General features: G+C 42.7%; 2 protein-coding genes and 1 long non-coding RNA gene across 7 annotated transcripts; all 3 read right to left on the reverse strand.

Moving 5' to 3' along the window:
* Positions 1-2693: 2693 nt before the first annotated feature.
* CACNG8 (calcium voltage-gated channel auxiliary subunit gamma 8) lies at positions 2694-28725 on the reverse strand. Of its 5 annotated transcripts, none has more exons than XM_039335109.1 (5): positions 28536-28725; positions 16910-17466; positions 12676-12759; positions 6825-6965; positions 2694-3580 (listed from the first exon to the last, which is right to left on the reverse strand). In XM_039335109.1, exons 2-5 carry the CDS (start codon positions 17130-17132, stop codon positions 2937-2939), a joined length of 1092 nt encoding a protein of 363 aa, XP_039191043.1. In that variant the 5' UTR covers positions 17133-17466; positions 28536-28725; the 3' UTR covers positions 2694-2936. The 5 variants fall into 5 exon arrangements, with proteins under 5 accessions (XP_039191043.1, XP_039191044.1, XP_039191042.1 ...); XM_039335110.1 differs by having other exon boundaries at positions 16910-17545; XM_039335108.1 differs by having other exon boundaries at positions 16910-17724.
* A 17318-nt stretch (positions 28726-46043) lies between these two features.
* Positions 46044-95208, reverse strand: CACNG7 (calcium voltage-gated channel auxiliary subunit gamma 7). The gene is made up of 6 exons (XM_039335111.1): positions 94924-95208; positions 81933-82174; positions 77529-77633; positions 64271-64411; positions 61049-61194; positions 46044-54953 (listed from the first exon to the last, which is right to left on the reverse strand). The coding sequence occupies exons 2-6, from the start codon at positions 82126-82128 to the stop codon at positions 54696-54698; spliced, it is 846 nt and encodes a 281-aa protein (XP_039191045.1). The 5' UTR covers positions 82129-82174; positions 94924-95208; the 3' UTR covers positions 46044-54695.
* A 4860-nt stretch (positions 95209-100068) lies between these two features.
* LOC120304396 lies at positions 100069-118239 on the reverse strand. The gene is made up of 3 exons (XR_005555714.1): positions 118169-118239; positions 104281-104406; positions 100069-100106 (listed from the first exon to the last, which is right to left on the reverse strand). It is a non-coding gene; the product is annotated as an uncharacterized LOC120304396 (long non-coding RNA).
* Between the last annotated feature and the right edge of the window lie 5168 nt (positions 118240-123407).

The following is a 123407-nucleotide window of genomic DNA, read 5'->3' on the forward strand; positions in this document are numbered from 1 at the left end:
TGCTTAGTCACAATTCTACTGCTTCTAATTATACTTACTAACTAAGCAAGATTGCAACAGCCTCCATGGGGCTGCCTATGTAGTTTCAGCTGATTTGAATATTTGTTTAATACATTGCAGAATGTGGATCATTTGGTCTATAGTACTTCTCATTCATGGAAGGAGAAGTAAGATTCTGGTGATCCATCTTTTAATTTACATTTAATTTTGGAATGTTACCAGCTACTCTTCCATCCCACTTCCATATATATTAGATTACAGTTCTCCATTTTACTAATATCTATTTACTGAAAACTTCCCTGAGTCTGTGTTTCAGGGTCACTGTAAAAAAATAAAATAAAAATAAAACAGTATCTATCTGGCACCTGACTGCCAGTCAACCCACGTAGGCTTTAATAATCTTGGTAAACCAGCAACTTTCAGCTTTTGATTTGTAGTCAGGATGTAGCCAAAATAAACTTTGGGTAAGAATGTCACTAAGTGGGAGATGGGGTAGTAGTATATAAATTATGCACTAGAGCAGTGTTTTTCAATCTGGGAAACTTTAAGATGCATGGACTTCAACTTCCATAATTCTCCAACCAATGGGTCTGGCTGGGGAAGTCTGGGAGTTGAAGTCTATACATCTTAAATTGCCAAGGTTGAAAAACACTGTCCCGGCCCTTAAGGGATCCCTGGGTGCTGCAATGGTATAACAAGGAGATGCGAGGCTGGCAGTGAGGATTTGCAGATTCAGGGAAAGCATCCACCAGTGAAGGAAATATGAGTGTAAAGAAGATCCTGTGTTTCACTACTGACCAAAAGTTTCATTAACCAAGTCCTATGAAACATTTCAATAATTTCAATAGTCTCTTCATAAATATCTCTATGCATATATTTGTTTCTGTGCACTTATAAATTTATCATATATGTAAAAAGTCTTCCTAGGAAGCTGATTCTGGGGTAGGTAGGACTAAGCAGAGATATAAACCATCTCTTTTTTTTTGTTTTAAAGTTCTTCCAGATGTAGAAAAGAAGATAATAACATTGGGAAAAATCTGTCAGTTGTTCTACTGCAGCAGCCTTCTCCAACCAGTTCTCTTCTAGATGTGGTGGATCAGATCTCCCATTATGTTGTCTGACAACTAGGGAACTATGGTTGAACGTATCTGGGAAGTCTGCTCTGTGGGGTGGACAAGACAAACCACAGGACTAATTGGCAGAATGTCATTCAATACGGACAATGGACAATTTTATAATACAGCAAGGATTCCCTCTTCTCCAGAGACAGCTTCATCTCAGGAAAAGCTATGGCTCGATCTTAAGAGTTGGGCCAAAGTCAAGGATAAAAAGGAAGGAAATATGGCAAAGCTAGTGGATTCGAAATACTTCTGACAACCACTAGGGGGCAGTAGGTCCATTTCGATTTTCAAACCCCCCCCCCCTTTTTTTTTTTTTTTTTTTGTACTTTTCCCCAGCACTGTTTTGGCACAAACTTTTGTCAGCCCTTAATTAAGCTGCAGTGGAAGAGAGGGTTTCCTTTCACCCCTGGAGGAAACAAATAATCTCTTGATGTTCACTGCAGCCCCAAATTTGGCACAGTATGCTGTGGAAGCTTAGGAATGGGGGCTGGGCCTTCATCCACACTTGTCCCTTGGCAGGCTGTAGGAGAGGTCTTCACTTAGTGTATAAGAAGAATTACCTTTCTTCCCCACGACTACAGAGTAAATAATCACAGCATTGCTTTTGAGTAGTCCACCATCAATTTTGGTCCTCCTCAAGGTGCCTGCTTGAAAGGACTGATGTTTGAGTAATTTCTTTTGATCTGGGGAATAAGAACGGGCGATCCCTGCACCCCTTTTTCAAAGCCTCTTGCTGAGCCTAGCCTGACTCCTCCATCTCTGTTCCACTAAAATTGTGGCCTTGGATCCTGTGGTTGGGTGAATCAGGGGAAGCAAATTCCTGGTTAGGTGGCTGGGTGAATGGATTGAGAAACGAAGGAGAGGGAGAAGAGGGTGAAGGAGAGGAAGGAAAGAGAGAGGAGAGGAAGGAGGGGAGGGGAGAGAAAAGAGAAGATGAAAGAGGGGAGGGGAGGGAGGAATGGAAAGGAGAGGAAAGGGGAGGGGAGAAGGAAAGGAGCAAAGAATGGAGGGAAGAGGGAAAGGAGTGGAAAGGAAAGGGGAAGGGAGAAATAGGAGAGGGGAGAAGCGAAGAGGAGAGGGGAGAGTGGAGGGAAGATGGAGAGGAGTGGAAAGGAGAGAAAGGGAAAGGGCAAGAGAGGAGAGGAGAGGGAAGATGGAGAGGAGTGGAAAGGAGAGAAAGCGGAAGGGAGAAAGAGGAGAGAAGAGGAGAGGGAAGACGAGGGAAGATAGAGAAGAGTGGAAAGGAGAGAAAGGGGAAGGGAGAAAGGAGAGGAGAGGGAAGAGTGGGGGGAAGATGGAGAGGAATGGAAAGGAGAGAAAGGGAAAGGGCAAGAGAGGAGAGGGGAGGAGAGGAGAGGGAAGAGTGGAGAGAAGATGGAGAAGAGTGGAAAGGAGAGAAAGGGGAAGGGAGAAAGAGGAGAGGAGAGAAGAGGAGAGGGAAGAGTGGAGGGAAGATGGAGCCAAGTGAAAAGGAGAGAAGGAGGAAGGGCAAAAGAGAGGAGAGGAGTGAAGAGAGGGAAGAGTGGAGGGGAGAGGAGTGGGAAGGAGAGAAAGAGGGGAAGCGCGAGAGAGGAATGGAAAGGAGAAGGAGAGGAGCAGAGCAGAGAGGAAAGAGGGGAAGGAAGAGGGAGAGGAGTGGAAAGAAGAGGAAGGAGGGGAGAAGATGAAGAAGCAAAGCAAAGCAAGCAAGAAAAATGCTCACTGGATGGATTGATTTCTCACTTCTCAACATTCTGACTTGCCTGATGTCCTCTGAACAGTATTTTTTCTTCCCCTTTTTTCCTTCCCATGCCCTTTCCTCTCTTAAGTCCATCCCTACACTGGCGTGGTCTTCCTGTTGAGTGTGTTGGTGTTGGAGGAGGCATCTTTACCCAGGGTACCAGTGGCTCCTGCTACCCCAGGCCCAGTCACTGTGACTGTCACTCCGGGATCTTTGGGGAAGGTGTTGTGCAACTGTAAGAATCCACCACCAGTCCCAGTTGCCCCAGAGGTTGTTGCTCCTGTGGAGGCGGTCTCACTGGCACCGCCATAGAGGGAACTGACGTTGGCCTTGGACGGGTCTCTTGACAGTGTGTACATAGAGATGTCGGTGGAAGGAAAACCCTTCAGGCCAACAGGAGAGGTTTCTCGAGACTGGGACGGCTCGGTGGAGCGGGAGCTGGAACGTGACCGGCGGCGGTATCGGAAACGGTAACTAGGCAGGCGCAAGATAGCTGAGGAGGAGGAAGAAGGGTTCTTCAAGAGTTCTGTGCGGCTTTTGCAATGGGCCTCACGATTCTTCTCGATGTATATGTTGACTGCCAGCACGCCAATCATCTCAGCCAGGATGAAGGAAAGGCCACCAAAATAAAAGGACCAGCCGTAAGAATAGTGGCTCTTCTTTTCATCATCACGTTTTGTGCCAGGATCACCAGTATTGGCCGAGATGTAGACAATGACGCCAATGATGTTACTGAGGCCTGTGGCACAGAGAGGGTGACAATGGACTGATTAGAAAAGGAAGAAGGAAAACCCCTAAACTTGCAACCATTTGTTTAGCAACCATCTGAGGTTACAACGGAACTAAAAAAAAATATGACTTGGAACCAATCTTTGCATTTACAACTGCAGGTGGTCCTTGACTCACAACAGTTCATTTAGTGACTATTCGAACTTACAACGGCACTGAAAAAAGTGACTTATGACCATTTTTCACAATTACTAGTATTGCAGCATCCACATGGTCACGTGATCAAAATTGAGCCTCTTGGCAAGTGGCATGTATTTATGACGGCTGCAGTGTCCTGGGGTCATGTGATCATCTTTTACGACCTTCTGACAAGCAAAGTCAATGGGGAAGCTGGGCTCACTTAACAACTGTATTACTTGCAATAGTGGCAAATATCTGTAGCTCGGGTGGAAGATAAGGGTGAAGATTCATTCTCCGAGCTTGTGGGTTGGTGTCCGAACATTTTGTTACCAGGCCAGGTAACCACTTCAGCAGAGTTTAGGGGATGTCAGGATCAGTGTTTTGTTTGTAACAGCTTCAGGTGTGGGTGTGTCGAGTGAGGGTCTGTGGTGGGTCTTGTGATGGGCCAGACCCTCAGTTTTGCAAGCAAATACCCCACCCCATCCCACACAAAAGAAACTGTGTCCAGACTGTCTTCAGAAAGGCCAGGCACACTGCAGTAGCACAACATTAAGAAAAGCAGAAGAAAAATGGCTGCTTGATGTCTTTCTCTGTAACGGCTATCCCAAAAATTTCTCATTCCGACATAGAGCACCCAAACATACACACACACACACACACACACACACACACACACACACACACAGTGGCCTCTAATCCCCCTATTCAGAAAGAAATGCCTATAACAGAATATTTGTAGCTCAAGGTTGGACTATGGGGTCCTTGATGCTCTCTGAGCTTTGTGGTTTTCTTGCAGATGTTTCATTAGCCAACTAGGTAACATCATCAGTGCTAGAAGGGGGTGGGGTTTGAATCATTGATGATGTTACCTAATTGGGTAATGAAAGGTCTGCAAAAAAGCTCCGCCAAGCTCATAGTGCACCAAGGACTCCATAGAAAGAATTGCAAACACTTTTCTGATTCTGAAGCATCAGACTTGGTACTTGGTAGTCCTTGACTTTCCTTCCTGGCTTCTCTTGGATCCTGCTGATAAGTGCCAAGATGCAGATGTTGATTATATAGCTGGTTGAATGGAAAGATAGAGGATTCATTCCGTTTGGATGTATACAATGAGAGAGTAGAAAAATGAGAGGGCTTGGAGGTCAATTAAAGCCCTTTCCTTATTTACAGGACTGGAAAAGGAAGAGATAGATAAATAGATGGGTATAAGAAGGATGAACGATGAATAAATAAAGAGCAGGAAAATGGAGAAAGCATGGCATGTCTATGAATATGAAATAATGCGACATATGGGCTTAGCCCCTTCAAATGGTAAAGCCATTGGGCTGTATAGCGCACTTATGTTGCAACACTTAACTTGTACCTCTGGCTAAAGTTAGGCCTGCTAATAAGATAACCTGGAGATGTTGTAAACCAGGACATACAATTCTAAACCATTCCATATGGAATAGGCAAGGAATCTATGTCAAATAGGAATGACCCTGTGGGAAGGATCTAGAGAAAGATTTTTTTTTTTGCGGAATATTAAAAAGGCAGAATATATTTCTCCAAAGGAATAATAGAGAAGATCTTTTAAAAGGCAGAAACTTCTCCCTCCCCCCAGCTAGAAAACTCAGCAGAAAGTAGTTTTTAGAAATGCAGATGTAATAATCCATTCAGGAAGGTTGGAGCCAGGAAGCTAGAAGCTATGAGATAAGAGAAAGACCTCTAAAATCTACATACCCCACTCAAACTCTAAAAGACATGACCTTTGAGGACATAATAGGATTAACCCACCTATACCAAAAGAGCACACTCAGACACAGGTCAAAGTACATGACACAGGAAATACAAAGCCTCAAACAGGAACAGGAAACAACCTCAAGAGCCCCAGAAGGTATAAAAATCCACCACTTCCAGCTACATGTGGTCAGCTTTCCCAGAGCCACGCTTCTGTCTGGCTCTGTTCTTCAATAAACCACAACCTTCTTTCTAAAGCAGTCTTCATTTTGTTTATTCCCAGCTTGGACTGGACCCTGATGAAGAGTTTTCTTTCAGCAACCCAAAGGTGCTTTTTCAAAAGACAACTGGACTTTGTTTTTCCTTGAAGATGTTTTGCTTCTCATCCAAGAAGCTTCTTCAGTTCTTCAAGGAAAAACAAAGTCCAGCTGCCTTTTGACAAAGCACTTTTGGGACAACCATGACAACTAAGAATGCATGTGAAATCAGAATGGCTTTCCCCCACTCTAGATCCATTCAGATAAACCAAGCCTGCAATTCCTAGAATTGCCAATTAAATTTCTGATTGCTATGGACATAATCGGAAGGGAAAAGTGGCAATTGTCGTGAAGCTGAAGAAGGATGCATAAAATGGTACAAAGTGAGTAATGGATCAGGAGAGATGGATTACAGCAGCGCCCCCCCCCCAACGTTTTGGGCACCACAGATCGGTTCTGTGGAGAGAGGTTTTTCCACACACCGGAGGGTGTGTGGTTTTGTGTGCTACCTGCATCCCATGGATGGGGCTTCGCTTGTTTGCATGGCCTGGTTTCTGGCATGCTGCGGCCTGGTATCGGTCAACAGATTGGAGGTTGGAGACCCCTAGATTACAGGATGAAGCATTTGGCTGAGAGAGAGTTCTGATGAACAAACTATCTATGGCACTAATCTCTCTACAGATCCAGAGAGGGACAGTTTGCATCTACTTACTGCACAAGCAGTCCTTGACTTATGACCATTCATTTAGCAACCCTTCAAAGTTATGATGGTGTTGAAAAAAATGACTTGGAACCGGTCCTTACACTTAAGGACTGTTGCAGTGTTCCCATGGTGACATGATCACTATTAGGTTGCTTGGCAACTAACAAGTATTTATGATGGTTGCAGTATCCCATTTGATCGCCATTTGCAACCTTCCCAGCAGGCTTCCAACAAGCACAGACAACGGGGGAAGCTGGATTCTCTCAACAATCCCAGCGAAAAAAGTGGTAAAATTGGACATCCTCACATGAGGACTCACTTAGTGACAAGTATTGCGGTTCCAATTGTGGTCGCAAGTCAAGGACTACCTGTACGATCCTCACTATACCACTTACCTGCAGCAACAAACAGGATGCCAGCACCTAGAATAATGTTGCGCTTCGACTTGTAGACACGGCTGGCAGCTACGCAGAAACCCCCCAGCAACAGCAAAAGAGCACTTAGGATAGGAAAGATGCTTGAGGCTCGTACCACTCCTGTGGGAGGAGGGAGGGAGGGAGGGAGGGAGGGAGGGAGGGAGGGAGGAAGGAAGGAAGGAAGGAAGGAAGGAAGGAAGGAAGGAAGGAAGGAAGGAAGGAAGGAAAAGAAGAATATAAAACAGGGCATGAAACATGTCTCAGAGTAAACTTCTTACACATGGAAAATTGGCAAACTGGAGCCTTATGATATGTATATTTTCTTTAAGTTTTAGTTTTGTCAGGCACTCAATATCTACAAATGCTTCAACTCCACTTTCTGCATTTTAGAACTAACTGGACAACCCATGACTGATGGAGTTATCCTTTCAGAGATCTTTCCTTACCTAAACCAAGAAACAAAATGAGCATGGGTGGGCAAAAAAATGGGAGCGGGAGTGATTTCTGACTTCCTGCTGGCTTCCCCATTGATTTCCTTGTGGGAATCTGGCAAGGAATATTTGGAAATGAGGATCACACAACTGTGGCTGACTATGGCCACAATGTAGCAATGAGTGTGAAGATCCTTGAAATTTCAATCACATAGATAGTGAGTTCCAGATTTTGTATGCGTTCTTTCAATGTGGACTTGCGGTTCTTTAATTCAAATACTTTTGCACTATGATGCACCATTTGAGCTAATTGAAGGTTACAAACTGACAGGAGAGTTTTAGTGGAATATAGGTAACACCAATCTGTTTTACAGGATTTTTCAAAGGATCCTAGGATTATAATAATGACACACGTAGTAGATATTAAACATTTTAGAATGACAGGGAAAAAGCACACATAGTATTAAGTATTAAGCTAGTCAATTAAATCAACAGATTTTACTGCAGGGAGTCAAATTGGTTTGGAAATTAAGGTGGATGAAGACCAGCCAATGTGGTAAATGGGGGAGGTTATTCTTTAAAGCTGTATAAGGGTATGGAGAGGGCCTTGAATAACAGTAGGTAGCAAGTATTAGGAAAATACAGATAGTCCTTGGCTTACAATGATTCATGTTGTGACTGTTCAAAGTTACAATGGTACTGAAAATACGACTTATCTTTTTTCACACTTATGATCATTGCAACATCCCCATGTAATCAAAATTGAGATGCCTGGCAACTGACTCATATTTATGACAGTTGCAGTGTCCCAGGGTTATGTGGTCACCCTTTGCCATGTTCTGACAAGCAAAGTCAACAGGGAAGCCAGATTCACTTAACGACTGTGTTACTAACTTAACAACCACAATGATTCACTTAACAACTATGGCAAGATAGACAGTAAAATGGGGCAAAAGTCACCTAACAAAGGTCTTACTTAGTAACAGAAATTTTGGGCTCAATTGTGGTTGTAAATTGAGGACTATCTGTATGAACTTTGCTAGAAAAACAGGAAGGCGTGAAGAAGAAACTCAGGATTCTCCCATCTCGATTCTCTTTAGTATAGAAAGCAAAAATGCACATTGGATCTCTTGTGGTATCATTACTTTAGGGGTGATGGGCTAGTGATGGCCTTGTTTCCCTTCTCCTTCCTTGCCACCACTAGGATAAACTGACCAGGGATGTGATGCTGGTGTCCAGGAGCAGCATATGACCTATCCCAGTGGTGGTGAACCTATGGCATGGGTGCCAGAGGCAGCACTCAGAGCCCTCTCTGTGGGCATGCACGCCGTCGCCCCAGTCCTAGGCCTTCAGCTGGGTTTTAGAAAACCTTTTGGCTTTAGGCCTCCACTGCCGTGTACAAAAAAAAAAAAGGTTCAATCAATCAGTCAATTTCAACTTCTTGCGGGAAAAAAAATCTTGCAAAATTGGGATTGATTGAACTTTTTAGTCCCACCCAGTCTGCTGTTAACACCACAGCCATGCCCACCCAATGGGCCACACCCATCTGGCACCCGATGATGCATAAGTGGGTTTTGGGTTGCAGTTTGGGCACTCGGTCTCTAAAAGGTTTGCCATCACTGACCTATCCTTTACTTCCTGATGCTCTAAACTCACAGGCGTTTGGCTTGCCCTGTGACTTCTTCATAGTCTAAGATGGATTTCTTTTTTGGAGGAGGTGCTTTTGAATTGGTGCTGATTCTGGCAACTGCTTGAACTAGTTCATGGCAAGGTTTTGGAAATGATTTGCCACTGCCTCTTTTCTAAGTTTAAGAGGAAATGGTTGGCCCCAAATCAGCCAGATAGCTTTGTTCCTGCAGAACTAGAACTTCTAGTCCCCTGGTTTCTAGCAGGGGCCTTAACCACTATATCAACTGGCTCTTCCATTAGATAAATTTACTTCTACTTGAGTTGCTATCTGGCAGAGGATAGAGATCACTTGCTTGACCAAGGAGCAAATCAAAATTTGGTTTCAGAACTGTTGCATGAAATCAAAGAAGTGACATAAAGAAGGCAATGTTGGAGGTGCCACCTCAGCCAACGAAAGGACACCCACTACTTTTATTTCAGTTGTATGTCAGTTTTATGCATTCATTCCTAAGTCTAGAGAATCTTGTTTCCTGATGAATCTTAAAAAAAAAAGAGGAGAGCAACATTCACATCAATTTTATGTGCATGTTTGTACTGCAAAAGCTGAAAAATGGCTGTGCTTTGATTTGTCTATTAATGACTGGGAAACAGGAATTATGTTGGTTTTCATGAACATGGGCTAAATATTTTCAGGGTACATGCAAGAGTTTTGTAGATAACACATTCTCTGGGTAATTGTGTTAAAACATAAGGATTAACAACAATTGATAATTATCCCCTATTTTGAGTTCGGGTCCTGTCTCCCACAGTGAGCAAAGAACTGCCTCGGGAAAGCAATATGTGGGTGGATATATTCAGTTATATTGCATCCATTGATCCATCCATCGATCCATCCATCCAAGCAATTTAGAGCAATGTTTCTTAACCTTGAGAACTTTAAGATGTGTGAACTTCAACTCCCAGAATTCCCCAGCTAGCATTCTCATGCTGGTTGGAGAATTTTGGGAGTTGAGGTCCATACCATCCATGGATGGATGGGTGGATGGGTGGGTGGGCGGGCGGGCGGGTGGATGGATGGATGGATGGATGAGATTATATAGGCTGATTTAGAAACTAGACTTCTGATCTCTGGCTATCTTACAATGATAAAGCAGGAGGACAACAAGAGCAAAGAACATGGACATCCCAAAGACAAAAACTGGATAATAATCCATAGAGGCTGAGTGCCTACCTTATAGGTCCTGGGGAAACAGCCAGGTTTTCAACATTTTGAGCATCTTCAGGTTGGACCTATGTGGATCTCTTGGGGAATATTATTAGAGCACCACAACAAGAAGGCACCTAATTGGATGGGATTGTATTTTTTACTGTCTGAAGCAGATTTCTCAATTGTGCCCTTATTAAGACAAAAATGGTCTTCCATCCATTACAGGTAATGCTCGACTTATAACCATTCATCTAACAGCCATTTGAAGTTACAACAACACTGAAGTGACTTAACACTTCATTCTCAAACCTACAACTGTCACAGCATCCCCATGGTCACGTAATCAAAATTTGGGTGATTGACAACCAGCATGGAGCTTTCCAGGTCCCGTGATCACCATTTGTGGTCTTCCCAGTTGGCTTCCGACAAAGTCAATAAGCCACTTAATGACTGTGTGAGTCACTTAATAACTGAAGTGATTCACTTAACAACCATGGCAGACAAGGTCGTAAAATTAGGCATGACTCACTTAACAACTGCCTTGCTTAGCAATGGAAATTCTGGTCCCAATTGTGGTCGTAAAGGATTACCTGTAATTACATGAAGATCTGGCTAATGTCGTGCTTTTTAAACTGTAAACTGCATTTTAAATGCAGCTTCATGACAGTGACGTGTATAAACAGGGTTCACCAACAAGTAGGAGAGTATTGATTCTATTACATGAATAATGTATTTCTGACCCTGCATAAACAGTGAATAAAAATGAGGTCTCTTCTAAGAGAACTCAACTTTTGGTGATTTGTTTAATATAGGAACACAGTTTTCTTGGCAGCTTTTCAGAAAAGATGTGATGCAGACACTTTTGGGAAAGATTCTCAACTTCCTTGTCTAGCCGATAGCTCTACAATTCCCCAGTGATCACACACTGAAGAATTAACTAGGTTTGATCTTGCTTAGCTTCTGAGCCAAAATAAAGTCAGTGGTATAAGAATTACTGATTTGTAAAGTGAAAATTTATTTACCCCATTTATTTAACCAAATTTGCCTAGACATTAAAATTAGAATCAGAAATCAGACCCGAAGATCCCTCATTAGTAAAGTTCTGATGAGCAAGTTTATTTTTCCAAAAAAAGATATCACTTTTTTTTTTCTACTCAATCTGTGATTCGACAATCACAGATGTTGAATTCTCTCCCAAGGAGGACTAACGAGCTCTTTTCCTCACTTTGGAGGGGAAAAAAAACAACCCTAAAACAAAAAATGAGTTTTAAAGAAAACTTCCCAGCTGTGATATTACTAAACCTAAACAGTCCTCTGATATACCCAACCAGATCTTTCTTATAAGTGATGCTTGTTTTGACTGTGCTCTGCAGAGGTATGCTGCGGTTTTGGACACTGTGGTGTATTTTGAGCGTTTGTAAAAATTGCCTTTTATTGTTATAGGCTTCTTTACAGATTATGATGGAAAAGGATAATGTTTGTCCTGCATCTGGCAATGAACCAGACCTTTTGCTTTTTTTTTTTTTTTTTTGCATCTGGAATTTAACTCTTAGGTCAGTAGCCTCAATAATGATTATTTTGCAGTTGACTATATAAGCATATTATTTCTGATTGAGCCTGCTGTAGGTTAACTTCCTCTGCAAATATTGGTGTCCCTTGCTTTTTGACCAGGAGGTAAAACTTTAATTTTATAAGACTGCAGGAAAGGGAGAGAAACCAAGAAGGGAGCAATAGGGATCTTCCCCTTTTCCTTTGGCATACAGAAAGCAATTAAACGGCCATTGTCATAATTTGGCTGGAGCCTTACTCTGAAGCAGAATCCACATAATGAAGACGCCAGCCCTACTTTCAGTATTTGTGTGTGTGTGTGTGTGTCCGTCTGTGCTGGTGGAGCGTGGGAGATGGCAGAAGGAGGCACATGAGAAGCTGTACTAGAGTACTCAGTAATTTGAAAAAGCTGCATCTACGTCGCTGTGGCTTCTTTCTCCTTTGCCAGGCATCTCCCCTCCATCACCACTAAAACCAAAATCACATCTCTTTTATAGGAAAGTAAACCAATACATCTGTAACTACTGCATGTGTCTCATCCTGTGGAAAACCTGAGTGCTCTGTAGCCCTATGGTGGTAAAAGTAAGGAGTCCCTGAGGATTTTACTCCGCTGGTTGCTGCCAACTATAGGAGATGGTGCTCATCTCTGTTTCAAGACCATTGACTTTCCAAAGACATTTCCGCAGTCATGTGGCCAGCATGACATCACGAAGCTCTGTTGCCTTCCCACAGAACTATTATCTATTTATCTACTCAAATTTACATGCTTTCGAACTGCTAGGTCAGCAGGAACTGGAGCAAGGACGGGAGCTCACCCCATTGTGTGGTGCTCGGGTCTTGAATCTGGGCTGTGGCTTTCCAGCTGAGAAGTCCAGCATCTTAACTGCTGAGTCACTGCACCACCCTGTCCCTATGGTGGGATTTCATTGAATTCCATACATTCCGAAGAACAACAGTGACAGGACATTGCTGAGGCCAAGATACAAGAATGAATAAGCCACCTATTTATACATACGTAGGAGGTATTCCGCGCTGTCGTGATCATAGTCTGTGTCCTCTGGAAAATGGTTGATTTTCACACACACCCCTCGCTTCAACCCTGCAAATAGGAAGAGACAAATTACCAGCTGTTTGGGGATTAGACCAGTGTTAGTTGGCATCATGCTGGAATTAACCCCATGCTGGATTATCAATGATGCTATTTTCCTTCTCATTCCCAGTCTTACAACAGCATTTTCCAGCATAATGGGAACAACATGTCCCTATTTGAAGGCCATTGAGTTACAGAACATCATTTGACACCATCATAGGCCAATTTACCAAGCTGATATTGGATCTATATCTCATGCCAGGCCTTCATTATTAAATGCTAACCTACCCAATTCTCTCTTGCAATGTCTAACTGTGACACTGGGAACAATTGTTCAGCACAACCCTTTTTGATAAGCTTTTCAGTCAGCTATATCAGTGTTTCTCAACCTCAGTGATTTTAAGATGCATGGACTTCCACTCCCAGAATCCCTCAGCCAACTGGCTAGGGAATTCTGAGACTTAAAGTCCATGCGTGTTAAAATTGCTGAGGTTGAGAAACACATGCTATATCATCCGTGGATGCTAGAATAAGATTTATAAAGTGAGTTACACACAGGGTACCAATTTTGCATCCATAACCTTTAAGTGTTGCTGAGCCCACTTACAAAGAAGACTTAAGGGTTTGGGATGATTAACTTTAGTGGCTTTAAGATGGGGTTAGGAAAATGCCTGGAGGATTGGAACTGGGTAACAGATACTTAGCTGAATCTCGGAGAGGCAATGGGGTAGAATTTCTCTAGGTTGTCACTGAACAAAATTTCTATGCCCCAAATGCCTTCCTGCTGTTTTCACAAGAAAGGATGGAGCTGCAGTTCCATTTAGTGTTTTGAGAAAAAAAGGAAGAAATTGCTTGAGTGTTTTATCTAATCAATCCCCGAAACTGTATCAATCACTCTCTGTCTAGTGTATCCTTCTTCAGCTGAAACCCAACCAGCAGGTTAAATTCAAAGCTGCAACTAGCATCCATATGGTGCTTTATCTAATTTGCTTCTTTTAAAAGCCTTGCTTGTTAGTGGCTTATGTACCTTTTTTTTTAGCCAAAAGCCAATAAGATTTCTTCTACAACAAATGTAAAACCAAAGTTGTAAAACCCTAATTAAAGCCTGTATTAGTAAAGGAACTATAGAATGCTGAAGATAATTTAATAAGCCAAATTAAATAAGTGCTTCTTAATGTAATTGGAAAAATGTGGAAATGCCCTTTTTGCTGATCACATCATCTGTAGGAGAAGGGAAAACAATGGGAGAACCTATCTTACGCCTGTCAGATGTTCAGAAGGTCAATATCCATTAGTCCACCTAGAGTGACTAGGGGCAAAGGATTATGGACGTGGAAGTCCAAAACATCTGGATTACATCCCTTTGTGATCTGTATAACTTTCCTCCTACTTGAGAGCATCCAAATGTCCTTCGGGTGGCCTTCGATTCCTATTGTTCTGTTGTCATAAGCCAGGTTAACTAAAGATTATAGGAGCGAAAAATCAACACTTGACTTATGACAGGTTGCTTAATGACCATTCAAAGTTATGATAGACATCCCCAGAGCTACTTATGCCCTGTTTTCAAAGTTAGACAGCTGCACCCATGCACACACACCACAGACCATGGTCATGTGATTGTATTTTGGGCACTTGGCAACAGGTTCCCCTTTACTGCTCTTTGGGGTTCCCAGGGTCCCGTGATCATGATATGTAATGTTGTTTGCCAGTTTAAGCATTTACTTCCAGTTTCTGGCCAAAAAAAAAAAAAAAAAAAAGCCCATTGGAGGAAATGGTTTCACTGAAGGACTGTGTCATTTAACAACCGCTGCAAAAAAATGTAAAAAAAAAAAAAATCAGGTCTGGTCACTTGATGTCTCAACTTATAACCACAATATCTTAATGATATAATATCAGGCTACATTATGATTGTAAGTTGAGGACTATCTGTTACCAGATAAGGATGTGTTGGTTTAACACCTTAATCAGAGAATTACATCCATTCTGGAAAAAATCGATTTGCCCCACAGCAAACGGGGATGGCTAAAAGGAAGATAGCAAAACTGGTGACTCTATCCTTATGAAGGCTCACAACATTTAAAGGCAAAGTCAGGGTGAAAACGCAGGTTCTCTCTAACTAAATGTGTGTGGGCAATGTGGCAGCCTGTTTACTGTTATGTAGGTGAGGTGAGGAATTCAAGAGCAAGACAGTGCTTTATATGAATAACATATACATATTCATACTTAGTATAATGCTTGTCATAACAGCCAAAATGTGTTGGCTTGTAGATACAAAGTTATCTACAAGAATTCCCTGTCAGATCACTTTTATAATATTATCTCAGCAATACGTCTATGGAGATTCTCAGTCATCCAGGTCATAATTATCTAAAGGTGCTTTTTCATGAGTCAGAATTGAACAGCCCTCTCTCAACAGTGAGGGAAGAATATGACACCATCTATCTCCAGTCTACAACACAGTCCTTTCAGCAGTTCTAAGAAGACTCCACACCTGTTGGAGTCACTCAGGTGATCTTGAGGACCTCCAAGTGGCTTCAACGACTATGTAAAAGAATGCAAATGACCAGCTGCCTGCAAGGAGTATAAATCCTTCCATTCCCCACCATCCAGTCAGAGCTGAAGAAGCTTCTTGGATGAGAAGTGAAACGTCTTAAAAACAACAACAACAAGAAAGTCCAGTTGCCTCGTGAAAAAGCACCTTTGAGATATCTCAGCAATATGCATTTTCCCCTAGGAATAAATGCCTGCATATACAGTAGGCATGGGGAACTAACCTTCTCGACGATCTCAGTAATCTAGTTGAATCTCACATCTCATCTTGGCTTTCTGGAGAGGTGGGGCTGCTTATGTTAAATGCCGGCAGCTTGGAGCAGAACGATGGTAACTGGCTTTCCAATGTAAGAGACCGATATTTGAACTGTCATCCTATTAAGCCTGCCTCACCAAAAGCTTCTCTCCATCAGTTGTAATAAGGCCATGTTCTATGCGAGAATCTGGAATTTCTTCAGTTACATTTTACCGACCATCCAGATGGTGGTAATTGGGCAACCTGTTCTTATCAGATGTTTTCTGTTAATCTATCCATCTTTATTCAGAGCTTCCATCTTTTCCCAGGAATAAAATACAATTTGGGGCAGTTTCCCAAATGTAGATTAGAAGAGCATTATTGAGGCTTTTCAAAAGTATTGTGCCTTTAATTGCAAACTTCCTCTTTGTGGCTTCTGCCTGATTGCTTCCTGTTCCAAATGGAACTGCAATTTAGATGTCTATTAATCAGCCTCTCTTTCCCTTGAACTCTAAGAGTTTTGATTACTGATTTCCTCTTTTTCTTTATGTTCTTATAATTAAAAAAAGTATTACAGTAGAAAAGAAAAAAAAGTAATTATTTAAATTCTTTTATCCCATGAGGAACAAGACCCAGTTTATTTATGAGGATTCATCAATTATACTGATGTTGTACAGTACAGAATGCAATTAAAAGCAGGAGCTGTGAGGTGGGAACTTCTAATTAAAGGTATGCTGGAAACCTTTGCTGACTCAAACTTACTTAATATTATAGAAACTCGTGAACACAACCTCGGCTGGATAATATGGCACCAGGGTAAATGTAAAGTAGAACTACTGTTTTAATTCTGCATTCAGTTAATTTAGGGGAAAACAATGCCTCCCAGTGTGGAAGCAATATTGGTTTTTACACAAGCTAATCAGTGCATAATTGCAGTATTTAAAGCTTTTGTAGTTTCTTGTCTTCTGCCTCTAGTCCTTCTTTGTTATTGGATAAATTCTCTAGTAAAGAAATCATCTCCTTAAAGAACTTGGTCATTAATTGCTCCAAGTTTGATCTACTGTAATATGAGGGGTCCTTGGTGCTCTCTGAGCTTGATTGTTTTCTTGCAGATGTTTCATTACCTATATCAGGTAACATCATCAGTGCTGGTGGTCATAGTAATGATGATGGTTTGGGTAATGAAACATCTGCAAGAAAACAACCAAGCTCAGAGAGCACCAAGGACCCTTCATTTCAATCCTGAGCTACAAATATTTTTCTTTATTAGTACTGTAATATCTTGTGGTACATCGGTGGTCTACCTAAGCTTGCTTTCCCACAATTCTAGAATGTTTTATCTCTTAAACTTGCTTCAATGAGTGGGTGACTTACCTTCTAAACAGCATATTCTCCAGAGACCTGAATGGGTGAGTCCTCCTGGATCTTTCTTGTCTTTCTGGGGTGTTTCCTCAGTAGAGATATTAGTGGTATTGCAAATGAAGGCACGAGCATACAGCCAGTAATCTGTGCCAATGGCGATGATCATGAGACCAAAGGCAGCAAAGGCCCCCACAGTTGTGAGTAGGATCTGGACACCTTTCTCACACCAGACCATCCTCTCTTCATTCCAGCGCTTAAGTGACTCCAGTTTGGCGGTAAGAAACGACGCCAGTTGTTATAAATGCAATCAGTAGAGGCAGTGGTGATTATGGAGGCCTTGCCTACTGTATTTAGATCCAGTAGGCAGGATCTGGAACACAAGTTCTTTTGAGAAATGAGAGAGAATTTTCTTTTGCCCGGATGAATGTGATGAAGGAACCTGGATACAGAGTAGGCTAGGAAGATTGTCTTAGCAACGTCTGCAAAGAAGCTCTTGACACTCCGGTGAATCAAGCTGGTAGAGGTTCCTTTGGATTTCTTCTGAAATGTTGTATCTTGGATGTCCCACTCTTTGGGAAAGGAGAACAGATGGACTTCAAGAGAGGTTTCAAGGAAGATACAGGAACATCTGAGGCAATTTCTGAACAACTTCCAAGAATTTTAAGAAAGCATATGGATAATATATGAGTGTTTCAAAAAATTATGCCGATGAGATTTGTGGAGGACACAATTGGAAGATGAAGATCGGATATTCAGCAGACTATGGTATGTTGGGAAATTTTGGAGAGATGGAGCTTCTAGAATACAGCTGTCAAAATCCTGAAGAACTAGTGGAAAAACAGCTGGGAAGTAACCACAGGATATCTACTGTTGGAACACCAGATAGTTATCAGTAAATATCTAGATATTAACTACAGGTTTTTTGAAGCCTATTTTCTTGGAAAGTTAATGAATCCTCTAGTCCAGTGTTTCTCAACTTTGGCAAATTGAAGATGGGTGGACTTTAACTCCCAGAATTCTGGGAGTTGAAGTCCACACAAAGTCGAGAAACAAAAAAGTCTGCCACTAAGATTTGGTAGGAGGAAGAAGAGGGAATCGATAACTTTTAGATTTCTTTTTATGTCTACTGAAATTTTTTTACAAGCCCCAAGGAAAAAATAAATATTCAAAAATATTTCATGGTGTCTCCTAGAATTTTTCATTCACTCTTAATCTACAGCTTCAGGAAGTTTTCAGAAATGACTGAGAATACACCGAGTATCCTTATGTCAAATCTTATTTGGTTTATTTCCTTTCTTTTGGCTGTCAGCTTTCTGCTTCCATTCTTGGATTTCTGAAACACCTTAAATTCCAGATTCTGCTTTTCAACTTGAAGCTCACCTTTATTTAAGGGGTTGATTGATTTATTGCTTGCCACTCGATAAGGAGTCAGCCAATATTATTTTTGAAGAAATGAGACAAAATGAAGAAAAATAAAGAGTTGAGTATATATAAAAAAGAAGTTCATGCAGAAAGAGTTCTTACCTCATTCATTGCTGTGGTGTTAACTACAGGCATCCCAATCTTTTGGAACATTTTATTATTTATTTTTATATAAATAAGATTATGATCTAAATTCACCACGAGTACATGTAGCCTTGACCTGCAGCCACAACTGATCAAATTTAGATCCCATGAGCATAAGGATGTTGCGATGGTGGTTAAGTGTGAAAACTGGTCATAAGTCACTTTTTTTCAGTGCCATTGTAAATGGTCACTAAATGGTTATAAATCGAGGACTGCCTGTAGTTTCAAGTTTGATTTGTATAAAAACATCAGAACGAAAAGTCATAAAAATTAGAGAGGTAGACAGTACAAGCAGGAAGCAAAGATAAATGCAACACAAAAGCTAATTAAACACATCTCAAATATTATTAAGAAGCGTGAAAATAATAGAATGTTGGTGGTGGATTTTTTATGGCATGTAAAAGGATAATACAAATATGCCATGTACATGTGTTGGGAAGGAACTGAATGGTTTGGGTGCCACTGCAGGAAAGTCCCTACATATACACAAAGATGGATGCTCTCAAATCAACATTTCTAAATCACATCTCATTGGTAGGGATTTTGGTCTGGCTGGGTCCCTATTGACTTTTCTGACCAACAGTTGTAACCAATTTTGGAGTAATAATGGAGAGGAAGTTGTGATATCTAACTTATATTTGTTGAGGTGAATTTGATTTCATATTTTCCTATTTGGAATTTTTTCCAACATTCTCCATTATATTTATGTGGCTGTAGAAAGGAAACTACAATGTGGTGTATTTTCCTGTCTACAGAGCTGGGATAGCGCAGTGGATAGAATGCAGTATTGCAGAGCAACTCTGCCCACAGTCAGGGGTTTGATTCTGACTGGCTCAAGGTCGATTCAGCCTTCCATTCTTCTGAGGTCAGTGAAATAAGGACCCAGATTGTTGGGGGCAATAGGCTGACTCTGTGAACTGCTTAGAGAGGGCTGTAAAGCAGTATATAAGTCTATTGCTATTACTATGTGAAAATAAGCAGAGAAGCTGAGGCTTAAAATGAATCAGCAGACGTATCTATCCTGTGTTTTCCTTTTCAAATTGCCAATACCCTGCAATTGGTCAGCACTGATGGACCGGTGACTTTGCATCAGGTTTATCTTCCTTTCACATATGTCCTGAAATAAGGCTCAGGATTAAATCAGCCTTGCAATTTTCCTACCTTTTGTTTAATATCCCCCACTGAAGGAAAACCTCCCACAGTTCATATCATTCAGTCCGGTTTGGCTTAGAGAGGGAAATTAACTATAGACTGGATTATTTCAGCTCTGACTGGGAAGACATCACTATATCCAAAAATAAAATAAAATTTATTTAAAATAAAACTCCTGTGCATCAAAAACCAAATGGTAAAAAAAGGGCTCTATAGTAATCAGTTTAATGATATTTATTTTTATGAATAGGAAAAGATTTGTTTATTAACATTTTCCCTTTGCAGTTTCAAGTGATTCAGTCCAGAAATGGCTTTATCTGTCTATCTGTCTGTCCGTCATCTATCATCTATCTATCATCATCTATCTATCTATCTGTCTGTCTGTCGGTCATCTCTATCCATTTATCCATCTTGTGTATATAGTCACCTAAATCAGAATTAAATAAGAACAGAATTAAAATAAGAATAATAACAAGCACTATAAAAATTAAGACACAAGCATCCAAGAAACAACAGTTGAAATCATAAACGCAATCAAGAAGCAGGTCCCTGCACAAAATTATCTTCTGATTTTCTTGGTGTGGGAATAAAACCTCAGCCATACTAACATTAACTGAGTTTATGAGGGTAGGTTTGAACAATTGTGAGCTATCACTGCCAAGACTTAGGGCTTTTCCTGCTGGTTGGCTGAAAGTTTTCTATCTGTTTATAAAATAAAATGTATCTCAAAACTATATTACTTTGAAGGTTGCTGTCCACATGGACAATTGCTAGCCTGCCTCTGCACTTTTAACTGTCTTTCCCACCAGTCATCTGCCTTCTCTCCAAGGTAAAGGGTGACAAAACCTACCAGATTTTACACATCTTGATGTTCCTTTGGGCCATGTTAGAATTAGGGTGAAATACTATTTAACCCTGGAACAGCCAAGGATGACTTAAATTTCCGATGTCAATAGGCAAGAGTTGAGAGACAAAGGTTACCTTACTAGCAACATATAACATCTTCTGCACTATATAATCATCCAACCATCACTAGCAACTAACATCAGTTAGGATATAATTTATATCATTTTAGAATGGCTAGTTGATATGATGAAGATACTACAGGGCAATGGGCCCCAACCTTTTGGATACCAGGAACCAGTTCCCCGGAAAGAGGTTTTTCCGCAGACTGGAGGGGATGTGGTTTTGTGTGCTGCCTGCATCCCACAAATGGGCTTTGCTTGTTTGTGCAGCTGGTGCATGCCACAGACTGGTGCTGGTCCACAGACAGGGGGTTGGAGACCCCTGCTATAGGGCACTAGGGGGGAAGGGCACCTTGCACTTAGCAGGAAACACCTTGCACTTAGCAGGAAAAAATATTGCCAATCCAGTAACTTACAGTGTTTTCATAGTATCACCAGCTAATATCATTTAGGCTTAAGGAAAAAATGGCCCTTAGTTAAGAAACCTAAAATAACATGGAAAGGCTATGTCTCTGACTGACATGCACATAATATTTTTCTTCATCACAGATTATGCAGAATTACTACATAGATGTCTACTTATCTAAAGAAGATTAGCCTAATGTTAGGGAGCATAATAATATTTTCCAATTATATTTACAAGAGTTGAAATTTCCAGTTACAATTCTATAATACAGCATTGTAACTGTTAATTGCTATAATGATGTACAGCAAGTATCTTGGTTAAGAACACCCTGGTTTAAAGACCAGCCCTGATTAAGAATGGAGCCTATTGTAGCAACATTCAAGTTAAATGCACAATGATTCAAGTTAAATACACGATGGTTCAAGTTCATTACACAGTACTACTTATATGGTACTATACAATAATATTGTTCTGGCTTACATACAAATTAGACAGTCCTTGGGACTGGAACCTATTCTTAAACTGGGGACTACCTGTATTATATAATTCTACTTTGTTTTTTATCTTTTTCCTGGTTTTTTTTAACGTTATAGTTTTTCTATGTATTTGCATTATGATTATTTTTGCATTTCGTTGCTTTCTTCTGTTTTGCTATTTTCTTACAAGCGATAACGAAATACATTGGAAAAAGTGGAAAGTTTCACATCAATCCATTTTTGCAGTTATGGTAAACTGAGATTATTCACATAAAGACTTTTACTTTTTTCAAGTAGGATGAGAGGACCTAAGACTGCAATCTTTGCGTCTAATCATTTTGTTTTTACATCAAGCTCTTATGGACCTGGAGCTATGATAATTACATTTCTAGGTGGAAAATATGTCATTTCTGCAGAAATTTAGGTTTTAATTACCTTGCTTGTTCTTGTAGTATGTTAGATTAGGTTATAACAGTGTTATGACAAGCTCCGGAACTAAGTAAAGAACAGCTATGATGAGAAATGTATCAATTTGCTTATATACTTCATGGTAAAAATAAAGTCTCAATACTATTAAATTACATATTTTGCACCAGAGCTGCTAAGAAGATCAGATCTAAGGCATAGCAAACACACTATATAAGGGATACCTTACGATTACAAGGAAGAACTTGAATGTAAAAGAGCCCAGGGTGAAGATACAGCCTATGAGACAACTTAAATGCTAATGTTTTAGCATAAACCTATCACTTAAGCTTGCAGCCTAAAAGGAAAAAAAATCCCAGCTATGTAAAGTTTTGGCTCTGAATTCTACCTCAGCAGAACCCCAAATGGTGAGACATGAATCTGCAAAATATTTAGAAATCCTAAAAAACTGGGATCCTTTCCTCTGACTCTAGCGTAGTTTCTGATCAGTTGATTCCTCTCTCTGATATGGCCCAGATACTAGAACACATTGCAAACCTGCTAGGTTGTAAATGTATGCAAACATTAAAATCCTTACGGTATTTTCTAGCTCTCCCTCCCAGCCTTGGAATTAGAAATAGAGAGAGAGATGCTTCACTTGGCATTTTGGGGGCTATCTGGGGGCTATCAGGTGTGTTGGAACCCCTGTAGAGAACTTCCATTATCTCTCGTCATATCATGCTCCAGGATCAGGTTTAAGTCCACCATCCAAGCAGAAGCCCACAAGGAGGAGATATATTGCAAACAGGGGGAAGACATGCTCTCTAGGGAAAGGTCAGATAAGAGAGGGCATAGCCAATAGTTCCAAAATGGGCAGAGAAAAGGGTTTACATGTCACCCTCCCCTAGCCTCCTTTGTGCAAAGGAGATGATGGGAGAGTTGTACATGCAAGATGCTGTTAATGTAGTCTTATTGTAAAGTAGAATTAGCTCATCTGATGATGTTTCCTGTCTGATCTACTCAGGGAGGCTGACAATAATCTTGCAAGCCTGAAAGTACAAGTCTTTTGCAGTCTCCTTTCCAGCTTGAGAAATTAGGGAGGTTCCTACTGAGCTCTTTCTCCACCCCTTATGCAGCTGTGGGCTAAGTCCTCTCTTATTTGACCTTTTCTTAGGTAGCATTCTTTGCCCTCTTTCCCAATGTCTTTCTCGCATACCATTACATCAGTACAATCTTATCCTCCTGCTCATGTCCCCCAAAAGCTTAGTTCAAGCTGTGATGCTTTGATCCCAAAGTTAATATTAAGCCATCATGACCATTAGCCATTGTTGTCACTTTATGTCAAGCTTCTAGAACAGACATGTCAAACACAAGGCCCGGGGGCCGGATGCGGTCCACGAAGTGGTTTCATGTGGCCCGTGAAGCCATCCTGGAAACAGTGAGGGAACGGCCCCCACTGCCTTGGCCCTGGCCCAGGCCGGCCGGGAGCCAATGTACAATTTTGTGGTGGCCATCTATGCTGAAACACATTAAGTCTTAGCTCCACAAGGCCGTCTAGAAACAGCAAGGAACTAGACCCTGCAGTGTTGCCCCTGCCCCCTGGGTGCATGCTGGGGAGGTGTCACCCTTTGTGAGGAATAAAGAAATGGACCATGCCTTGGCGCTTGTCCCAGTCCCACCCCCTTCTGCCAGAGACCCTCAGATCTGTCCCACTCCTGCCCAGGCCCCCACAGGCAGCTTTGACACAAATGATGTAGAGCTGGCCATGCCCCCCCAGTAGGCCACACCCACTCCATCCATGCCCCCAGTAGGCCACGCCCCCCAGCCACACCCACCTACCCCCCTGAGGGCAACCGCAATGCTGATGCAGCCTTCAGTGAAATTGAGTTTGACACCCCTGTTCTAGAACCAAGGAGAAATTTCCTGACAGAGAAATTAATCAGTGAAACGGCTTGCCTCCAGAAGTGATGGGTCCTCCAACACTGGAAGTTTTTAAGAAGAGTTTGTGTAACCATTTGCTATAGGGTTACCTGCTTGAGTAGGGGATTGGATTAGAAGGCCTCCAAGGTCCCTTCCAACTCTGTAATTCTCTAACTGTCCCTCTCTATGTTTCCATCCATCCTTGTTGTCCTTCAGGTATACCCAGAGTCTTGGCTACTCCTTTTCTCTGAAACTAAAAACAGCAGCAAGAAGATTGTTAAACTTTAGATGCGTACATCACTTCTGAATATTGGTAGCGGTTAAACAAGAAAGGAGACGTTTTTGAACTGAATGTATACTTTAGCCTCTGCCATTTTTCTTTCTTATTAGGATATGCAAGATGCAACCTAGATTACTATGTAAATAAAGCTTGGCTGGTTTTGCTATCTATATATTAACCCAGTTAGTCTTGTCTAACTGGGAAAAATGAATTTAAATCTTGGGGATTTACAAATGCTTTTGAAACCTTGACTTTTTCGGAACACTCCCTCGCCAGACTTCCCAAACTGAACTCTGTGCTTATATATAAAACTGGATCATGTAAAACTCTAGCAGATGCATTCTCAAACGTGCTATGTTTGATTTGTATTAACCCTGATTAGGATTTATGTGGCCAAGTGCTCTACAGAACCCAAACTGGTTAGATTATATTTCAAAGTGTTATATGAACACAGTGATTAACTGAGTAATTGTGTGAAGCATGGTTGTTAAATGTAACCTGTGTCATTCTTTTCCCTTAAATATCTACTCCACATGGCATCTGTTTCTACCTCTTCAAATGCTATTTTGGAGGGCATTCAGAAGACCGTAAGCTCTAAATCCATGTAAAGGAGAGTGCCAATGATTGTGCCAAGCAATAAAGCATTTTGTTAGGGGTCTTTATGGGAAAATTACTACGGTACTGAGGAAACAAAGATGGAAGAAACAGTAAACTTGACTGCATTATCCTAAATATGTCTTCTTGGAAATAATTCCGCCATATTGATTTCTGATATGCGTTGCCCCTCTTTATTCTACCTGTTCCCTTCTGATATTCCAGTGGGACACACATCCGCAAGACACTAGGTTGGGAAAGACCAAAGCGCTATTTGTGATTCCATCACTTTTGCTTCATGGGGCTCCCTCATTCTAAAGCTGGCCAAGCTTAACCTTCACTCCAGCAGCCGTACATCTGCCTCGACCAAATCCAGGATCCAGAGAAATCCTCTTTTATTCCACAGTTCTTGCTTCTACATTGTAATGAAGTGGTAGCTCAGAGCCCCCAACCTACGGTCTCTGTTCTTTTGCTTGAGTGCCCTGGGTGGGTGGGAAGCAATCTATCCTAACAGTATCCATGGATACCATTTATAAAATGTTGGTTACTGCTTCTAATTTTTCCACCTCACAAGGAGCTATGAGGCCTAAGGAATAACCAAGGATGATTAGGAAAAGGACAGAGGTACAGGGAGACCCTCATTCTATAAAATCTCTGGTGACCTTGGTGCCGGAACAGTAAAAACAGGAATCCCCTTTTCTACGGTAGGCAGCTGAAATGGATAGATTTCCTCAAATGGTCTAGTTATACGTTCTGTAATTAGGAGCGATGGATTGATAAACAGATTATTTCCAGTTTTTCTCTAATATTCAGTACGGTATCTCAAATTACTCTGCTTTTCAGACATGGAACCAAATTTAAAGGACTTCAATGCATCACTGGGGCAATATTTTCTTTTCTGTCATCTTTTGATTCACTTCTGGGGAGCTCCTGTTGCCATAAGTATATCCTGACCAACGAAGTCAAGGCTAATGGGAATGTCTACATTGGTTGCCTTTATTCACTTCCTCCAGGTATTCCGTGCAACTAACTGAGTCACTTTCTTTGCTTAATTAGAACTTTGCTTGTGAAAAACTAAACAAAATAAAGAACATTTGGTTCCATGTCCTGAAAAGCAGGGTAATTTGAAGGACAAATGGAATATTTGAGGGTAGATGAATGAGAGAATCTTGGCTTGTAGAGAGGTCATTGGGTGATGAAGTAGAAAAAGGAAGGAAGGAAGGAAGGAAGGAAGGAAGGAAGGAAGGAAGGAAGGAAGGCTAAGTAGGGAAGGATTATGAATCAATGGGGTGTAGGTTTTGAAATGGTTGAATACCAGATGAAAGGGGAGTATCAGGAAGGAAATACCGTGGATGCTAAAATGGAGCAGAGAATTTTAATCAATAGAAAATTGTGTGTGAAAATAATATGATCACTTAAATAGACAGTCTGACAGACTTGGGTGAGACATGTTTGACCTTATAATCCTTCTTTAAGAGGCACTCAGAAAATCTGGTTGAGTTTTCTATATTCTTTTTACTGATGTTTTTTTTTTCTAGCATCAGTCCAATAACCATCATTATCACAATTATTATGGTTCTCATATTGAATTCATGTTCTGGTTTCTCATAATTTATAATGGAGCATTGCAAGCAACTTGTGACTATTTCCATGTATCTTCAGATATCCCAATCATAACATAACAATCTTAGAATAAAAATACTACTGGTGTCACAGCAGAAATCAAGACATTGAACCAGGATTTAAAGAAATATGCTTCCTAAACACCAGTCTTGGGAATTTCTGAGATGCAGTTCTCCATTCCAAACAGAACTCTCCACCTTCCTCTACTGAAACATTTTTTCCCCAGTTTCCATATACTTTCCTTTCTTTCTCTTATACACACACATTGTCTGGCATCAGTTATTATCTGCAACTTCATAATCAATTGCTAGCATTAGAATACAGAAGCTCTGAACACCGCCTGGGAATTCAAGGCCCTCAAAACTGGACAAACAGAATCCAGCAGCTGATCAATTACTTCTTATTTGCTAGTTCCAACAGAAGAGAATATTTGTAGCTCAGGATTAAACTGTGAAATCCTTGATGCTCTCTGAGCTTGGGTTTTTGCCTGCAGATACTTCATTACCCAACTAGGTAACATTATCAGCGCTAGTGAGTGTGAGGTTTGCCCCCTGTTTATGCAGTATGGGTTTTGACTGCTGTGGAGGATGTGTTCTGGCCTTTTTGTTTCCTTCTTAGCTTTTTTATTATCTCTCAGCATGGATTAATACCAGGCAAACAATCAAGCAGGTTAAAGATGGCCCAAGCAAGGCACTTTCAAGGGGAAAAAAAATGACTTATCTGTATGTGTCTACCAAGATGAAAACTGCACCCCCACCAAGACTGGCAGAGCAAAGTACTGTATATAAACAGGGAGCAAACCCCACATTCCCTCACACTGATGATGTTGCCTAGTCAGATAATGAAATGTCTGCAAGCAAGAAATCAAGCACAGGGAGCACGGAGGACTCCAAATATTTGCTAGTTGCAATTCCCGTTTCCATCAGCTTGGAAATTTGGTCCTCACCTTTAATTGACACAAATCCACAGAGAGCTTTCTGTCTTTAGAATCCAGAAATCCTCCCAGATATCATTTCCTGTTGTAGGTCACCAGACTTTGATTTCCTTTCTACAGAATTGTGGAGTCCTGATCTGCAGTTGGTTCTCCCCAGATAAAGGAAATCTAGGAACAGCTTCTCCTCTCCCTCTGTAATTTGGCTCTGTGTATTTGAGGATTTTTTTTTTCCTGTTATCCAATCCGCTATTCCTATAAAAATCTCTGGGATCATTAAAAAAAAAAAAACCCATCAGATGCCAGAATCTTAGAAATCAAGACCACTATTGGCAACCCTTTCCAAAACACAGTCTTAACTCTGCCTGAAAATATTTTGGGAATGGAGGCCTGTGATTCCCCACCTTACGAAAGCATGGCTCTTCTAGCTTCAATGCAAAATGCTAGAAAGAATGGGCAACCAACTAGCAACATCACAAACATGGTTTAGTCTAATCCTAGGGTATTTCCTCCTTCACGTTTCCAGCTGAATTCCCCATTCATTCAACAGCTGCTCCCAACCAGCAGCTGTTCTTGGTAAGGCCAAAACCCCCACAGCATTGTTTAAATTTCCATCTATCTCTTGAAACCATGCTGCTGTGCATAGGAGACATTTTTCTTGCTTCTTAAAGGGACCTGAGGGAGGGAGGGAGGGAGGGAAAGAAGGAAGGAAAGAAAGAAAGAAAGAAAGAAAGAAAGAAAGAAAGAAAGAAAGAAAGAAAGAAAGAAAGAAAGAAAGAAAGAAAGAAAAAAGAAAACGAGAGGGTGCAACAACCAATAAAAAAGCAATGCAGAAATCTGGCTATCTTCCTTGGCTGCCTTCTTTTACCCTGTTTACATTCAAATATCTGGACAAACTCAATCCATTCGAAAGAAATTCAGAAAGACACAGAAATGTAACTAAAACCAACCAGAAGGAACAGCAAAAAAATGCCCATCAGTAGAAACTGATTCCAGCGGAGCTGTTGCATCTATGTTTTAGCAAAAGCAGGCTGGAGGTGATCGTCACCTGAAGCGGGGGGGGGGGGGCTGAAAGCAGTACTTGCAACTAGAAATTCATTCTAGAAATTGGATAGTTTTGGATCCGTCCCTTGGTGCAGGAGGGGGAAAAATCCTGATACAGTTATAAAATTATTTCCTATAAATCAGAGCAGATCCATTCCCCCCCCCCTCCTGATCTCCCCAAGTGCCTTCCCTCTACCTCTTTTGCAGCACAGAATGAAGAATATTGAGACAGGGAGAGAGAGGGAGAGACAGAAAGACAGAGTCATAGCAGCTTACCTTACAAGCACACCACCGAAAGAGTCTGTTTTCCAAAGGTGTCACCCACTGGGGGAGGTGAGAGACAGTTTCTCCTTTTGTCCCCCCACCCAATAGTGGGTTGGTGGTGGCACCAGCCAGAGAAGATCCTGCGAAATGGCGTTTTATATCGAGGGGTATTTTGCTGTATAGAAGAGAGTTGCTAGCATGCTGTTATTATGTCATAGGGAGAAACCATCAGAGGGAAAGCAGGAAAAAAAAAGCAGCAAAGGAAAGAGGCTGGTGAAAGCAACGGAGAGGCACATCGGGCTGAGACGGAGCTACGTAGAGAAGGGGACGGTTTGGGTGATGCTGGCACATTGTGAGGCATTGTGTGTATTCTGCACTAGGTCACCACCCTCAACTGAGGTGATGTATGTAGTTGGATGTATCTCTCCAGTGTAGTCTGAGCTGTGGGAATAAGTATCTGGGTGCATTAGATGAGCAACTACGAGTTTGGGGAATTCAAGTGTACTTCTGAGCACAAGCAGAGTGCATGTTGGATGCTTTTGATTTTTTCCTTCATTTCCTCCTGCTTCTCCTTCCCATACAAACACTATAAACCCGCAATGACAAAACTAAGCAGATAAGACAGGTTTACATATTGCTGCTTCTATGCTCCTATGAGTTCAGATAGTCTTTGATTCACCATAATTTTAATTGCTAAGCAAAGCAGTTGTTAAGTGAAGCACCCAAATTTATAAGGTTTTTTTTGGTCACAGTTGTGAAGCAAATCATTGCAGTTAAGTGAATCATGCAATCATTAAGTGAATCCAGTTTCTCTCATTGACTTTGCTTGTTGGAAGAGGCGAGGAAAGTCACAAATGGTGATCACCGTCGTAAATACAGGCCAGTTCTCAAATTTTGATTGCATGACCGTGGGGATGATGCAATGGTCATAAATGCAAGGACCAAACTTATTTTTTTCAATATCGTTGTAACTGTGAATGGTTGCTAAACAAATGGCTGTAAACCAAGGACAACCTGAATATGGCATTTATAACATTGGCTTCTATGTCAAGCATTATTCTCAGTGACTTAACTTTGTGACTTTTACACAGCTCTGTTGCCTAACATTGTGCCTTCTTGCCAAATGTTGGGTTGGGGGAAACAGACTCATATATATGCTTTGTATGTCATTTTGAACATATGAATGCATGCTAAGTTAATGGGTCTACAATGGCAGAAGGGGACAACTTTCTACAGCCAATTTGTTGTGGCCAATTCACCATGGCCAATTTGCCATGGCCAACTCAGTGCAGCCAACTCACCACAATCAACTCGCCACTGGACAACTCACTGCAGGACAATTTAACAATTCTATTTAATTCCAGTGTTCCAATATCTGAGGGGCTGCCACAAGGCAGAAAGGGTCATGTTATTCACCAAAGCACCAGAGGGCAGGACAAGAAACAACGATTGGAAACTGATCAAAGAGGAAGCAACCTGGAATTAAGGAGAAACTTCCTGATAGTGAGGACAATCAACCAGTGGAACAGCTTACCCCCAGAAATCGTGGGCGCTCCATCACTGGAGATTTTTAAGAAGAGACTAGACAATCACCTGTCTGAGATGGTATAGGTTCTCCTGCTTGAGCAGAGGGCTAGACTAGAAGACCTCCAAGGTCCCTTCTGGCTCTCCTCTCCTCTCCTCTCCTCTCCTCTCCTCTCCTCTCCTCTCCTCTCCTCTATTCTACTCTACTCTACTCTACTCTACTCTACTCTACTCTACTCTGTTCTGTTCTGTTCAAATCAATAAAAATATTTTAATTTTTGCCATTCACATTTCATTCTGTCCCTCCTTTTTCATCCTTTGTTTAATGATTCTATTCCACCACTTAACTCTTGTCCCGCAGTGACTTGTCTTGTGGCAAGATGGCCGTGGTGAATTGGCCATGGCGAGCTGACCTGAAGAAATTGTAACAGACCCTATGATAGGTTGCTTACTTACAGATAAGATTGCTGTGAACACATCACTTTCTTTCTAACATTTATATGGATGTTTGTGAGGGACTTTACTAAACCACAGCCCTCTTGGCCTTAAGATGGGATGATTCTGCCTGGATTGCTTTTGCACATGGTCTAATGATCACTACTGTATCCCAGCTGTGTCCTGCATTACACTTTTTTGTAACTTTTGTAACATCACGAATGTCTTTATGAATTGCTTCACATGAGCCCAGTGAGTGATTTTGACTAAGACGGGACCCCTTGACCAAACCTTCCCATATTTACATCTTGTTGAGTAAGTGATTGAGTAACAACACAGGGATACTGTATACCCTGGCATCATTAGGCAACGACCAATAGAAGAGAATATTTGTAGTTCAGGGTTGAACTGTGCGATTCTAGATGCTCTCTGAGTTTGGTTGTTTTCTTGCAGACATTTCATTACCCAAACTAGGTAACTTCATCAAGGTTAGACAGTGGTTCTAGCACTGATGATGTTAGCCAGCTGGATAATGAAACATCTGCAAGAAAACAACTAAGCTCTGAGCACCAAGGACCCCACAGTTAGGAATCTATGCCCCCCCTCATTTAAATATACCAATTTAACCTTCTCCCTCTCTAGTACAGGTAGTTCTCAACTTATGACCACAATTACACCTAAAGTTTATGTTGTTAAGTGAGTTTTACCTCATTTTATGACATTTCTAGCCACAGATGTTCAGTGAATCACTACAGTTGTTAAGTTAGTAATACAGTTGTTAAGTGAATCTGGCTTCCCCAGATTGACTTTGCTTGTCAGATTGCAAAAGAGGATCAGACGACCCCTGGACACTGCAACTGTCATGAATATGAACCAACTGGCAAGCGTCTGAATTTTGATCACATGATCATGGGAATGCTGGAAAGGTCATAACTGTGAAAAATGGTCATAAGCCACTTTTTTCAGTGCTGCTGTAATTTGAACGGTCACTACAAGAACTGCTATAAATTGAGGACTGCCTGTATTCCCTTTCTCGTGGCACGACTGACCATTAGGCTCTTTAAATAGCAGAACTGCCTGGGAAATATGTGTCTGGATTTTTCCTACTGCAAAACGTGCCCCTCTTTTTTTTAGCAATCCCAAATCTCTGCTCCATGCCCAAAATGTTCCAAGGGGCTTCATAACCTATGTAAGCCAAACCGTGTTATTTAAATTTTATGGAAATAATATCCCATACTGTCCCAAAGGTGCTTTTTCAAAAGGCAACTGGACTTTATTGGGTTTTTTTTTTTGAAGACATTTTGCTTCTCATCCAAGAAGCTTCTTCAGCTCTTGACTGGATGGTGGGGAATGGAAGGATGTATACTCCTTGCAGACAGCTGGTAATTTGCATTATTTTAGAGAGTCGTTGAGGCCACCTAGAGGCTTATCTGTGTCATCGGGGTCACCTGAGTGGTGCCAACGGATGTGGAGCCTTCTTGGAACTGCTGAAAGGATTGTCTTGCAGACTGAAGATAGATGATGTCCTATCCCTCCCCCTCTGTTAAGAGAGGGCTATTCAGTTGTGACATAGATGACCTATTGGACCCGTCTTTCAAACCAGCGGTCCTCTCTGTCCAAAATGTGGACTTTGCTGTCTTCAAAAGAGTGTCTTTTAAATGCATATGGACTGCTGAATCTTTTCCTGATAGGTTTGTTCTCCTAAAAGAATGCAAATGACCAGCTGTCTGCAAGGAATATAAATCCATCCAGTCAGAGCTGAAGAAGCTTCTTGGATGAGAAGGGAAACGTCTTCAAAGAAAAACAAGATAGACCAGTGGCCTCTTGAAAAAGCACCTTTGGGACAATCATGACCTGGATGACTGAGAATCTCCATAGACAATATTCCATACTGTGTTGTTCTTCCTTTATTTCATCAAGTCGAGTAGGTCCGCCTCATTTCAAAAAGCGTTGCATAATCAGGGGAGACTGTGATCAAGGCCCCATAGTTTCTTGCAGGGTCTCCTTTAAAGGCGTGGGTGGCTAGATAGACAGATGGGGAAATGAAGGACTTTGAATTCAACAAGACACAGACTGATCAGTGTTTTGCAGGCTAGAAAACAATAGCACTTGAATTATGCCCAGAAATGAAGACACAAGCAGTGCAGAGTGAATAGAGAATTTATTCCCTTCCACAAATTGCTGGATTACAATATCCAATCCAACTAGCGTTTCCAAGAGATTTCCAAGATGCTGGAGATTTGGGAGACAACAAATTCCCTGGGTCTGCAATGTAGTTTCAGCACCCACATGGTCCTCTCTTGCCCACATCAATTCAGTGTTTCTTCAGTAGAAGAAACTCATTTTTTGCACTTCAGCCTACACAGTCCAGATTGAACTTTTTTTTTTCTTTTGCAAGCAAATGAATAATAGAAGACTCTGAAATGGGATGAATATGTGCAAGAACCAAACGCAGGTTATACATTACATCCATCCTAGTTTGATCTGTATTTTGCATTGTTTCTCTTAATTCCTATGTTCCATCTTGCATTCTTCTGGATTGCATCCTACAGTTGAGTGGATGCATCACACCCAAGAGACCTTCTCAGCAGCTCTCAGCTGAGAGGGAACATCTCATCCCCACATTTCAGTTGTGTGCAGAGACCGACCATTTAATGCAACACAGAGAGCTATGGTAAGAACCATTGCTTAGCACAGGAGTCTTCAAACTTGGCCAGTGGTGGGATTCAAATATGTGAACAACCGGTTCTCTGTGTGGATGCCGCTTCCGGAAGTCCATTCTGGGCCTGGGCAACAAAAATTGGCTACAGGTTCTACTGAAGTGGTGCAAACCGGCTGAATCCCACTGAACTTGGCCCTTTTATGACTTGTGGACTTCAACTCCCAGAATTCCTTAGCCAGCATGTCTATCTGAGGAATTCTGGGAGTTGAAGTCCACAAGTCATAAAAGGGCCAGGTTTGAAGACCTGTGGCTTAGCATATCTCTTTATACCAGCCCTCAAGACACATTGGCAACGAGACAGAAGTCAAGACCTGGGTTATCATCAGTCACCACATAATGTTCATCAAAATTGGTTAAGTATGTTACTTTATGGAAGAGGATTGTGTTCAGTTGTGTGTGGTGTAATGTATTTTGCAGAACGCATTTTGGATTGGACTGTGGTTGGTTAAGCAATCCTCACACTTATGACTATGGCAGCATTCCCACAGCCAAGTGGTCAGAATTTGGACACTTAGCGATTGGCATGTTTTTATGGTAGTTGCAGCTTTCCAGGGTTATGTGATCACCATCTGCAACCTTCCCAGCAGTCTTCTGACAAGCAAAGTCAATCAGGGAAATCAGATTCAGTTAAAAATAACCACGTGGTTCACTTAACAATTGCTGTGATTTGCTGGCAAAAAGGTCGTAAATTGACTGTCTGGTCAATTGATGCCAATGTGATGGTTGTACAGGTAATCTTCAGTTGGTGATGGTAATTGGAACCAGAATTGCCATCTCTATGTCATAAAACATCACTTCAGTCATAAAATGTCACATCAAATAGCTATGCTGCTTAGCAAAGGCAGTTCCGGCAGTTTCCCGTTGTTAAGCGAGTACAGTGCAGGTCATGAAGGGACGACCTCAAGTGATCATAATATCTAACTTCCTGTCAGCTTCCCCATTGACTTTACGTGTGGGAAGTTGACAGGGGACATTGAAAATCACAATTACCTGTCTACAGAGACTGCAATGGCTTCACTGTAACTATTACTCATTCAGACTGTTGTAACTTTGAATGGCCACTGAACAAGGGTGGATACACAAGGACCAGCTGTGTTACTATGTGAGATATCATTGCTATACATTACTCTATCTGGCTGTCTTTCTTTTGTGGTATACTAGGTGTTACTATATAACTCCATATCATTGTGTCCTCTCCCACTAAGGAATCCTACACAAAACTGTATCCTCTTCCAATGAGGAGAAGTCTAAGGGGTGCCACAAAGAAGAGGGGGAGGTCAATCCTATTCTCCAAAGCACCTGAAGGCAGGACAAGAAGGAACAGATAGAAACTAATCAAGGGGAGAAGCAACCTAGAACTAAAGCGAAATTTCCTGACAGTGAGAACAATTATTCAGTGGAACAACTTGCCTCCAGAAGTTGTAAGTGGAGGTTTTTAGGGAGATTGGACAACCATTTGTCTTAAATGGTATAGGATTTCCTGCTTGAGCTGGGGGTTGGACCTCCAAGGTCCCTTCCAACTCTGTTATTCTGTTATTCTCTAAGATTTCTTGGGATAGCACTGTAAATAATTGACACCTTGGAAATGGCTACGTGTCTTTTGGATGTTTTCTCATGATTGACTGTGTGTCGGGATGCTTCAGATGGCATTGTATGGAGCTGATTTTTGCCTTGTTTGACTCTTCACACTTTCGTGTCTGTACATGATGCTGATTGAAAGGCATCCTATAGCACACTGATGGCGAACCTTTTAGATACCAAGTCCCCAAAACCACCCTGCCCACCCCGCTCTGCCCCGCCTACCTGTAGCGACACCTACCGCCTCCATGGCCTGCCGCAGATCGCCCAGGCGGCCCTGCAGCACCATGGTGGCCACACCCTCTGCCTGCGGGTCATGCCTGGGGGCCACTCTCCTCCAGGGGGGCTGCTGGTGAGGAAGGGGCCATGGGGGGAGGCGGGGCTGGGGCGACGGCACATGTGCCCACAGAGAGGGCTCTGCATGCCGCCTCTGACACGCGTGCCATAGGTTCGTCACCACTGCTATAGCAGGTCAATGCAAATTGCTCTTGGCCAATGCAGGACTGCCTGGTCCATTGATGTCGTTGGGCACTGAAGTGGAGCAGGAGTAGGAGCATATCACTTCATTCCAAGTTACGGAAATTCTGTCCACCCACCTTGCTGAAACATGCCCACTGTCGTGCAGGGTGTCTTGCCCGGGACCTTGCCTTGTGTTGGTTCTTTTGGCATATGCAAATGCATGTAGGCTCAAGACACAGCCAGAAAGCCAGCCTAAGCTTCTGCTGCCTCCCTTCCTCCCGCTGCTCCCGTTGCCATGCCAACATAGAATGCTGTATCTCTGTTCAGCAGATGTCAGTGCTGACAACTCCACCTCTCCCCACCCAGAAGCCTAAGCCGGAGGGATGGGGGTGGGCTGATTGGGAGGCTAGGATGCGAAGCCCCTTTTGCTGGGTTTCAGCAAAGGCAAAACCCTGCAATCATTTACTTGAATGTCAGGACTCATCAGCCGAGGAACAGCACATATCCCACTAACACAACAGCAACCAAGCAACAATACAGTAATAGCAACCTCAACTGCAGCACACGTCAATGGAGAACACATCAGTTTATTTGAACGGAGCCTTGAACACATAATCTGCCACTTGCCATTCTCCTGAAGTTGAACATGGGTCTTTTAAGAACCCATGCCAGCTAATGGTGCTGATGATGGTGGAGAATGATCTGGGCCAGACCTGGGCATTTTACGATCCCGGAGCTTTTGGCTGTCCCTATAATTTCAACTGGAAATTAAAAATAAAATGTAAATAAGTGTACACCATTCATACAATATATGACTACAGTCGAGCCCAAATTTTAGGTTGCTAAGTGAGACAGTTGTTAAGTGAGTCCCCCCTGTTTTACAACCTTGCTTGTCACCGTTGCCAAGTGAATCACTGCAATTGTTCATTTAGCAACCGTTATTAAGCAAATCTGGCTTCCCCATTGACTTTGCTTGTCAAAAGATCGCTAAAGGGGACCACATGACCTTGGGACACATGACCCTGGGACACTGCCTACGTACATGCCAGTTGCCAAGCATCTGAATTTCGATCCTGTGACCAGGGGAGGCTGCAATGATTGTTAAGTGTGAAAAACGGTCATAACTCACTTTTTTCAGTGTTGTCATAACTTTGAACGGTTGCTAAATGAATGGTTGTAAGTTGAGGACTGTCTGTACAATTGTATTGCTCCTGAACTATTACAGTATCCTACATGAGTGGTTTAGGAACTGATCAAACTTCTTCTCCTAGCTTATTTTCTTACAAAGGTTTGTTCCCCTTAATTTTTGCAATTAACTTGAATTTTTATGGAGACTCTCAGTCATCCACTTCATGGTTGTCCCAACGGTGCTTTTTCAAGAGGCAACTAGACTTCTGTCCACATCCAGGCCTCTTCCTAGATAACTATGCCCAGAATCACAGCTTTATGCTCATTCCTTCCATGGAATCCATGGGAATTGTAATTCGGTGGGAATATATGTAGACATCTTTCATTTTTTACATATATATCTGACAGAGAATCCATGGCAAGTTAACTCAGCAATAAAGTCTGTGGGATTACAAGGTAGGAAAGAAATTAGTACTATATTAATACTACACAGTATTATATTTCCCTGATAGGAAGACAAGACTTCTCCCCCATCCATTCAATTTGCTAAGAATAATAAGCAAATAGCTCAGAAGTGCAAATGACTGCAGATGTTATACTGTGGTTGAAATGCCTGGATGCTGTTGAAGACAAAGAGGCTGCCTCCCTGATAAACTTTAACCATTTGGATAATTCCTAAATAAAACTTTACTTTCTTGCCTTTGCTTTTGCCTTTGCCTTTGCCTTTCCTTTCCTTCCCCTTCTCCCCACTTTTTCCCTCTCCTCTCCTCTCCTCTCCTTTCCCCTCCCCTGCTCCCCTTCTCCTCCTTCTCTTCTCTTCTCTTCTCTCCTCTCCTCTCCTCTCCTCCTATTCTATCCTATCATTTCCCCCTTCCCTTCCTTTCCCCTCCTCTTTTCTTCCCCTCCTCCCCTCCTCTTTTCCCCTCTACTCTCCTTTCCCCTCCCTTGCTCCCCTTCTCCTCCTTCTCCTTCTCCTCCTTCTCCTCCTTCTCCTCCTTCTCTTCTCTTCTCTTCTCTTCTCTCCTATCATTTCCCCTTTCCTTCCCTTTCCTTTCCTTTCTCCTTTCCCCTCCTTCCTCCCCCTCTCCTCTCCCCTCCCTTCCCCTTCTCCTTTATCCTCCCCTTCTCCTCTCCCCTATACCTCTCCCTTTCCCAGTTTCAGCTATACCCTTGCCTCATTTCAACCCATTTTTTCTCTTCTATCTCTTTCTCTCTTTCTCTCACCTCATCTCAGTTTTTCCTACTGCTACCAACTCTCCCCCCTTTATCTGCTTACCTACCATTTATCCTCTATCTACAAGTATTCCTTGACTTACCACCCCAATTGAGCCCAAAATTTCCATTGCTAAGCAAGAAAGTTGTTAAGTGAGTTTTGCTCCATTGTACGTTGTTAAGCGAATCACTGCAGTTGTTAAGTTATTAACATGTTTGTTAAGTGAATCTGGCTTCCCCATTGACTTTGCTTGTCAGAAAGTCGCAAAAGGTGATCATGTGACTCCTCGGCACTATGTGTGTCTGTTACTTTGTTATTCTGACCATCATAAATATATGCCAATTGCCAAATGTCCAAATTTTTATCAAGCGGCTGTGGCGATGCTGAATGGTTGTGTGGAAAATGGTCATAAGTCACTTTTTTCAGTGCTGTTGTAACTTCGAATGGTCACTAAACAAATGGTTGTAAGTCGAGGACTACCTGCATTTATTTAATTTCTTTTTTAAAAAAATATTTTATTGATTTGTTACAATAACTATCTTTAGTGCTTGGTAAACATCATGCTATCTGGATTTACATATTTAAAAAACAATCCATAATAATTAAATTTTATAGTTCCATAATCAATCTATTGATTAGCGATATATTGCTTTGATCTTCTCTTCTTCCAGTAGTATTCTCCTTTTATCAACATTAAACAAGTATAGTTCTTAATATTTTTGATAGATACAAAGTTGGATATAAACATTTTTCTTGTGTTTGTACAAATAACAGCAACATCAACATATGACATCTTTTCTGATCAGCTTATGTTTCAATTGTATTTATAAAAGTCATCTTGTTAAGTCACTATATGTCCTGTTTTCAAGATTCTTATTTAAGCTTAGTTTCCCCTCTGTATTCAAACCAGTCTTATCAGTCATAATCAACCAGCCTACCCTCAGAAATTGTGGGCGCTCCATTGCTGGAAGTTTTTAAAAAGAGAATGGACAATCACCTGTCTGAGATGGCATATAGATCTTCCTGCTTGAGCAGGGGGCTGGACTAGAAGATCTCCAAGGTCCCTTCCAGCTCTATTCTACTCTACTCTACGCTACTCTACTCTACTCTACTCTACTCTAATCTACCTTTAAATATCCAATTTTTCCATTCACATACACTATCCCAATATTTTTACATTTCATATATTATAAAAAATACTGTACTACTTGTATATCATGTCCCTCTTGCTGTGGGGCCCCTTTATACCCATAATTTATCTATTCTTTTAACCATATTCAAACAAGTGTTTAATCTGGTAAGTCGAATCAAATCTCTTGAATCTAACTCTAGCCTTCTTCTTTTGCCAAGTAACTTTCCAAGTCAGTGTATTCAACTTGCCAGGAGATTCTTCCTGTATTTTTTGTAAATGTTGTTGGGAACAGAAGAGACAAGTTAAGCAAGACATGCGTTTTTTGTCTCCCAAACTTTAATGATTCTCCTGGCTGCTCTATAATCCATTTTGTTAGATCTTCTTTCCTATCTTCAAGTTTGTTTTGAAGCCCTGAAAAATAAGATATCTTTTCCATTTCCATTCCTATGGCAAAATCTTACAAGTTTTCCTTTGTTTGTATTAAGCTATGGTTCTCTTCATCTGTCGCTTCGCACTTTGGGTCACTGTCCTCTGGTTTGTGTTCTGTCTGTTTGTTCATTCTTTGTCATCATTTTCTGAAAGTTTTTTAATTGTAAGTTTAAGTTAAAGATGTGCTCATTTATTTAATTTCTATGCTGACTCTTCCTCTTCTTTGGGTTCAACTTCAACCCATGTTGTTTCATCCTGATGGCCATCTCCAGACATGAGATTGAAACAGCAGCCTCAGTCTGGGGAAAAGATAGAAAGCTGCATATTATGCTCCTGTTGGATGATATCTTACTCCAAACCAAGCAATAACTTTTCTCCAACTGCTGCTAAAAATATAGAGCATTTTTCTACAAAATATAAGCTTTTAACCCGTTCTGCTTCTGTTTCTCTTGCTCCTCAAAACCTCCTTGGTATTGATCATACATGAACCTGTTCACCTTTTAATATGTCTCCTTATAGCGAATGTTTTTCTTTGGGACATTTATCTTAAATTCTTCCTCTTCTTTCTGGCTGGATGATTACAAATTTTACTTCATATTCAAAGAAGTGCTGGATCTGGACCACAACAATCAAGATGAATATTAAGAGGATTTTTTTTTACATCTCTTTCCTGTCTTCTGCTGGTTGTCCACAGATTTTCAACCCAGATCTGGTGGCCCCAATAAATCATTCTTGGTTGCAAGCTTTTATAAGCAAGGACTGGCTCTGCTGTTACAAGTCTACATACAACCACAATGGGGACCTAGAATTTCCATTGCTAAGCAAGGCGATTGTTAAGTACATACCACTTTACAGTGCCTTAGTAAGACCACACTTGGAATACTGCATCCAGTTTTGGCACCATGATGTAAAAAAGATGCTGAGACTCTAGAAAGAGTACAGAGAAGAGCAACAAAGATGATCAAGGGACTGGAGGCTAAAACATAAGGAACGGTTGCTGGAATTGGGTATGTCTAGTTTAATGAAGAGAAGGGTGAGATGGACATGATAGCAGTGTTCCAATATCTCAGGGGCTGCCACAAAGAAGAGGGAGTCAAGCTATTTTCCAAAGCGCCTGAAGGCAGGACAAGAAGCAATGGATGGAAACTAACCAAAAAGAGAAGCAACCTAGAACTAAGGAGAAACTTCCTGACAGAACAATTAATCAGTGGAACAACCTGCCACCAGAAGCTGTGAATGCTCCAAAACTGGAAGTTTTTAAGAAGAGATTGGATAGCCATTTGTCTGAAATGGTATAGGGTCTCCTGCCTGAATAGGGGGTTGGACTAGATGACCTCCAAGGTCCCTTCCAACTTCACTACTACTACTACTACTACTACTACTACTACTACTACGTCACATCCAACCCAATTTGCCCTGGTTGTTAAACAAATGTCAAGCTCTGGGGAAAATCAGGAGAATCAGGCAGTTCAAATGTCTGTAAAGATTTATTGCCAGCCTAAGCTCTTAGCAAGAATGACCAACTGGTGGTTAAGGGAAATGAGCAGGAGATAAGAGAGGCATTCAAGGTGGGCTGGACTTAGATGTCTTGCGGTACGCAGGGACTCATGACTGATGTCGCTTTTGACCCCTCCCTTGAGCTCAGCCTGGTCATCTCCTGCAGCCAACTCCTGCAATTGTTAACTGAGTCAGGCAGTTGTTAAATTAATCCACTTTCTCCCACTAACTGCTTGCGGAAGCCAACAGGGAAGGTCACAAATGATAATCACATGTCTCTAGTCTAGGACATTGCAACCATTTTAAATATACTCCAACTTTTGATCACATGATCATAAGGGCAAGGACTGATTTGTAAGTCATTTTTTTCAGTGTTGGTGTGTCTTTGAATGATCACTAAACAAATGGTTGTAAGTGGAGGGACTACCTGTAGAATAAGCCCACTTTCTTACCTGCAAGTGCAAGCTAGAAAACCTGTCCTATGCCATCCATGGACATTTCTGTGTAGGATCTTTTGAGTTGCTCCCAATATCAGACGTTCTCGTCTTTTTCCTTCTTGTTTCACATGACTGCCTCCCTACTCTTTCTTAATGTGAATTCCCTCTTGAGATGTTGAAGCTCAACAAACTGGGTTCCCATTAGTGGGAGCTGTCATATCATTGTTTCTCAAGCTTGGCAACTTTAAGACAGGTGGATTTCATATAAATATAAATAAAAACATACATATAAACATAAATATAAAGAATATAAATATTAAATGAGATGTCAAGACTCTGGAAAGGGTTCAAAGAAGAGCAACTAAGATGATTAGGGAGCTAGAGGCTAAAACATATAAGGAACGATTGCAGGAATTGGGTATGCCTAGTTCAGTTGTGGCGAACCTATGGCACGGGTGCCAGAAGCGGCACACAGAGCCCTCTCTGTGGGCACGCATGCCATCGCCCCAGTCCTAGGCCTTCAGCTGGGTTTTATAAAACCTTTTCATTTTAGACCTCCGCTGCCGTGTGCAAAGAAAAAAAAAAGGTTCAATCAGTCAATTTCAACTTCATGTGGGAAAAAAAAGATCTTGCAAAGTTGGAATTGATTGATTGAACTTTTTAGTCCCACCCAATCTGCCGTTACCACCGCAGCCACATCCACCCAATGGGCCACACCCACCTGGCACCCGAAGATGCATAAGTGGGTTTTGGGTTGCAGTTTGGGCACTCAGTCTCTAAAAGGTTCGCCATCACTGGCCTAGTTTAATGATAAGAAGGACTAGGGGTGATATGATAGCAGCGTTCCATTATTTGGGGGGCTGCCAGAAAGAAGAAGGGGTTGACCTATTTTCCAAAGCACCAGCAGGCAAAAGAAGAAACAATGGATAGAAACTAACCAAGGAGATAAGCAACTCAGAACTAGGGAGAAATTTCCTGACAGTGAGAATAATCAACCAGTGAAACAGTTTGCCTTTAGGCACTGTAGGTGCTCCATCACTGGAGATTTTTAAGAGACTGGACAGCCATTTGTCTGAAATGGTATAGGAGGAAGGGGTTGGACTAGAACAGTGGTTCTCAACCTTTTTAATGCCGCGACCCCCAACCGGTCGTAAGTCAAGGACTACTCAACTGGTCGTTAAGTCAAGGACTACTCAACAGGCACAGCACCATTTGCAGAATAGGACTTTTGGCAGGCTCAGCAGGGCAGAGACAGCCTGGACAATTCCTATTGGCTTTTGAAAGCCAATAGAATTAGTCTCTATTCGAGAGAGTCTATTTTATTGGCTTTCAAAAGCCAATAGAATAAAAGGGAGTAGCACAGCTAAGGAAAAGGGGGAAAAAATGGCGGACTGCGTTGTTTGGCGACCCCCGTGAAATGGTCGTTTGACCCCAAATGGTGTCCAGACCCACAGGTTGAGAACCACTGGACTAGAAGATCTCCAACGTCCCTTCCAACTCTGATGATGATGATAACTCTTCAAACCTGGCAAATTTAAGATGGCTAGACTTCAACTTTAAGATGGGCGGACTTCAACTTCCTCATTCTGGCTGGGAAATTCTGAGAGTTGAAACTCACGCTTCTTAAAAGTGTGAGGTTTGAGAATCACTGTCTCACACCATCCTGCTCCCCAGCTCCTGAACTCAGTTTTGCCTCGTCCCACTTTCCATAGATGAAGTCTCTTGCAGAAAACATCATTCTGAGATGTTTTTATTTCAAATTCAAAACCAGAAAAAAAAATGTGCCTCCGTTCCTCTGCCACTCCCAACATTTCGATATTTTGGTGAACTCCCAGCCAAATGCACACAGAATTAAATCTCAAATGGATCAGCGATGCAGGATTTGAATGCCTCTTTTCTGTTCTCTGATGGGGTAAGTCAGGGAGAGTGAGTGTTGATTAACTTGTGAACTTGGTGGCAGCTAATGTGGTGATGACTTGACTTTAACTGTTTTTGAAGGAATAGGAAGTATACAAGGTGCCTTGTAGCTGGTTTCTTGCTTAACCAAGGTTGCAGTTATTTTACTAGTAAGATCAGTTAGATTCTGATCACTGAATGGTATAATCATAACAGTTATTCCTTTGTGTCTGTCTTGTTGTGTGCAATATCTGCAAAATGTTTTCTCTCTAAAGATAGAATATTTGGGGGAACTCCGGGTTCTTCCATTCTTCCTCCAGACCCTGTGCATCCTGCTGCTATATAATGTTCTGAAGTAGCTTTGCAGAATATCTAGAGGAGATTCTCAGTCATCCAGGTCATGGTTATCCCAAAGGTGCTTTTTCAAAAAGCAATTGGATTTCATTTTTTCTTGAAGATGCTTCGCTTCTCATCCAATAAGAAGCTTCTGAAGAAGAGGCGTCTTGGATGAGAAGTGAAATATCTTTAAGGAAAAAACAAAGTCCAGTTGCCTTTTGAAAATGCACCTTTGGGATAGCTTTGTAGAAGTCAGGTTGCTTTTAATCATAACTTTATTATTTTTATAAACAACTCAAGGCAGTGTGGGAAGTCAGCCCCCCCTCCAAAAGAAATATTTTGGGGAACATTAAAAGGCAGAATATTCTATTTCCCCAAAGGATCTTAAAGGCAGAACCCCCTGCCCCCAAGTCTCTCTGCCCCAAACAGAAACCAGGACTGCAGAAATGCAGATGTGATAATCTTGTCAGAAAAATTGGAGGCAGGAAGCTTGGATTAGAAAGACAAAGATCTCAAAAATCAACAATCCCTCACCAAAAAAATCCAACAAAGGACATAGTCATCAGCCACAGCCACAGGGAAGCAGGATATGTCCTTTGGGACATAATAGGATTAACCCACCACAATCAGAATACCAGAAAGGCACACTCAGACTCAGGTCAAAGTTCATGCCACAGGAACTACTCCAAACAAAAGCTCAAGAAGGTATAAAAACCCACCACTCCCTGCTACATGTGGTCAGCTTTCCCAGAGCCATCTTTGTGTCTGGCTCTCCTCTTCAATAAACTACAACCTTCTTTCTAAGCAGTCTCCATTTTGTTTATTCCCAGCTTGGACTGGACCCTGATGAAGATTTTTCTTCCAACAGCAGCAAACATACCCAATACCCCTTCCTCCTCTTATTTTCCCCACAACAACCCTGTGAGGTGGGTTGGACTAAAAGTCATCCAGCCAGTTTTCATGCCAAGGCAGAACTACAGCTCACCATCTCCTAGTTTCCTGATGCTTTTACCACTGGACTGCCCTCTGCTTGAGGAAGTATGGAGTATTTTGAAATTCTCTGGAACATTTTGGAGGCATGTTTTACACCAGCTCCAACTCCTTCTCTAGATTGGATAATGTGGTGGGTTTTTATACCTTCTTGAGCTGAACAACTTTGTGTCCAACACTAGCAACTTTATGATCTGTGGACTTCAACTCCCAGAATTCCCCAGCCAGCCATCATGACTGAGGAATTCTAGAAATTCTAAAATTTGAAGTCCGTAAGTCTTAAAGTTGTCAAGGCTGGACACTGCTGCCATGGAGCGTCAGAGCCACATAGGCATAGGGCTGAGGTGGGGAATGCTATTTCTACAGGGGAAGTGACACAAAAGGCACATTGTGACATCCCATTGTCATGGTTCCGACAGATGAAACTCTTCAAAAGAACTTCGAGGCATTGTTTACCTTAAAGAATTTTTATCTTGAGTAGCATAACATCAGTGCTGAATAATTGAAGCCAAAAACTGAATTCCCCTCCCCTGAGCATATAGTATCAAAACAAAATTCTCTCCTCCAATTAACTGTCATAAATCACATTCCCCAATTAGCTTGAAGCACCTTCCTCTCCAGTTCTCCAGCCTGCCAATTCCTTATCAGCTCTGGTTACAATAACCTTGTTTCTCACACTAGGTTTAGTGTTGTTGTCTAGCTAGACTCTCGTTCACATCCCCCCTCCCAGCATCATTTAACTCTAAAAGGAAAAGGTAAAAGATGGCTACATTTCCATCTGCTGTCAATGCAAAAACATCCAATGTTAGCAGCATTTACACTCATAAAATGACAAAGCTTCACAACTGGGACCTGGAGTTAGCCATTTTTTCCAGATCTTCCTGGTTAGGTAGAAATGACCAGTTATTATCTGCAGCAATCTTTGACAAATGTCCCCTCCATCCCAATTTTCCTATTCCCCCCCCCCTCTGGTTAGGAAATTTAAACCTTCCTTTTTTTTCCTATTTAATTTAGTTAATGTCCTTATCTACATTCTCTCGTCTTGGTTTCTTGCTAGAGAGAGAAAGAGAAAATACTGGATAGGGCAGGCCTGTTTTCTGGTATTGTTTCATTTTAGCCCAAGGGTCTTTAACCTTGGCAACTTTAAGACTTGTGGACTTCAGCTCCCAGAATTCCCCAGCCAGCAAAGCTGAAGTCCCACAAGTCTTAAAGTTGCCAAGGTTGGAGACCCTGTTTTAGCCCACCCATTTTAAAATGGTTTTTTCCCACTTCTTTCCCTTATGCAGACTCTTAGGTTCGGCTTTGCTCCACAACTCCATCCCTGCACTTTCTAAAAATCTCCCAACTGCCCTTTCCTTTCCCACAATCCCTGCTGTTTTTCTTCTTTTTTCTTTCTTTCTATTCCCCCCGCCTTCTCTGTTTGCTGAAACAGTTGTTCTCCAACTTTATCCCATCGTCTTTTTCTCTGTAAATCTGTCCCTTCCTTTTTTCAGCCCAAATCTCTTGCATTTCCTGCATCTAATTGCAGGCACCATCTCCTATTGTAATCTTTCTGGCTTGGTTTCCGCTGCTCCTCTCTTCCCCCATCAAAGGAAGGCTTCAGTCTCCTGCGCCCCCCCCCCAAAAAAACCTTCCCCGTTCGATGTGCCACATTAATTGCCTCCTTCCTGATTCCCTATCCCTCTCCATCCCCACCCAGTTCTTCTATGCGGCACAATTTCTGCCAGTTCCTCTGTTGCCACGTGTGCATCCAAGGTACCACATTCCCAGCTCATTGCCATGGTGACCATTAACCCCTTCTATATTTGCTAGGAGGCTGAGTGGTTCTTGATGCTCCCTTACGTTGAATGAGAAAGTTGATGGACCTCCAGCCTCTCTGGATTTCTGCTCCCCTGAGCTCTGCGGAGAAAGGGTCCCCCTAGACAAGAGCCCAAAGGTCCCTGTCCCCCAACCCACGCAACTGACCCAGATCCCACTCTCCCTTTTCTGATAACAGTAATCCTTTCTCATTCCAATTTTGGGAAACACTTTTCCTGCCTTCTGTAAATTTTCTCCACAGAGAATCAAAATTCTGCTGGTTCTGCCCTGGAATAAGTGGACCAATGAAAGAAGGTACCTCTTATTTTTTATTATTATTTATAGCCTACTTCTTTCTTTCTCTTTTTTCTTTCTTTTATTTTTTTTTTCTTTCATTTATTCATATACATAACTTAAAGCAGCAAACATAACTCCTTCCTCCTTCCAGCCCTATGGGTTGGTCTGAGAGTGAGTGACTGGCCCAAAGGCACCCAGCCAGCTTTCATGGGTGGAACTAGAACCCCCGTTTCTTGGTTTTTTAGGCCTGTACCTTAATCACTAAATCAAACTGGCTCTCTATGATCCATACTTACAGCCCTGGGGCTAAAAGAAATTCCTATCCATTGGGTAGATTTTTGTAGCCTTATCCACTCTGGAATTTGTTAGGATCCCACCAAGCAGGGAATTCCGTAGCCATAACGATGCCAACTTGTTTTGTTTGAAATAAAGTTTATTGAAGTTGTATTTACAGTATAATACAGAGTAAATAATATTTTGTTGTCCCAATCCCTCCTCATTGCAAGGAGGGAGATGGGGTTGGGACACTGTATTAATAATAACCATAGTAATTAATAACAATTTCCTTGTAATTGTTTTTAAAAAACCCAGGTTCTTTTGTTCATTAAACCCCTCCCCTTAGGATCCCCTTGTCCCCTACCCCATTCAACCAAAAATCTAGGATGCAGACTAAGAAAATAACATTAGTGTCTCTCAAAACCAGCACTGTGGCTCTGCCTCATTTGTTGCAGATTCCATTTTTTCCCCCACAATAGCAGCTCTCTACTTGATTTAAATTTGAACTTTCATTCTGTTTAACTTTACTATTAATAGAGAATAAAATGCTGGGCTGGTATCAAGATGTGTGTGTGTGTGTTGCACAAAGCAGAATATTTCTGTTTCTTCCTTAATGTGATCAAATTGCTACGAATAGCAATATTTTACTTTAGGGAAGTATATGGCTTGATCATATACATTTTTTCCCAAGCCATCCTTCTAATCTCAGTGCTGACATCCCCAAGTCCTCTTCTCTTTTATCTGTGTAAATGTACAAGATGGCTTTTAGCCCTTGAAAGTCTTATTGTGTAAAATATTTAGCTCCATGCATGTGGAACCCAAGTCTTGACAAATACGTTTTTTTTCTCTCTGTGTCAAAATCCACGAGCCAAAGGCATCATCTTTATTCCTCTTGCAGAATTTTTGTGTCTTAGCAGTTCTAGATTGGATGGAAGCTGAACAGGTGCATATTTCCCAGCCATGAGATGTAGGATTGATGAAAGACTCAATTATTCGATTTCATCTAAAAAGGCACATGAGCCCTGCTCTTTCCAAGCACAATAAAAATAAAAGCTTTCCTCTTGCTGCTTTCAGCTCTTTTCTGCAGGAAATCATGAATGCAGAGTTAGAAAATTGAGGTTCTGAAAAGACACTTGCACCTTTAAAAGTTACATTCAGAAGTTCTCCCCAGGTGTTTTCCTGGGGAGCATCTCAGAAATCAGACTGCCATATTTATTTGAAGTTTTCCCTTTCCTCTGCATGCTCTAGAAAGCTCGCACAAGGAAAAACATGGATAGGTGAAGAGGAGTAATTGTCCTTTCTTGATCTGCATATACTTGGGATTGTGCTGCCACGGTACATAGACATGTTCTAATTTCTGGGTTCACATAAAAGGCTGAAATTTAAACTAGCCACAAAAACAGGATCACACAGTCATATGCTGCCTTATCTAGATTGCAAAACCCTAGATGACCTCTAGATGCAGCAGCAAAGAGATAAATACTATCTCTTGGATGCCATCTAGTGTTCAGCTCAGATACAGTAGCTTAACAATACACTCAGCTGAAATCTGGATGGCTAGTTTGTACCTGTCTCCTGTAAACCCAGCCTTAAGCACCCCTTGATGGCTGCTAGGGTGCTGAACCCCTGAAGCAATGATCCAAGGCCACACATAACCAATGGACAACGTCTCTCCACCCCTCATTCAGAGGTGAATCAGCAAATACAACAGATGCAGTTGTCTGGTCATGCTGTCTGAACCCTGAATAACCCAAAGGTTTATTCCTGAGTCAGAATACACAATGCAAAGGACTTGCAGGCAAGACTTATATTGCAGTCACTTTGCTTAATGACCCGTCTCCTTCCTACTGTTCCTTCTGATTTCCCACCTTCCTTATTTTTCAGTGCCTTACATCCAGAGCTGCTAAAAGCTTTCTCTTTCCAAAGCCTCCCTCCTTTAAGCTGTCTCAGCAATCCCTGAATTTTGTGCCAACCCTGTAGGAGAAGAGCCATGCTTAGTCGCTGATCAGAAGCTCCCGAAAACATATGCCTTTTAATGCAACACATTAATTGGAAACGATGCTATGAAGGGCTCCTGGTTTTGGGTGGTTTGGGATGTGTGTGTGGAATGGGACAGAAGCCTGAGAAAATAAACCACTGCTTTAATTGAATGTGCTTGGACCCATCTCTCAAAGGGATTCCTGACAGCCAAGATTGCAATGTTGATTTGTCAATTTTGTTGCTGTATTTCAGAGGCAGGAATCAGCTGGAAGCGTACCTCTTGCCCATCAGCCACGGGACACAAAAGGATGACCTTCCCACAAACGACCAGTTAGAAAAACGTGGGAAGAAACCAGTGGGCACTCTTTTTATTTTTCACAGCATCTTTGCACTTGCTTGTGGGTGTGAATTTTCATTCACAGCCTGTATTCCTTAATCTTCCATGTGTTAGCAAGCGTATACAAAGCTGCGAGATTCTACACACCTGATTACTACACGACACAGCTGCCCACTTTAGTGGGATTTATTTCTGTGTAAACAATCAGAATATGATATATTTTTCCCTATAAAAACACAATTCCTGCATTCAAAGCTCTCGTCTGTCATTCTGTGAGCTTATGGCTGTTACGTGTATTTTGGAATTGGTCTGGTGATATAAACATTGCCTTTTTTTTAATTTGAATATTCTGAGTCTTTAATAATTTTCAAGGAGATACAAGCAATAAACCTTTTTCCTAAAAATTTCCTTATCATAAACGAGACTGCAATCCTAAATAAATATGACATCAATGAATATTTTCATAGACATCCATTAAAAACATATAAAATAAAGAATATATGCTTATTTATTTAGAAGAGTTGTTTTCTAAAAAAGCATGATTGAATATGCTGTCATAGGATTCCAGCAGGTTCACTGGCTGGGGCTTTAGATATCTGTGACTAAATTCACTTAAGCCCTACTTAAGAACAAGAAATTCTTTTTAGCTTTCTGTAGCTGAGTAATGTCTGAGTAAATATGCATAGGACTGAATGGTAAAACCACTTTAATCCCACAGCAATGTTACTCGGTGTTTGATTACTTGCTAACATGTCTGCTGGAAAGTTCTTACATCTACAGATTCCCTATGGCCGCGGTCCCCAACCTTTCAGGCTTGGCGGGGGGAGAGAGGGGACAGTTCTGTGCAAGCAGCAGGCACTCGCATGAGTGCACACAACTCCATTTGCATGAGCAGTGGGTGCATGCAGCTACTACTCATGCAAATGGAGTTGTGCACGAATGCAAGCAGCCATCACTCATGCAAATAGAGCTGCATGCACAGACACACACACTCACTCACCACTTGCATGGCCCAGGGGTTGGGGCTGAAGCCCAGGGGCTGGGGACTCCTACTTTACAGTTTCTATGAATGTTTGGCTATGATCAGGATTTTCCTAGTTGTCCAATCACAGCTTCACCAAGGCCAGATGTTGTGTTCCAAAAGGAAAACCACTGGCCCAGGATGAAGAGTTTTCCAGGTGATGAACAAAAATTTGGAAAATCTATGGTCTTGTCTTCCCTTTCATTATTCCTGCTTACCAATCAAGAGATGATCCCACCTGAATGCCTCTTGTGAACCTCTAGAACAATATAGATTTATTCTCAGTTGTGAAAGAATATTTTGCACTCATGGGGGTTGTATGGACTGGCTTAAGGAGAATGTTCAAGACAAATAAAAACAGAATGGGTCTGCTTAGGAGAAGTGATCCTGACCGTAGCCACACAAAATCTGGAGAACATACCCAAAAACCTTCAGACTCTGCCATGCAAAGTTTACAGTGGTTTGCTCCTCTTATCTATGCCACGGTCCTTCTTCTGAAAAAAAGCAGCCTTTAAATAGCAAGCAGAAATCAATATTACTATATATCTATCACAGTAATGTTTTCTTAGAGCTATGAGATCAAAAGGACTGGAAACTTAATTCAGGGCAAAGAGTAATTTGTAGAGTTCCCATTCATTCACAGCGCCTCCTAGAGGGCAGATGTTTCCATAATTCATATTCCAGTCCCGTTCCCCCACCCAACCCCAACCCAAGATTAGAATGTATTATAGTGTCACTATATACAGCCATGGAAATTCAATGGTTGACTTTGGGTCGATCACCGTCTCTCTGCCCAGCCTACTTGTCAGAATTGTTGTGGGAAGCATGAGAGGAAATCGTTCTTTTTATATATTGCAACAGAGCAAGTTTAGCAACTCCTTCTTTCCTTTGAATAAGCTACGAGGCTGGGATGAAGAAGGAAATGGCAAATAAGAAGACCTGCAGAGATGCCCTTGAGAGAGGACAAGGAAAAAGCAAGTGCACGAAATAGATCTTGTGCTGGATTGTGATCTCCAACACACTACCTGAAGGTGAAATGAGCTGCAGTTGATGCTGACACAGCAGCAGGATGAGACATGCCTGGGGGGGGGGGGGAGAGAGATTCAGAAGGCTGTTTGTGTGCCAAATCTGAATCTGCAGCATTTTTTTTCCTTCCTCTCCTTTTTGAAATCCATTCAGAGGAATCTGATGTTCTTTATCCTTCACCAATCCTTATGATTTGCCAGTTCTTCCTACTTCTACGGTGTCTGCACACATGGCCCGTTGGTTTGCTCAATAGCCTTCTAATGCAGGTGATTGCCATCGCTTCATACTGGGTAAAAAGGAGCAGGATGGCCTTTGCTTCTCCCAAGGAGGCTGCATTGCAAATAAAGGGGAAAACTTCTGTATTTGGGAATTTCTTTTGCAAAATAGGTATGGATGAGCCACTTAATCCAATAAGACCATGTTCCTTTCTCATTCCTTGTAAAGAAAATGGAACAATTCCCGCCCCCCCCCCTTGCTTGTACTGTGGGACAGGAAAATAGGCTGGAGAAACAAAAAAAATCACTAAGGAAAAATGGCATCCTATTGGCCTACACAAGATGGACGCATGAGGTGGAGATGAAGGACAGGTAGTCCTCGACTTACAACCATTCTTTTTAGTGACCGTTCAAAGTTACGACATTGAAGAAAAGTGACTTATGACCATTTTTCACAGTTGCGACCACTGCAATTCTGTGATCAGAATTCAAGCAAAGTCACTGGGGGAAGCTAGATTCACTTAACAACCATGGCACCAACTTAACAACTGCAGTGATTCACTTAACAACTATGGCAAGGAAGGTTGTAAAATGGGGAAAACTTAACAACTGTCTTGCTTGGCATCGGAAGTTTTGGCCTCCGTGTGGTTATAATTCGAGGACTACCTGTATTTCATTAGCATCAAAAGCATTTTGTATTTCCATAAAAATAGCCCCTCTTACACCTACCAAGATTCCTCACATCTTTTTCTCTTACTCGTTTTGCCTTCACTTTTCCACCAAATGCACTCTATTTTTCTTTCCCTCCCTTTTTTATCCAGCAATTCTAATGGCAAGCTTGCTTATCATAGTATTTTCTTCCAAATTTCACTGCACTTTTCAATACTTGGTTCTTCTTGGCTCAACAGTCCACAGACAGGAGCTAGAAAGGAGTAACTGAAGAGAGAAAAGAGGAACAGGGAAAGAGGTGTGTGTGTGTGTGTGTGTGTGTGTGTGTGTGTGTTTAAAATGATAATGGATATATATTAAAACAATGGAATATTACAAAAAATAAATTAGATCAGACAAAGGAAAACATGAGCCTCTGGAATGCTTATAGATGTCTGCGCCAGCAATACAATCTGTAAGGAATTGAAAGTTGAAGACAATTAAAAGGAAGGAAGATGAAAATGGGGTTAATTTAAAATTAAGAGCGAAGGAGCAGACACCCCAAAAATATAAATAATTTTAAGAAGAAACTAAAACGGAGAAGGCAGTAAAGCAGCAGCCATGGCACAGATAAATTGGGCAAACCAAAAATGAATGATGCCTGAAATAAAAAGGAGAAATTACTAAATTCTTTCTCTGTGGGTGTGGGTTTTCTGTTTGTGATTCTTTTTTTTTTTTAATGTGGTTTTCACCTTGCTGAAGAGAGTCTTGCGTTATAAGAAACTTCGATCTGTGGCCCACAAGGCCAGGACGCTTAAAATGGAGGTGGCATTTGAGGCATTGATGGCTGGAAGACACTGTTAGTTCCTCACCCCTTTGTAATGATATATTAGATGTTCTTATTGATGGGGGGTCCGAATGAAAATGCCTTCAAAAAGGTCTCTTGAAGAACAACCTGTAGAGTCGGTTCTGCGTTAATACTGAAGAAAATGGAGAAACAGCCAGGAAGTTGAGTCAACAAAAAGGCAAATGGTATGCAAAGCTTTGGAGCAGTTTTAGATGTTAGCTAGAACAGAGATTGCAGGAAAAATACTCCTGATAGGATCCATCTATTAGCCTGTCAGGATGATGCCCCATTATTTCAAAGGTTTCAGGAATAGGCTTGGAAGCAATATCAAAAACTTGGGTTGGTTGACTGTATAAAAAAGTGGCCTAGTCATTGGTTGTTAGAATCTAGACAGGGATGTCCAACCTTTGCAACTTTAAAATTCATGGATAACTCCCAGAATTCTGGGAGTTGAAGTCCACAGGTCTTAAAGTTGTCAAGGTTGGACACCCCCATCTAGAAGATGAGAATGAAGGAGCAAGAACTGAATTTAAGATACAGAAAACTACAGAGGTGGGAGGTATGTAGCTTCCAACTACAATTCATTTGTAGATGAAAAAGTATTGGGAAAAAACTTAGGGAAACTGTTTTTTTCCCAGAGCTAGATCCATCTAGCAACAACCTCAGAGCTTGTTTCATTCCAGAATACAGTTAATCCTCGACTTGCAACCCTTTGTTTAGCCACTGTTTGAAGTTACAAGCACTGGAAAAAGTGACTTACAGCCAGTCCTTACTCTTACAACTTTTGTGGCATGGTCACATGATCAAAATTCAGGTGCTTGGCAACCGACATCTCTTTTCCACCGTTGCAGCATCCCTGGGGGTCATGTGGCCACCATTTTGTGACCTTCCCAGCCAGCTTCCTAGAAGCAAAGTTCATAGGGAAAGACCAAATCACTTAAGGACTGGGTGAGTCGCTAAACAACTGCAGTGATTCATTTAACAACCATGGCAAAAAAAGTCATAAAATCAGGCTGAGTCACTTAACAACCACTTGCTTAGCAAGGAAATTCTGGTCTCAGTTGCAGTCATAAGTTGAGGACTACTTGCAGTGGAAAAAACCCCAGCAAGATGTTTCCTTGGACCAGGCCATTCTAAGACAAACTAATATGGTATCCCTATATATATATATATCTAAAACACGTGGAAAGATTACTGTTTGCAGGTGCATAAAGCTGGAGAAATTAGGCTTTTTGGATATGGAGGAAAATAAAATAAGATGCCATTTCCTGTCAGAAAACTAAATACGGTGCCAATAACAGTAAAGCCGTTATGTGCTGTTTGATAAGGTGGGGACACTGAACCTCTCCGATCAGGAATTGATTAAAAAAAACAGCAGTTGGTAGTTCTTCCTCTCGAGATCTGAAAAAAGTAGAGATGGTTTCGCAACCCAATTTTTGTCAAATCTTGGGGGAGAACATTGAGGGAAGCATGCTTGGTGAGCTGTTTCTTGGTAGCGATTCCAACTGAGTGAAAGGAGAAAACATTTGAGGCCGCATCCCCAGAAGTGGAAAACATGTTCCTTCGTGCCGCTTCTTCCACTGGTCTGTGGAGGGTCAGGAAGGTAGAAAAGGGTGAGGAAGAATTTTCCGTTGGATGCTGCAGCTTCCTGGAAGAAGCCAGAACTGAAAACAGTTTTCCAACAGGAGCATCAGCAATTCCATAGGTGGCTTGGAAGACTCCCACTAGCTGGAGAAGGAGGAAATGGGAAAAAGGGAAAGAGAGAGAGAGAGAGACAGAGAGAAAGAGAGACAGACAGAGATGGCATTTATAGCAAAGCAGGTTGTAGAAGGTCTTCAAAGGAGGAAAGAGGTCCCCATTAGTAGGGCAGCCTCAGGGGGAGCTGGAGAGATTGGAGAACATAGTCTACAAGCAAAGGCCAGGCTCCTTGTCCACCATGTTCTATGGCAGGTCTAGCAAGGTGATGTTGATATGTGCATATGTTCAGGATACTTGATGGCTGGTGGGTAGTTCTGAGTCATCTGGATGGAAACATCACTGGAGATGTCAGAGGGACTGCGTCCACGGTGCCACACTTCAGGGTGCAAGAACTGACCCGAGTAGTCAGAACAGTCGCTCAGGCGCGGACGGTAGAAGGCCGGGTGTGGGCGATACATTTCCTCTTCGGCATAACGTTTGGTGAAGAGGTAGACAGACATCACACCGGCACCCTGCAGAGCAGTGACAGAAGGAAGGGTTGAGATTAGGACAGAGACCGATGATCAGCCATCATCCAAGTCACATTACCAGATAGGCTTCACCAATATTAGGAACTTTGAATAGGACACCTTCCAGATGGGAAAGCTATTATGGGGAATAAAACACAATGAAAAATAGTTTTCACTGTAGTTGTGAACTTTACATTCTGAGGGTGAAAGTTCATTCTCCAAGCTTGTAGATTGGTTTCCAAAAGTTTCCCTACAGGCTAAGTAACATCTTCAGCAGTTCAGGGGATGTCAGTGTCACTGAGTTCATTGAAGCCTGGCATTCCACAAGCAATTCCATCAACAGACACATCAACCTACATCCAGCCTCAGAATCCAAATCAATCACACAGCCAACCAGAGACAGTACTGACCTCCAACCAACTCACATAAGCTCCCCCCCACCAGTACTTCACTTCCCAATGACCTTCACATAATGTAACCTCCCCATCACAAGACCCTCATTTGACATACCCACAGGTGACCCCAATCACAAGATCCTCGTTTGACACACCCACACCTGATCCATCACAAGTCCCTCACTTGACCCATCACGACCCATCACAAGTCCCTCACTTGATACATCCACACCTGACTCATCACAAGACCCCCATTTGACACACCCACACCTGACTCATCACAAGACCCTCACTTGACACACCCACACCTGACCCATCACAAGACCCATTACAAGACCCTCACTTGACACACTCTCACTTGACCCATCACAAGTCCCTCACTTGACACATCCAGACCTGACCCATCACAACACTCACTAACCACACAAAGCCCTTATAAACAGAGGAGCACTGACACTGACATCCCCTAAACTCCACTGAAGATGTTACCTAACCTGGTAACAAAATGTCTGGAAACCAACCCACAAGCTGGGAGAACAAACCTTCACCCTCATCCTAAACCTGAGCTATAGATATTTGCCACTATTGCAAACTTTACATTCTATGGGGATATCACGGCGTATGTGTGTATAACTTTCTTTGCATAGATAATCCTTGACTTAACAACCACAATTGGGACCAGAATTTCCATTGCTAAACAACATTTCTGTTAAGTGAGTCACACCTGATTTCATGACTTTTTTTGTCACAGCTGTTAAGTGAATCACATAGTTGTTAAACGAACTTGGCTTCCCCTGTTGACTTTCCTTGTTTGAAGTGACTGGGAAGGTCGCAAATGGTGATCATGTGACCTTAGGATGCTGAACCCATCATAAATGCATGTGGTTTGCCAGGCACCTGCATTTTGATCATGCGACTGGGGGGATGCTATGATGGTTGTAAGTGTGACGACTGGTCATAAGTTATTTTTTTTCAATGCTGCTGTAACTTTGAACAGCCACTAAATGAACAGTTATCTGCCTTTCCCAGGTCCTCGATTTAACAATTCATTTAGTGACCATTCAAAGTTACAACAACACTGAAAAAAATGACTTTTGATCATTTTTCACACATATGACCATTGCAGGATCCCCATGATCATGTGATCGAAATTCACATGCTTGGCAATTGACTCATATTTATGATGATTGCAGTCTCCCAAAATCATGTGATCACCGTTTGTGACCTTCTGACAAGCAAAGTCAATGGGGAAGCCAGAGTCACTTAGAAACGGTTAGAAAGGTCATAAAATGTGGTGGGGGGAACTCACTTAACATCTATCTTGCTTAGCAACAGAAATTTTGAGGTCATTTGTGGTCATAAGTTGAAGACCACCTATAGATTGTTAAAATTCTCCTGTTAGTTTGTCCGTAACGTTCAATTAGTCTGAACGATGCAACATAGTGCAAACATTTTTGAATTAGGGTACCTCAAATCTGCTAACTTAAAGAATCCATACAAAATCCAAGACCCATTGCTCCCATATAATTAAAATTTCAAAGATTTTCACACTATTTAGGGGACTGGAGGCTAAAGATATAAAGAACGGTTGCTGGAATTGGGTTTGTCTAGTTCAGGGGTTGGCAACCTTGGCTCTTTTATGACTCGTGGACTTCAACTCCCAGAATTCCTGAGCCAGCATGGCTCAGCTGGGAAATCTCTCCCTTTCCCCTCAGCATAGCTGGCTCAGGAATTCTGGGAGTTGCGGTCCACAAGTCATAAAAGAGCCAAGGTTGCCTACCCCTGGTCTATCTAATTTAATGAAAAGAAGGAAGAGGGGTGACATAATAGTAGTTTTCCAATATTCAAGGGGCTGCCATAAAGAAGAGGGAGTCAAGCTATTCTCCAAAGTACCTGAGGACAGAACAAGAAGCAACAGATGGAAACTAATCAAGAAGAGAAGCAATCTAAAAATAAGGAGAAATTTCCTGATAGTTAGAAGAATTAATCAGTGGAACGACTTCCCTCCAGAAGTTGTGAATGCTCCAACACTGGAAGTTTTTAAGAAGAGATTGGACAGCCATTTGTCTGAAATGGTATGGGGTTTCCTGCCTGAGCAGGGGGTTGGACTAGAACAGAGTTCCCCAATCTTTTGGGCACCAGGGACCGGTTCCATGGAGGTTTTTCCGCGGACCAGAGGGGGCGTGGTTTTGAATGCTGCCTGCATCCACGGATGGGACTTTTCTTGTTTGTGTGGACCAATTGCTGGCATGCCGTGGCCCGGTACGGCTCCACGGCCTGGGGGTGGGGGACCCCTAGACTAGAAGACCTCCAATTTCCCTTCTATTACTGTCTTTGTCAGGATATATTCACAAAGTTAAAGCTGCCACAGCATCGCTGTGATTAGTTGTGGTCATGTGATTGTGATTTATTTCCCCCCCTAATAATTTTATTAAAGATTAGATTATGCAACTGCAAAATAAAAAAAATGCAGAGAAAAAAGGGGGAAAGGAAAGAGAAGGTAGAAAAAGAAATTGTGTGATCATTATTTCCAATGCTCTCTAGCTCCCCTTCCCTCAATGGGGAAGCCAGCAGGAAGTCAGAGGTCGTTCTTGCTCCCATTGTTACTTTGCCTGCCTATGGTCATTCTGTATTTTTATTTAGGTAAGGAAATACTTTGAAGGGATGACCCAATGGATCATTTTGGAACAAAAGGGAAATTACTGTTAAGATGGGTACAGCTAACCATGACATAACGGGTGGGGACAATATAAGGACATTGTTTGCCCAAAGAGTCTTGCAAGATTAGTGCAATAAAACCAACAAATGGACGTCAACCTGGCCTTGGTTCTTGGATCTCTTGTCTTTGTAGAGGATTACAAATAGTCCTCAGTTTGGGACTGCAATGGAGTCTGCCCATCATGTTTGTAAGTCATGATGGTCGTAAAAGGGAATACCCATGTGACCAACCCAATTTTATGACCTTTTCTGTGGCAATCCTTAAGCGAACACTGCAGTTGTTAACGGAACCAATGGTTTTCCATGGGCCAGTTTTGATGAAAGCGAGAAGTACATGCCAGTTTCGGGCAGCAACATTGCAAAACATGGTCACGTGACCATGGGATGCTATGAGTGGCCATAAATGTGGGCCGGTGGTGGAGTACCAACACGCAGTCTCACGTGATCACGGAGGGATGGACAAAGTGGGATTCAGCCGGTTCGCACCACTTTGGCAGAACCAGTAGCTAGTTTTTTGTTGCCCAGGCCCAGAATGGACTTCCAGAAGCGGCATCCACACAGAGAACCGGTTGCTCACATATCTGAATCCCACCACTGGATGGGCAGTCGTGGGAACTTCAGAACCAGATCATAAGTAACTCCCTCCTCCGGGAGGTCTGTTGTAACTGTGATCAATCACTACATGACTAGTCATAAGTTGAGGGCTATCTCTGCTACTCTTTTTCTGAAAAAGAAGAACAGGGCACACAGAAATCAGGATATAACGAACCATATTATTTTCTGCAAAGGGGATATACAGTGTGCCTGGCTGAAGAATTCTGGGAGTTGAAGTCCACAAGTCATAAAAGGGCCAAGTTTGAAGGCCCCTATGTTAGTCCAAGCTAGTGTTTGTTTTAGTTTTACTTTGTTGTTTTTGTAGATAGTTCTCGACTTGCGGCCACTCATTTAGTGGCTGTTCAAAGTTACAATCGCACTGAAAAAAAGGACCTGACCGTTTTTCACACTTAATAACCATTGCAGTATCCGCAGGGTCACGATATCAAAATTTAGATGCTGGGCAACTGGTTCATATTTATGATGGTTGTAGCATCCCAGGGTCACGTGATTAGCTTTTGTGACTTTCTGACAGGAAAGGCAATGGGGCAGCCAAATTCACTTAACAACCTGGGTCACGAACTTAACAACTGCAGCAATTCACTTAGCAACTGTGGCAAGGAAGGTGGTAAAATGGGGCAAAACTTACTTAACAACTGTCTTGCTTGGCAATAGAAATTTGGAGCTCAGCTGTGGCAAGAAATCAAGCATTACCTGTATTGTCTGTTATAAGCCACTGTGTGAGATAGGCAGCCATAAACATTGCAGTTTTAAAAATTACCCTCTCTCCAGCCACTGTGCACTTGTCAAGGTTTAGGATTTAAAATATTTTTCTTTCCCTGAGCAGAATTGGGCAATCTACTTACAAGATTTCAATATCAAAGGAAAAATACAGTTTGGACTCACTGGTCTCTTTGCTTGATCATAACAGGAAGGCAACAAAACTAACATCTTCAAAAAAATTGCTTGAGGGGACCTATGGGAGCAGAAGAAGAACTAAAACACTGTTTAAGTGTAGTTGTGATAATGTTTGTGTAAATTTTGTAGTCAGCAATATACAGGTATTTTGTTGTAAAAAAAAAGTCAGCAACTAAAAATAAAGATATACATGCTTGCAAGACACCAAGATTTTCTGTTTCTGGGAGATGTGGAAAAAAGAAAAAAGAATATTTAAAGATGTCCTGGTAGCTATGTAAAATAGCTATGCATACAGGTAGTCCTCAAATTACAACCATAATGGAGCCTGCCCATCGTGACTGAAAGTCATGACAGTCTTAAAAACAGGCCATCCGTGTGACCAACCCGATTTTGCAATCTTTTTTTGTGGTGATTAAGTGAACATCACAGTCATTAAGCAAAACTATGGCTCCTATGTACTAGTTTCACTGAAAAAACAGAAGTAAATGTTCAGATTTTTGGCAAAAACATCATAAAATGAGGTCAGGTGACCATGGGACGCTGCAAATGACTGTAAATGTTGTCACATGACTTCAGGGGAAGTGGTTGTCGGAACTTCAGAACCAGGGATGGTGCGTTGTAACTTCACATGGTCACTAAGCAACTGGTGGTAAACCGAGGTGTCTTCATGGCTACAATTTCTGTTAGAAGGAATGGCCAGAATAACAACAATAACAATGAAAACAACAACAACAACAAAAAGCTGAGGATGGCAGGCCCAGTAGACAGGAACTCTTTCATCCCATCACAAACCACCCACTGTTGGGTCCAGGAAGCTACAAATTTGCCTGAAATAAACCAGAGGGGTAACAGAGTCTGTTATGTTGTGCTCTACAAGCCAGAAGAGAAACAACAATGCAGTGGTGTGATGCAAACAAAGACTTGCTTGGGGACCTATTGTTAGCCTCAAAGTGACTGAGGTGGGAGTGACTCAAGACACTGTTGTTCATCTCACAGTCCATGGGTCAGATTCTGAAATGCTGTCCAGCATTGTTCAGAAATCCTTCTTGTTGCTGTTTTAATGTGGAGATTGCTGGCAGCTACACCACACGAGGCTTTTCCAGCCATCTGGTGAAGGAGGCAAGCAATTCCTTCTGCTCCGACCCTAAGCCTGGAAAATGCTATTTGAGGCACACCGGATTCACACAACGCAGTGAGCTATGATTTTTAAAATCACACTTTGACAGCCGAAACCTTTTCCTCTCTTGTAACTCGCAGAATATCCAAGAAGTGGGCTGATATAACGACAATGTGGACAAACTAAAGTGGGCCAGGCGGGGGCTTTAGGAAATATTATGTCACAACGGCAAGTGGCCTAACACATAGTTCATTGTGTCCACTAAGCCCAAACCAATAGCATTTTGACTCAGCAGTAAGATATGAACAATGAGTGGTGCCTGCTGGAATTGAGGGGTTGTGGATTCTCTTCTGTACCTCTTTGAGTAAGAAAGAGGAGGCAGCAAATGCGAAGGACCATCCATAGCGATACTGGAAATACTGCTCCGAGCCACTGGGACGGTTCATCACTTCGTCATTGATGCTGGAGATGTACAGGACCAGGCCCACCACCAGGGACAGCCCTGAAGAAGAGCAGAGAAGACAAAGGTTGGGATTGGGAGAAGAAGACCAGGCAAAAGGGATGTTATCTCATTTCTACCAACTTCCAGGTAAGTCTAAGGATGGTGGTTTGTAGAAGCTTCATTTGGGGTTGAATTGTGGTCCAATCTCTGCAACTGTTCCTTAGCCAACCATGTTTAGCTTTGTGGGAAGTTTGCCCCTGGGCAGATAATGCTCCCCCCCATCCCATTCCCACTGTTATATTCCTCTCAATGAGGAGAACCTTTGCTCTGGATCACAATGGTGCTCCCAAACTGTAGGTTGGATGCTGTTCTCAAAAACTGCCCAATGAGCCACTGAAAATCAAGGGCATTTCTTGTCTCTTTCACAGCTATATAACATGGGTAAATATACTTAGACATAAAAAAAAATACTGTGAGGATTAAGGTGTTCAGTGGCATGAGGGGAAAAAACTGTCCCTGTGTCAAGTTGTTTTAGCATGCAATGCACCCTATAGCATCATCCTGAGGAGAGGAGTTGAAACACTTCATGTCCAGGGATGTGAGGGGTCTGTACATATCTTCTCAGCCCTCACCCATGCAATATACAGGCCTTCTATGGAAGGCAAGCTGATTGCAATTGTTTTGTCTGCAGTTCTAACTATCCTAAAAGAAAATGGTAGCCATTTTCTTCTCTCTCTCCTTTTCCTCCTCCCGATGACTGCAATTCCTGCAAAATTGTATGAGGAATCAATATGACCAAGGAGTGGAGGAAATGAGAAGGGATGAACTGGTGCCCACCTGAATTGGCCCATTGGTGCTGGGCTAATTCCAACATCTGGGGCTCTAGGCACTGTCATCTAGGAAATTCCACTTGGAACGGTGGGAAAGCCCTGTCCTTTCAGTGGGGTCTCTCCCCTCTGTAGGATGCCCTCTGGAGACTTAGACCAGCTTGAACAACAATTGGTCTCTAGGTGGCAGAGAGGAATTGAACATCCCTATCCCATCCCTGTGCCTGACAATGACTGGTCAGGGTGCTTCTGAATACAGGTTTATGCTCTTTTAGATAAGCACTAAACTCATATTCAACGTCAGCCTGAACCAAGAGCTGACAGTTGGAAGGGGTTTGCTGGGCTGGGAAGCAGCAGAGAATAAGCGAGCAAGAGATGGATTGGGCACTCTTCCCTTGCATTAATCAATTGTCAGCAGTGCAAGTTTATTCAGGTCTTTAAGACAGGATACTCGGTGAGTAAAGAACCTCTTCTTCTACCATCTCCACCAACCCAATGGGCCAAGTTCTGAAAAAAGGCCTAAGCCCATGAGCCAATATCTTTACCCACAGCAGTGCCACAACTCAGATTTATTTCACCCAAAGCAGCAGAGTTTGAAACAGAATGAACAATGAACTTTTGGGTGATGACCATGAAAAAAAGCATATTTCCTACTACCAAACATACAATACACACCAGAGGCTCTTAGTCCTAAAATCTTGCATTTCCACAAATACTGGTAGTTCTCACCGAACGATCACCAGTGGAATCTGCCTTGCTAAATAGCATGAATGTTCAGCAAGACATTCTGTGACCACAATGAATTTATAACCTCACTTTCACCAGGGTTGTTAAGTGAGACATTACATGACCACAACTTGTTATTTTACTGCCAGGTTCACCATTGACCTTGCCTATCGGGAACCAGCTGTGAACTGCATAAATGGCGATCATGTGACTGCAGGACACTGTGATGGTGGTAAACCCAGTGGTTGCTAAGCACCCAAATCTCAGTCATGTGATCACAGGGATGCTATGACCGTTGCAAGCATGAAGTTACTTTTCCAGCACTGTCATATCTTTGAACGGTCACTACACAGGGCAGTCATTAAGTGAGGGCTGCTTGTAGAGTCTTTTGAACTCCTAGACGCCTCAGTTAACATGACAAAGGGCATGATTTTCACAGATTTTCTATCCTGTTTTGCAGACCCTATACTCCCCACTCCTATGGGGCTTTGGAGCGAAGTTTAAGAGCACATGGGAAGGGTACAGAGGAAAATATTTCCTAATCCTTTTCCATTAATTAAAAGGCAAATCTGGATACTATCCATCAACATTCATTCATTTACCAAATTAGCATACTATTTTTTCTGTTCAAATCTAAACATTTAGAGTAGCTTTAGGGCAGAATTTAAAGTCTCTGTCCTCTCTTTTACCACCCCATTTTTTTTATTTAAAATGTAAGTTATTGACCTCTGTATTTGTATCTGTCTTGGGTCTGACAGCCTTATTGATCGTAACCGTTTTGCTTTGTGCTGTTAAAACCTCCTTGATGTCATCTATTCTAAACCCAGTTTCACTAGATCAGGGGTCTCCAAACTTGATAACTTTAAGATTTGTGACATGCTGACTGAGGAATTCTGGGAGTTGAAGTCCACAAGTCTTAAAGTTCCCAAATTTGGAGACCCCTGCAATAGTTTCTCAATCTTGGGGCCTTTTAAGATGGCTGAAAACTCTTCAGAAGGAGATCCAATCTGGAACTAAAGAGAAATTTCCTGACATGGAGAACAACTGTCAATAAATCAGCTTGCCTCTGGAAATTGTGGGTGCTCCATCACCTGGAGATTTTCAAGAAAAGGTCCAGGATGATATAAAGTCTCCATGACGACAGAGAATGAGGTGGCTGGATGGAGTCACTGAAGCAGTAGGCGTGAACTTAAATGGACTCCAGAAGATGGTAGAGGACAGGAAGATCTGGAGGAACGTTGTCCATGGAGTTGCGATGGGTCGGACACGACTTCGCAATTAACAACAAAAACCTTGGGCAGGGACTTGGACTAGAAGACCTCCAAGGTCCTTTCCAGTCCTATGATTCTTTAAGATGTGTGGACTTCAATTCCCAGAATTCTCCAGCCAGCCATGCTGGGAGTTGAAGTCCACCCTTCTTAAAGTTCCCAAGGCTGGAAAACACAGCACTAGACCTTCCTCTCTTCACATTGCAAATTTCCACCCTCGGTCTTCAACCCAGAACTGTCCCTGCTGTTACAGCCAGCCCAGAGCTTGCAGATCAATCTCCTTTAGTAGGACAGCCCCAGCTTCTGAATTCTTACCAGAGAGGATGAAGAAGATGCCTGAAACGAAAGCCAGGATGGTTCTTTGTGGGCGGATATGTCCAATATTGCTAATGACAAAGGCTGTGAAGACGAGGAAGAGGCTGACCATGGGAAAGGGGGTGGCTGTGCGAATGGTCTCTGCCAGGAGAAAGAGAGCAATAGAAAAAAGAAAGGGGGAAAAATTAAATTTTGAGTCCATCACTAGACTTGTGCTCAGGATTATTTCACATTAAGGCTTAGATCAGATGGATCCCACAAATGAGACAGCTTAAGAGCATACACAGCAATATTTTCCTTCATTAGTAAATAACTAGCAGCAATGGATGGAAACTAATCAAGGAGAGAAGCAATCTAGAACTAAGAAGAAATCTCCTGACAGAACAATCAATCAGTGGAACGGCTTCCCTTAGAAGTTGTGGTTACTTCATCACTGGAGGTTTTAAGAAAAGGCTGGTAAGCCACTTGTCTGAAATAGTATAGGGTCTCCTGCTTGAGCAGGGGGTTGGACTAGAAGACCTCCAAGATCCCTTCCAATTCTGTTATTCTGTATTCTGTTTCAATCTGGGCCTTTTTGACACATCCCTGTGAATAGGTTTAGCAGCCTCCTTATTTAAATCTGACACATTTAAAAAGCGGGATTCATAATTTTTTTCAGGGTCAACCAGAATGCTTTTTATTCCCTTGCAAATTGAATCTGTTCTCTCTGCAAGGAAAGGAAAACCCCAAATGAATCATAACACTCCCTGTCAAGTTCTGTCACAGTGAAGTAACTGAGGCAAAATGTTTTTAAACTTAACTTGAATCAACTCAATTTCATCTCAGGGTTAATAAAATGCTTATTCTGGGAAAACTGTGCAACATATCTCAGCTGTTTCAGAAGTGACACTGATGACTACAATAAGAAGGGTGTGATGATGAAAAAGGCTAGAAAACTTGATACCAGAACTCAGAAGGATATTATGAAGATCTGAAGTCCAATTTTTTGCATGTCGTATCACAGTGATGGCGAACCTTTTAGAGACCGAGTGCCCAAAACTGGCCCCATCCTCGCTCTACTCCCTGCCCCGCCCCCACTCTGCCCCCAACCCTGCCTGCCTGCAGGGCCACTCACCGCCTCCAGGGCCCGCTGCATATCACCCAGGCAGCCCAGCAGTGCCATGGCGATTACGCCCTCTGCCCACGCCCCGCAGCATCAACTGTGCGGGATGGGGTGTGAGGGTAGAGTTTTGTCTATGCTGCCTGGCTGCCATGTCCTTGGCTGCACTGTTCTGTGTGGGCCACACTCGGTGGCGACTCTCCTCCAGGGGGGCTGCTACTGAGGAGGAGGTCTTGGGGGAAGGCAAGGCTGGGGCAATGACACATGTGCCCACAGAGAGAGCTCCGAGTGCCGCCTCTGGCATGCGTGCCATAGGTTTGCCACCATTGTCATATCATCTATACCAGGGGTGTCAAACTCGCCGCATCATGTGAGGTGACGTGACGTATCGTGACTTTTTTCGCATTGCCAGAGGGCGAGCCCAGCCTCCGCATGATGCAACCGGCCTGCAGGCCGGCAGTTTGACATCCCTGATCTACATCACCGAAACATCGTGCTGACTTATAAATTCCAGGCTGGAAAGCAGGAGACAATGAGTTCAAGTTCTACCTTAGCCATGAAAGCTAGCTGGGTGACCTTGGGCCAATCACTCTCAACCCAACCCACCTCATAAAGTTGTTGTTGGAAAAGTGTGTGTGTGTGTGTGTGTGTGTCCACGTGTCCTAAGTCTTGAGTTCTTGGTTACTTTCATTAGCAGAGCATAAGCCAGGGGAAGCCAGGACTAATATAACTTTGCAATGACAGAAGAAAGCCACTTTGCTGTAGTCGTTAAGGCACCAGGCAAGAAACTAAGAGGCTGTTGAGTTCTAACCCTGTCTTAGGCCTGAAGCCATCTGGGTAACCTTGGACCAGTCACCCTCACTCGGCCATAGATAGGAGGCAATGACGAACCGCTTCTGAAAAACCTTACCAAAAAAACTGCAGAAACCAGTTCAGGCAATTGCCAAGAATCAACATTCACTCAAAAGCAGCTTTCCCCCCTCCAGAAAAGGGACATGTAAATGTGTCATAGTGTAAAACAGCACAAACATCTGATTATCTGCCTTTTGGGGCCTATTTTTATATACACTTTCCTGTTTATATATAACCATAAGTGGATCCCACTCTATTCAGTCTAACAACTCATTGCCATATTGAATTTGATTTCATTACTCCACCTGAAACATGTGTTTTTTTTCCAAAATGCAAAGATTCCTAGGACACGAAATTGGGATAAATACTGTGTTTCTATGATTCCCTTCAAGCTATGTATTTGTGGATTCACATTTTCAGTAAGGTGACATAATTCACAATTTCCAGCTGTTGCTTGTTGTTTTCTACTGGCAGCTGGACTTTTCATTAGTTCCTTTATAATCAAATGGGGTGACTTGGATCCTGCACCTCTGAGCAGTGGCATGAAAGACCTTTGGGAAAGAGCAGCTTTTCTGACCTCTACAGGGCAAACTGTATCTACCCATCTCTGTGTTTGAATTAATAATGCAAGAGCTCCCTCAAGCTTTGCATTCAATGACCTTTCTTGTATCAAGATACCTGGACTGTCTGTTTGAAGAAGCTCTGAGGCAAGGTCGAGTTAATCAAGGCAGACAAGAGAGCACCCCAAATTCCCAAGTCTTCTGAGTAGTCTCAGAAGCCAGAGGAACACGATGAATCACTAACTTCTATACCAGGGGTAGGCAACCTTGACTCTTTTATGACTCGTGGACTTCAACTCCCAGAATTCCTGAGCCAGCATGGCTTAGCTTGGAAAGTCTCCCTTTCCCCTCAGCATAGCTGGCTCAGGAATTCTGGGAGTTGAAGTCCAAGAGTCATAAAAGAGCCAAGGTAGCCTACCCGTTCTATACGATTGCTAAGAGAATGACATGGATGTGCCTTGGTGTGCAGTCAGCAAGAGCTGAATGTGACTTTGCTACTAATGTTAGGGAGCTGGTTATAGCAATTTTCTCAAGCTATACCATGATCAAAACATTGGGCAACTCCCCTAAGCCAGCATGGTCAAAGACAACTCTTTGTTGTTAGTTGCGAAGTCTTGTCCGACCCATCGTGACCTCATGGACAATGTTCCTCCAGGCCTTCCTGTCCTCTACCATCTTTTGGAGTCCATTTAAATTCATGCCTACTGCTTCAGTGACTCCCTCCAGCCACCTCATTCTCTGTCGTCCCCTTCTTCTATTCCCCTCAATCTTTCCCAGCATTAGGCTCTTCTCCAGTGAGGCCTTCCTTCTCATTAGGTGGCCAAAGTATTTGAGTTTCAACTTCAGGTTCTGGCCTCCTAAAGCCGGGCTTTTCAACCAGTGGTACGAGTACTATCTGTGGTACATTGGCACCTGGCAGGTGGTACGTGAGCATCCTAGAAAAGTAGCGGGGGAAGGGAATGAGCTGAACCGGTGGCAGCACCGCACAAGCCTGAGTGAGAGATGGCTGGAGCTGCAGGGCTCAGCGGAAGTGCCAGGATCAGGCGCCAGGCTCCAGCTGGAGCTCGGCACTGATCCTGGTGCTTCTGCTGAGCCCAGAAGAAGTGTCGATCAGCTGGAATGTTGCAGCATCTCCAGGGTCTTGTGATTTACATTCAGATGCTTGGCAACTGATTCATATTTATGACGGTCACAGTGTCCCAGGGTCATGTGAAGTGACCAAAACCTGCTGCAACCACCCAGCAGTTGGGGGGGGGAATAAAAACCAAACACCCACCCCACCCCCGCTGCCAATCCTCAACAGAAATGCTCATAACAATGAAAACCTCGGACAGGAGGAAAAGCGCCACCAGGCAGGTGTCTTGCTCAGCTGTGGCTTGGGGGGCACTTTTTTGAGTGCTATTGTAACTTCGAACAGTCATTAAGCGAACTGTTGTAAGTCAAGGACTACCTGTACTTTATCACTCCCCCCCCCTTTTTTTGGTCATCAAGTTTTTGATACCTTGTTAGGCAAATAATGGTACTTGAATATTGCCATATACTAAAAGTGGTACAATGGGTGAAAAGATTGAAAAGCCCTGTTCTAAAGAGCAGCCAGGGTTGATCTCCTCTAGGACTGACCGGTTTGATCGCCTCTAACACACAGCAAAATTGAAGTATTAGGCTGTTAAGATGGGGCAATATATATATATTAGATTTTGTCCCTATCTCAGCAGCCCATCACCTTATTTTACATATTGGGGTGTGGAACAAGAGTAGTGTTACTTTTTTAATGCTGTACAAAGTTTTGAGTAAGGGGAGGAGGAGGAGGAGGAGATTTCCCAGTACAGGTAGTCCTTAATTTCAGTTCATTTGGTGACCGTTCAAAGTTATAATGACGCAAAGAAGTGACTTATGACCATTTTCACACTTACAACCACTGCAGCATCTCCATAGTCATGTGGTTTACATCCAGATGCTTTGACAACTGGTTCATATTTATGATTGTTGCAGTGTTCCAGGGTCATGTGATCCCCTTTGGTGACCTTCTGACAAACAAAGTCAATGGGGAAAGCCAGATTCACTTAACAACTATGTTACCAATTTAACAGCTGCAGTGATTCACTTAACAAAGGTGGCAAGAAAAGTCATAAAATGGGGCAAAACTCACTTAACAAATTTATCACTTAGCAACATAAATATTGGGCTCCATTGTGCTCATAAGTCAAGGACTACCTATAACTCTGTTCCATGAACTCTGCTCCACTTTGGTATTTATTGTCTGCAATATGAAATAGTTAGGAACATCTTATAAATTGACATTCCCTGTTCCAAGTTCTGTAGCATTCAAACAAGTTCAGACTATATGCATCAACATTGGGGGCAAAGTGCCCCATCTCTGAAAATAAAATATATGATTTTGAATGTTCCTCCTTGAAAGAATTCCCCATGCATAATAACTATATACATAAGAAAGAAAGGTTCTTGTCGTTTCCCTATTGTCCTTATTTTCTAGTCTGCCCTAGCCCCAGCCTGTTGGAATTGTGATCCCTCACTGTGACAATAATAGTCTCTCTGCTAACACTGATGGGGTTACCTAGTTGGGTAATGAAACGTCTGCAAGAAAACCATCGGGTTCAGAGAGCACCGAGGATCCCATTAACTCAATCATGAGCTACAAATATCCTCTTTTATTGGTCAACTTCTGACCCAGCAGTTGACAGCAAATGGCTTCTCTTGTCTAGGATGGGGACTAGGTTAGTATTGGGTGGGAGAATCAACAGGGAATATTACTCAGTCTAGGGTAAACTGAGAAACTAAACAATATCTCAGAAGAAGATAGTGGCCAATCATTTTGGTATTACTACCAAGAAATCTGAAATCAAGTGATCTGCACATCGGTTCCCACCTCCCCAGAGGCATCATAGCAGAAGGCCTGCTGATCAAACGGGCACTGAGCTGGGGAAAATTGATCTCAGCCTATAGGAATCACGTCACATGAAGTCCTCAATCACCCTTTCCTATCTATTCTCCATTCCATTAGCCATTGCTTGTGCTGAAACAGGATTCTGGGTATGGCTGAGTATAAAAAAATAAATATAAAACTGGGAAGGTTTGATAGCAGCCAGTAACGTCTCCTTTTCAATAAAGTCCACTCACTCCATTTCACCTGTTTTAAGATTTCTTTTCCCTCGTCATGATACAAACATCAGGCATGCCTTCACTTTTTGCTTAAATCCATCCTCAATGTGCTTTTTCCTCCAGATTGTCATAGCTGTTTTTAATCCTTCAGTGTGGAATGTACAAGAGTTTGCTGCTGATAAAATGAGATTTCCGTTGACTATCCCATTTGTCCTTGCTGGAATTTCTGCTTGGGACAGCACCAATAATGAGCTGCATAATTCTTACTACTCTCTGCATGCCAGGATTGCACCATTTTCTGACCAGCGCTGACTGCTGGGAGCACAAAATATTTTTTTCCCAGTTTAAAATATAAGAGTGAAGTAGTTCCTTATTTTATCCAGCAGAGGGGGCAGGGATATATATTCATACTTCTCTCTCACAGACATACTGTATACACACAAAAACATACACACTCTCTTAAAGTTTAGGGTTACAGCATCTTAGCAAAAAGTGAGATAATTATTAGATGGCAGCAGCGAGAACAGCGGACTCTGAACTCATTACTGCCATCTACTGGCTATCTGGATTTGTGCAGAACAGATATGGTAGCCTCATTTGCTCCTAACTGCTGCCAAATTCCTACAAAATTACCTTAATCTCAATTTCAGTGACTTTAGCTGCTCTGAAGAGTGTGTTGCCAGTTGCAATCCATGGCACTTTCAAAACCTCATTGTGCATTTCTTTGGCACAATCAGATGATCCACTAAGTTATCCACAGGTATTCTCAGGCATTCTTCCTTTTCTCCTTGGGATAAAAAAAGCTGCTAGGTGCCAAGGCCTACAACCTTCCAAAAGCTGGAAGTACGAATTTTAATCTACAGATTTTTCACTCACCAATCACCTGTCTGGAGTGTTTAGCAACAGCAATAGCACTTATATACCACTTCATAGTGCTTTACAGCCCTCTCTTAAGTGGTTTACAGTGTCAGTATATTGCCCCAAACAATCTGTATCCTCATTTTACTGACCTCAGAAGGGTGGAAGGCTGAGTCAACCTTGAGCTGGTCAGGATCAAACTCCTGGCAGTGGGCAGAGTCAGCCTGCAATATGCATTCTAACCATTGTGCCACCACGGCTCTTCTTCTGTTTATTGGGACACCAACTTGACAATTCTTCAGAAGAGACTAAACCCATTAGCAAAGCAGACCCTCCAAACAGCTGTTCTCCACTATACCTAGGTGTATCAAATCTGGGCTGCAGACATCTGAATGATTGCTGGATGGCAGCCAAGAGATACAGGAATCCTTAAGCCTTAGCTGTCATCTATACCGGTAGTTCTCGCTTAATGACCATTCATTTAGCAACTGTTCAAAGTTTTGACAGCGCTGAAAAAAGTGACTTATGAGTGATCCTCACACTAAAGATCACTAAAGCTTCTTGGCAACTGTCATGCATTTATGAGTGTCGCAACATCTCCCAGTCATACGATCCCCATTTGTGACCTTCCCATTGATTTGGCTTCTGATAAGCCAAGTCAATGGCGAAGCCAGAAGGAATCGCAAGTCACAATCACATGACATCTTGCTTAACAACTGTGGGTGAATTGCTTAATAACTGGAACTGGGACTGCTGTCAGTAAGTGGGGCAATCACCTGATATTTCATTTAATTACCTCTTCACTTGGTGACAGAGTTTCTGGTCCCAATTAGGGCCATAAAGTGAGGACTACCTGTAGTTATTTGGATTTTTTGCAGTCTAGGTAGGATATTTGAACCTGTTGCTGATCAACTGTTGGGGGCAGCTTCTAGATTTTGCCTGAAAAGACATACCAACCTACAAATATCCTCAAACGTCTCTGTCCAAGATGTTTTGCACCTTGGTATGTTCTGTTTAAGCCAGGCCCGTGGGCTGGATGCATCATGTGGAGGCTGCACCCACCCCAGCTCCAGCAATGCAAAAAAAGTTGAGATACGTTGCAACACATCACATGACGCAGTGAGTTTGACACCCGTGTGTTTAAATATTTCCTTAAGTTTGAAGCCAGAGCTAAGTAGCTGCCCCCTTACCCACTCAATCCCAGATCCACTTGATTCCTATTAGTGGTAAACATTAGTTCATGCCACACCCATTAAATCTTGGGAACCTGATGGGTCCACTGTTGGGAACCTGACTGGCACCCTAAAGCTCAAATTAATGCATTGCACCCCTCATCTCTTGCAAAAACCCCTTCATTTTTTTCAACCTCCAACAGAAGAGAGCCATGTACAGATTTTCTTTCTCTTTGCCGTGCCCATCCCATTTTCTCCACAAAACTAATTGTCAACTTGTTAACTCTTCTGGAATTCTTGGATGAATTATTGTGCAAGGCTCTATTAAACATCTCCCCTTTTGCCAAGAAAATGGCCCATATTCAGGATATTTCATTTATTTTGAATCAGCAATCTGGGTTAGAGCAAAGAGCATTCATTTTACCAATCCCTTGATAAAAGAATGGAGGATTAAAAATAAATAAACTTTGAAGCACCAATTAAACCCATCTTTGTGGTTAGGATCTCTGATTTCTGGGTGGGTGGGAGACTAGTTTTAGTCAATATTATCAGAATCAGAAAATTTTCAGCAGCGGTGTTCTGGGAGGAGGGATAATGTTTAATCGAGCATCATGCATCATAACACATATTGTCTGTTTGTACATGAGAGGGGTGGAGATTGTGTAGCACTATTGCTTCTTGCGTGGCATCATTCTGACAACATTGTCACACTCTGTAGATGTCGCTGCTCTTTAGGCAGAATGGGAAATAAACTGCATGTCTGTGAAATCAACAGATGTTGAAACTCTGCTGCATTCTGGAAAAAGTTTAAGCCTCATTAGTTGATCATCTGTACAGGAATGTGAAAAAATACACCTCAAACCAATTCCTGTAATTTGGATGCAGTAATTTAACAAAATGTGGAAAACAGGATTGATATAATATTTGAAGTAGCTGTTTGTTGGACTTTACCTGAAGGAAATATAGGGGCATTTGGAAGGAGACAGAATGAAGCCGCCAAAGTAGAGAAGGCCTTAAGCCTGTTAACACTTAGAATAAAGTAACCATTAATGCATTGGGCGCCATTTTTGTCTGCCATGACTTCATGACATTGTCTATATCTCAATCCCAATCAAAAACTGAGACGGTTTCAATCCATCCTCAAGTGTTCCATTTGGTGTTTTCCCTTTTCCTCCAACATAATTTTTGCCATGGGGATAATCTGGAATGCTTCATGCTAACTCAGTGAGAGGATGAGACTTGCTCAGCTGCTATTGGCCATTTTAGGCTAATGAGGGTCTTGTTGATTGTGGGAACCTGCCCTTCATAGGCAGTACTTGAACTTCCAGAGAACCTAGAAACCTGGCTTCTGCAGAGATACTTTTCCAAAACATTGTCAGACTTTATGCTGGCTCTTTATAAATGGCGATTTAGTGCTCTTTTGAAAAAGGACTAGACTTTGTTTGAAAACAGGTTTAGCCCTCTTTTTTGAGATAGTTTTGAGATAGTTCTATTATGCATAAAAGACTGGTTTAAACCAAGAAAACTGGCTCCTCCCAGTTATATTTTTGTGGTTCTGTCCTTGTTAGGTACATGACAGATTTTGTACAACTTTAGCTTGGTTTTGCATGGTTATACTTTTCATTTCATTTTACTTTCTTTATTTTTACTTTGGTTGATGAGGAGGGTGCCTCCATTTTGCTATATTCTGACTTCAATGGTGGTGATTGTTGTTATTATGCACAGGGCAATCATGTTTGCACGTTCTCCATCGTCATCCACTAGCCCAGAAGTGGGCAACTATGGCCCCCTTTATGCCTTGTAAACTTCAGCTCCCAGAATTCCTGAGCCAGCTTGGCTGGCTCAGGAATTTTGGGAGTTGAAGTCCACACGGCATAAAGGGGCCATTGTTGCCCACAGCTGCAGTAGCCAGGTCTGGCTACCATCAGCCACAAAGTCAGAACTGGATCTATTAATCATTCATCGTTCTTAATCAATTAGTCACTCCCTTATAGCCCTAGCAAAAAATAGAGTTGATTTATCAATCAATTCCTTCCATTTCATCACTCCTTTCCACCACCACCCCTCCCAATCTCATATCCAGGCCTTTTCTCTTTCATTCAGACTATTTTCAGACAGGGGTTTAGCACCCTTTCAGAAAAGTGGTAGACCCATGTTCAGAAATAGGCTGAGGGACACGTCATATGCCTGGGCACCTCTGCCACTGTGCCAAATATGTCATTTCAAACACATTCTTATGTGCTCAAGCCTGGCCCTTGTTAGGGAGCGTGATTATTGTTTTCCTGCCAGCAGTTTACTTTTTGGTGGGAAGAGAAATAAACTTTATTTTTATTTACTTCACAATATTCCCTTCTTGAAGCACTTCTGAGTGGCATACAACTTGGGGGCATTCACTAATTGCTTTCTTTAACTTACCCCCCCCCCATTAAATCCCTATGGATCGCAACCATTGATCATTTTGTTCCTAGGACTAAGCAGGAACAAGGGGAGGTACAATTTTTTAGACCTTTTCCATCTCCTTATGACTACCAAAATTTGTGAATGTCTTCCTGACAGTTGGTAATGTTAGGGGGTAAAAGACAACCCAAATCACTTCTGTTGCACAGAGGTAAAAGGGGTGGTGCTTTGATGACATGATTATGACCACCATCTTGGTTTTTTTATGGCCTTCATGCAGACCCCAATTTCTGCACTGGAGAACTGGTGACTTGACCAAAATCATCTAGTGCCTTGTTAGCTGAGATGAGATTTAAAGATGCCAGACCTCAAGCCCTTAGGCAGAAATGCTCCACACATTTATACATGGCTGTGATGTCAAGCAGATATCTCAGATTTTGGGCCCGTGGACTCCTTCCAGTCAACCTAACCAGGTCATTTTTGATGGTCTGCAACTATATAGATATTCCTTGATTTATGACAATTGAGACCAGAATTTTTGTTGTTAAGTTATCTAGGCGGTTAGTAAGTTGCACCCAATTTTACGATCATTTTGCCATGCTTGTTAAGCGAATCACTGCAGTTGTTAAGTGAATCATGTAATCATAAAACAAATGTGGCTTCCCTCATTGACTTTGCTTGTCGGAAGCCGCTGGGAAGGCTGCTAATGGCAGTCACGTGACCCCAGAATGTCGCAATCCTGGTAGATACGTGGTGGTTGCCAAACATCTGAATTTTGATCATGTGACCATGGAGATGTTGCAATGGGCGTAAGTGCAAGGACTGGTTGTAAGTTACTTTTTCAGTACTATTGTAATTTCGAATGGTCACTCAACAAATGGTTGTAAATTGAGGACTAGCTGTATTTAAAGGTAAAGGTTTCCCTGTCAATCATGTCTGACTCTCTCTTAGCTGAGGGAGCCAGCGTTCTCCGAAGACAATTTCCGTGGTCATGTGACCAACATGGCTACACGCCAAAGATGCATGGAACACTGTTACTTTCTCTCCGAAGTGGTTCCTATTAATCTACTCCCATTTGCCTGCTTTCAAACTGCTAGGTGAGCAGGAGTTGAGCCAAGTAACGGGAGCTCACTCCGATGTGTGGAACTTGGGTCTTGAACCCCGGCAAGCTTAGCTTGTCTTTAGCTGCTGAGCCATCGCACCGCCCCTGACTGTAGCTGTAGTTAACAAAGTATAAAACGTGAGCCTGACACTTGCAGCTTTGCCTGACCCTCCAAGTCATTTCTGTAATCTACCAGCATTTTAAATATACTACAAACAGGGGTGACTCAAAAAGGGGGGCACTTGCAGAGGGAGTGCTGGCAAAAATAGAAGTGTTGAGGAAGAATGCCACCCTCCCCTGCAGAAATCCAAATTTGACTGACTTCATAGCAAACTGGGCTTGTTCAGCTCACTGCTGCTCAGCTAGCCTCATCCTGATGCTGCAGTGCTTGCTATGCTCACGCCATCACTCACACGAGCTCTGATTTACATCACCCACATACCCCCTTTGCACTGCCCCACAGCTCTCAAGCCATCCCAGAGGGATGGGACAGACGCAGTAAGGGTGGGGAAGCCACAAGAGAGCAGAGGGCCTAGATCCATTAGGACAGAGGGATGGGGCACACTTGGTCACAGCCAAGTGGTGGCCTGTATTGCTCAAATTAAAGCACCATCTGAATTTGGGTTGGGTAGATGTCCCAGCCCAGCAACTGAGAGGTGGCCAGAGGCAGAGTTTGGTTTATTTACCAACATGATGCTCAGCACAGAAACCCTAGCTCCATTTTTTATGGATTGATTGGTTTGATTTCTATCCTGCCTTTATTCTTATTCAACTCACAGTGGCATACATAACACTCCTTTTGGGGAGTTGGGCTGAGAAAGGGGGACTGGTTCAAAATCACCCAGCTGGCTTTCATGCCTAAGGTGGGACTAGAACACATAGGTTGCTGGTGATTGGCCCAAAGTCACCCAGCTGGCTTTCATGCCTAAGGTGGGACTAGAACGCATAGGTTGCTGGTGATTGGCCCAAAGTCACCCAGCTGGCTTTCATGCCTAAGGTGGGACTAGAAGGCATAAGTTGCTGGTGATTGGCCCAAAGTCACCCAGCTGGCTTTCATGCCTAAGGTGGGACTAGAACGCATAGGTTGCTGGTGATTGGCCCAAAGTCACCCAGCTGGCTTTCATGCCTAAGAGGGGACTAGAACTCAGCTGGTTTATAGCCCAGCCCCTTCACCAATACAAACAGACTTAGGCAAGTGCTGTAGTCTCTGATGTGTACCCCAGCCATAGGAGCCCAAGTCCTCGATCTTTGCCCTTTTGCACGTGGCAGATTTCTCTCAAATGCTATGGGCAAACCATTGGCAACCAAGATTCAACTCAGAAGCTTGTGTCTAGAAATCCAGTAGATTTCGGGTTGGGGGGGGGGGAGATGCCCTTCCCGTCAATCTTTGTCAGTTGCTCCTGACTTGCCAGTTGCCCTGAACTGTTTGTGCTACTGTTGGACAGACAGGGAAGAGTCAGGCAAGCCAAGATAACTGGTGGTCTCTTTCTCTCTCTCTCCCCTCCAAGTGCCTCTCAGTGCATTTAGTGTCCTTTTCCTCAACTGCAAAGTGTGCAAGTACTTTTTCTCATCTGTGAAAATTAACAGCTCTGTATTGAGGCTGACTCATAAACATTTGTAAGTGAACTCAAAATACATGTCATCACCATAACGCTGGAAGAGGCAGGCTTGCAACCTTAACTTTGCTGAGCATGTAGCAGCGAAGGGTCAGCGCAATACCTTTTGTGGTTGTTGTTAAAATCTTGGAAATGATGGAGATGTGCATCTGATGTGGATAAAATGAATAATGGCAAGGAATGCATTGCGGGCTGAGATGTTTGTCCTTTAAATGGAAAGAACCTGTATTTTATGTACAAGACCTTTCAGGCAATGGACTTGCAATTGTGTGAATGGCTTTAAAAATTAAAGGTGGGCTGAGATATAAGTTAGGAAGCTGGGGCTGTATATGGGTGCAGAGGGACATACTGTATGTAGAGCATTAACTCTTTCCTTCAGCTGCTGTGCTTATTTGGCTCACCCCTCTAATATGCGCCTAACATTAATTTATCCATTGTTAATGCTGGCCAACATATCATGTCTGGATGTCTTATCTACTTACTGAGGATATTTTCCGTGTTCTCCGTAACAAGGGGCCCTTCAGGATCAGGGTCAGGCCTCGGCTCCAGGAAGTATTCAGAAGCCACACAGCTGCCTTTTTTCTGACCTAGAAAAAAGAGACAGTGCATAAAAATTCAGATAGCAAAAGTGGCCGATATTGGACAGTGTTTCTGAACCTCAGCGAGTTTAAAAGGTGTGGACTTCAACTCCCAGAATTCCCCACCCAGCATAGTTGAGGATTCCTGGGAGAATTCTGGGAATTGAAGTCCATATTACTTACAGTTGTTGAGGTTCAGAAGAATTGGTATAGGATCTTGAGGGAAGCGGTGGTATCTTTATGGAAGGAAGTCCCAAATCAGCAAGGCCAAATTACTATGTAGTCATATACAGTATATTTCCATTCAAACAAGCCACTTCTGTAAGACAAGTCAGCTCAGAGCTAGTAGCAAGCAGGACGCCTCTGACCATTTCCAAAGCCCTAAGCTAGACTAGAAAGAAGGCAGTCAGCTTTTGTTCTGCTGTCCAGAACATCACATGGATATGTTCCAGAGGCCCCAAGAGCCATCCTGGAAGAGATGCAACCCTTTTCTTTTACTCTTTCATCTTGGGATAAAAATTAACCAATGGCCTCAATATGTGCACCTCTACGGATAGGAGAGCAGGAAGAGACAAGTGGGGATCCTTTTTAGTGAGTGCCACAAAAGATCAGATCCTTACAGATCCCCACGTGAAGGTCCAGTTGAACTGATTTATTGCTAATCATGCCTATGCACAAGAATCTCCTTAACTAATGGGTTAATACCTGTTTGAGGTTAGATGGGGTCAACAGAATTCAAGGGACGTTGGGTTTAGTTCACTTATGGCTACGTAGGGTTTCGAGGCTGACCCCTCTTTTAACTCCTCCACTTCTTCTCCTACATCACTTCAACAGCTTCCTGGCAGCTGGTTCAGCCAGTTAACCTCCCCTTCTACCAGCATGCCACAGGCAAGGCCACTAGGAAGGGCCCCTGAGTCAAGGAACAAGTAGCCAAAGTCCCACGTTCCAAAGAGCATGTGGTATGCATATGCACTAGTTTGTTCATGAGATCTAGTGGATCAACATTGGAGACTCAGATTCAACTTCTACTTCCCACCATGGAAGTTCAGTGGGTGACATTGGGCCACTCACTCTTCCTCAGTGGCCCTACCACCTCATAGGAATATTGTTGTGGAGCAAAAGCAGAGGGGGAACTAAGGGGCGCAGGACTTTGAGCTCCAGGATAACAATCCAACAAGAAAACAAATAAAGAAATGTCTCTTATGTGCACCTCTTTATTGTACTACTCCACACACCCTACCTTAGATCTAGGAAAGGAAAGGAAAGGAATGGAATGGAATGGAATAGAATAGAATAGAATAGAATAGAATAGAATAGAATAGGAGCTGAAAGGGACCCTGGAGGTCTTCTAGTCCAACCACCTGCTCAAGCAGGAGATCATACATCATCTAGGACAGGTGATTGTCTAGTCTTTTCTTTAAAATCTCCAGTGATGGAACACCCATGATTTCTGGGGGTAAGCTGTTCCACTGGATGATTGTCCTCACTGTCAGGATGTTTCTCCTTAATTCCAGGTTGCTTCTCTCCTTGATCAGTTTCCAACCAGTTTCTCGTCCTTCCCTCTGGTGCTTTGGTGAATAACATGACCCCTTCTGCCTTGTGGCAATCCCTCAGATACTGGAATAAGTATTGTCATTACTTGACAATTGATTGATTGATTGATTGATTATGTACCATCAAATTGTTTTAAATTCCTGGGGTCTGTGTGTGTGCATATGTGCACGTCCACAAACACAGATATACTAAAGCTCTCATTCTTGTAACTTTTAACTGGGCAAAACAGTGCGTCATAGGGCAACAATTTTTGAACTAAGACATTTCAAATGGGCTAACGTACAGAATATATCCAAAACCTGGGACCCAGGACTCCCATTCAGGTGAAATTTGGCAAATTTTATAAAACATTTTTATCACACAAAAATCATCATAAAACAGTTTATGGTGTAATACAAAATGTCACAAAACATTTTCTGTGCTGATGTTTGTGTCCAGTTTATTTGGATATTCAAGCTGGAGGCTGACAGTTTGATTGTGCTATGGAATTCAATCTGGGCTACTTTCAAAACAGATACGTCTCTGAATTCATTTCCAATAAAGGCAGTGCATTAGAAATTCTGTCACTGTTAAAAACTCTGAAGAATCTGGTAAGGAAATACTTCTGAAGGGATGAGCCAATGGGTCATAGAATTCCTAGTATAGGCAGTCCTCGATTTATGACCACAATTGAGCCCCAAATTGAGCAAGACAGTCGTTAAGTGAGTTTTGCCCCATTTATGAACTTTTTTGTCATATTTGTTAAGCAAATCACCGCAGTTGTTAAGAGAATCATGCAGCCGTTAGGTCAGGGGTGGGCAACCTTTATGACTCGTGGACTTCAACTCCCAGAATTCCTTAGCCAACAGGGCTCAGCTTGGAAACGTCTCCCTTTCCCCTCAGTATGCTGGCTCAGGAATTCTGGGAGTTGAAGTCCACGAGTCATAAAAAAGCCAAGGTTGCCTACCCCTGCGTTAGGTGCATTTGGCTTCCCCAGTTGACTGCTTGTTGGAAACTGGTTGGGAAGGTTACAAATGGTGATGACGTGACCATGGGACTGTGCAACTGTCATAAATACATGCCAGTTGCCAAACGGCCAAATTTTGATCATGTGGCCATAGGCTGCAAAAGTCATAACTGTGAAAACTGGTCAAAAGTCACTTTTTTTCAGTGCCATTGTAACTCTGAACGGTCACTAAGCAAATGGTTGTAAGTGGAGGACTACCTCGATCTATGCATGTTATTTGATGTATCTAAATCAGTGTTTCTCAATCTCCATAATGTTAAGAGGTGTGACCTTCATCTCTCAGAATTCTTTAGCCAGTTGGCTGGGGAATTCTGGGAATTCACACATCTTAGAGCTGCTGAGATCGAGAGACACCAATTTAAAATACATTTTTTGGAGAGGGGTCTGCAGCTTTCATCAGACTGTCCAAAGTATCCGTGGTACAAAACGGGTAACAATCCTTGACTTAGAGGCAGGAATAAAGGACGATATTGTTGCACAGGAAAGACAAGATAGCTAAATGTGCCTGGCTGGATAGTTGAATTGCATAATTTAAACAAATGCAGTATCTATAAAGGCAGTATTTGCAATCTTTCTAGCATTATGCATTGAAAAGAAGACAGGCAGGCCTTCTCATTCCAAGACCCTTAACGAATTCTCCTTACTTGGAGATAACATACTCCTAAGGTCAACTCTTCATTAGCCTCATTAGCATAGCTTGGAATCCAGAGCCAACTTTTTAGGCAAATCTAGATGAATGACAGGTCTCTGAAGAAGCTTGTCAAGAGCTAAGCTGCAGACCACTCAAGACCTTATGGGAAGAAATCTATTTCATGATTTTCCACATTACCCAGTGATTTCAACGTTGCATGTAGTCAACCAAAATTAAATTGACTAGAATTTACCCAAATATCAATTTTGCCCAAGGCATTATTTTGCTGCTCTAGCTATCAAAAGTTGTTCTGTTGCAAAATTATCAGCTAGGACTAGGCTGGAAGGAGCTTAGCTTGGAGTCTTTCTGCAGCTGCAAGCAGCATAAGCTAGACCTCCCTCAAGATCCATGAAGCCTTGTCTGGTTGTTCCCAAGGCAAGCAGTCTAGTGAGATTCTTGTAGCATAGATGGTAGACAATAAAGTTACTGATTTTTGTTATTCATGAGTGGTTCTGGTTGCTTGCATCCGATATGATCTGAAGAATATACGGGAATTTAGGAAATGAAGAAGGTTGAATCTGGTTTAGTCCTGAGGTCCTAAGATGGAGATACTAAGGTTGCTCCTAAGATCAGAGGATCAGAATAGAGCTGGATGGGACCTTGGAGATCTTCTAATCCAGCCCCCTGATCAAGCAGGAGTCCCTATATCATTTCAGACAGGTGGCCGACCAGTCTCTTTTTAAAAACCTCCGGTGGTGAAGCACCCACAACTTCTGAAGGCAAGCTGTTCCACTGGTTAATTGTCTTCACTGTTAGGAAGTTTCTCCTTAATTCCGGGTTGCTTCTCTCTTTGATCAGTTTCCATCCTTTGTTTCTTGTCTTGCCTTCTGGTGCTTCGGAAAAATAAACTGATCCCCTCCTCCTTGTGGCAGCCTCTCAATACTGGAATACTGCTATCATGTCCCGCCGAGTCCTTTTTTCTAGACTGGTCATTCCCAAATCCTGCAACCGTTCTTCGTTTTAGTCTCCAGGGCTTTAATCATCTGATGATCTTAATAATATGAACCTAACATTAATAAATGAAGGCAGCATTGGAGGTGAGTCCTTAGACCCTTACCTGCAAAGAAGCAAACCCTCCAGAGGCCAGCATGGAGTGCCATGACTATTTCCGTGGTCTGGTTTTGCGGAAATACAATCCCTTCCTCCATGAATAGCCAATAGTCAGTACTGACAGCAATGCCCACCAGAAGCAGCCCGCACGCTCCAAAAACACTAGACAGCAGGGTCAAGGCGCGACTGCTGCAGTTACTCATCCTAGGTTAGAGAGAGACAGCGACTGGCCAAATGCAGCGCAAGGACCTGGAAGAGAAATAAACCCCAATCAGTCCAAAACTCCAGGGAAGTACTAAAAACCAAACAAAACTGACAACAAACAGAATAACAGAGCTGGAAGGACCTTGGAGGTCTTCTAGTCCAACCTCCTACTCAAGCATGTCAGACAAATTCAGACAAAACCCCTTGTGATTTTTACTTGAATATTTGTTGCCCGTTTTTGAATCAAATGTGTTGATTCCTAGGGATCCTTATATTGTTGTGGGAAGTCACCCCCCCCCAGAGAAGTAAATATTAAAAGGGCAGAAAAATATATTTCCTCAAAAGGATTTTAAAAGAAGCAACCAACTCTGCCCCCAAGTCTCTCTGTCCCAAGCAGAAGCCAGCTCTGTACGAATGCAGATGTAAACCATCAGAAAAGTTGGAGCTAGAAGCTTAGGAAAACAAAGACACCTAAAATCTGCATACCCCACCCAAATTCTAAGAGTCATTAGCCCCAGCACCAGGGAAGCAGGATATGACTTTTGGGACATAATAGGACTAACCCATCACCATCAGAATACCAGAAAGGCACACATAGACTCAGGTCAGACTACGTGACACAGGAAATACAAAGCCTAAAACAGGAACAGGAAACTATTCCAAACAAAAGGCTTTCAGAGGGTATAAAAATCTACTCCCCACATATGCTCAGCCCTTTTTTTCTCTCCTCTTTCCTGCCAGAACCATCTTTCTGTCTGGCTCTTCAATAACTGCAACCTTCTTTCTAAAGCAGTTGCCATGTTATTTATTTATCCCCGGCTTGGATGAACCAGGATGAAGACTTTTCTTTCAACATTGTCTTGGATAATTTGAGCAAGCAGGGCCACCAAATCCATTAAAATTTTCCCCAGGCCCCAAGGAACCTGATATTGTACATAAGTTCTGAAAGATTTCCTAAGGGTGGTCTCTCCTCTTTGCATTTTTCTGATTTGGAAATGTTAAATAATTGACTATGAAACCCAGGGCAGGGGTTAGGTTTTCTCTTGTAATGTGTATTAGAGCACACTTCCCCAAAGAAGGGAAGCTTCAATGAATCAGGATTACAAGTCCCATAACTTCTAGTCTCCCAGGGCTTGTGTTTCAGGGCGCAAAAATCCTATGCCAGCATTTGGCAGGAAAATACTTAGAATGGCTCCATGTAATGTAGTTTGTAGTTTCTTAGGAACCCTGTTTTTCTACCTCTGGTCTCTTATTGATCTCATGTGCCAGGAATTCTAGTTTCTACTCTTGTACATTAAAGTGACAATTTTAACGGGAGAATTATGATTGCTTGTATTCAGCCTAACAATTTTCTGGCATTTTGCAAGTGTCATACAGGAGTCATTTTCCAACCCAAGGTTTCTTCTTCTTTTTGAAAGAGTAATCTGATATCTACCAAGCTTTGCTACTTAACCCATGGTTGGCTCTAAATTTGGCAAACTGCTTATGGATGAGGCCCCTTCACAACCTTGGCTGATCATGATGGTTGCAGTAGGATTGACAACCTTGTTGTATTTATTTATTTAATTTTATTTATATGCCGCCCAATCCCAAAGGACTCAGGGCAGCGTACAGAGTTAAAACAATCATAAAACAATAAAATAATACAGTCATACCGCGAGTCCGATCATATCCCGCCCTCCCGGGGGGACATCAGCCCCAGGCCTGCCGGAACAGGAGAGTTTTAACGGCTTTCTTAAAGGCCGGCAGGGTGGGAGTAGTTCGAACCTTGGGGGGAAGTTGATTCCACCAGGTCAGAGCCACCACAGAAAAGGCCCTTCCCCAAGGGCCCGCCAGCCGACATTGTCTGGCCGATGGGACCTGAAGGAGGCACAATCTATGGGACCTCACCGGTCTCTGGGAACTATGCGGCAGAATGTGGTCCTGTAAGTAACCTGGCCCTATGCCAGGAAGGGCTTTAAAGGTGATAACCAACACCTTGAATTGCATCCGGAGACCCACAGGAAGCCAGTGCAGCTCGCGGAGAATAGGTGACACGTGGGCGTACCTTAGCGCGCCCACAATCGCTCTCGCGGCTGCGTTCTGAACCAACTGCAGCCTCCGAACGCCCTTCAAGGGTAGCCCCATGTAGAGCGCGTTACAATAATTCAGTCTTGAGGTGACAAGGGCATGAGTGACTGTGAATAAAGCCTCCCGGTCCAAATAAGGCCACAACTGGTGCACTAGGCGAACCTGTGCAAAGGTCCCCCTGGCCACAGCCGATAGATGTTGTTCCAAATTTAGCTGTGAGTCCAGGAGGACACCCAAGTTGCATGCCTGCGCTGAGGGAGGTAAATTTGCCCCCCCCCCAGAACTAATGATGGACCATCCAGTTGGCCTTTGGGAGGCAAGACCCAGAGCCACTCGGTCTTGTCAGGGTTGAGTCTAAGCCTGTTCACCCCCATCCAGACCCTCACATCTTCCAGGCAGCGGCACATAACGTCGAATAACATCAGTCTGAGAACACCATTTTCTGATTTCTTAAAACATTTCTAAGTGTTGTTTAGATGAGAGCCATTGTGGGAAAACTAAATATGATTCTGGATCCAGTGGCCGGATGTTGACTGGAATATCTCTTACATGTGTAAAAAAATTACATTTTACCGTGGTAGAACATGTCCCCCAACAACTATCTCAATATGTAACAGTGTGGTAATAATTTTACCGAACTGTCTTTGAAAAATGTGACTTTTTCATATCTATCTATCTATCTATCTATCTATCTATCCATCCATCCATCCATCCATCTATCTATCTATCTATCTATCTATCTAAGCGGTTCTCAACCTGTGGGTCACGACCCCATTTGAGGTCGAACAACCATTTCACGGGGGTTGCCAAACAAGGCTGTCCGCCATTTTTTTCTCCTTTTCTTTAGCTGTGCTACTCCCTCTTATTCTATTGGCTTTTGAAAGCCAATAGAATAGACTCTATTCAAGAGACTCTATTCTATTGGCATTCGAAAGCCAATGGAATCTATTGGCTTTTGAAAGCCAATAGAATAGACTCTCTTGAATAGAGTCTAATTCTATTGGCTTTCAAAAGCCAATAGGAATTGTCCAGGCTGTCTCTGCCCTGCTCAGACTGCCAAAAGCCCCAGTCTGCAAACGGTGCTGCAAGGAAAGCTTCCCTCCCTGCTGAGCAACTACTAAAGGTAAATAAAAGAGGGCCAGGGGTGGGAGGTGGAAGGCCGGCGAGTGCAGGGAGGGTTGTTGGTGTGCATGGGGCCCGGCAGGTGCCTTACCTGCCTGGGCTGGCCCAGCTGGTGGCCCAGCTGGTGGTCACCCTGTGCCATCGCTGCTGCTTGCCGTGGCCGCCCAGGAGCACCTGGGCCTGCCTGCCACCTCCCTGAATGGGCAACTGCCAAGGTAAGGCTAGCGGGGCAGCAGCAGGTGCAGGGAGGGTTGCTGGCATGCGTGGGGCCCGGCGGATGCCTTACCTGGCTGGGCTGGGCCAGCTGGTGGCCCAGCCGGTGGTCGCCCTGCGCTGTCACTGCCCCTTGCCAGCTAGGCCTCGGCCGGCGCATGGGCGGACCACGCATGCGTGGTGCTCCCGGCAGGGAAAGTCCTCGACTTACAACTGGTTGGGTAGTCCTCGACTTACAACCAGTTGGGTAGTCCTTGACTTACGACCGGTTGGGGGTCGCGGCATTAAAAAGGTTGAGAACCATGATCTACCTTGTATACCACCATCTTATCAAAGGCAACTCTCTAAAACAAATCCCTCTCTAAAAACACAGGATTCTTGGACTCTATGTACATTTCTCAAAGGATTGTAAATAGTGGTAAAAGGATCTACATGGAGAAGACCCTAGATTTCTTATAGCTTTTCTGAATATATGTTCAAGTGCAGGATAGATCATTTCAGTCCTTTATTAACATAAGCCCTGCAGGACCATCTTGAGTTCATGCTTGTTCCAGCCAATAAAATAATCAATTCCTATATAACTAATATTGACCAACCCAAAGATAAGCCATGTTCCTGAATGAAACAGTGTGCAATACAGCAGAAAGGATCTTATATAGCTTGAACTGTGAACTACTATACAGTTGTCCTTGCAGTTTAGCTCCTAGGCAAGTTTGAACAACAAAACCTCCTAAGAACTTTCTAAGAATACAGATGGTAACAGGGATGCTTAGGGTGAGGAGGACACAGTACACTATTTTCTCTACTTTTATCAAGGTTTTCATCCCTTAATGAGGACATTAAAGACCAGAATTTGAAAGCAGTATTTGATTAGTGTGTGGGAAGACAGGTTTCACACTCTATTATAAAAATATTTTTGCAGAGGGTTGGTGGACCAGGACTAGCAACAGGGTTTGGTGTAACTTGGCACAATCTGCTGAAATTTAGTCCAATAAGAGGATCATCTGCCAAGCTCAACCTTCTACACTTCTGCTCTTGTTCCTTGACCTCACAGATTGCATTCACTTTCCTTTTCCAGAAATGTAAGCCATGACAAGAGTGAATAAAAGGAACATTTTCCACTTAACATGTTCCTTCTAATGGTGGGGAGAAACCAGCAAGGAGAACTTACACAACTTCCTCTCCCCAAACTTTCAGCTGACACTTGTCAGGCACAAAGGATTAGAACCATATATTAAGTTGCAATTCAAAAAGGGTTTACTGCTCAAGCCTATACATAAGAATCTAATCAACTAAAGTTCAATACTATATTGGCACCAAATAAGGGTCAAAGGAATTCAAGAGGGGTTGAACTTGGACCATCTGTGACAACTTATTGACTCTAAACTGATGACGTGCTTAGCTCTGCCCCCCAGCTCTGCTTGCTCTTCTACACACTGAAATTATGAGGGAAGAGTGCCTGTTAACAGTTTGATACAGAATTTCTGCCAAAGATCTATCTGGTAATTTGAAAATTATATGCAAATGCCTTTTTTCCCTTTCTACTCATAAGATGCACTTCTTTGGAAGTTCTGCATTTGGGTGAATTCTTCATACTCAGAGAGGAAGAACATCACACATGCTTAGTTTCTCTTGAGATATGCGTCTGATACCTGACAGGAACAACTTGTGTTCCAGAAATAAAACACTGATTCTAGACTTCCTTCAACTATCCCAATTTTTATCCACCACATTTTTAAAAAGCTTCTTCCTCCTCTCATGCCATCCTACCAAGAATGTTAAAAACCAAAATTTCTATGCTTTATGAATATTTTATAGTTTTAGCTATATAAAAATGCCTTAAGAAATATAATCTTTTTGGTTTACTTCTCTTTTTATAACGTTGAGACACAGAAGGATTATTGTCACGGAACAAGCTTATGCATGGTTAACTGAATTATGATTTACTGGATTGGACCAATTGTCTGGGATTGGATGGTATTTTGGACTAGGTTTGCAGAAGATGGAAATTTGATATCTCGCCAGCTATTTTGGTGGTTCAGTGTGCCACATGAAAACAGCCAAAATGTAAGCACCGCTTATTTCTCAACTTTGGCAACATGAAGATGGGTGGACTTCAACTCCCAGAATTCCCCAGCTAGCATGACTGCACCAATCTCATTCAAAGATGTGGACCTCTGGGATTCAGGTTCCCTGCCCCATTTTCCTCAGTACCTTCTTGTTGGCTACCCACAAATATTACCTGCCCTTTTTTTTCCCCGGTCACAAACTTATAATTCTCTTCAGGATATCATTTTACACTTTCAAAGTCTAACATCTTCTCCACTTGCAATGCATTTTCAAGAACTATTCACTCGTATCTACTGGAGTTTCTAATTATGTTTTTTCTGGCCACCTTTGTTCCATTGACATAACTCCTTCTCAGGATACAATTACCTGTGATCATATCTGCACATAAGATAGAAAAGTGGTATTTGGGCTGGATAGAGGATAGAGGACCAGGGGAGAGTGGCAAAGAATCCAGACATAAGCTGAATAGTAGCCCTTTTTAGGGGGCTCAAGCACGGGATAGGTTCCTGTCTGTAATAGTGGACCTCTTGCTTTCTTATGCCTTGTGGATAATTCCCAGCAATGTAACGTCACCCCAGCTGCTAGCTGAAAAATTTCATCTCATGTCTCCCATCTGCAATGGGTTTATTTTGGTTACAGAAGGTGACACACTACCCATCCTACACAAACCCTGTTCCAAATCAGCACATACACACACACGCATATAACACAATCAGGCACATAACTCTGCCTGTGCGTGTGTGGAGCAGTATATGTGTGAAGAAAGAGGGGGATTATATCAGCTAGTGAGAAAAGGGATGTTTATGTTTATAGCCAGAGACCAAGGTATGGATGAACAGACAATCAAGTTCAGGCAGGTATATATACTGTATATATGTATGTGTATATGTTAAACACACACACACAAACACTCTTCAGTGCAGAGGGATGTTTAAAGAGATGGATGACACTTGGGAAAGTAGCTTCTTTGCTAGAAAGTTTTGCTAGAAGAGACAGCAATCTTAAGAGATGCCTGTTCTAGATTTCTTGCTTTATACAGTACGGTTCCTGGGTAACTAGATGATTGAAGAGGAAAACTGAAATGTAAATATTTAAGAGAATATTGGACACTTTTAGAAAATGTCAGGAGACACAATGGATTATTCATATAGGCAGTCCTCAATTTTAAGGTGACCAACTGTCCTCCTTTAGGGAAGACAGTCCTCCTTTTGTGAGTTCTGTCCTCCCTCGAAAAGTGTCCTCCTACATGTCCTCCTTTTCGATATTTGAAGACTAATCTGCAGGGCTTCTTCTCATGGAACGCTCTTCTTCTCATGGAACGCTCAGAACGGCGTTCCAGCATCTTTTTTTGATGGTTTTTTTTCAACGTTTGCATGAGCTGTGCTACTCCTATTGGCTTTCAAAAGCCAATAGGAATTGCTGCTGAGCACGCCAAAACACCCGGCCAGCAAACTTTGCACATGTAAGTTGTCTGCAGCGAAGGCGAATTGGCAGGAACTTTGCACCCTTCCCTGCTACCCAACTACACCATCTCCTAGTTAGTCCTGAAGATACCTGGAGGAGACTGGAGCTGCGACACCACGGTAACTTTCTCTTGATCTTTGGCCCTGCTAGGGCAATAATGGCTGCAGGCGCAAGAGGCGGGGCAGTGGGACTGCTGTGGGCAGGAGTGTGAGGGGCGTCGGTGGCCGGCTGCCCCCCCATGCTGTGGGAGCTGCGGGACCTGTTCTACACGAGGCTGCACAGGGTGGGCGGTGGTGCTGGCGGGGCGGCTGCAGGCAGGATGTGTTGGCGACGGGCTGCCCCTCAGGGCTGGAACCATTGCAGCTGGTGCTTTGGGAGCCGCGGGGCCCACTCTACACAGCGGGGCAGCAGTGCTGGCAGGGCGGCTGCGGGTGGGGGTGCAGCATGTAAGGATAATTACAATATAAAATGTTATTGTTACAAATGTTTTTTATTATGCATTTATCATATTATAGTGTATTCTGTATTATTGTTGCAATGAATAAAATGTTTTTTATTTACGATATTTTTTTCTTCAATTTATTTGTGTTCTCCTTTTCATTGTAAAAAAGTTGGTCACCTTATCAATTTACAACAATTCGTTTAGTGACTGAGGTTAACGGCACTGAAAAAAGTGACTTAGGACCGTTTTTCACATTTATGACAGAAATGTCATAAAATGGGGCAAAACTCTCTTAACAAATGTCTCCCTTAGCAACATAAATTTTGGGCTCAATTGTGGTTACACGTTGAGGACTACCTGTATTGCTTTGAATTACTGTTAGGATTTTTAATAATTATCTACTTGCCTGTTAACCTGTTTTCTCTTACAATTTGTTACGTGCTGTTTACTATCTCTGTGTCCAAGATAGGACAGATTAAACATTTCACAAAACATGTCCAAAAATGCACTTGCCTTTCACCCATATTCAGTCGTTATGTCTAAATATTATATGCACATGGTTTATGCATGAAGCTAATTACCCATGATTTATTTATCCATGATTTATCACATACTATACTTAACACAATTCACCTAGCAGACTAAGCAAAACCCCAAAACATATGCACAAGATCTGTTGACACAAAAGGCAAAAAACAAAACATAACCCAGCACATGGAAATGGGCTGGGAACTATGCCACTTTCCATTGGACATTCATCACTATTATAAATGTTGGCCTACACAGACATATTTTTCACACACTAGGTCTAACAGGATATGTTAGCACAATTAAATACACATTCTGAATGGCAAGCCATATATTTTCAAAATCCTGGTATTCATATGCAAGAAACTCTGGTCCTGTGTTCAATTAACCATTTTAGAATTATATTTGCCCACAGTTTTGTTTGATCTCTCCAACAGGATATTTCCAGATTTGTTCATCTCTCATTGGTCCAGACAGCAGGGTCACAGGACATAGGAATGAGGAAGGAATCATATCTAAGGGGCTGCCACAAAGAAAAGGAAGTCAACCTATTTTCCAAAGCACCTGAAAGCAGGACAGGAAGCAATGGATGGAAACTAATCAAGGAGAGAAGCAACCTAGAACAGGGGTGTCACACCAAAATTGCACCCACCCATTTCCAGCAATGGGGAAAAAGCCATGATACGTTGCGACAAGTCACGTGACATTGTGAATTTTACACCCTGACCTAGAACTGAGGAGAAATTTCCTAACAGTGAGAACGATTAATCAGTGGAATGGCTTGCCTTCAGAAGTTGTGGGTGACCCATCTCAGGAGGTTTTTTGAGAAGAGATTGGACAATGATTTGTCTGAAATGGTATAGGATTTCCTGCCTGACCAGGGGGTTGAACTAAAAGGTTCCTTCCAATTCTGTTATTCTGTATATATATTTTGAAAGAATATGAGACTCTAGTGCCTTTGACTATTACTTTTCCAAAGTGAAAAATATCAAGATGTTATGGATTTATTTCAGACTCTCTTAACAATCAGTGAAGACAATATGGCAATTGCCAATGTATCTTAGAGCCTGGCCAAGTGATCTGCTTGGCATGGATCAAGCCATTTGTCTTTAGTGAGGGCAGCCATCTTTGCCAGTCTCACTGGGTCTTCAATAGTAGCAGAATCCACAAAAATATATAGCAAGTGAAATCCCTCTTTTTAATGGAAGGAAAAACTAAGCTATTAGCAAAGTTAGTGTGATAGATTCATCTAGCTGAAGCCAAGTGATGCTTTTCAGAGGCATTGAGCTACAATCATAAACAATGTTGGGTAGGGCTGTTTTTCCAAAATAAATAAAGATTGTGAAGTTGGGAAACCTGATTTTTTTTTTTTTTAAGAGGAACAGTTTCAAATCTGCATTCAGCCACAAATCTCACTGGATAACTCAGCCTAACCTCGTTGAGGTGAAGACCCGTACACTGTGCTGAGCCCCTTGTTGTGTTTGTGTGATACAATCAGAGTACAGTTAATGTAAGGCTATTTCACAGATCTGTTTTTAGAATAAAATGGAATATACTTATACCTAACTCATATCTTCTCCTCCAAGCTTGGGGGGGGGGAGGGATGGGATATAACTGTAAACACATTAGATCTGCAGGAATTTTAAGGGACACCAATGATTTTTTAGAAGACTAATGGATTTTGGGTAGGGTAGTTTTTTTTTTTAACTTCTCTATAATAAATGGCAAATAGAAATAGAAAACCCAACTTCCACCTTACAGATCTGTTTCCAAAGTCAAAATGGTAAGCTCCATTTATAAGGAAGCATAAATGCCATTTTGGACTTCAAAGCCCAGAATTCTCCAGCCAGCATCCTGGCAGGGGAATTCTGGGAGTTGAAGCCCATTTGTCTTAAATTCACCACATTTAGGAAATACTGGTTTAAATCTGCCCATTCACCCCAAAGAAAACCTTTGTTCACCAGCTTTCTTTATTTATGCCAGTGTTTCTCAATCTTGACAATTTTAAGGCATGTGGACTTCAACTCCCAGAATTCCACAGTCAGCAATGCTGGCTGTGGAATTTTGGGAGTTGAAGTCCACATGCCTTAAAATTGTCAAGGTTGAGAAACACTGATTTATGCCTTGACATCAGGGGGGGTCAGATAGGTAAACTTGAGAGGCCCCCAAATAGCAAATAAACATTAGGGGTGTTAGAGAGCTAAGGATTGTGCCTGATAACACCTTCCTTACCTCACATCTCCAAATGTGTCAGACTGTACATGGACTTTTTATATTGTTTTTAAATATACTGCTTGTCACCCAGAATCAGGTGCAATATTTAAGCTGAGCGGTTCTGTAAACATTTTACAATAAACAAACCGCAAACAAATTTCAGTCCTTCTCAGAGAACCTATCCAAGAAGCTAAGTCTAGGAAAGTAAATGAGATGTTCCTTTGTTTAAGACCAGCAGTCTAGCCACTATGCCCTACTGCCTCCCACAGAACCTCTCAGCACCAAGGGAGGCATAATAACATTTCCTCCATCATCCCTTTCACTGCATAAGATGATACTCTGGCTTCCTGATGCTTCAACTCACAGCACACTACTATTATTGTAGGAATGATGCTGTGCCTGACACAAATTCACAAAGGTAGTAAAATTAGCTCTCAGCCAGCCTGCCTCCTATTTGGCTCTCATGTGCCATGTCAGTCTGGTACTGATCTCCGTCCCATCCCACCACCAGGAGCTTCTCCTTCCAACCATGGCTTACACCACCTTCACCTGTCAAGAAATACAAGCTCGTAGCCATATCACCTCTGGAATTACCTGAATTGTTAGTATTAGTGTTCTTTTGTATAAAATCGCCCAGTCTCTTAACAGACTCCCCCAGCTAAGCTCCATCATGAGGATAAGCTCAGCTCAGGTAGTATGATGCCATTCCAAATATTGATATTCCTGCGCTAGTAGTGTGAATTTCCTCCATAACCCCACCAAGACAGAAGGGTAGAAAATTCATAAGGAAGCCTTTCTTGAAGGAAACTTCCCTATAAAAGTCATTCTTCTGAAAAACACAGTCAGCCAAGAATGTGTGAGAAAAATGCTTAGCTTAAATCCACCAGCATATCCAGGACAGGACACACACATACAAAGATAACCCTTGTTCGCTGTATAATATAGGAATCATCCTCAATAAATTATATGTGCCCGTGATATAATATTAATAGCGGGTAATAGGGGGTGGGGTTACCATAACCCCAGTGTATGAAAAGATACATGCTAAGACAAGGAAAATAGGAGTTAAGGGAAATCATGCAAAAATATCAAGGCATCTAGCAGAGAGATGTACAATACCCTCTGTGCAATTATTCTTATAGGCAGATCGATGCTTGAAAAAAAAATGAGGGGAAAACCTCCATCAGTTTCTTAGTCACATGTGTGCACACACATAGACACACACTGCACAATAGTCCAAGCATCCTCGATCTTGTATTCTTCAAATGTGTTAGGACTACAACTTCCCCGTTAATTAGCCTCCATGATGGGGATGATGGTCATGGCAGCCCAACCAATATATTTGGAGGCTGGAAAAGGCTGCCCTGATGCACCATCTAGAGAAAGGTGTTAAAGATTCTTACATCCTCTCCTAGCCTGTCCTATTAAACCTGCACAACACACTAGCACAATCTCAGAAGCAGGCTAAGCGAAAAACACTACACTATTGCAAGAAACCAGTCTCATATTCTGCCTAAAATCACAGTTTGTCTGCCTGCCTATCAGCGAGGAGCTAAAGGAATCTATGTATGACACCAATTCTCTCCCTCTGCCCTAATACACACACACACACCCAGCCCTCTTACGCTTCTGTAGGATAGCAGACACATCCTATCATTCTGGCTCTAGAACACACCCCAATAGAAGTATGAATCTCAGACAAAAAAAATCTTACACTCCTGATACATTGATCATCTTTCTCAGCAAGGTGAAGAAAACAGTGAAGACACTTGCAGCAACACCAAGTTGATGACAATTGGTTCAAAGATGATTGTTTTAAAACCAAAGGTGGACAGGTACTGTTTTTACCCATGCACATTTTCACGAAAGCTGCAATGGAAATTTTATTTCCAATGAAAATTTGCACTTTTAGGAATAGATAGTTGTCCCTAGTAGGCAATAGGTATGTGTAGTGGCAAAGAAAGTTGCCACCTGCAGTATCCCACAATCTTAGACTGGGGATTATTATTCCAATAATTACCTGCCCTGTATTTCAGCACCCAGTACCCAGAAGTAGACTTAAGACAACTGTATGTGCATAAAACATCCAGCCACACACTTACTATCAGGAAGGAATTAAAAGATGGAGATATCTGAAGTAGAAGCCAATTCCTTTAAAAAAAAAGGGGGGGGGAAAGGAACCAGAAAGAGTCAAGACCCCAACCATTACACATCTGCAACACACCTAGATAGTCCACAACCACCATTCCAGTGCCTAGTGAGATAAAGGCCACAAGCTGGCAAAGCAACCAAAGTTGTCCAAAGTAGGATTCACATCTCCTACAAATCAGCCCCCAAAGGAAGAGATAAACAAGGGAATTCTCTAAGAAGATCAGCAAGGGCAGTGAGGTAGGGGATGATGGGGTTGCCGATGGCCCCAGTTTTCCAGTATATACAGAACTCTAGTCTCTGGAGTTCTGCCTGGCATCCTGGTTTATGGAATGACACCGGACAGGCTGCATAGTTCCAAGGCATGAATGCAGAGGGGCAAGCATGCACATCTCTCCCCCCCCCCTCCTCCAGAACCAGCAGGGCCCGGGGGAAGCCGGCCCAGGGAAGTCAGGCAGTGGCTCTCAAGTAACAGGGTTGGCCGACCTCGGCAGGGATCGGCCAGGACAGCCGCTCTTCTCACCTTGCGGTTAGAACGCCGCGGGGGCTCCGGATTCCTCGCTCGCCTTCCCCCGCACCTGCATCACTCCCTTGCTTGTTACTTCGCCTTGTTTTGCACTCCGACGTCGGTGGCGGCCGGGGAGGGGAGCAGGTTGGGGAAAACCGCCTTTTTCCCTTTTCTGGGGGAGGGAGGGCGGAATGGGGACCCCGGCTTCAAGGGCCGGCCCTCTGCAAGCCCAAAGGCCAGGGGTCTATTGCTGGGTGCCCCATCCAGAAGTTTGCTTCATTCCAAAGTGAGGAAGAAGAAGGATCGTATGTGTGTGTGTGTGTGTGTGTGTGTGTGTGTGTGTGTGTGTGTGTGTGTTTGTTTGTGTGTGTGTGTGTGTTGATGGGAGGAGGAGGAGGAAAGGACCGGTGCAGCGTTTCGAAAGGGGCAGCGGAATGGAAAAAGGAAACGCTGCAGCAGTGGACAAACGGGGGGGTAAATCTCGATCGGGGAGCGGGAGAGAAGGAGGGAGGGAGGAACGAAGGAATGCAGCAGCGAGAAGGGAGGGGGGCAATGACAGAAGGGGGGGAAAGCAGCGAAAGAAGGCAAGCAGCGGCGAGGCGGCGGCAAGGGAAGGGGGACGGCTGCAGCAGCAACGGCGGCGGCGGCAGCGGCAGACGAAGGGCTGGACGCCGAAGAGGGGACCGCTGGAGGACGAGGCGGAGGGGGGGCGAGGCAGGAGAGCGGAAAGAAAGAGGGATCAAGGCAGAAGCGCGGGGGGGGCGGGAGAGAGAATGAATGCAGCGGGAGGAGGGGGTGAGGGGAGCAGCCGGGAAAGCCGCCTCGGCGGCTGAAGGGGAGCGACAGAAGCTGGCGCCGCGCAAAGCAAGGCTGCCTGGAGGCGGGAAACACCGGCGGGCGTGGAAGGGGGCGATCGCAGGGGTCCGAAGGGCGGCCAAAGCGTCGCAGTTGCAAGGGGAAGGGGAGAGGGAGCGAAACGCAGGAGAAAGAGGAGAAAGCTGGGGGGGGGGGAAACCAAGCAGCCTCCAAAAATCGCAGCGGGCGGGGGGAGAGAGAAAAGCTGTCTGGGGAAACCACACGCGCGCGCGGGCACACACAGACACACAAAAGAGCAAGGAAGCAAGAAAGAAAAAGCGCCGCAAAGAAAGAAAAAAAGACCAGGGGGGCGGAAATGCCCAGGCCGCTACGAGTCCGTTTCTTGAAAGGATCCCACCGGCGGAGGGGGGAAAGGAAGAAGGGGGGAGGCTCGGCTCGGCCAGCGGCGGAGCCGCAGCGAGGTGGGACAGGAAGGCAGCTGCCGCCGCTACCGAGCTTGTCCTGGGGGCTTCGATCGGGCACTGGTGCCGCAGTCGGCTGCCGAGAGGCGGCTGGGCTGTCTACGAGTCGGTTCCCCCACCTCCCGCTTTCTCGCGCACACGTACACACGCGCGCGCGCGCGCATACACAGAGACCCACGCACCCAGGCTGGAAAGCACAGGGCGCCCCCCCCCCCCGCTGCCGGATCCCGCTGGATCACGGGATCCGCTTGGCTGGGAACTGACGAGGGGCGCGAGGAGAATTCACAATCAGCTCCCCCCGCCCCAGCTCAGCAGCACCTAGTCCGGCTCACTGCAGCTGGCCGTGATGTCAGAGGCACCACTCTTAAAGGGACAGACCGACCGGCTGGCGCTCGCAGGTTTGCCCGCTCAGCCGACGTCTGACTGTGTGCTTGTGCGTGTGTGTGTGTGTGTGTGTGTGCATGCAGGCATGTGTATGGAATTGGGGCGCGCGTGTTCCTGCGAGTTGCGTGCGGAAGGGATCTAAGCGAGAGGGAAACGCAGGCGACAGAGCGGCGTAGCGAAGGGAAGAGATGAGAGCGGAGATCCCAAACTGGCTTTCCAGACCCACATCACAAACTCGGGTGTGTGCAAGCGTGTGCACTCCTGGAGGAATAGACAGCCAATTAAAGCAAGAGAATGATTTCGATCACAGAACCTTTTAAACACTCGAGACAGGCAGATTTAACCACCAAACAATTTAAAAAAGATCAGAAGCTGGATTGAACGGTTAGCCAACCTCATAACCTTGGAGAGAGGAAATTCCTGCGTCCCCTGACTCCATCCGTCCGGTCTCTTTTGGGGAAAGTACTGTACCGATGTTTAAACGATCTCGGTTGCTTTTAAAGATCCCCCTTTTTTCTTCGTATTTCATTTAAGAAAAACAATGGAGGGTGCCCTCAAATTTCGCTTTAATTGTGCCTTTGCTCTGCTGCTTTATTCACAGAATTTTAGGGGAGCCCCAGATATTGTTATCTACCATTCCAAACACACGCGCGCGCGCGCGCGCGCACACACACACACACACAGACAGAGAGAGAGAGAGAGAGAGAGAGAGAGAGACAGACAGACAGACAGACAGACAGACAGACAGAGATGTTGTTCTATTTATTAGAGTTGAAACTACAAAGAGTGCGTGCGAGAAAAGCAACAAAGATGATTAGAGAGCTGGAGACTAAACCATAGGATGAAGATTTGCAGGAACTGGCTATGTCTAGTCTAGGGGTGACATGATAGCAGCCTTCCAATATCTGAGGGGTTGTCACACAGAAGAGGAGGCCAGTCTGTTCTCCAAAGCACCTGAGGGCAGGACAAGAAGTAAGGGATGGAAACTTATCAAGGAGAGATCCAACCTAGAATTAAGAAGAAATTTCCTGACAGTGAGAACAATGATCAAGTGGAACATCTCGCCTTCAGAAATTACAGGTACTCCGTCACTGGAGGATTTTAAGAAGAGGCTGGACAGCCATATGTCTGGAATGGGTGTGGGTTTTCCTGCTTAAACAGGGGTTTGGGTTAGATTAGAAGATCTCTGAAGGTCCCTTCCAACTTTGTTATTTTGTTACTGTTATTCTGATCAGGAAAAGGAAGGTGGATGCGGACTAATGAAGAGAAAAAGCCAGAAGCACAACATACTTGGTATGAAGTATTGTTGCTTCCCCATGGAGGAGAAATAAGAGGTTTTATATAGGTAGTCCTCAACAGCAAGGCCGTTGTTAAGTGAGTTTAGCCCCATTTTATGACTTTTCTTGTCACAGCTGTTAAGTGAACCACTATAATTCTTAAGTTAGTAACAGAGTTGTTAAGTGAATCTGGCTTCTCCATTGACTTTGCTTGTTAGAAGTCATAAATATGAGCCAAGTTGCCAAGCGTCTGGATTTTGATCATGTGATCATGGGGATGCTGTAAGGATTTCCCTTGTGAAAAATGGTCAGAGGTTATCTTTTTCAGTGCCATTATACCACTGAATTGTTACTAAGCTGTTGTAAATTGAGGATTACCTGTACAGAGAATTAGAACAGGAATTGCCAGGATTGGGCAGAAAGTGGGAGGAGCTAGAGATTGGGGATTTCTAAGTAGTACAGATTGGTTGGCTTGAACTGTTGGGACCTCTTCTACGTAGAAAAAAAAATATGAAAAAAGTGGAATGCGATAAACAAATTTTGGTGCGCTCTGGGTGTCAAGAGGAGAATTACAAAGCAACAGAAGTACATACTCCAAATGAATCAGATGGGAAATGCCAGTTTGGAATAAAGCCTGTATAAAGCTTTATTTTTTATTTTATTTTTATTTTTCCAAGGGATGTACAGCACGGTAGTTTTATTCTCCACCTATCCAAATTCTTTACAAAAGCCACAGCAGCGTTTCTCAGACTCGACCAATTGATGATGTGCAGACTTCATGTTCAACGTTCAGAAATGATGCAGGGAAATTGCTGTAGCCCAGAGAAGGACAACCTCGACTTACACTAATTTGTTTAGTGACCGTTCAAAGTTACAGCAGCACTGAAAAGGATGACTTACAACCATTTTTCACATTTACAACCGTTGTAGCATCCCTGTGGTCATGTGATCAAAATTCAGATGCTTGGCAACTGGCACGTATTTATGATGCTTGCAAGGTCCTGGGGTCGCTTGATCCCATTTTGCAACCTGAGAAGTAGTCAGCGGAGAGGCCAGGATTCACTTCACAACCATGTTAACAACTACAGTGTAAAATGGGCAAAAACTCACATAATAATAATGTTTTGCTTAGCAATGGAAATTTTGGGCTCAATTGTGGTCGTAAGTCGAGGACTACCGTCAACGCCAGACTCCAAATAAAAGGAACCAGTAGGTCCTCAGTCCACCAGAGAGACAAAAGGCGTAGAAGAAAGAGAAAGGATATGATGGAGGAGAATGCTTCCTTATTCCATTTCATTCTTATCACGTCAACATATTTTGAACTTTAGAATAACAGAGTTGGAAGGGACCTTGTAGATCATCTAGTCCAACCCCCTGCCCAAGCAGGATCCTCCAAAACTGATGCGGTCCTTTATAATGACAAAATCTAGCCTGGCATCTTTGTTCCTTCACTGGGCTTTGAGACGTTTTTGTCCAAAGTCTAAAATACTCTGTTCCCATATAGGTAGTCCTCAATTTATGACCACCAAGATGGGATCAACATCTCCATTGCTAAGCAAGGTGGTTGTTAAATGAGTCATCTCCCATTGTAATATGGTTGTTAAGCGAATCACTGCATTGTTAAGTGAATCGCATGACCATTAAGCAAATCCCGGGTTCCCCCATTGATTTTGCTTGTTGGAAGCCATTTAGGAAGGTCGCAAATGATGATCACATATCCCAGGCACACTCCAACAGTCATAAATACATGCCAGTTGCCAAGCCTTTTGATCATGTGACCATGGGGATGCTGCAAACAATTGTAAATGAGAGGACCTGTCAAAAGTCATTTTTTTCAGTACCACCATAACTTCAAATGGTTGCTAAACAAATGGTCATAAGTTGAGGACCACCTGTATTTATCCTGTTATGCAGAGAATACTAGAAGGTGGTGATGGGAGATGATGATCAAGATGGTCCTCGGATTTCGATGTCACAACACTCAGAAAGTAGACTTTCTTCAAGGAAAAAGTGGGTTCAACTTAGGTGGGCAATGGAGAGAACAACTTTCAAAGCTGACACAAGGGGTTATTGTGGGGGAAATACTGTAGGAGAGGAAGGTGTGTTGGATATGTTTGTTGCCTTGAGTTATTTGTAAAAATAATAAAGGGGGGATACACACAAGTAAATTAAAAAATTACTATGAAAATGTCTTCATCCTCTTCTGGATTTTGCTAATTTTTGCCCAAGCCTCTGGATGTTAACTGAGCTTCAAAGTGTCCTAGGGATACATAAAAAGAAATATCAGTGAACAAATAATACTACGGCTGATACTTGCTTAATTTATTTCATACATAAAGTCATCCAACAGCTAATGTGCCAAAGTGAAACACACACACACACACACACACACACACACACACACACACACACACTGTTTTAGTCTGTTCAGTCAAAGAAGGACACCTGGCAAGTTCTTTCTGTAACAATCAGAGTTCATCTGTGCCTCTCCTATGTAAATTTCATGAACTTTGGCTGTATTCATCACAGTAAGGGTCTCGCTACATAGGTTCCAGAGACAGGTCAGACCTCACTTAAATATAAAAGAGCTGTGATGGCGCAGTGGTTATAATGCAGTATTGCAAGCTAATTCTGCCCACAGTCAAGTGTTCGATCTTGGCAGGGCTCAAGGTGACTCAGCTTTCCATTCTTCTGAGGTTGGTAAAATGAGGACCCAGATTGTTGGGGGCAATATGCTGACATTTGTAAACCATTCAGAGAGTGCTGTAAAGCAGAGGTCTCTAATCTTTTTGGTTTGGCAGCCTGGAAAGGGTGACAGGCACCGCTACATGCGTGCGCACAAATGGGCTGTGCGCGAGCGCATGAGCACATGCAAACAGCTGCATGTGAGCATCTGAGCATGTGCAAATGGGGCTGCGTGAGTGAGAGTGCTGCAAATGGGTGGCACTAGCACTGGCAGGATGCTATGGGCAGCACTAGTACCGGTGGGACGCTCAGGGCAGGGTGGTGCTAGCTCCGGCAGGATGCTTGGGGTAGCGCTAGTGCCGGTGGGAAGCTTGGGGGCAGGGTGGTGCTAGCATTGGCGGGATGCTAGGGGCGGCACTAGTGCGAGTGTGAGGCAGTGAGTGCATGCGTTTGTGCACTCACCCCCCACACTCGTGCTAGCGCCGTCCCGAGCATCCTACCACCGCTAGCACCACCCTGCCCCCAAACATCCCACTGACACTAGCACTGCCCCAAGCATCCCGCTGGCATTAGCACTGCTCTGTTCCTGAGTGCCCCACCAGCACCAGCCATCCCTTCATACGGCCTGGTGGACAAACGGCTGTGACCTGGTAGTGGGCTGCAGCCCACAGGTTGGGGACCCCTGCTGTAAAGCACCATGGAGTGGTATATAAGTCTAAATACTATTGCTAACAAGGTAAAAGGTAAAAAGATAAAAGTGCCTTTGGTGCCTATCAATTTGGTCAGGTAACAAACCCATTTCTCGAGCTCTGGCAATCCACAGTCAAGTCATAGGGTGCTTTCTCATGAGTGGCTTCATCTGCACTCTTCTAGCCATTAACTCAGCAAAAGGATTCAGCTGGGATTATTTGTGCTACCCGGAGGGTTGAATTCTATGTGGCCTAAATATGAGACTGCAAGCGATCCTCTTCTTACACTTTTACTGCAGGACAATTTAGAGACAGCCATCGGAGATTTCTCTGCTTAGTTTCCTCTTCCACATGTGTCGGCCTTCCCAAGAATACCAGATAGGGAATTCTACAACCAGATGAGGTAATTCTACATTATTGTAAGGTGATATTAATGGGACCTTGCAGTTACTTATTGAAAGTACAAATCTCCCCCTTTACAGCCTGAGCAGTTAGAGAGGGTTTCCTCTGAGCCTCTCTTTTTCTGCCCATTATCCAGCTATGGGCTTTGTCCTTAGGCACCATCTCTTCTCCCTCCCTCCCTCCCCCCCCCTCTCTCTTCTCCATTTCCTCACATACCATTTCAAAATTGTATCACCAGCTAGGGATATATATGGCACTGGGATAGAGACTGGGAGACCGTGCATGCTAATCCCACCCTAGGTGCAAAGCCAGCTAAGTAACCCGGGGACAACCATTCACTCTTAGCCCTGGGAAGGAAGAAGCAATGGCAAACCACTTCCGAAATCTTGCAAAAAAAACCACTGCAGAAACTAGGCCAGGCAGCTCCCAGAGATAACAATGACAGGAAAAGAAAAAAAAGAAAAGAAGGAAGAAAGAAAAGGTAAAAGAAAAAGAAAGAAAAAGAAAAAGTGAAAGAGAAAAGAAAAAGGAGGAAAGAAAGAAAAAAAGGAAGGAAGGAAGGAAGGAAGGAAGGAAGGAAGGAAGGAAGGAAGGAAGGAAGGAAGGAAGGAAGGAAGGAAGGAAGGAAGGAAGGAAGGTTGAGTTAAGTGCCTCGATGGGGAATGCAGACCCATTTCAGTGACAGGTTGAGAGTGCAAAGTTGTTCTCTTTAAGACATAAGATATAACTTTTACTGCCATTTTTACTGTGGGCACACTGGCACACATTAAAAATGAAATTCCCGCCTTGTCTCAAAAGGGTACAGATAATACATGTATAAACATGCTATATACAACATACATATATACCTACGCCCCACATATACATGTATTCTTGTTCACTTGGACTCTTTATGAACATAAGCCTACTAGTCGTCTGATAGACCGCCATCCCAAAACAGCTTGGCTGAAAGGTCAGGTGGGCAAAGAAGGTGTGCAAGTTGAAAGATGCCTTTTGAAAGTCATTCCTTCCCACTTTGTCCCGGGCCTGTTCATTGCCGTATTGGTCTATCAGCCAGGACTTCTTTGGACTAAGTTTACTAGCAAGAGAAACTGGCAGAGCTCTTGTCAGTTTCACCCAGCTGCCAAACATCACAAATCAGTCAAATACAGGTAGTTCTCAACATACAACCATACAGTTAGTCCTCAAAGTATAACCATTCAAAGTTACAATGGCACTGAAAAAAGTGACTTATGACTGTCCTTGCATTTAAGACTACTGCAGCATCCCCCTAGTCCAGGCATGTCAAACTGCCGTCCCGCAGGCCGGATGCATCACGGCAAAACCGCGCCCACCCCATTGCTGGCAATGGGGAGTAAGTCCTGATATGCCGCACGATGTCACATGACGTCGCACATTTGACATGCCTGCTCTAGTCAGAGGATTAAAATTAGAGTGCTTGGCAACTGGCATGTATTTCCAATAGTTGCAGTATCTGGGGTGTGTGTGTGTGTGTGTGTGTGTGTGTGTGTGTGTGTGATGTGATCATCATTCCCAGCTGGCTTCCGACAAGCAATTTAATGTGGGAAGCCAGATTTGCTTAATGACCTTGTGATCTGCTTAACAAACACAGCAAAAATAGTCATAAACAACCGCCTCGCTTAGCAATGGAAATTCTAGTCCCAAATGTGGTTTTACCTCAAGGATTACCTGAATTATTGCAAAAGGCAATTATAGAATGGAAGTATACTTTGGATTACTCAGAAATGATCCCCTGCCTCTTGTCACGGAGTAATAAAAAACAGTAGAAAGTGTGTGAAACTTCTTGTCAGCAGAAGCAGCAAAAAGAAAGAAAAGAAAAACCCTGTAATGCACTATAGTACTCTGGGACAGAGCCAGTGATTCATCTCTTTTCCAGTTATTTTTAACTATGTATCTATATTGTGCAGGGATATCTGCACGGACCAAGGAGGCAAGGGTCAATGTTCTGCTCCCATCCCCTTGAAGTTAGGACTGTCCTACAGCAAGAAGCTTCTGCCCACTCTTTGATGGCTAAAGATCCAGGAGAGTTGGAAAGAAAGAAAGAAAGAAAGAAAGAAAGAAAGAAAGAAAGAAAGAAAGAAAGAAAGAAAGAAAGAAAGAAAGAAAGAAAGAAAAAAAGAAAGAAAGAAAGAAAGAAAGAGGGGGGAATTCTCTTGGTGGTCCTGACGCCTGAAACACCAGGCTCATGGCCTACCCATTTCCACCCTCCCTTCTACAGTTTACCAGCTCCTCCTGTTGCAGAATTAAGCTTCTGTTGTACCAGGTGCTACAAAAACAGCAAATGGGTTTTGCTTCTTGGCAGTTTAAGGGGGTGTAGGTAAAGATATATTTATCATCAAGCAGCAACAGAACAGCACACACCTTTTATCCTTCCCTCCCCACTCCTGCAGGTTACTTCAAAAGGTATTTCTCCTGTAAGATATTGTATGGTGATTAATTATGTGCCACTAAGTTGGTGTTGAGTCTTAGCAACCATCTAAACCAGGGGTCTCCAAACTTGACAACTTTACGACTTGTGGACTTCAACTCCCAGAATTCCCTAGCCAGCATGGGGAATGTCTGGGTGAGGAATTCTGGGCGTTGAAGTCCACCAGTCTTAGAGTTGCCAAGTTTGGAGACCCCCTGGTTTAAACATACCTTCTCTAGGATTGTCTGGCTTTAATCAAGCCACACAGATCTTCCATAGGTGTCCCATCATTGTTGTAATTGATCCATCCCCTAGATGCAGGTTGTCTTCTTCTCTTACCTTCCACCTTGTCGGTCCTACAAAGCAAACCAGATCAAGAAGCAGATGCCACATGTGCTAAAATCTACGTTGATTAAGATGAGCTAAAGTAATAGACTCTTACAAATCTGAACGTGCTTCTCTTAACCGCAGGTGAATTCATCTGAGCCATTTTCGTACCCCTTCCCCCTTGTCTTCCTTAAGTATTATTTATGAACTTCTTGTCTTGCTAATGGATCTTCCCTCTTTCCATCAAGGCCAGCCTCTATCTCATTGTTTCTCAACTTTGGTGGCTTTAAGGTGTGTGGACCAACTCCCAGAATTCCTTGGCCAGCCATGCTGGCCAGGGAATTCTGGGAGTTGAAGTTCACACACCTTAAAGTCACCACAAGGTTGAGAAATACTGATCTATCCTTTCTACACATCTTTCCCAGCACTATTTGTGGGATTGCGTGTCCCCAGCAATATCTCCCTGTCCTACACATTCTCGTAGAGATGGGCATGCTTTGGGTCCCTTCCTTGAAGTTCTGTCATCTGGTGGGATCCAGGAGGTGTGCTTTTTCCTTTTGGAACGAAACTGCTTCTTTAATGTTAAACTCCTTTAACATATACAGCTGGCCCAGACCCTGCTGGCTTTTATAAAGTCTCTAAAAACTTGGTTCTTCTATTAGATATTGGGCTGATTGGACTGGTTGATCGAATTTCCATACGGTGAGTTATAATAGGAATCCAGGTTCCAATCATTTATTAATTTTTGCTGTTGTTTTAAACCAGTGTTTCTCAACCTTGACAATTTTGAGGCATGTGGACTTCAACTCCCAGAATTCCACAGCCAGCATTGCTGGCTGTGGAATTCTGGGAATTGAAGTCCACATGCCTTAAAATTGTCAAGGTTGAGAAACACTGTTTTAAACAGTTTTATTTGCTGATATTTTATTGTGTGCTGCCCAGAGTCTCAGTTGGGCAGCCTATGAATGAATAATGAACACAACTGAATTATATACTGAATAATAGGAGGCAGCCAGGGAATGAATGAATAACTATTTATTATAGACTTCTCAAGGAAGCTAGATCTTCACATTACGTGTCCAAAATATGATAATTTGATCCTGATCATTTGTGCCTCAAGGGAGAACTTTAATTCGTCTTGCAATATAAGCTAGGGATAAATAGGGAGAACAAGATCCTTCCTTAAAATAAATTATGTATAATACAGTTTAATTTTGACTTCATGCGTAGTGTGAATTAAGAGGCTATAGTTTCTAAAACCTGATTTGCAGCTTAGAATAAATTCTTTGCGTTGATCAGGTATCTTCCAAAATAGATTGTGGAAATGCTTTCATACATGAATTTGAGTACTTGAAAATATGCTGATTTGCAAACTAGTTAATTGTGGACTGGATTGCAAAGGAATTCAATACTCTGTCAGGAAGCAGTTAGTCCAGACAGAGGCAGTGAGCCCCTTTCACTGGAGGGCTTCCCCCCAAGGCTAGGTAACCATCTTTCTGAGATATTTTAATTTGGTTTGCTACTCTGTCCATATTTAATGGCTTAAATATCCCTTTTCTAATTCATAAGCACACACTAAATTACATTGCTTAACTATGGTTAACAACAACAATAATAACAATAATAATAAAGTTGGAAGGTACTTTGGAGGTCATCTAGTCCAACCCCCTCCTCAGGCAGGAAACCCTACACCATTTCAGACAAATGGCTGTCCAATCTCTTCTTAAAGACTTCCAGTGTTGGAGCATTCACAGCTTCTGGAGGCAGGTTGTTCCACTGATTAATTGTTCCAATTGTCAGGAAGTTTCTCCTTAGTTCTAGGTTGCTTCTCTCTGGTTAGTTTCCACCTATTGTTTCTTGTCCTGCCTTCGATTGCTTTGGAGAATAGCTTGACTCCCTCTTCTTTGTGGCAACCCCTGAGATATCGGAACATTGCTATCATGTCACCCCTCGTCTTTCTCTTCATTAAATAGACATAACCCAATTCCAGCAACCGATCCTTATATGTTTTAACCTCCAGTCCCCTAATCATTTTTGTTGCTCTTCTCTGCACTCTTTCTAGAGTCTCAACATCTTTTTTACATTGAGGTGACCAAAACAGGATGCAGTATTCCAAGGGTGGCCTTACCAAGGCTTTATAAAGTGATATTAACACTTCATGTGATCTTGATTCTATCCCTCTGTTAATGCAGCCCAGCACTGTGTTGGCTTTTTTGGCAGCTGCAGCACATTGCTGGCTTAATATTTAAGTGATTGTCCACTAGGACTCCGAGATCCCTCTCACAGTTGCTACTATTGAGCAAGGTACCTCCTATACTATACCTGTGCATTTAGTTTTTCTTGCCTAAATGTAGAACCTTACTTTTTTCACTATTGAATTTTATTTTGTTAGATAGCGCCCAGTGTTCAAGTCTGTCCAGATCCTTCTGTATCCTAAGCCTGTCTTCTGGAGTGTTGGCTATTCCTGTCAGCTTGGTGTCATCTGCACATTTGATGAGTTCCCCATCTATCCCCTTATCCAAATCGTTGATGAAGATGTTGAAGAGCCCTGGGACCAGAACAGAGCCCTGGGGCACCCCACTACACACTTCCCTCCATGTAGAATCAATAGAAACAAATATGTGTAGCTCAGGGTTGAACAGTAAGGTCCTTGGCTCTCCCTGAGCTTGGTTATTTTCTTGCAGATGTTTCATTACCAAATTAGGTAACGTCATCAGTGCTAGCATGTGAATAGAGTTTGTTCTCCTTTTGTATAATTGTGGCTTGCTCTGTCAGTACTGGTGGGAATGGACTTGGTGTTTCCTTGATTGGGCTTTTGTTTACTGTTAATTTGTTTTTCTGGATTGGTAATTTCTTGATTGCTTCTTGATTGTTGGTCTAGTGTTAATCCTGATGTTAATTTCTGCTTATCTGAGTTTTGTTTGTAGCTAAGGAGGGATTTAAGTCTTTTTGTTTCCTTTTTGGCTTTTTGATAGTCTCTTTTGAATGATACATAGATGTTGTTTATCCCTATGTGCTTATTGATGGCTGATTTGTCTAAGTGCCAAGTTTCCAGGAATTCTCTAGTTCGCATTTTTTGGACTTGGCTTGATCTAACAGAATAAGGGAATTGGAAGGGGCCTTGAAGGTCTTCTAGTCCAACTCCCTGCTCAAGCAGGAGACTCTATGCCATTTCAGACAAATGACTGTCCAGTCTCTTCTTAAAAACCTCAGTTGACACAGCACCCATAGTCTTTTGGTGGTTTCTGATTTTGTTTTTGATGTAGGGCAGTATTATCCTTTTTGAAGCTTGTGTTGGTTGCCCTACATTGGGTTGAATGGCCAGGCACTTTTTGATAAAGTTGTATAGAAGATGTTGCATAGATGATGATACTTTTTCTGATGTTCAGGGTTGCTGCAGTGGGTTTGTGCTTGTCTAAATAGTGTTCTTACACAGCTTCTCTTATGGGAGGTTGGGTTGTTACTTAACCTGATTCCATGGGAATTCCTTTGATTTGTTGGTAGATTTTTCCATCTAACTGGAATGTGTGGTTAGGCAAAGGTTGATAACATCCATGATTCTGGATATTTCAATCTTGTTGTATGTGATTAGGTCAGGTGTGCTTATTCAGCAGTACATGGTAAACAATGTACCCACCACATTTTATCAATTGTAAATTTTGATTTAATTTAAACAATAGTATATATATATATGTCACTGCAGAATAATCAGAATAAAATAATCAGATTATTCAGAATAATCAGATCTCTGACTTCAGAGACCATATAATCCAATTCTTTATTCAAGACAGAATCCACTAGAGAATCTTTGACAGATGACCATCCAACTTCTGTTTGAAGACTTTAACTAATGGACAACATGCTGATTTCCTGACTTACTAAGCCTCTGGAAACAAAGAAAAAATGACAAGGAGGCACTAACTGTCAGTAGAACTTGGGAACTGGCACCAAGGTCTTCCTCCAAAGGATAATTAACTACTACTTTAGCCGGTAGTATCACATAACATTGTAAAAAACAAAACCAGAATCAGAATAACAGAGTTGAAAGGAACCTTGGAGGTCTTCTAGTCCATCCCCCTGTTCAAGCAAGAAATCTTATATGGACAAATGGCTGTCCAGTCTCTTCTTAAAAACTTTTGAGTGTTGGAGCATTCACAACTTCTGGAGGCAAATTGTTCCAATAATTAATTGTTCTAACTGTCAGGAAATTTCTTAGTTTTAGGTTGCTTCTCTCCTTGATTAGTTTCCATTCATTGTTTCTTGTCCTGCCTTCAGTTGCTTTGGAGAATAGCTTGACTCCCTCTTCTTTGTGGCAACCCCTGAGATAGTGGAACACTGCTATCATGTCACCCTTCGTCCTGCTTTTTTCCCATGGATCAAAGAACTCAAGAGCCATCCGGAGAAAGAAGAAGTATATTGTGATAGATGATTACCATTAAGGGGGACTAATGCAGCTTGGGCAGACCGGATATGATGTCACAGGAGGTGCACTGTCCACCAGGTGACCATACATAGAATGTGATGGAGAGATTACCAAGATTATACAAACTCACTGACAATTAGTCCAAAGAGACTTTGGAAGATTCTCTGGATATTAAAAGGCCTTGGGCAGAAAAGCAAAAGGACTTGAAAATATGGGTAGTTTTTCATCAGTCCTTCCTAGTACTATATAAAAAAGGAGACAGGATCCTGGAAGGCATCAACTGCACAGATGGTGTCACCACACAAATTTTGGCTTCCACGACAATGACCTAAGTTACCATCATGAAGGGAAGGAAGTGTCGGGGCAGGTGCCTTGCCAGTCTCATCAGGAGGGCAGGATGAAATTAAAAATAAGTGGGGAGGTGATAAAGGTCCAGAACGTAATATGTAGCTGAAGGCACTGAGTCCTAAGGAGCAACTGCAAAGGAAGAAACAGAAAGGAGAAACAGGAGACCAGCATGGGGACTTAAAAGTTTCCAAAACACAAGCGGTACCCAAAATCTTAAAAGTTTCTAGACCAACGGTTCTCAACCTGTGGGTTGGGACCCCATTTGGGGTCGAACGACCATTTCACGGGGGTCGCCAAACAACGCAGTCCGCCATTTTTTTCCCCTTTTCCTTAGCTGTGCTACTCCCTTTTATTCTATTGGCTTTTGAAAGCCAATAGAATAGACTCTCTTGAATAGAGTCTAATTCTATTGGCTTTCAAAGCCAATAGGAATGGTCCAGGCTGTCTCTGCCCTGCTGAGCCCGTCAAAAGTCCCATTCTGCAAATGGTGCTGCACCAGTTGAGTAGTCCTCGACTTACGACCGGTTGGGGGTTGCAGCATTAAAAAGGTTGAGAACCACTGTTCTAGACCAAAGGACAGAATATGGAAATAAACAGGAAGAACCAGCAGTCTCTAATCTGGGAAAGTAGATGCAGGTAGTCCTCGACTTACTACCACGAGCGTGCTATTTCTGTTGTTAAGTGAGACATTTGTTAAGAAAGTTTTGGCCCATTATGGGGTGTTATTTTCTTCCTTGCTTGCATCATTTGTCAGAAGGTGGAAGAAAGAACAAGAGGATCTTCTATCCTGGACCTAATTTCCACCAACACAGAGAAACTGGTTGCTGGAAAGTAATATTGTTATCCATGAATTTGCAATATCCAGAGGAGGAGAAGATGAGAAGAATCTAACCTGGATTTAAGAATTGTGGACTTTTGATGAACTGCAAGGAATGGTAGGTTGGACTGAAATTCTGAAAGAGAAAAGTATCCAAGAAACATTGGAAATTCTACAAAACAAGATTTCATTATTGATCACAACAAACAAGATAATAGATACCTTGTTAAGATATAAATAACACATAATCCCCAGAAGACAAAATGGAAGAAACCTTCAAGCCCATGATAAATACATGCAGAGCTCTCTAAAATGTGGAAGAGAAAATAACATGTACAGGAAATGCAAGGGAGAGAACTTACCCAAAGAAGTACATATATAAAGTAGTCTCTAGCAACTGTAGGAATTCTGTCAAAAAGGTGATAATGAGAACTTAAAACTTCTCCATTTCTATTTTGTATCTATTTTTTCTCACAAAAGAAATGAAGCTGAAGCTGGAGCTGGTCATCATTATACCACTGGGTTGGTGGGGTGAGGATGAGGGAACTGCAACTTAGACAGGCAAGGAGAATGTCAAGAAAGAATTTAAAAAGTTCAATAAATTCAAGTCTCCAGGGCCAGATGGATGACATCCCAGAAAAAACTAAGGGAGGTGATTGCAGAACCTATCTCAATAACCTCTAAATCTTCTAAAACTTCTAGTGAGATCCCAGAAAACCAGTGAATAACAAATGTCACCTCTCTTTCAGTGTAATTTTAAAACCTCAGGTGAATCAGTCCTTGGACATCAGCCATCAAATTGTTTCCACTCAAATTCAGTTATATTTTTATCCAGGTCCAAAATTCAAGTAAATATTCAAACTTCTGACTCTGGGCATTACTGATCTGAGGAGGTGGGGAAGGTTGCAATACTAATTTTCTGACAGGTTAGGTCAGGGGTGGGGAATGATGGCCCTTTTATGATTTGTGAACTTTAACTCTCAGAATTCCTGAGCCAGCCATGCTAACCATGCTGACTCAGGAATTCTGGGAGTTGAAGTCCACATGTCATAAAGGGGCCATTGTTCCTCACTTCTGGATTAGGCCAACATATCCATATCTAGTACCTTTTGAGGGCATGATAGCTCAGAACGATAGTATGTAATCCAATACTTATGGATGAAACTCTAAATTGAAGGCAGCTCCTTTATCTTCTCTCTTCTACTGACTTCTCTCAAACTAATACCTGTTTGATAAATGAATAGATATAAAGTTGAAGAAATTGTTTTCTGTCCTTCCCAGTGATTCTGAGGATTGGTCTTTAATCAGCCTTTGCATAGCTAATTCCACATTAGCTATATTGTGGAGGAAAAAGGATGAGTCAGTTTAACAACCTCATAGTGGAGAGACATTCAGAAACTAATTGAGTCTAATGGGGAGTAATTTGTCCCTTGTATTATGCATGTGGGAAGAAGGCTTAGATCAGTGATGGCGCCCCGCCCACAGGGCCACCCATCACCTCCACGGCCTGCCCCAGCAGATCGCACAGGCGGCCCTGCAGCACCCTGGCGGCCACGCCCTCCTGTGCGTGATGGGGCATGAGAGTGGAGTCTTGTCCCTGTTGCCCGGCTGCCATGTGCTTGGCTGCATTGCTCCGCACGAGCCACACCTGAGGGTGACTCTCCTCCAGGGGGGCTGCTGGTGAGGAGGGGGCTGCAGGGAGAGGCGGGGCTGGGGTGACAGCATGCGTGCGTGTGTGCCCACAGAGACGGCTCTGAGTGCTGCCTCTGGCACACATGCCATAGGTTCGCCACCACTGGCTTAGATTGAAAAGAAGTTGGCTTTACAAATGATAGAGCATCTTCAAAGTCCACAAGAAACAATTGAGCAACCTGCAGGATAGTGAAGATTGTTTGCGCAGACATCCAGTTTAAAACAAATACCCTTGTCTAACATTCTTCCAGTGCCAGGAAACTGTTATCAAGGTTTTGAAGATATCCATATTTTCCTTCCTTAAAACAAATCCTTGATAGCAGTTTTCCCAATGTGGTGCCCTTCAGATGGGGTGGGACTCCAGCTCCCTATGTTTATTACTTAAAAGATCATTGCCATGTTTTGCAAGTCCCTTTTAAAGATATGAGATGATCATACATTGTCAAATACATCTTTTTCTAGTTACATCTATCCTACCCATCAAAGCAAGGTGACGGGAAGTTACAAGTCTCTTTTCCTAAGAAGATTCATCTAATAGGACCAAAAAGAAGGAACTCTGAGTTGGACAGCCATGTAGATTTTCTTAATAAATAATAAAACAATAAATATATATGTATACAGAGAACATTACCTACTGATTATCAACAGAAGTCACGGTAGAAAAGAGTAATTGGTAGAAACTTCCAGATGGGATGACTCAAAGCTCTCCTGTTCATGATATATATGGTAGGATATATAGGATAGGAGACTAAAAGCTAAATCATATGAAGAATTGTTGCAGGAATTGGGTATGTCTAGTTTAATGAAAAGAAGGATTAGGGATGACATGATAACAATGTTCCAATACTTGAGGGGCTGCCACAAAGAAGAGGGGGTCAAACTATGCTTCAAAGCACCTGAAATCAGGACAAAAAGCAATGGATGGAGACTAATCAAGGAGAGAAGCAACTTAGAACAGTGACCCCCAAAAGTAAGGTTCTTTATTTAGGAAAGAAAAACCAAATATAGTATAGGAGGTACCTTGCTCAACAGTAGTAACTGTGAGAGGGATCTTGGAGTCCTAGTGAACAATCACTTAAATATTAAGCCAGCGGTGTTCTGCAGCTGCCAAAAAAGCCAACACAGTGCTAGGCTGCATTAACAGAAGGACAGAATCAAGATCACGTGAAGTGTTAATACCACTTTACAATGCCTTGGTAAGGCCACCCTTGGAATACTGCATCCAGTTTTGGTCACCACGATGTAAAAAAGATGTTGAGACTCTAGAAAGAGTACAGAGAAGAGCAACAAAGATGATTAGGGGACTGGAGGCTAAAACATATAAGGAAAGGTTAATGGAATTGGGTATGTCTAGTTTAATGAAGTGAAGGACAAGGGGGGACATGATAGCATGTCCAATATCTCAGGGGCTGCCACAAAGAAGAGGGAGTAAAGCTATTCTCCAAAGCACCTGAAGGCAGAATAAGAAGCAATGGATGGAAATTAACCAAAAGAGAGAAGCAACCTAGAACTAAGAAGAAACTTCCTGACAGTTAGAACAATTAATCAGTGGAACAACCTGCCTCCAGAAGCAGTGAATACTTCCAACACTGGAAGTTTTGAAGAAGAGACTGAACAGCTATTTGTCTGAAATGATATAGGGTTTCCTGCCTGAGCAGATGACAAGGTCCCTTCCTTTTATTGTTGTTGTTGTTGTTACCTTTTGGGCACCAGGGACTGGTTTCATGGAGAGAGGTTTTTCTGTGGACCAGAGGGGGCGTGGTTTCATGTGCTGCCAGCATCCCACGGACGGGGCTTCACTTGTTTGCGCGGACCAGTTTCTGGCATGCCATGGACTGGTGCTGGTCCCAGGATGGGGGGTTGAGGACCCCAACCTAGAACTAAGGGGAAATTTCCTACCCGTAACAGTGAGAACAATTAACCAGTGCAACAGCTTGCTTTCAGAAGTTGTGGGTGCTCTGTCACTGGAGACTTTTAAGAACGATTGGACAGCTATTTGTCTGAAATGTTTTGGGTCTCCTGCTTGAGCAGGGAGTTGGACTAGAAGGCCTCCAAGGTCCCTTCCAACTCTGTTATTCTATTACATCATGCAAAATCTCATCTGCTGCTAGGCATTACTGAGGACCATCATCCCTTGCCCCATCTTGTTTCTGCTCATCCTCAAAGGAGCAGGCCCAGATGCCATTCTGAAGGAACTCTGGACCATCCCTGTTTGGATAGAAGATCAAAGGAGAGGCAGAGGGCAGCGTCAGATAACACTGAACTCAGCATCTCAGCACAAAGTGCTGAATAGCTTTCTTTCTCCCTCTCCTCTAATAGCCCTGCTCCCTTTTGCTCAGTGTCATTGTGCACGTCTCCTTCAAAGACTCCACTTCGAAACACATTATTTATTGAGCAGACAATTTGGTGCTGATAGGAGTGGGAGAGGCAGGCAGAGATGCTATGGTTCCTGCTCTGCAGAAAACTCCCAGGCCTGGCACACCAAAGGCAAAGAGCAACTCTGGACTTCCAGCATCTTCAAGTTGGACTAGCAGCTTAATGAGATGTCCCTAATCCATGCTAGATTTGGGATATTCAGTGTTTCTCTCACGCTTCTTATTTGCCAGATAGGGACAAATTAAAGGTCTTTATTATCACTAAACCGACAGGTCAGATACCATGCAAGGAAACATGGTTATAAATCAGGACACAAATCAGAATATTCCTAAGGGGGAAGGGACTAGTCAGCCTTTTAAAAGACCCTAAAGGAAACAAAGCACCCTTGCATGTGCAAAAAATGTGAGCTCTAACCAAAAGCATAATTAAATCAATGAGAAATAGGCACATTGTGCTATGCAGGGTTATAAGATCTATAATAACTGAAATGCAGGTATATGTTCCTAGGGAACTGGTCCAGCCATGATTGCAGAATAAACTTTTCCCCTTTTCCCTTGGCTGCCTCTGTTCAATGGGTGCAGAACTGTTATTCCACAACATCAGGAATAATGTTCAGGGGATGCCAGGGTATCCTTACTCCGAAGTGGGGACAAACTCCATATGCCAGGGCCAATCCAGGATGTTTTGCTCCCAAAGGCAAAACTGCAGATCACACAAAATGGGACCAGAATGTATGGCTTCTAAGGGCAGTCAACTTACTTTGGCACTTGAGATTAAAAACCCATAAGCATTTCATAGGATTGAAGTAACCAGGATAATGTCCCAATTACCGTGTTTGCCCCAATTGTTTTGCACTGGGCTCACTTCAAATTCTCACAGTGAAGTACAGGTAGTCCTCAACTTATGATCACAATTTCCACTGCTAAGGAAGACAATTGTTAAATGAGTTGAACCTGACTTTATGGTGTTTTTTCCACAGTCGTTAAGTGAATCACTGCTGCTGTTAAAAGTTAATCCTGTGGTCATTAAGTGAATCTGGCTTCCCCCACTGACATCGCTTGCAAGAGGTTGGCTGGGAAAGTCAAAAACGGCAATCACAGGAACCTGGGATGCTGCAACGGTCAGAAGTACATGATGGTTGCCAAGTACCCAAATTTTAATCACATGACCGTGGAGATGCTATGATGGTCATAAGTGCAGTTGTAAATCACTTTTGTCAGAGCTGTTGTAACTTTGGTCACTAAATGAGTGGTTGGAAGTTAAGGACTAGCTATAGGTAGGCAACCTTGGCTCTTTTATGACTCGTGGACCAACTCCCAGCATTCCTGAGCCAGCATGATTGGCTCAGGAATTCTGGGAGTTGAAGTCCACGAGTCATAAAAGAGCCAAGATTGCCTACCCCTGAGCTATATTAAGGCAAGATGCAACAAAAATAGATGGTTGATAAAGGTGGAGAGGGACTGATCCAAGATCATCCAGCTGGCTTCCATGCAAAAGGTTCTCAGAACTACAACATCCTTGTGTTACTCCAGCATCTTAACCATGCTCATTAAAACAACAATGAGAATATGCAAAATAATGTATTTGTGTCCCCTTTCAGATAACTGTATCATTGCCTCTGATGGTAAACTGGGTCTTATGTTGCCATCAGCTCTTCCTGTCTCTATTATCTAATGTAGGGATCCCCAATCCCTGGGCTGTAGCCCACTACTGGTCCATTACCAGGCTGTGGTCTATTTGGTACCAGGCCGCATGAGCAATGGGCTGGTGCACACACACATGCACAGCTCAGTGTGTGTGTGTGTGGTGGGTTGACACAGCCTGGTTCCCCTCTCTCTCTCCCCCCCCAGCTGGGCCACCAAGCCACAAAGGTTGGGGACTGCTGATTTAATGCCTCTTTTTGAAAGATCACTGCTCTAAGTTGGCATCTGTTACAGGCAGTCCTCAACTTACAATCACAACTGAGCCCCAGGTTTCTGTTGCTAATCGAGACAATTGTCAAGTGACTTTTGCCCCATTTTACAACCTTTCTTGACTCAGTTATTAAGTGAATCACTGCAGTTGCTAAATAAGTAACATGACTGTTGAGCGAATCTGGCTTCCCCATTGACTTTGTCAGAAGGTCCCAAAAGGGGATCACGTAACTCCAGGTCATAAATACGAATCGTTTTCCAAGCATCTGAATGTTGATCAGGTGATCAGTGTGAAAAACAAACTGTTCGAAGTTACAACGAAGTTACAAAGTTACAACATTTTTTTCAGTGCTGTTGTAATTTTGAACAGTCAATAAACGAACTGTTGTAAGTTGAGGACTACCTGTATTAGCTCTAGCAAACTCCTTGATAAAAGGTCCAAGTAACTGGCTTGGAGATTTCTTTGCTCCTTAGCAGTCCTGTATCCAGTACAGGGCAAATGGCTACGATCACGCCTTTTTGCAAGCATGCACAGATATCCCTGCATGTGGACATCAAGGCATCATCATGTGGACAGCTTGCTATGCCTTGAGGCTCAGCAGGAACGAAGGACAACAGATGGCAGGAGAACTGAAATTTTATAACACAATTTTTTTGCCTAAAAATACCTGGATAATACTAGATAAAGAGGTATTGAAGCAGTGCTTTCCAAGCATTTCTCAGGAGAGTCTAAAACATTTAGCTGTTTAATTTAGGGAGGAAAAAAAAACCCCAATAAAAAATTGAAACCAATAAAGGAGAATATTTGTAGTTCAGGATTTGAAATGAGGGGTCCTTGGTGCTCTCTGTGATGTTACCTAATGAAAGGTCTGTAAGTTCAGATAGTACCAAGAACCCCTCAAAAAAACTGAAATATGCCAAAGTATATAAGTGGTCCTCCACTTATAACTGTGACTGTTTGAATGGCACTGAAAAAAGTGACTTATGAGTTGTCACATGACTGTTGCAGCATTCCCATGGTCACGTGATCAAAATTTGGGTGCTGGGCAACCAGCATGTATTTATGACAATTGCACTGTCCTGGGGTGACATGGGATCACCATTTATAACCTTCCCAGCTGGCTTCCAACAAGCAAACTCAATGGGCCAAGCCAGATTTGCTTAATTAACCACATCATTTACTTAGCAACTGCAATGAGTTGCTTAACAACTATAGCACAAAAGGTCCTAAAATGAGGCAAAACTCACTTACCAACCGTCTTGCTTAGCAGTGGAAATTCAGGGTTGAGTTGTAGTTATAAGTCAAGGACTACTTTTGTATGCGGCATAAAGAAAACACACGGAGGACTGTTCACCCTCTCCAAACGCTAAGGCGGGGAATTCTCATCAAATGGGCACGCAAAGAATTCAGAAACTCAAGAATGACAGTAAAAGCCAACAACTTAGATAACATTAGGCAGGTTGGTCTAAAATTCTTTTTGCTAATACTATCACTTTTCCTAAGGTTTAAAGTGATGCTTCTGCTCTTGTTATCACTGTAATGGATTCTGAATGTTTCCCTTAAGGGCATTTGCATGGTTTTCTACACTGCATTTTCATTGCTTCTTGAATCTTAAAGAGTTCTTTACTCTTTATGACCTCTTTCTTTGCAATTATATTTTCACATTTGTGCAGCAATGTGATTGAGGTTCTTTGGCCAGTTCAGGCATCCCCAATATATTCTGTACAACCTCTCAGACAGAAGGCAGACCAAGAATCAGCTTTTCCACGAGGAGGAATTGCTGTTGGTCACATAAGGACAGAATCCCCCAATCTTTGCTTTTAAAGGGGGATGGAGGTCCTTGACTTAAGACCACAGTTGAGCCCAAAATTTATGTTGCTAAGTGAGACGTTTGTTAAGTGAATTTTGCCCCATTTTATGATATTTCTGGCCACAGTTGTTAAGTAAAATCACTGTAGTTGTTAAGTTAGTAACACAGTTGTTAAATGAATTTGGCTTTCCTACTGACTTTGCTTATCAGAAAGTCATAAAAGGTGCTAACATGACCCTGGGACACTGCAACCATCATAAATGTGAGTCAACTGCCAAGCATCCAAATTTTGATCACATTATCATGGGGATGCTGCAAGGGTCGTAAGTGTGAAAAATGGTCATAAGTCACTTTTTTCAGTGCTGTTGTAACTTCGAGCAGTCACTAAATGAAGTGTAAGTTGAGGAGTACCTGTACATCCTTTCCCAAACAGCCCTGGATCCATGGCTGAAAATTGCAGGGATCTTTAGAGAGGGTAAACTGAAAAATAAAGGGAATATTATTTTAAAAAGTTTTATTTCTACAGAAATACATAACATGTCTAAAAAGGAAGGTAAGTTAGGATTTCAATTTCTGTTCCTTTAGTTCATGCTAAATTTCAGATTCTTTCATTCCCTGTATAATTTAGAAAGTGGGTTTTTAATGTAAATTAGAATCATACTTCAGGAATATCCCAGGGGTATAATAATATCTGTCTGCTCTTAAAGCATTTTGTGATGATAGTGATGGTGATAAGTGTTGTGTTTCTTTACTGAGACATTGGAAAGGTGAAATCCTATGTGTAGCACCATCTTGTGGCACACCCAAACCATTACTACCGTGTTTCTCTGAAATTAAGAGCTGGTTATATATATATATATATATATATATATATATATATATATATATATATATATATATATATATATATCTTCCAAAAGAGGCACTAGGTCTTAATTTCGGAGAATGTCTTACCTTGGGAACACCACAGCCAGGCCTCCCACACAACAACACTTGTCGTGCTGCTGCTTGACTTCTTCTGCGGCTGCTTGCCGCCACTTGCGCTGTGGCTGCTCCTCCTAGCAGGACACCGCATGGTGCTTTGCGCCATTTCTGCTGCTCATGGCAGGATGCTGTGTGGCAGCGGAAACAGCCCAAAGCACCACGTGGCCTCCTGACATGAGCAACAGAAGCAGCCCAAAGCACGCGAGCAACAGAAGCGGCCTAAAGCACTGCACAAGCAGCAGAAGTGGCCTGAAGCACACAAACAATGGAAACTGCCCGAAGCACCATGTGGTGTCCTGCCGGGAGGAGCAGCAACAGCACAATGCACCACATGGCATCCGGCCACTAGTGGCAGCAAGAGGCCGCAGAAGAAGTCAAACAGCAGCACGACAGGTGTCAGCGTGTGAGAGGCCTGACTATAGTGGTCCTACCATAAGGTAACCTTCACCCCGCTGCCCCCACCCTAGCTTGATTTCTAGGGGTGCGCCTCGCCCCAAAACTAGGGGTTAGTTTTGGAGTAGAGCTTATATTAGGTCCACCCCTCAAAAATCAAGCTAGGGCTTACTATGGGGCTGGGTCTAACTTTGGGGGAAACACAGCATATGTTATGTTTTTACTTTTACTTTTTTTATATAGTTGAACATTATCTCCTTCAGTATGAAATAATTACAGATTGGATATTTAAAGTTAAAACAAGGATTTTTTTAAAAAAAACCTTTTTTTAAAATAAAGTTTTATTTTGTTTATCTCTTGTGAGACTGGTTATAGTCCAAGATAAAGTTGCACACTCTAGTCTTTTAATTATATAATCAGGATATTATGAAAATTATTCTTTCTTTTTTTAACATAAAAAGCCTTTAATCACTAGCAACATGAGTAATAAGAACTCTATTTGTCTTACATTTTTAAATTAGGGTGAAAATGTCAGGTAAGGCACACACACACACTCCCATAGTAAGAATTACTGCACTACTACAGGTAATTCTTGCTTAGCAACTGCCTTGTTTAGCAACCATTCTAAGTTACAAAGGTGTAAAAAAAACACGTACATTCATGATTTCTGAGCATCTTGTGGTCACACAATTGCCATTTGTGTACTTTCAACCAGCTTGCAACAAGCAGAGTTAATAGAGAAGTAAAATTGTAAGATGCTGTGACATGATATTTTGTTTAACAATCATGGTATTAATGACCCTATGGGAAGTGTTATCATAAGTCTGTTGTAGTCACACGATTTTCTGCTTAGTGATTGCAAGGCTTGGTGTTGGAGTTACCAGTTCCAACTGTGGTCACTAAGTGAGGACCACCGGTAATCCAAAACTGGAAGTAGGGGCAGGGTGAGAACACCCAGAGGTCTTCTGGGAGAGGAGGCTGAGACTTCCATCATTCTACTCAGCTATTCTGTTATAACAAAATACAGTAATTTTCTCTCAACATTTTTTGCAGCATTCATTCTCCTGTATGCAATTTTCCCTCATCCATGGCCTCTTTTCCTTCCAAAGATCATTTTTATGCTTTCCAACTGATCAGAATTTGGACAGAAATTATGTAAAATGGCTCAGGTCTCTGCTCGTCCACTTACCTAGCTGCTTGTCTATCCTTTTGTCAGTCTGTCAAAATAAAACTCTCCATAATCCTAACATAAGGGACCAAATTTCATGTAGTGGGAAAAGACTACAAAATAAATATAGAGCTTAAAAATGATCTGCATTCATCAGGGGGGCTCTGGAAAAATATTTCAGAAAAACACCCCCCATACATCCCTCTGGGATGTGTAATGCTGTTAATTGTTCTAAGTCCTCCCACTCTTCTTTGTAATACACAATTCCCTCAAATGGTGCATACGCAACCCACCCAGTGCTTCTCAGTGTTCACACAGAAACCTATATAACGACAACACCAAGGGAGAGCAGACTTATATGCACACATGTGTACATGCAATGATTAACATATACACATATGGAAATAACATAGGTATACACACAAATCATCCTTGGAGAAAGAATGCATGCATCCATAGGCACAACAGATAACTATTTGTGTAACAGAGGTTTTGTTACACAGAAGAAAATAGAGAGGCTTCCTATGCCATTCCTTCTTATTAGTAGAGAAATTGCTATAACCTATAGGAAAAGCTCTTCCAGACTCCAGCGAATGCAGAATGATAAAGAACTAAACCTGTGATATGTTGGGTCATTGTTTTAGAGATGTTTCCTCACTAAGCAGAGAAACAGAATGACCATAACTAGGCAAAAAACGCAGTGGGATCAGGAAAGACTTCCAACTTCCTGCTGGCTTCCCCAGTGAGTTTCTTTGTGGGAAGCTGGTAGGCAACATTGGAAACCATCCTTCCTTCCTTCCTTCCTTCCTTCCTTCCTTCCTTCCTTCCTTCCTTCCTTCCTTCCTTCCTTCCTTCCTTCCTTCCTTCCTTCCTTTCTTTTTCTTTCTTACTTTCTTTTTTCTTTTCCTTCTTTCCTTCCTTCCCTCCCTTCCTTTCCTTCCTCCATCCCCGCCTCCCTCTTCTCACAGATTTCCAATCTAGTTTGATCCCTTCAGCCAGAATTATGAGGCTTAAATAAAGGACTATGTTTTTCCTATCCTTCCCACTCTCTACTGAATCCCTCTTCCAACCTATTCTTGTTCTCCCCAACCTTAACCAATGTTTCTCCCAGGTATGATCTTATTCCTTGAAAAATACCGTATGGGTTAGGATGCCAATGAACTGCTAAGGGCCTTTGGCACTATTTCTCTTTGTCTATAGAGATTCTCAGTCATTCAGGTCATGGTTGTCCCAAAGGTGCTTTTTTCAAAAGGCAACTATCTTTTCCTTGAAGAGTCCCCATCCTCCATCAACTGGAAGCAAAATATCTTCAAGGAAAAACAAAGTCTATTGCCTTTTGAAAAATATACCTTTGGGACTCTCTCTTATATCCACACACATTAATTGGATTTGCACAAAGCAACGCCTGGTGTATAGTATCACTTTTTGGTGCAGTATATAATGCTAATCCAGGCAGTTGGATTAATTCATTAAACTATGTACAATTAATCATGGATTAACATCTTGTATAACTCTGCTCATGCAATAGCAAACTCTGCACCAAAGGGTTTGCAAGCAACTCTACTGTATGTAGAAAAAAGGTGGGAAAAATAACAAAAAAAAAATAGAAAAAACAAAACGCCATGTTGAAAAAGGAACATATCTAAGCCAGTGCCTTAAAAATACTTTTATATTTCTTTTAAACATGACCTATTTAGACATTTTGATTTTTTCTCATTGTTGAGTCCATAGAATTATATAAGGGCCTACTTGGATAATTTATTGATTACATCACATTTTAATTATTCTCTCATACTTGCAAAATGGGAAATGGACATTGAGAAAAGATTAGATTCCCCCCCCCCCCGCTTTGAAAAATTGAGGGCAATAGAAGAAGGGGACGACAGAGAATAAGGTGGGTGGATGGAGTCACTGAAGCAGTAGGTATGAACTTAAATGGACTCCAGAAGATGGTAGAGGACAGGAAGACCTGGGGGAACGTTGTCCATGGGGTCGCGATGGGTTGGACACGACTTCGCAATTAACAACAACAAAGTGCAGTCCATGATCAAGTATAAGTAAAATGGGGCATTTTGGCTAATCATCATAATTACTTAAAAATATTGTAATACCCTAAAAACTAACAAAAAACTATGATCCCATAAACTGTCATGGCTTACAATCCATCACCTCTGTGTAACTGATGAGATGGACTATGAGCCATAAAACATTTATTTATTTATTTATGAGACTTATATACCGCTTTAAGTGCAAGCACTCTCTAAGCGGTGTACACTAGTAAGCAATGTATATATATATTTACATTGCCCCCAACAATCTGGGTCCTCATTTTACCTACCTCGGAAGGATGGAAGGCTGAGTCAACCTTGAGCCGGTGAGATTTGAACCGCTGAACACAGTCAGCTAAAGTGGCCTGCAGTACTGCACTCTAACTGCTGCGCCACCTCGGCTCTTATTTCTGATAATAAAAGTGCTACTCTGCTATAAAATCCTGTTATTTTTAATGTAATGGATTATCCAAAATGTAGGAACATATAAATTCAGTATGCTTTAGGCCTTCTTGACCCAACTGCCCTCTGGACTAGAACCTCCCAAATTTTCAGCCAACATGGTCAATGGGAGTTGTAGTCCCAATAGATTAGAAAGGCATCAGGTCGAGGCAGCTGTCCTCTGCTAAGTCAGCCAACAGTTGCTCCATCCAGCTGGTTGTTCAGCCTTGTGCTGATAAAATGTTGGGTTTTGAGGCTCTTTCCTACCACCTTTTACAAATCCATTTTAAACTAAGAAACTGGTGATACTGAGAAGTGAAACTTTCTGACATGGAAGACAGATCTTCAAACACAAAGTGGATGGGAAGAAAACAACAAGACCAGAAAAATCCAGACAATCCACCCTAGCTCTATGACAGGGCTCCTCAACCTTGGCCACTTTAAGATTTGTGGATTTCAACTCCCAGAATTCCTCAGCCAGCAAAGTCTTAAAGTGGCCAAGGTTGAAGAGCCCTGCTCTATGAGGCACAGAGATGGGGCAGAGATCTTAAAGAAATCAAAGAAATCCCCCAATGAATGTGGCAGTCTGAGCCACATTTGTTCATATATCTTCTTT

The sequence above is a fragment of the Crotalus tigris genome, unplaced genomic scaffold (genome assembly GCF_016545835.1).
Source record: "Crotalus tigris isolate CLP2741 ecotype Arizona unplaced genomic scaffold, ASM1654583v1 scf7180000017639.5415321, whole genome shotgun sequence".
NCBI lineage: Eukaryota > Metazoa > Chordata > Lepidosauria > Squamata > Viperidae > Crotalus > Crotalus tigris.

What these genes read in the sequence shown, in the direction of transcription:
- CACNG8 (XM_039335109.1), bottom strand. Translation starts at nt 17,132, where the DNA reads ATGGTCTGGTGTGAGAAAGGTGTCCAGATCCTACTCACAACTGTGGGG. An exon ending in GAGAATATGCTGTTTAGAAG is followed by an intron (nt 12,760 to 16,909) that starts GTAAGTCACCCA and finishes TCCTATTTGCAG; the next exon opens with GGTTGAAGCGAGGGGTGTGT. An exon ending in CATCCTGTTTGTTGCTGCAG is followed by an intron (nt 3,581 to 6,824) that starts GTAAGTGGTATA and finishes TCTGTGCCACAG; the next exon opens with GCCTCAGTAACATCATTGGC.
- CACNG7 (XM_039335111.1), bottom strand. Translation starts at nt 82,128, where the DNA reads ATGAGTAACTGCAGCAGTCGCGCCTTGACCCTGCTGTCTAGTGTTTTT. An exon ending in GAGGGTTTGCTTCTTTGCAG is followed by an intron (nt 77,634 to 81,932) that starts GTAAGGGTCTAA and finishes TCTTTTTTCTAG; the next exon opens with GTCAGAAAAAAGGCAGCTGT. An exon ending in GAACACGGAAAATATCCTCA is followed by an intron (nt 64,412 to 77,528) that starts GTAAGTAGATAA and finishes TTCTCCTGGCAG; the next exon opens with AGACCATTCGCACAGCCACC.